The sequence below is a fragment of the Osmerus mordax genome, chromosome 28 (assembly GCF_038355195.1).
Source record: "Osmerus mordax isolate fOsmMor3 chromosome 28, fOsmMor3.pri, whole genome shotgun sequence".
Taxonomy (NCBI): Eukaryota; Metazoa; Chordata; class Actinopteri; order Osmeriformes; family Osmeridae; genus Osmerus; species Osmerus mordax.
Window position 1 is genome coordinate 1,964,838 of NC_090077.1, and position 136,093 is coordinate 2,100,930.

Here is a 136,093-nt window from a genome sequence, read left to right on the forward strand (position 1 = left end):
GGCGGGTTGAGATGGACCCCCGCCTTCCATCGAGCCCTGGGACATCAAGCTGCTGACCTTTGCCCTGGGTTCGGAAGGGGGTGGAGGGAGGGCAGAGGAACCTGCCGTGTTGCTAATTTCAGGTGTAAAGCCGAGTCTATAGAGAGGGGAAGAGACCAATAAAACATACTTACTTTGGTGAGCATGGACCGCGGTTGACTAACGCTATCTGACAGTTGACTAATGCCATTAGCTACCCTATCTAATGCCATTAGTCCAATGTCAGAGCTTATAGCTAAAGTTACTGTCAATCTATGAGGACCAAAATGAGAGCGATGTTAGCTAGACTACAGTGCTGATGTCGGGATATCAGAATGTAGCCTTTCAAGTAAACTAACGTTAGCTCACTTCTTCCAAAGGTCACATACATAGCTAGGCAGCTAGCAAAACAATAAAATGAAGATGATGAACAGGACATCGGTGACAGGGAGGCAGTTGCAATCATTCAGGCTAGCTGGCTGGTTAACATAGCAATCAGACATTAATAATAACCTACTTACCTGCTAGATAGAAATCCTTATCGTGCTTACTGCCGGGTTATCCACGTTAACGAGGTACCAGCATAGTGCAGTACTGTAGATTTACGCAACCTACTGTAGCTAGCAAGCTAACCACCGCCGGGTATCTTTATTTTCTCTTACGGCGCAACTGACATTTACAACATTACTATAACTCTGTCACTCCACTATGAACTGATCTGGGCAGCATCCTGTCCAGTGAATCTATAATCTGTTCTTTAGTGAAAGCAGTGTGCAGAAGTCGTCGACAGCCACTACAACTGGCACGATAATGTCACCGCCCCCAAACATCAACATGACGTCATTAGCCTGTGAGTCAAGACGTGAAGGGCCACCTTAACAAATACATCTGTTAGACTATAATTTTTTTAAATATCGAAACCCACACAAAAATCTTGGTCATAGATATATGGACAATTATTTAACGCGTAGGTCATATTTGTTGAATACATTTGATGTTTTGTAAAATAACTATTTATTATTAAACTGGTTTGAAAAATACGTTGTTTTGGTGATTCGTGCTCATTAAGCGCCTTGATCACATTTGATCACGTGACCAAAATAACACAGAAAATAGGTGCTTTCGACTTCATGCATCGCCGGCGTCGCCTGCAGCCGCCTGCAGCCTGGCTGACTTGAAGCAGGCATTCTCAACTTCAAGGCAACCGACTGCAGCCGGCTGTCGGCGCCACCGGTGCTGCATGAAGTCGAACACACCTAATAACACACATGATGACAGGACAGACCCGTTGCATGTTAGGGGAGGGGGTACACTTTATCAGGTGAAAAAACGGCCTGATATAATGTGTATCCCCTCTGTAACTTTTGCTAGAAAATAGCAAACATCTCCATATTACCTCAGGTTGTTCATTGTGACCAAAATAACACAGAAAATAACACACATGATGGCAGGGCTGACACTTTGCATGTTAGGGGAGGGGGTACACATTATATCAGGTGAAAAACGGCCTGATAAAAAACTGCATTCTCTGGTTTAGCGTTCACGCTCTGGATAAGAGCGTCTGCTAAAAATGACTAAATGTTCAGTGATGACCACCGACATTCGGTGATTTCCTATGATAACTGCACTTGTAATTCTCACTTTAAACCACGAGATGGCGGTATCGAAGCGCAGCCCAATGGTGCTGTCGAAACACTGCCCTTTAAAAAACCCTTCCATAGGGCTGCGCTTTACCATCGCCATCTGGTGGTTTACTGTGAGAACTGCACCTGTAATTCTCACTTTAAGCCACTAGATGGCGGTATCGAAGCGCAGCCCAATGGCGCTGTCGAAACAGTGTCCTTTAATAAAAAAAACTTCCATAGGACTGCTGGAAAAGAGCAGACGTCTCCATATGATCTCAGGTTGTTCATTGTGACCAAAAGAACACAGAAAATAACACACATGATGGCAGGACAGTCCCTTTTGAATGTTAGGGGAGGGGATACACATTATATCAGGTGAAAAAAAGGCCTGATATAATGTGTACCCCCTCTGTAACTATTGCTAGAAAAGAGCAGACATCTCCATATTATCTCAAGTTGTTTATGGTAGACCGGTGAACAAAGTGTTTCATTGAAAAGCCATATCAAACTTAATTACATTAAAACAGAAATCATGTTAGAGGGCAGGGACGGGTTAGCAAAGACGGGGCATCCTTGTCAGACCACAACCGCAGAGAATGGACATATGGAGGTAGCCTAGATTAAAGGAATTCATATTGTTCATAAACCTGCATGTGATGTTGAGTCACATAGACAGGCCTATCAGTCGGCCTATGTAGCTAAGGTGCATGGGAATATAGATCTTTGGAAAACACTGTCGATTAAGCCACAATACTAAACGACGCATTGGATTCTTTAGTTAACGGCAACCTACAACAGCATTAGAGTAACGTGAAAGTCGTCCAGGGTTTATAAACCACGTGTCAAATAAGAACTTTGTTAGTTTCTAGGTGACTGAAAACTCGTCCCTGTTTTAAAGACATTTTTGCATAAAAAATCTTTTCAAGAGACGCTGACAAGTGAGACTCTTTCTGAATAAGGCAATTGTTGGGTTAGGCCATGACCCCTGCTTGACTCTCAGGTCACTCCAAAACAACCTCACCAAACCAGTGAATTCTTTAAACCTGACTGCACACTAAACACACAAGCAGGGAAGGTGTTGTCGGATGGTTATTTTGTCTTTTGTTTCAAGTCCAGGAAGGTCAAGGGGGGACACAGCCTAGATTTCTCATCGGTGTCCTGAAACGGCCTGGACTTGTCAGTGTTAGAGAGACAACACATTGGTGGTATTGTCCTCTCTCACTGTGTCTGGGGCTTGGGCGGGGATCCAAGCATGCGTGGAGTGGGAGAAGGAGAGAGAGAGCGCAAGCATCAAAAAAACGACTTTGGACGTTGCCTTTTTGTTTTCCTGGCACGATGATCAGCAGTGTGTGGCGTTTTGTGTGCAGGCACGGGACTTTATCTTCAAGGAAGTGATTTGTTCTGTGAAACTGTCAGAGGATACTTTTGTGGGACCACCTTCCACAGGATCCTGATGAAGCTGCTGACTCATCAGACACTTGGCTGACCACATAAGGGAACCAACCCATCTTGACGGTAGTGTATAAAACACATTTAAGTGTGTAATATCCTGCCCCTGCTTCCGTTTGTTGAGTTTTTCTACAAAGAAAAAAAAGGAACATGCCAGAGGCAAATGTTACTTAGTGACATTGGTGTCATGAGATACTGGTGTTTTTTAGCATAATTTACTTAAACCAAGGGCGTGTCCATGCCTGTCATGAGCACCTACACTGTCATTCAGGAAGTTGCTCTGACGGGCTGAACATGCTAACAAAGGTGGGGCTTATCACCGGCAATGCATGAGCATGCAGCCAGGCATTCCCATAAAGCACACAGCCTGGATCTTCTGTTTCAGAAGCTGTCTATACTCGGACAATGACACTTGAAGTTCTATTGTGGATCTTTACCCTGGCTGCCTCGCTGACTCCCTCAGGTAAGACACAGGATACACCCACCTACACTCAACAACCATACCTTATTAATGAGTTAACCCGGCAAAGCCGTGTTCCCATGGTGCTTAACAGAAACTTGGTTCTCTCACAGAGACTATGTAGGGTTTCTTATACATGCTCCATCCTCAATAGTGTTTTTCTAAGAGAGGACTTTTCTCAGTCATGTCTAAATGATGTGAATGTAAGATAAACTATGCCGATAGTAAGCTGTGTTGTTGGAAGGGGTATAACTGGAGTATGTAAACTGTGTGTAGAAGACTGCCAGCCATTACTTCCAAACAGACAAACGAAAAGAACACAGACCTTGGAGAGAAACACTGGTCTGTGCCACCAAATACTGACACAATATTTGCCACCAAATACTGATACCATATCTGCCATTACTAAGTCAATACTTTGGAAGCAGTGGTGAACATATCAGACTTATCACAAACTCTACGATGCCTTCGCACCCATAACTGTCCGAGTCTTTGAACCTATGCGGTTGAAAATGGAAATGGACTCTGGACCACAACACAGCTATTTTCCTCTCAGATCGCTGTCTGTACCTGGAAGACGAGGAAACAAGTCTCTCACAAAGTCAACATGTTCCGTGTCAGGCGGTTTTAGTGTGGTTTTGATTTCACAACAACCGACGGAATACATTTACACAATCATGGTGAGAACGACACCATGTATTTGGTATTTTACTGTCCCAAAACATGACACAATGTACTGAACGGTTGCAGGGTCACATCATGGTGAAAACAATTACAAACACAGATCTTACCAATGTTTCCCTAGGTTTATGACATAATCAGATTTTTTTTTTTTAAACAATACACTAGTAAAGGGTACACCCTAAGACTACGTTGAACGCTACTGAAAAAAATGCGACACAAAGCCTTCTGTTCCAGGAGTTATAAAGTCAGTAGAGCCTTTTTCATTAAAAACAGGTTCTCATAGTTATGCCAAAGGTTACGGTTCAAAACATTGTCTGGATTCACCTGGATTGGTTTGGTAGACACATAAAAGAAAAGTCCCCATAATTACAGAGCATGGTTGGGTGCACTCTGGTCTCAGAGTCACATTGAATCCACACAGGACAGAAACCAACCAGGTAGGTCAATTTAACATCTTGCACAGGTCCAACCTGTTCACAACTCCAACTGATCTCCACTGTTAGATAATTGCATGGAAGGACAAAGGACAATGGTCCATACAGTAGTGAGTTTATTTACACCCCCCTCCTCTCCACGTCTCTCCTTAGTGAGTCGAGGTCCTGAACTTGACGGGGTGACAGACTATGAAGTGGTGCGACCTATTAAACTCCACGCTCTTTATAGGAGACACGCAGAGGTGAGTTTCTCGCTTGCTTGCTCACCCACACATGAATGCACTTGATTTTTTGTCGTCAAGTTTTACACTGCAAATACATAGACATCCTTGTTTTCTCTCTTTCAGTCATCAAGGCCAGAAACATTAAAGTATGGCATGCGGGTGGGAGGCAAAGATATCGAGATGCACCTGGAGAAAAATAGGTACACTAACTTCTAAATTCAATTTGTAATGTGCCCAAACCGATGTGAAACCAACTGATGTGGCAACTCTTAACTAGAGCTCAAACTTCCTCTACTTGACGACAGCAAGTTTTGCTTCCAAATATGGTGTCAGAGTTGGAGTGCGTGGGTTTACAATGAAGCCGTCTGCTTGCATGATCATATTTTTGGCTTCTCACACACTCAGAGACCTGCTCACCAGAGACTACAGTGAGACTCACTACCTTGAGGACGGCACTCAAGTTACATCCACTCCAAAGGACCAGGTTAGTAACTACAAAGCATATTGGGTTGAGACGCCCACATGTCCAAACTACAGCCATTTTCCTTCATCCATCCATCCACTCATCCATTCACCCATCCATCCATCTGTCCCTTTGCTGTGTATCCACTCAATGTCTTCCTTCTCCTCAGGATAACTGTTACTACCATGGCAGGATTGTCAACGATAGTGAGTCCCTGGTCAGCATGAGCACATGCGATGGACTCAGGTAGTTCTGCACCAAAACGACCCTACTAAATAATCTGTTCACACAAAGACATCACCTGGGATTTTGGTTTAGGGGTTACTTCAAGACATCGGCCCAGAGGTATTTGATAGAGCCCCTGTCTGGTGACAATGCCGGGGACCACGCCGTGCTCAACTACGAGGACCAGAGCTCCACGCCGATGACGTGCGGCGTCACCAACACAAGCTGGGACAGCAACTATCCCCCCACCACCAGCAAAAGCCGCTCCCGCGCCGCAGTGAGTCAGCCCTCACACTTCCTGTTTACGTTGACCGATATCAGGTAGAGATGCCACACAGGCTTTCATTGTTAGACTGACTGATAGGCTGAAGGATATGACTGAACAGATCTCCTTTTATTGTTAGGGGCCGTCACTGTTCCAGCAGCAGAAGTATGTGGAGCTGTACCTCGCCGTGGATAACCGTGTGGTAAGAATGAAGTCTCACCTGAGAAAGGGCCTCAGACACATGATCTCAGTCACAGTAAACGTATTCATGTACTACATGGAGTGTACTTGACCTCAAAGACACGAAGCCACCGTGAGGTGGTCAGCCACGTCACGGTGGTCAGTGGCTGAGAGACAGGATGTCCGATATCAATGACATCAGTGTGACCTCACCAAAACATGCAACTGTGCCCACGTTTTCAGTACGAAAGCATGAAGAGGAATCTCCCAGACATACGGCAGAGGATGTTTGAAATCGTAAATTTTGTCAACGCGGTGAGTCACTGGCACTGCCTGCATTACGAAATCCCAGTCATTTCTCAGCCTCACATAGGGCAACAGATCAGTTTATGCTATACAGTACACAAGATGTGACAATGCACAAACTGGGAACCCAACCTCCCCCCTTAGCCCCCATGCTGTATAGAATGTGTCTCAAAGGTCTCCTCCTGCAGGTGTACAAGCCTCTGAACACCTTTGTCGCCCTTACCGGGATGGAGGTGTGGTCTAACGGGGATCAGATTTCGGTCACCGCGCCCGCAGGCGCCACACTGGACGCGTTCTCCAAGTGGAGGAACAAAGACCTGGTCGCCAGGAAGAAACACGACAACGCCCATCTCATCAGGTATAGGACCCGTGCCTACCTCTGACTGACGTGGTTTCTGACCAATCGGCAGTCTACTTTTTTTGTTGCCGTCGACAAGCTGTCGTCGTGGCTTTGCATGACAGATGTGCTGGGAGTCAGGTGGCTGAGCGGTTAGGGAGTCGGGCTAGTAATCTGAAGGTTACCGGTTCTATTCCCGGCTCTGCCAAATGACGTTGAGTCCTTGGGAAAGGCACTTCACCCTACTTGCCTCGGGGGGGAATGTCCCTGTACTTACTGTAAGTCGCTCTGGATAAGACGGCTGCTAAATGACTAAATGTAACTGTCCTGCGTTGTCTTTGTGGTACAGTGGTATTGACTTTGAAGGATCCACCGTGGGCCTGGCCTTCGTTGGGACGGTGTGCTCGGCTCACTCAACGGGGGTTGTGCAGGTATGGTACACTTACAGAACAAGTACATAGCTTAAGATTTCAATTTAAAACATTAGGTTGTGACATTACTGCTTGCTTGAGTAATCTATTGGTAAACAATGTCATTGTGTGTGGTGACTCATGACTGGCAGGTGGCTTAAAAGCTAGAAACTGTGTTCAGTTGTGAGGGAAAAATATTCACTGCAATGTGACATTGTCTGGGTTAATATGTTTCTACAGAGAATTTAACCACGAGAAATTAGGACAGACACAGATAGGATGTGTAACTGCCTCGTCAACAAAAACCTAAAATAAACAGTTTCAATAGCATCAACAGGTTTTTTTTCCATAATGGTCTTGGGACCAATAAAACCTAATATTTAAACATCAATGAGTTGTGATTAATGTGCTTTAGAAAGATCCATGACAATTATTTCCACCACAAATTGGTTTTAACTGCACTGACCACACCTCAGAACCACAACCCCAGGGCTATCGCAGTGGGGGCCACCTTGGCCCACGAGATGGGCCACAACCTGGGGATGAACCACGACGACTCCAGTAGCTGCACCTGCACTGGAAACAGCTGTATAATGGCTGCAGCACTCAGGTACACTGGCTGTTGCTGTTCTCCGTGAAGCATACTGTAAAACACATGCTACCGAGCTGCTAGTCATTTAGTAGACGCTCTTATCCAGAGCGACTTACAGTAAGTACAGGGACATTCCCCCGAGGCAAGTAGGGTGAAGTGCCTTGCCCAAGGACACAATTTCAGTTGGCATGACCGGGAATCGAACTGGCAACCTTCGGATTTCTAGCCCGACTCCCTCACCGCTCAGCCAACTGACTCACTAACTGACTTCTAGAGACGTTGTGTGGTTGAAAACGGTGTCAATATACACAGAAGTACACAGTATATACACATGTACATAAGTTTGTGTTTGTGTGTTCAAAGAACATGACCTTGAAGCTAATGCAAAGTTTTCCTCTCAGCTGGGACATCCCCCGATCCTTCAGCAGCTGTAGCAGTGGGAACTTTGAAACGTTTCTGAGGACTAGGAATCCCGACTGCTTGCTGGACAAGCCCGGGTTCGAGGCCCTGGTCACTCCCCCGGTGTGTGGGAACGGTTTCCTGGAGAACGATGAGCAGTGTGACTGTGGCTCCCTGGAGGTAAACTAACAACAACACTTCCAAGTCTTACACAGATATCTTTGTTCACGGGAATATTTGTTTTGAATCTCCACAACCCAGAGCAAAATAGAGGGAGTAATCCCTGGTTCAAGTCAGATGACGAATGAAGAAATGGAAACATGGAAGGTGGAAGTTTATTAACTTCTGTGCGCATGAAGAAACAAAACAAAACACGTTCTTAGGCTATCTGCCAGTAGAACTGAATAGTTGAGATTTCGAAGAAATCTTTATCTTGTGCTGTCTACTTTCTTTTGCCCTGGGCAACTAAATCTTACAGAATGTGTAAGACAAGTACAAACCTATCTCATGCTTCTCTTCCCAGCAGCTTGTATTCATAAAGATAGTTGTCATGGATGTAATGGACTATACTGAGTTAAGATTCGATTAGTTACATTCACTCATCTCAATACATTCCTATTTATAAAGTTAGCAACATGATTTTGATGGACTCTTGGATACTTGGTTGTTATTGACATGCCTATTTTGTGAGCAGGCATGTCTGATTATGGTGATTGTTGTTATTCCATGAAAGGCCCTCACATTCCAGTTAGAGTAAGAGTCAGATTATTGAATCTGTCCAAACCTGTTGGTGAGGTTAACTGGCATCTTCCTGTGTTTTCTACTTAACTAGTGTTCTCCTGCTTGTCTGGCTACAACACACTCTGGAAAAACACATTTCTAGTCTCACAATCTTTTAAATGCCTGTTATGGGGGTTTGGTTGGCAGAAGGAGGGCACACAGATCGCTGATTAATATGACTCCATCACAGAAGTGACCAGTTCCCATCATTGTCCTAGATTAACGCATGTTTGTGTTGTTCCTCCAGGAGTGCACCAACCCGTGCTGCAACGCCACCACCTGTACCCTCACCCAGGGCTCCCAGTGTGCAGCGGGAGAGTGCTGTGAGAGCTGTAAGGTGAGAGCCCAGTTCAGTGCAGCCATGTCGGAGCCCTCTGCTCTTCTCCAGTCATCCGGAGGACAGTTCATCCATGTCTGAACACTCAGCACTGTGGCTTTGAGGCTACCACACTGCCCCCTGGTGGATAAGCAAAGCTCAAAACTCTACTTGCCGAGTGACTCGTTCCAAACAAAAAACGTTTTCGTAATTTCGTATTTTTATCCCCAAAGAAAACAAACCTAGATGATAGTTTTCGATTCAAAATGTAGCATATGCGAGTTTTTCCACCGAGAGGCTGATGATGGTACGTGAACCTGTCCACAGATCCTCCCCCCGTCCAGGGAGTGTCGTCGGAAGCAGGACGACTGTGACCTGGCGGAGTACTGCAGCGGGACGTCCCCTGACTGCCCCGAGGACGTCTTCTCCGTCAACGGCGTCCCCTGTGAGGGAGACAGAGGCTACTGCATAGACGGACAGTGTCCACGGAAGGAGGCCCAGTGTGTCAAGATGTACGGACCATGTGAGTGAGCAAAGCTTCTTCCTGATCTTGACTGGTTACTGGAGGGGGACTGAAGCAGGTTTCTGTAGCAAGCATCCTCCAGGTTCTAATGGGTTTGAGTCAAGTCTTCCATATAAACTTTAACTTCATGTATGTCAACATACTTGCTTGCAGGCAGCTGCACTCTAGGTGTATATTTTCGCAACTGTAAAGAATGAATGGTTTAAGTCAGCTTTTATTATCATGAACTAATAATAGGGGAAACTAATAACCCCCTTCTTCATAAGATTATCTCGCAACCTGTGACCTTTCCTGACCTTTCCTCAGTACATCAGTATCTCTGACCATGGCTCCCTCGTGAAATATGGTTTGGTCTCCTATTTTTGATCTGTTTTTCCTAGTAGCCCACAAGGCCAGCGTGCGTGGGTGTTAGTCAGTGCGTAGCTGGAACTTTCTCCATCTTCTCTAACTATACTCTGAATGGGCCTGTTGTCTCTGCTCTACTGCACACACCTGGGTGATGAACAGCCATGTGCACCCATTTCATGGGCCATTCCCATTGCCATTCTAAGTTGTTGAACTATTACAAGAAAACATCTGATCATCCTGACCAGGAAATATTCCTGAAAGTCATAGCCAAAGCTTTGCGGTTAAAGAGATGGATGACTTACGTGATTCCCATATGAGATAAACACCCACTTCGTCCTACCTTGACATCTCACCCGTTTCTCTTCAGCGGCCGAGGTGGCTCGCCAGTACTGCTACAACCAGAACACCCGTGGTCTGTACTATGCCTTCTGTAAACGACCCAGCCCCGACACGTATATCCCTTGCCAGCAACAGTGAGTCTCCGCTACCCCTCTGCTACCCCTCCACCATCTGGAGCTCTCTGCTCATCCACTCAGGACTTAACTGAAGGATGTAATCTGGGTTTTCACCTGTAGAGACGTGATGTGTGGGAAACTGTTCTGCGCCAACGGTAACAATGACCCTAACTACGGCCGCATGGTTAAGTTCTCTGACTGCCAGGCAACGTTCTACGGTGACCATAACAACGACCTTGGCCAGGTGGATACTGGGAGCAAGTGCGGTGATGGAATGGTAAATTGACTCTACTGCTTTGTTACCCAATGACATTTTAAAGGAGAAGTTGGTCCACGAGGTGTGTCTAGACAAGAAAGGAAATAGATCTGCGCTCCAAATCTGATACGGTGTGCTTGTGTCTTCACACCATCTCTGTCTGTCCTTTCTCACCTTTCTCAAGGTGTGCAACCAGAACGAGTGTGTGGATCTCCACACAGCGTACAGAAACACTAACTGTTCGGCACGCTGCCAAGGCCATGCAGTGAGTACAGCAGTCTGCCGTCCTCACAAACATCAACATCACATTACTTTTAGCTAACTGCAGGAACACCCCAAAAAGGTTCCTTTGAACCCCTCTGAGTATCTTTCTGTGACGTCACTGTGTGTCTCCCAGGTGTGTAACCACAAGAATCAGTGCCAGTGTGAGCCAGGCTGGGTTCCTCCTAACTGTGACCAGAAGGATGGAGATTTCAACACCCTCTCCAATGGTATGACTTGGGCCTCCGAGAAGTCCATATGTCCATGAAGATCATGCCCAAATATATGCTTTGTGTAACCATCAGTCGTGTCTTCTCTGCCCTGTTCTTGCAGAGGCCATAACTGCTATAGCAGTGACCATCTCCCTGCTGGTCCTGGCCGCTGTGATCGTGGGCGCCATCCTCCTCTGGAAGAAACGACAGAGTCTTGGTCTACCCAGGTCAGCGAAGGATCCACGGCACTATCCATGTGCAGAACAACGTGCGTGTGCGTGCATGTCTGTACGTTGACCTAACTCTCTGCTTCTTCAACAGTGTCCATACGCGAAAACCACATGCGGTGGACAACCCTGGGTTCTTCCACACAAAAGCAACCGTCCCCAACACACCCAAGTCAAAATCCCAGGTACAGTCAAACGATTTCCTCTGTACCGTCAATTCTTATTATTGTTTGCCGAGCGCGTTAGCATTCGCTGTTACAGTAAAAAAGCGAGAACGCGTTGGCATTCATCATCTCTTTACAGCCGCCAAGGCCCACGAGAACTCCTCCTCCGCCTCCACCTCCCTCATCGGCGAAGAAACCTCAAGCGCCTGCTCAGAACTTCATGGCTGCACGCCAGGTAGAGAACGTCTCGTATATTCTGTCGTTCGGTTCAATGTGACGCTTCGATCTGTCAACCAAACGACAAAGATCGGTGTTGAAATCATATTTGTTTTGGGTTTTTTCTCAGGCTTTGAGGCCAACACCTCCACAAAGGGTGTGACTTGACACTGACACAGCACCACCCAGAGGAGATGGATGGGGATGCCCAATCAGGTCAAAGACCTGCAGGAAGAAGCTTAGGAAACTGTCCAAGTTCATCCTTACAAAAGAGCTTCTTCATCGATCTTCTCTGGAAATAAAAAGGAGGATGTTTGTGCCAATGATGTGCAGAATGCAGAATGCAGGATGCAGGATGCAGAATGCTGGATGGGCATAGAGGAGCCTGATTAGATAACCTTTGAACCATGCACTAAGGTCTCTCTCCGGCGACCCCACTTTTTAAAGGGCACTTTATTTTTAAAGAGTAACTAGACACCACAATGTCAGCCATAGCACTCCTCTATATAGCCATGCCATGCGTGAGTATTAAACCTAGCTAAAACAATAGGTTTCGGTGTTTAGTTACTCTTTAAGACCAGGAGATTGACTCCTGACTACATGCGCTGCCATATCTTTTTATATTATGTTATTATATATTTATGTTTTACTTCCATGTGAGCAGATGGGTGTGTGAAAACGTTTCTTAAAAAATGATACTACTGTAAATTTGTGTACCTTGAAAATGTACATCTATCTCGTTTTAAACTTTTAAGATATTGTCTAATAAGACCTCAGAACCAAACAGCCACTGTGACTAAGGTAATCATCACTGTAACTCATATGGTAGACAAGAATAGTTACAGAGGGGATACACATTATATCAGGTGAAAAAACGGCCTGATATAATGTGTACCCCCTCTGTAACTATTGCTAGAAAAGAGCAGACATCTCCATATTATCTCAAGTTGTTTATGGTAGACCGGTGAACAAAGTGTTTCATTGAAAAGCCATATCAAACTTAATTACATTAAAACAGAAATCACGTTAGAGGGCAGGGACGGGTTAGCAAAGACGGGGCATCCTTGTCAGACCACAACCGCAGAGAATGGACATATGGAGGTAGCCTAGATTAAAAGAAAACATATTGTTCATACACCTGCATATGATGTTGAGTCACATAGATAGGCCTATCAGTCGGCCTATGTAGCTAAGGTGCATGGCAATATGGAACTTTGGAAAACACTGTGGATTAATCCACAATACTAAACGACGCATTAAACAATTCACAGGTTGCCTTAATGTAACAGACAAATAAACGTATTTATGTAGATAAATACTTTTAAATAATAATTAATAAATACAAAACGCAGCGGCCCGCCTGATCTTCAATCTACCCAGACGTTCCCATGTTACATGGGACCCTGGTACTGACCTTCCGAGCAGTGAACGGGACTGCTCCCGACTACATCAAGTCTCTCCTCCAGCCTTACACTCCCACCCGCCACCTACGGTCGTCTTCTGACAACGGTCTGGTGGTCCCACCTCTCAAGAGCGCCCGCTCCCAACCCAAGCTCCTGTCTGGCCCCCCAATGGTGGAATCAACTCCCCACCTCCATCAGAGACACTGACTGTCTCCCCACCTTCAAGAAAAGGCTTAAGACACACTTGTTCCGGGAGTACAACGGTACTTAGGAATGATTTGCTGGACCTGATGTTAGCTTCCTCCAGGAACACAATGACTCTTACTGAGGGACTTGTTGCTCTTTAGTTAGTTGTAGTTGGTTAGTTGTAACTGATTAAATTTCTTTTACTCGCTGTGAATTATATTATATTATTGTTGCTTGCTTTTTTCTACAGGTGCACACTTGCACTTTTGAGGTTAATGTTGTTTAATTTGTAACTTGATTAACTACATGCTCTTATGGTTCTCCCCATTGGCACTTATTTGCTTTTCACAATATGCTTCATGTTTGGCTACTCGCAATGTTTTGGGGCTATCTCGTTGTTATGATCAGTGACCTATGCTCTTTTGTAAAGCTCTCTCTTGAAAGTCGCTTTGGATAAAAGTGTCTGCTAAATGAATAAATGTAAATGTAATGTAGATAAATGAGTCCATTGTTACTATGGAAAACCCTGTTGAGTCTTCCACATCGCTATTTGTTCCATTTAAGAGGTGAATTCGAAGTGCAGCTTCTCTTAGTACACGCAAGCTCCTGTGGCCAGGGCATACAAATCCTGGTGGGGATAAGTGCCTTGGTACGACACCGGCAGGTGACTCCCCAATGGAAAAATATTTTATTATGATGAAGGCCTATTTGTGATACAGCATCATTTGGTGATTGCCAGCAGAGGGCAGATTAACACAGTTGTGTTCCATTGACGGATAGACAGTAGAATTTGTGTATCTTACATATCTACTGTATAGGATCACAGTGCCCTTTTTTTTCTTGTGAATCTACAGTCCTCTTAATGTTCAACAAAGCATCCTAATTAGTCTAACAAGTTATAGATGAGATATTTTAACCTCCCCGGGACGTCCATGTAACGTCCTCATAACATTTATCGGAAGTTTGTCTGCGATGCCCCCGGGATCTTTAGGGAACCCTACAAAAATCGCTCAGATCGCTGTCTGTACCTGGCAGACGAGGAAACAAGTCTCTCACAAAGTCAACATGTTCCGTGTCAGGCGGTTTTAGTGTGGTTTTGATTTCTCAACAACCGATGGGACACATTTACACAATCATGGTGAGAACGACACCATGTATTTGGTATTTTACTGTCCCAAAACATGACACAATGTACTGAACGGTTGCAGGGTCACATCATGGTGAAAACAATTACAAACACAGATCTTACCAATGTTTCCCTAGGTTTATGACATTCTCAATTTTATTTTTTACACAATACACTAGTAAAGGGTACACCCTAAGACTACGTTGAACGCTACTGAAAAAAATGCGACACAAAGCCTTCTGTTCCAGGAGTTATAAAGTCAGTAGAGCCTTTTTCATTAAAAACAGGTTCTCATAGTTATGCCAAAGGTTACGGTTCAAAACACTGTCTGGATTCACCTGGATTGGTTTGGTAGACACATAAAAGAAAAGTCCCCGTAATTACAGCGCATGGTTGGGTGCACTCTGGTTGGGTCTCAGAGTCAGGTGGGTGGGAGACAAAGATATCGAGATGCACCTGGTGAAAAATAGGTACACTAACTTCTAAATTCAATTTGTAATGTGCCCAAACCGATGTGAAACCAACTGATGTGGCGACTCTTAACTAGAGCTCAAACTTCCTCTACCAGACGACAGCAAGTGTTGCTTCTAAATATGGTGTCAGAGTTGGAGTGCGTGGGTTTACAATGAAGCCGTCTGCTTGCATGATCATATCTTTGGCTTCTCACACACTCAGAGACTTGCTCACCAGAGACTATAGTGAGACTCACTACCTTGAGGACGGCACTCAAGTTACATCCACTCCAAAGGACCTGGTTAGTAACTACAAAGCATATTGGGTTGAGACTCCCACATGTCCAAACTACAGCCATTTTCCTTCACTCATCCATCCATCCACTCATCCATTCACCCATCCATCCATCTGTCCCTTTGCTGTGTATCCACTCAATGTCTTCCTTCTCCTCAGGATAACTGTTACTACCATGGCAGGATTGTCAACGATAGTGAGTCCCTGGTCAGCATGAGCACATGCGATGGACTCAGGTAGGCCTCAGAAATAGTTCTGCACCAAAACGACCCTACTAAATAATCTGTTCACACAAAGACGACACCTGGGATTTTGGTTTAGGGGTTACTTCAAGACATCGGCCCAGAGGTATTTGATAGAGCCCCTGTCTGGTGACGATGCCGGGGACCACGCCGTGCTCAACTACGAGGACCAGAGCTCCACGCCGATGACATGCGGCGTCACCAACACGACCTGGGACAGCAATGATCCCCCCATCACCAGCAAAAGCCGCTCCCACGCCGCAGTGAGTCAGCCTTCGCACTTCCTGTTTACGTTGACCGATATCAGGTAGAGATACCACACAGGCTTTCATTGTTAGACTGAGTGATAGGCTGAAGGATATGACTGAACAAAACTCCTTTTATTGTTAGGGGCCGTCACTGTTCCAGCAGCAGAAGTATGTGGAGCTGTACCTCGCCGTGGATAACCGTGTGGTAAGAATGAAGTCTCACCTGAGAAAGGGCCTCAGACACATGATCTCAGTCACAGTAAACTTATTCATGTACTTCACGGAGTGTACTTGACCTCACAATCACAATAGACACAGTGGTCTAACGGGGATCAGATTTCGGTCACCGCTCCCGCAGGTGCCACACTTGACGCCTTCACCAAGTGGAGGAACAAAGACCTGGTCGCCAGGAAGAAACACGACAACGCCTATCTCATCAGGTAGGACCCGTGCCTACCTCTGACTGACTGACCAATCGTCAGTCTTCTTTTTTTTTCTTTTCTACAAGCTGTCATCGTGGCTTTGCATGACAGATGTGCTGCGTTGTCTTTGTGGTACAGTGGTATTGACTTTGAAGGATCCACAATGGGCCTGGCCTTCATTGGGACGGTCTGTTCCGATCGCTCAACGTGGGTGGTGCAGGTATGGTACACTTACAGAACAAGTACATAGCTTAAGATTTCAATTTAAAACATTAGGTTGTGACATTACTGCTTGCTTGAGTAATCTATTGGTAAACAATGTCATTGTGTGTGGTGACTCATGACTGGCAGGTGGCTTAAAAGCTAGAAACTGTGTTCAGTTGTGAGGGAAAAATATTCCCTGCAATGTGACATGTGTCTGTGGTTAATATGTTGCTACAGAGAATTTAACCACGAGAAATTAGGAAGTTTTCTTTTCAGACACAGATATGATGTGTAACTGCCTCATCAACAAAACGCTAAAATAAACTGTTTCAATGGCATCAACAGTTTTTTCATAATGGTCTTGGAACCAATAAAAACGAATACTTAAGTATCAATGAGTTGAGATTAATGTGCTTTAGAAAGATCCATGACAATTATTTCCACCACAAATTGGTGTTGACTGTACTGACCACACCTCAGAACCACAGCCCCAGGGCTATCGCAGTGGCGAACATCTTGGCCCACGAGATGGGCCACAACCTGGGGATGAACCACGACGAACGTGGCTGTATCTGGACAAAATGGAAAAAAGCTGTGTAATGTCTCGAGGAACCAGGTACACTGGCTGTTGCTGTTCTCCGTGAAGCATACTGTAAAACAGATGCTACCGTGGTTCTAGAGATGTTGTGTGGCCGAAAACAGTGTCAATATACACAGAAGTACACAGTATATACACATGTACATAAGTGTGTGTGTGTGTTCAAAGAACATGACCTTGAAGGTGATGCAAGGTTTTCCTCTCAGCTATCACATCCAGCTAACGTTCAGCAGCTGTAGCAGTGGAAACTTTGAAACGTTTCTGAGTACTAGGAATCCCGACTGCTTGCTGGACAAGCCCAGGTTCGAGGCCCTGGTCACTCCCCCAGTGTGCGGGAACAGCTTCCTGGAGAACGATGAGCAGTGTGACTGTGGCTCCCTGGAGGTAAACTAACAACAACACTTCCAAGTCTTACACAGATATCTTTGTTCACGGGAATCTTTGTTTTGAATCTCCACAACCCAGAGCAAAATCTGGAGTAATCTCTGGAGAAGGATATTTGCAACGTAAGAATTTTTGGTTCAAGTCAGATGACAAATGAAGAAATGGAAACATGGAAGGTGGAAGTTTCTTAACTTCTGTGCGCATAAAGAAACAAAACAAAACATGTTCTTAGGCTGTCTGTCAGTAGAACTGAATAGTTGAGATTCCGAAGAAACCTTTATCTTGTGCTGTCTACTTTCTTTTGCCCTGGGCAACTAAATCTAACAGCATGTGTAAGACAAGTACAAACCTATCTCATGCTTCTCTTACCGGCAGCTTGTATTCATAAAAATAGTTGTCATGGATGTAATGGACTATACTGAGTTAAGATTCGATTAGTTACATTCACTCATCTCAATACATTTCTATTTATAAAGTTAGCAACATGATTTTGATGGACTCTTGGTTAGATGGTCTTTATTGACATGCCTATATTGTAAGCAGGCATGTCTGATTATGGTGATTGTTGTTATTCCCGAAAGGCCCTCACATTCCAGTTAGAGTAGATTAACGCATGTTTGTGTTGTTCCTCCAGGAGTGCACCAACCCGTGCTGCAACGCCACCACCTGTACCCTCACCCAGGGCTCCCAGTGTGCAGCGGGAGAGTGCTGTGAGAGCTGTAAGGTGAGAGCCCAGTTCAGTGCAGCCATGTCGGAGCCCTCTGCTCTTCTCCAGTCATCCGGAGGACAGTTCATCCATGTCTGAACACTCAGCACTGTGGCTTTGAGGCTACCACACTGCCCCCTGGTGGATAAGCAAAGCTCAAAACTCTACTTGCCGAGTGACTTGGCACGTTAGACGGACAGTGTCCACGGAAGGAGGCCCAGTGTGTCAAGATGTACGGACCATGTGAGTGAGCGAAGCTTCTTCCTGATCTTGACTGGTTACTGGAGGGGGACTGAAGCAGGTTTCTGTAGCAAGCATCCTCCAGGTTCTAATGGGTTTGAGTCAAGTCTTCCATATAAACTTTAACTTCATGTATTTCAACATACAGGCTTGCAGGCAGCTGCACTCTCTAGGTGGATATTTTCGCAACTGTAAAGAATGAGTGGTTTAAGTCAGCTTTTATTATCATGAACTAATAACAGGGGAAACTAATAACCCCCTTCTTCATAAGATTATCTCGCAACCTGTGACCTTTCCTGACCTTTCCTCAGTACATCAGTATCTCTGACCATGGCTCCCTCGTGAAATATGGTTTGGTCTCCTATTTTTGATCTGTTTTTCCTAGTAGCCCACGAGGCCAGCGTGCGTGGGTGTTAGTCAGTGCGTAGCTGGAACTTTCTCCATCTTCTCTAACTATACTCTGAATATACTCTATTGTCTCTGCTCTACTGCACACACCTGGGTGATGAACAGCCATGTGCACCCATTTCATGGGCCATTCCCCCTTAGTTGTTGAACTATTACAAGAAAACATCTGATCATCCTGACGAGGAAATGTTACCATCATGATCACATGACCATGAAATGTTCCTGAAAGTCATAGCCAAAGCTATGCGGTTAAAGAGATGGATGACTTCCGTGATTCCCACGTCTGGCAGAATACCAATACAATGCATTGCGTTACTTATGACTCTACAAACTCTACATCATTGTGACAATGATGCTTGAAGCCCAAGGACTAGAAGTACTGTTCCTGATATACCTGATATACCATCCTTCACACACACACACACAGTCAGTACCAGGTCAGCATAGTCACACTGCTTCTCTATCACTGTGTGTGTGTGTGTGTGTGTGTCAAATGACTCACCAGTGACGCTGCAGCTGTTCTTAAACTCAGCGGTCTTCAACCCTGGTCCTTAGGGCCCACTGTCCTGCATGTTCCAGATGGTTCCCTGCTCCAACACACCTGATACTAATGAATGGGTTGTCATCAGGCTTCTGCAGAGCTTGACAACGACCCGCTCATTTGAATCAGGTGTGCTGGAGCAGGGAAACATCTCAAACATGCAGGACAGTGGGCCCTGAGGACCAGGGTTGAAGACCGCTGCTTTAACTGATATCAGACAGATATATTGCACAATGTTTATATAGCTAGACTGAAGGATATGACTGAACAGAACTCTGTTTATGGGGAGTCAGGTGGCTGAGTGGTTAGGGTGTCGGGCTAGTAATCTGAAGGTTACCGGTTCGATTCCTGGCTGTGCCAAATGACGTTGTGTCCTTGGGCAAGGCACTTCACCCTACTTGCTTCAGGGGGAATGTCCCTGTACTTACTGTAAGTCGCTCTGGATAAGAGCGTCGGCTAAATGACTAAATGTAAATGTTTATTGTTAGGAGCCGTCACTGTTAAACAAGCAGAAAGTGTTGGCTGTACCTACAGATAAGCGCATGGTATAAATGGAGTTTCACCTGAGATAATGCCTCTGACACATGATATCAATCAACCTATAAACATATACTGAGTGTGCTGGATTGTGTAACAGTCATGGTGAATGAAGTTCTAACAAATCAGACTTTTGCAGACAGAAAAAAAAAGACTTTGTTTCCAAGTTGTGGCTGAGTGACACAATGTCTGATGTCCGTGACATCAGAGTGAACTCACCAGAACAGAAAAATTCCAGATCTGACTAAGAGGATATCTGAAGTCGTAAATTTGTCAACGTGGTCATTGGCACCTCCAGAATTGAGAAAGCCCAGCCATTTCGTGGTCATAAATTAGAAAATAGATCCTTTTATGGGACAGAGTCAGGTGGCTGAGCGGTTAGGGAATCGGGCTAGTAATCAGAAGGTTGCCGGTTCGATTCCTGGCCGTGCGAAAAAGACATTGTGTCCTTGGGCAAGGCACTTCACCCTACTTGCCTTGGGGGGAATGTCCCTGTACTTTCTATAAGTCGTCTGGATAAGAGCGTCTGCTAAATAACTACATGTAATGTTTATGGTATACAGTAGATGGCAATATTGGGAACCCAACCTTCTCCTGATGCCTCCATACTGTGTAGAAGGGAAGCTCTGAATCATGGCTATCATGAGCCCATCTTTCAGGTGGAGTTTTATTCATTGACACTTTCATGTCTATTAAGTTGGCTGGCGCACAACTCTTAGAGGAGCTAAATAAAAACTGTCAGACAAGACAAACCAAACTTTACATTTCAATTTTAATTTTTCCAAGTGATACATCTACTTAGATCAAGATTCTCATGGCCTCGCATTACAAGTACTGTACTTGACGAAAGGATTTCTCATCCTTTTTACAGCTATGAAGAGACTTTTAAAGATCAATATTCTGTACATTCTGCGAGATATGTTTGGAAACTGACGGAGGTCTGACACGCGACCCTCACCCGTCTTTCCGCCTGAACGTTTCAATAAACGCATTTAAAACCAAAACACTTGATTTCAAGAACATATTTCCAGAAAGTCTCAAAGAACATAAAATATAGAGAAACAAAATGAGAACTTCAAAACATGGGCGGGCTAAGCATCGGTCTGAATCTGATGGGCATTGGTACTCCACCAGGACCACCAGACAGCAGTCGATCCGAGCACCTTCTACACAGGTCTGGGTGCATGTGTAGCATGTGGCACGGCACATGAAAGCAAAAAGACTTGAAAGGACTTACAAAAAAGGGATATTCACATATGAATAGTAAATCTCAACGTTTAGTTTTTTTTCGTTTTCTCTCCTCGCAAGACGGTGAGGAGGGAGTGTTGGAGCACCAGTAGTTTGGTCGTGTCTCCTAAATCTCAAGACGTCAAAGATTAAAGGGTTTGGAGTGGATGTCTCAAAAAATCTTTCTGTTTCCTGTCACCATGGAGCTAAAAAGTTAAGACTTAACATTGTTAATACTTGACATCACAGGAATTTCAAAGATAGTGCTGATTATAACACTAACTGAAAACATGCAAGAGGTGAACGAGGATGATGACAGTACTCTAGAAAGACAGACATCAGCAAATGGAGGCAACTGTGTCTTTCATAACTTCCTCAACCATTAACCGTAACAACTTGGTCCACTACTTGGATGTCATCACAGTGCCTCGAAACTAGAACATTTCACTGGTGTCAGTGTCATGATGGCAAACTTCAACATGTTCATGTTAGCCATAACGGATTCATTGGATCATGTCGAACGAGGATGACCACGTATGACAATGCTGTTGTAGAGGAACCCTAAAGCACATTGTCTTGCGTAGTGTCTCTCGTGTGACCAATCGCATCACAAACGAAACTGTTAAAAACAGCGTAATTGTCTCCACATAAATGAACACTGATACACAGTGAGAGTCATTGAGGAGGGTACAAGCTTTACAATTACACTGCTCCGTGGGAATCGAAGTCAATTTTCTCCAGAAAGAGAATTTTCAGTAGACACTGGTATTGTCCTTTGTGTTTGGTATGTGAGATTCTTCTCTTTGAACCTATAATCTTCTCCCTTTCTATATCCAGCACGACATTCACAATCAGTTGGCTTTAGTATAACTGTCCCAGTAAAGTCATAAATAGGAGTTCTGAGTTTCTTTCTTCTAGAAGGACAAAAACATGCAGCGGATCCCTTTAGAAATCAGACTTTGGTTAGGCTGAGGGTTAGACATCGCCATCTACCGTCGGACAAATATCCAGCATCAACCCTTCAATACTTTCTCAATCTTTGAATTTAACAAAAGCAGTCTATAGAACATGTTCCCCACAACTGACAGTAAAGTTCCCACATAAAATCCTGTTTAAAGTTTCAGGTTGAAATGAACCAAAACATCTACAAATATTATTTTGTGGTAAAAATAAAAATGCTGGCAGTTACTTCTGGAGGTATGACATTACCTTCTTCAATTATTTTCTTTTTACTTCCCTTGGTGTCTTTTCTCTCTATTTGAATATGTATGAGGGTGATTACTTTACCTGCATACAGTATCAAGACAACTTTTTCCTTGTCAAGCACAAAAAAAAGACATTGATAGAAAACAAAAATGTACTACAACTTTTGGAGAAGGTGTCTTTCACTAGCTAACTCATTTACCAACTCACATTTACAAAATGTCCTTGTTTTCTCTTTGACGGTTTTCATAGTTAAAACATTGGTATACTTATACAGTCTTAAAAAATCTTAATTTTTCTCTCTATTATATTTACCTAATATAATCATTTTAATAAATAAATCGTTTCATATTTCTTCACGTCGGAACTTTGCGGGGGCTGAAACTGTTCTCCCAGTGCTGGGGTCCTCCTGTGGCTGTTGCCCTGCAGACCAGCAGGAGGCAGAGTCTCAATGGGTGAGAGACAGAGAGAGAGAGAGAGAGAGAGAGACAGAGAGAGAGAGAGAGAGAGAGAGAGAGAGAGAGAGGGGAGGAGTGAAGGAGAGAGAGATGGGGTTTGGGTGGGTGAGAGAGCCTGGGACTGGATGGGTGAAGGGGTGGGGGGAGGGGTGTGGGGCTGGTTGGAGGGGTGGGGGGCTGGGTGGAGGGCTGGATGGAGTGGTGGGGGGGCTGGATGGAGGGGTTGGGGGGCTGGATGGAGGGGTGGGGGGCTGGATGGAGGGGTGGGGGGGCTGGGGGGAGGGGTGGGGGGAGGGGTGGGGGGCTGGATGGAGGGGTGGGGGGGCTGGGGGGAGGGGTGGGGGGGCTGGGGGGAGGGGTGGGGGGCTGGATGGAGGGCTGGGGGGGCTGGGGGGAGGGCTGGGGGGCTGGATGGAGGGGTGGGGGGCTGGGGGGAGGGCTGGGGGGCTGGATGGAGGGGTGGGGGGCTGGGTAGACGGGTGGAGGGCTGGATGGAGGGCTGGATGGAGGGCTGGATGGAGGGCTGGATGGAGGGCTGGATGGAGGGCTGGGTGGGGGGCTGGGTGGGCCTAGCCGTCTGTGCCGTTCTTGCTGGGGGCGTTGGCTCCTATGGGCTGCTGGCCGTCCTTGCGAGGGGGCATCCTCTCGTTGATCCTGTCCAGGCCGCGAGCCTCTTCAAAACTACGGATCTTCTTTGGAGAGAAACCTTGAATGGCTGGAAGAAAAAAAAGACAGAAATAATTAGGGTAAAACTCTAGACTAGACACATCATTAGGGTAAAACTAACCAGATCTGCTGGTCAACCTGTGAAGAGTATGACATACAATATCCAGATATACATTTTCCTCCAAACTTTTTTCACGTGATTTGATCAAATCGATCTCATCCTTTGAGCTCACGTTTGTCAAAATCAGGTCAAATCTACCGGACACTGTGAACAGTGTGGGCTGGACATGTAGATGCAGGGTGACTAAGGAACATGCACAGGAACATCCCTGGAGTCCACACATTCACTGAACACGCTACAGCAAAACACAACACCTCTCAATAAAGGGTCAACTTACTTTTAAAGTTCCAAGAGCCATGGCAACCACAAAGAGAACATGGGCAAAGATATAAACGGTAAGTGACTGTTCAAACTGATTTTTATGAGCACAAGAAATACGATAACACCTAGATGACTACTATTAAAGTGGATTTTAGACTCATATAAATATCAACCAGACACTTCTCTCACACACACACACAAGGGAAAGCTTGCAAAATCTAAAATTATATTGTAAAAAAACCAACAAAAAAACACACACCACTCAAAATGGTGACCCAAATGCCTTCTAAGACAGTATATGTCTATACTAAGAGTACCATGTCAACACAAGCAGACAGTGCAGCAACAGCCAAGCAGTGTAACAGGATTAGACTCTGAAAATATCCTCTGGGAGGGGGAGGGAGGGCTGCCCAGGGCCACAAGCCTCTCTGTGCTCAGTCTAAGCAGGCTTTTCTCTGGGAGTGGAGGCTAGCGACCTCTCACCCGTGTGACCTCCAGCTGCTTGTCAACAACAGACTATTATGGGTCCCAGGGAAACCCCTCAGCCCTCCTCCACACGAAACCCCCCTCCCTGGTGCCCGGGGTCAAGTTCATCTGAATGAAGGGGTAATTAACAGGGTCCTAGCGCACACATTTTCATCATCACAAACTGGGGCTTGCAGGCTCTGGGACTGGCAGGGTGAGCACCAGGCAGTGGTACGTACAGTGGTTGGAATACCAATCCACGATAAAGACTCTCTAATCAAACATGGTGAAACACAACAGGAATGAAAGGAACCTTGAACAAAAACGGAAGAACAATAAAAGACAGCACAGAGGGGTTGTGTGTGTGTGTGAGGGGGGGGGGGGGGTGGACACAACACACACACACTGAAAACACACACACACAGTGACCACTGGCGTACCTTGTGCCTCCGCGGCCTCAATGGTGGCTAGGTTAACGTGAGTGGTCGTGAGAAAAGAGAGAAACCAGGCATCAAAATCAACCACAGGAAGTCAACGCCACACAAATCACAGTCAAGACCACCAGCAAATCCCCCCGGTACACATGATACAGTCCCAGACAACACAGGCAAGAGAACAGGAACACAGAATAAGTAAACTGGAACATGCACACTGTTACTGCTACGTGGGAGAGAGAGAGGAGAGAGAAGGGGGGGCTGGATGAGCGCTAGGGGGAGGGGGGGTGATGGGGTCAACAGGACTTAGGTGTGGGGAGATGAGGTGGGATTTGACACGTGCACGCACGTGCGCACACACAAACACCCCCACACGCACACAAGCAAACAGAGGCAGGCAGGCACCTCGGTACACTGCGTTGAATCTTCCTGGACAATGTACAGGGAACCGTTTGCCTTCCTCTCTATAAAAAAAAGGGACCTTTCCATTTCCCATGTTTTTCTCTTCCAAGGGTTTCATTAAAAGGTTTCTGGGTCGAGGCGTGTGTTAGGATGACAGACGAGAGAGGGGAGGTTCTGGTGCTATGGCAGCATTAATGGCAGCATGAGTCTCTTTCCTCACATGTAATGAGGGTTGTAACGGGGTGAAGCAGAAAAGCTGGAGTACAGAGCCTCTGTCACACTCGGATCTGGGGAGCAGGCCAACAGTAGGCATCTCCTGGCTGGGTTCTGGCTCTAAGTACATGTAATAAGCTTATCTTACAGTCATACCCAGTTAGGTTCCTCTTAAATGTCATCACAAAGGGAAGAAGAAGAAAAGCAGGGATGCACCTAAACCAGCCAACCCTTTTTTTTTTTTCTCTGGTTCTTTTTTCAGGCCAGCTCAGGCTGGTTCTCTGTGCGCCCTGCCTGTGCAGATGACAGAGACAACGGCATTCTGTAAAGGTCACGTCATGTGGTTCTGCTCGGCCCAGAGTCCTCCCTACAAATCCGCCACGGACCAGTCCTGCAGCCAGCATGCCCCTCTCCTCTGACAGGTCCTCCCGCTTGGTGTTGGGGAGGGAGGGGGGGGGGGGGGGTGCTGACCTTTAGATCAGGACTCTGGTCACTTCTGTGACAGGCCGGACAGCCCGCCTACGGTTCAGCCCAAAGGCCGCCTGGTTCTTCCTCCAACCCCCCGACCCTCCTAACCCCCCGACCCCCAGAATTGATCCACCCACATCCCCCTCCAGGACACTTCTGACCAGAGAGATTCACGATCTCCCTGTCTCTCTCAACCTCTCTCCCTCTCTCTCGTAATTTATCCCTCAGGAACATCAGGACCGAGCTATTCTCTTCCATCAACCCTGGACCCACAATAGATGGCTATTGCTCAGTGGAAAAGCATCTGACTGTAGATCAAGAGGTCACCGGTTCAAACCCCAGTAAATCGCTACAGATAAAAGCATTGATGAATACATGATGTGGCCTATTACCCAGCCTTTGTGCTGGCTCTGAGATGAAGCCCTGTTTCCCAGGCCTCCCAGAGGTAGTAGGGGGGTGGGGGGCAGGGACACCCCGCTGATTCGACAGGGTCAGCCAGAAGAGGCTCGGCTGATGTCATCCAGCCGGGAGGAGGGGGGGGAGGGAGACGGAGCCAAACCCAGAGAGCCGGGGGCGCTTGCTGAGTCACCCGCCGGGCCGAGGCCGTCCTTCAAGCACATCTGCCACGCTGGTCGGACGCCGAGCAAACCGCGGAGGTTTCTAGAAGACCGTGGCCCCTTGCGCGACGAGACAGAGGGGGAAAACCGGCAGGTCGCCGGTCTGCTCATTTAGTGAACTTGCTCGTGTCGCTGTGGACGATGTGACCGTGACGATGTGACCGTGACGATGTCACAGGCGAGTTCCTGGGGATGATGATGGCTCTGGGTACGGATGTTAGTACTGAAGGAGTGGAAGTGTGTTAAGGACCACCCAGGTGCACATGAAGAGGTTAGCAGCCATGAGAGAGAGACAGAGAGAGAGACAGCGGGCTGAGGAGGGAGAAGAGAGAGGAAGAGGGGGCTCTCTTACCAGTCTGGATGGTGTCCTTGCCCCCCGACAGCACTCCCAGAGGCAGGGTACCCGTGGGGGTCAGTCCCTTGAGGGTCAGGACACTCTCACTCTCCTCCCTGGAGAGGACACACGCGGACACCGACACAGACATGAGAGATCCAGTCAGGCTGTGAGGCTCCGGGAGAGACAGGGCGACGGCTCTCCCTGGTCGACCTGGGCCTCATCTGGAGCAGCGTATAGTGTAACTATGCTGCTTCTCTCTCTCTCTCTCTTTCTTTCTCTTTCTGTCTGTCTCCCTCTCTCTGTCTCTCTCTGTCTGTCTCTCTGTGTCTCTCTGTCTCTCTCTGTGTCTCTCTCTGTCTGTCTCTCTGTCTGTCTCTCTGTCTGTCTCTCTGTCTGTCTCTCTGTCTGTCTCTCTGTCTGTCTCTCTGTCTGTCTCTCTGTCTGGCTGTCTCTCTGTCTGGCTGTCTCTCTGTCTGGCTGTCTCTCGCTGTCTCTCGCTGTCTCTCTCTGTCTCTCTGTGTCTCTCTCTGTCTCTCTCTGTCTCTCTCTGTCTCTCTCTGCACCATGACTCACTGCCGTCAGCTCCTTAATCCTCCGGCAGCAGGCCCGGGGTGTTGTCAAACACAACATCTACGTTCTGCCCTCTCCCTGGCTTCCCTCAGCCTCATAAACACCCTTCTTCTGTCTGGCATGTTTAGTGATCTGGTCCCCCCCCCCCCCCGTGTATGTATATATGTGTGTGTGTGCAGAGCAATGATATGTATAAAGACATAGACAAGTGACCCAGAGCAGCGGGGAGTCTGACCTGAGGACTGAGAACACCCGGGCCATCTTCCCGATGGCTCGGATCTTGTTCCTGATCACCTCCTTGCGCACGGCCGGGACCCCACCTGCAAGCCCAGAACACAGTCAGACCCCACCCCCTCTCCACCAGCCTTCCAGCTCCAGAACACAATCTGTTTAGACGAGGGTGCGTTTTAGAGAGCAGTGAGAGAGGACAGGGAGAAGAGCGAGAGAGAGCGAGAGAGTGTGATTACAGAGAGAAAGAAATAGAGAAGGGAGGGGGGTTGGAGGGGAAACACTGAGGAAAGGGGGAGGAGTGGGGAGGAAGAGAAGAGGAGGAGGAGAGAGAGAGAGAGAGGGGGGGCCTCCTGATATCTACTTGATGAACTCCAGACGTGTGAGACCGTCATAGTTATAAGCGAGACGCTGCTTATAAATCAGTTCAAATGAAAAATAGAGCCTTCGGCTTACCGTGCAACAACTGTACGTGTGTGTGTGTATGGGGCTCGCTTGTCGGCACGTGGGTGCCAGGAGCCGTGAGCAAACGGGCAGCCACGCTCCGTGTGGCGCCACCTCGAGCCGCTCACCTTCACACAGGTCGTCTCCTTCCGACATGAGCTCGTCGTCAGAGCAGATGTTCAGCACGTTCACCAGCATCTCCGTCACTGCAGGGAGACGAGGCAGGGGTGAAAGGTCAATGTCTCACCACCCTGCTCTAACGGCGAACGCGACACCCCTCCCCTACAGTCCCCCGCCCCCCCCCATCACATGACCCATCCTGTTTTCACCTTTCTCTCCGACGAAGGGCAGAGACCAGGTGAAGACGTCCATGAAGTTGGGCAGCCAGTAGGGGTGAGGAGAGCAGTTGAACTGTCGGATGTTCATCACGTTGTTTTCGTACTTCAACACAGCCGCTGGACGGGAGAGAGGAACAGGAAACAGAGAGCGGGGTCAGGTGACCTCCCAGACAGTGGGGTCAGGTGACCTCCCAGACAGCCGGGGAACGACAGCGGTGGCACAAAACGGTGAGTTTCAAAGAGAGCGTCAACAAACCTTTGTTATTATACACATCTAGGTAATTTGGTGCTGAGAAGATTGTGATTAATGACGGAAAGCCTGTGGTCTGACTTTTTCTGTACATCCGATACCTGGGATATGAAAACAAACACACACACACGACAGTGATACAATAATTAAAAGGTCAAACAGCACAGTCCATTTATTCATATTTGTTCCTATTTGAATTACTCAGAAGAAGAACTCTCTTACCCAGCGTCCTGTGCTTCGTGAGCTCGTATTACCGACAACAAGTTATTATTTATCAGAAAGTCACATACTGCCGGGTAACTGCAAGAGAGGGAGACATCAACCAGTCAGAACAGCCAGCGAAGGTACCAGTAGAGGCTAAAGCTCGGCGCCGATTTGAGATCTCCCAGACTCCAACCTGGCAACCCCCGGAACCAGAGACCCAACCAAGAATCGAATTGGGGAGGGGGGGTAGGAGGGGAGGAACAGCGTGTGGTCATTAATGTTATTCCCTGGCTGTTCCTCGCTTATGGAAATACAGTTTTAATAGCCGTGTCTGGCTCCTGGCCTCCGAGACGGTCTCTAATGATGCAGCCAGGCCAGAGGCCGGCAGCAGGGTCTTTAGGAGGTCTCCAGAGAGGCTGCAGGCCACCGGGTGCTGAGGTGGAGAGATTTTAGTGGGCTTCCTACAACCCCCTCGTCCACCTTCCCTAAGAAGCTGCTCTGGCAATTACCAAAGGCCACCTGTATTCACTTAATGCACCCATTAGCCTCCCCATCTGGAACGTCTAGGTATACGTGGAGAAAGTATTGCCTGGCGGGACAGCGAGCCAAGCTAACAAGGTTTATCTACTCCAAACCGTAGACCTAGCGCTGTACATAGACCTAGCCTGTCTAGGCCATGTAGACGTGAAGCCAGCCGTCTGAAGCTGCAGCGCAGAGGCCAGCTGGAGGAAGTACGGTGCATTACCTGAAGAAGTAGGAACAGCCTCGCACGGAGTTGTGGTTGAAGTGTTCCGCAGACTTCTCGCTGCCGTAGTCCTCGCCCGGGTCGGCCCAGATCAGGTCACACATGGGCCCGAAGGCTGGCGGCTCTTTAAACCTGTCTAACTGGGGAGGAAGAAACCATACAGGCAGGGCCATCACACACAGCCCAGCTACACCCAAGACACCTACAACCAGGGTTCGCTGAATTCAAACCAAATACAATGTATTCATATTTACTTATTATACCATGTACAGTTTAGCACTGTGTAGTGCTATCTTGGCTTGGATCAATAGCGATTTCATTTGGTTTCGTTGTTTTGTTTTTTTTACGAGGCCATCAACTTACTTTCCTAATGTCGTCTAGGCAGTTTATTTCTGGAGAGAGCCCTCCGTGTACACAGAGGAACTGCTGGTTTAGCAGGGCGGCGAGGGGCAGGCAGTCGAAGGCCTCCATGCAGGCGTCATAGACACGCTCCGAGTACTTGATCTTACCTGCAGCACACACACACACACACACACACACAGACACACACGCTTCAGCCCAGCTGTTCCAGACCAGGCTGGCCTGCGCTAGCATAAAGCTTCCTGTGTACTGCAAGGGTCTACATGTGTGCTGTTTTTCACTTATGGAAATTGTTTTAATAGTCTGTCCTCTGGCCTCCTAGACACTCCTCAATGATTACACAAACATATATATATATATATATATACACAGTATATGTATTATATAGCAATGCCATATATATATATATATGTGGTATGACAATGTGTGTCTTGCTGTTTGCAGGACAACACTGCAGCAGTTGTTGTGGTATGGGCCTGATTGAGGCTGTTGACTAATGAGTGACTGACAGCTTATTAGGCGTCGGTGCGACACAACAGTCCGCAGGTCAGATTACACGGGCAGGGAGGAAGTGAGCTCCTTATAAGGAGCGGAGGGAAACGGCGCTTGTGATGTCATCAGAGCTCTGCTGCTGATTAACTGCACAGACGGACTCTGATTCAGAAGGTGGAGGGCTGGACACGGGCCACTAGCCTGGTGAGTTTAACAGACAACCTTACTGTCCAGCCTGGGCATTCCTGGGACCTGAGCAGTGGTCTTAACCATCCAAGCTGAAGCCACGAGACAGTCGTTAGTCTGGCCTTGACCATTATCCCAGCAATCTGTGTGTATAACTCAAGACTTCCTGATATGGTCCCGATCCCCCCCCGTCACAAACAGGTCTCTCCAACAGTCAACTCATCACCTCAGCCATCATGCCATCACTGATGCCAAACACCCAAACTCGTCTGACCCAAAACAAAAACAAAAGCTTAAGAGGCCTTCTTCACGGTCTCCAGGAGGAGCACATTGTGTGGCTGGGCCAGGCCGCAGAGCACCTCCCTCAGTCACCTGAGGAAAGCTACACAACAATGTCCTGGTTCCTGAGCGGAACCGACCCACACCATCGCAGAGCGCGGGCGTGAGGACGGCCCTCTAGAACGGGAGAGGCGTCTATTTTTATTGTCGTCTTTCATCCTGAAGGAGGTGCATCCGCCAGGCCTCCTGTTTCACACACCCTCCCCTGCCTCCGCCCAATTAGTTTAAGTACATGCTAATGAGCGCTCTCATTATAATCCAATTAGAGTGAAGCATCTTTCACTGGATATGAGGATGGCTAGCAGTTTGGGAGTTTATTTATGAAAACCGAGACGTCTTTCTTCTGTCTGCTAAAGTGTTTTGTCTCTGGATGCTTTTGCATACTAATGTCTCCACACCTGTGCCACATACAGTCTGAACTCCCTGTGCGCCATCAGAGACACACACACACGCAGACACACACACGCAGACACACACACGCAGACACAAACGCACACGCAGACACACAAACACACACGCAGACTACACACGCAGACACACACACACGCAGACAATCTGAAATCCCTGTGCGCCATCCCAGACACACACACACACACGCAGACACACACACAAACACACACACAGTACACACGCAGACACACACGCAGACACAAACACCAACAGACACACGTTTCACCTCGATGACTGTGTGTAACTGCCTGAAAAACATCAACAGCATGCCTGGATGCCCTCCACGCCACGGCCGCTCCCTGTCTGCTACATGAGAGAAGGCCTGGTCTGCACGCATGGCTGCAGCCACTGATGACACGTGTGCTGGCAGGCCTGCGGAGCTGGGAGCCACTGCAGGGACGCTAGCAGGGCTCTCTTTCAATGGGCAGAGGCAGACAGAGCCGTCCTGCTGATAGACGCACACTTTCCAGTTTCTGAAAATCAGCCATGACTCATCCATCTAGGGGCAGTGTGTGTGTGTGTGTGTGTGGGGGGAACCCCCCTGCTTGTGTAACAATATATCATGTACCCGATGCCTGTGTCCTATCAAACGGGGTTGCATGATGGAATAAGCCCGGCTTGGCCAGGTCGCAGTGACCCTTCCACAGCTGGGAGCACGGTGTTGCATCACGCCTGGCCTGGCCTCGCTGGCGGGACTGGAGGACTGGAGAACTGGGGGGTTGGAGGACTGGGGGATTGGGGGGCTGGATAACTGGGGGACTGGGGGACTGGAGAACTGGGGGATTGGAGGACTGGGGGATTGGAGGACTGGGGGACTGGAGGACTGGAGGACTGGAGGACTGGAGGACTGGAGGACTGGGGGATTGGAGGACTGGGGGAATGGAGGACTGGGGGATTGGAGGACTGGGGGACTGGAGGACTGGAGGACTGGAGGATTGGAGGACTGGGGGACTGGAGGACTGGGGGATTGGAGGACTGGGGGACTGGAGGACTTACATTCCTGTTTGAAGGTGAAGTACTCCGTCAGGTGCCGGCACTCGTGGTTCCCTCGGAGGAGGAACAGCGTGGTCGGGTGGTTGATCTTCAACGACCAAAGGTACAGCACACACTGGGAGGGAGAGCGATGGAGACAGATGGAGAGAGAGCGAGAGAGATGGAGGTGGAGAGAGCGGGAGAGAAATGGAGACAGAGAGATGGAGGGATATAGTTATAGAGAGATGAAGAGAGAGTTGGAGAGAGATAGAGCTGAGTAAACAAAGGTGACATTCACACGGATAAGATATGCAAAAGATCCCAGGTCTCTCAGAGAGGAGAAGAAGGTAGGTTGCTATGGGTGAACCAGGTGGCAGATAATTCGTTTTTTTACGTCTAAAACAAAAGAAAAGGCCTGCGTTCGCCCAAATGTCAATATGAAACAGAACATTGAAACTGATCTCATCTGAAAAGCAACCTCAATCCCCTCACCCAGCTGGCCCCCCTCACAAACCTAACAAAAGGAGCATAATTAGAAAAAGCACTACATTCAAATGAAGGAAAAAAAAGAAAACATAATTTATCCTCAGAGTCTTTGAAGCTGGACGCAGATGAAGCCCCCGGCCGCATTAAATGCGCGACGACGGTCTGGAAAGCGGGCTGGCATTTACAATCCAAACGAGCTCGCTTCCTGTCCCGGCCCTCATTAGGGACCACTTGGCTCTCCCCTGCCGCTGCTCAGCATTAGCATGCATCAGCCACGGGCCTGGGTCTGGGGCCTGACAACAGGACCCCACGGCCCTGGGTCTGGGGCCTGACAACAGGACCCCACGGGCCTGGGTCTGGGGCCTGACAACAGGACGCCACGGGCCTGGGTCTGGGGCCTGACAACAGGACGCCACGGGCCTGGGTCTGGGGCCTGACAACAGGACGCCACGGGCCTGGGTCTGGGGCCTGACAACAGGACGCCACGGAAAACTAAGGCCAGCAGGTGTGCATCCTAATGACAGCAAAAGCTAAGATGGGAGGGGGATACCCTTGACGTAATCCTAATCCCGGACTCATACGATGATGCGTTGAGCACAAGGATGTTAACACGGGGGTGTGTGTAGGGGGGCTGGAAGGTGGAAGAGCTGTGAGAGGGAGAGCCCCAGGCTGACTGTGGTTTTAATGAGAACCTTCCCTTCCTCTCCTCTCCCCTCCCCTCCCTCCTAGCCAGGATCTACTCAAGCATGCTCACACTTTGCAGTGTATTTTTATTTATTTTTTCAGACCCCCCCCCCCAGCCAATAGGCGGTCTGAAACGCTAATGCTTAACTCTGAGTGGGTAAAGTCAATCTTTCTGTTACCAAGGTAACCACATCATTGAGTTCCATTTCCCAGTGTTCCTCTTTTCGCGTGACTAGAAATCCCTCCGTCTTGTTGAGCTGGCGGTACAGTACAGAGTGAGGGCAGCGCCCCCCAAAGCTCCCCTTGTGGGCCGGCTTCACTCGGTCAGTCATTCCCTATGCTCTTTCAATCACACTTTTCATCTGTGACATTTCACCATGCTCACATGTGCACCCATCAAAAGACAACCCCCCCCCGCCACTATCCACAGACCGATCGATGCCTTGCCAAATCCTGCCCCCCAGCAGCCCTGGGTTCGCGGGGGGACTCAATCAGGACTCAGGGTTTGTGGGTTTTGCTGAAAACAAATCCATGCTGGTTCAGGAACAACGTCCGGCCTGATAATAGGATGCAGGAAGAAGAAAAACATCCGTAAAAATCATCACCAGATTTGTGCACTATTGAAATCCTCGCATCCACTTTCCATAACAATGGTCCTTGGGCCCAAGCAGTGTCGTCGCTCCCATCTCCAACTTGCTAATATCCTACATTATTCAGTAACCATGATAACCAAACCGGTCACTGCGATGGCAAACCATCCAGAGCCAGTCTGGTGATGACGACAGTGCCAGTAATCTGAAACAACTGTAGGAACAATTACAGTCAAATGAGCCATTTACTATCTCTCACTCTCCTGACCCTTACATTGGAGCACGCTTTATGTAAACCAATAATGGAGTATTTCTGGAGAGGGGGGGGGGGGTAGTGGCGGGCGGTGGGGCCATGGCAGAGCAGTAGTGATTCCACACAGAGACAGATGGTTCAGTGAGAGGAGGGCATGCAGGGGGGGCCTCCCTCTGGCATAGCGAACAAGACCGTCTGACTGAGAAGGACCCACAGAAACAAGACCCCCCCAGCCCCCCGCCCACCCCAGCCAACATCCTACCCACCTACATTACACTAACTATAGACACACTGTTGACCCCTGATTTATGGTTCATCACGCTTTGCCTAGGAGAGACAAGCAGTAGATTGTGTCAATGCCTGATATTAAGCTATGAATGTGATGTCATAACTTCAAGAGGCCATAAGCCAGTTGTCAATGTGACATAAGGCCATCTGAGAGGCCAGTGTCCCTGAGAGCTCAGTAAATAAGGGAATGGCTAATTAAACATGACACACCGATCCAGCACACACACACACACACACACACAATCCTTGCTGTGTGTATAGCAGTGTGCAACTGCTAGAATCAGCAACCCACATTCAAGCTAACACCACACAGGTTCAAACCGGGGAGCTATATGGGAGGTTGCAGGAAGAACCTGTGGTGGACTTAACAGCAGGATGTGTGCTTTTCACGTGTTTAATGACATGTTCCTGTGTGCACGGTGCCCTCCCTCAGGGGCAGGGAGGGGGGGGGGGGGGGGGGGGGGGCTTCAGGCTCACCTCGATGCTGAAGTAGCCCCGGTCGACGTAGTCTCCCAGGAAGAGGTAGCGCGTGTTGCTGGGCGAGCCCCCCACCTCGAACAGCTTCATGAGGTCGAAGAACTGGCCGTGGACGTCGCCGCACACTGACCGGGGGGAGAAACAGAGAGGGAGAGGGAGGTGAAGCTGGACGAGGAGAGGTATGGAGGTGACCCCGCGAGGGACTCGTCTAAACTGAGGACAGCTAGGAGAAAAAGAGAGAGAGGGAGAGACACAGAGAGAGACGGAGAGAGAGAGAGAGAGAGAGACAGAGAGAGAGACGGAGAGAGACACAAAGAGAGAGAGAAGCTTGGAAAGATCTGCCAAAAATTGTGTTGGAGTGGATTCCTAGCCCCCAGCCTGGCAAAAGGAGAAGGCTCCATCCACCACCTGTCAGTGGAATCAAACAGTGGTGTCATGGAAGAGTGCCCAGGCTGGGCAGTGTTTACTCTGGGCCCGCGGGGCTGGGAGAGGGGCTGGGAGCGGGGATCCATGACACCATCTCCTGCCTTCCATAGGAGGACATGAGGAAGACAGCCTTGCTCAGCATGTATGGAGGAGGACAGCTTGCCTTCATCCACACGGCGTCTGGCTCCCTCAGGGCTACACACTCACGAGCCTGTGGCTTCAAATCCCCACCATGCCCGTCGCTTCGAATCAAAGCCTTTACTGAACAAATACGTCGCGTAGACAAAAGCCTTTCACGCCTAACTGTGTGTAAAAGGCTGCTCTGAAGGGGAACGGCACTGGGCACTGTCCTACACAGCGAGCAGTCCTACCTGTGATGGGCACTGGAGACTAGAGCCCGACATTATCGGCCGATATTAGGCATTTTCCTATCGGTATCTGCATTTATAATGGTCGAAATAATGCGGAAATAATAACAGGAGTCAGATGGCTGAGTGGTTAAGGAATCGGGCTATTAATCAGAAGGTTGCCAGTTTGTTTCCCGGCAGTGTAAAATGACGTTGTGTCTTGAGCAAGGCACTTCACCCTACTTACCTCTGGGAATGTCCCTGTACTTACTGTAAGTCGCTCTGTATAAGAACGTCTGCTAAAAATGACTAAATGCAAACGACATATAACTAATGTTAGGGAAATCAGTTTGTTTTGTTACGCGTTTCTGGATTTTTTAAATATTTTTTAATAATCGGCCTATATCGGAATATCGGATTTTTAAATCACCAAATATTTGTATCGGTATCGGCATTAAAAATCCTTTATCGGTCGGGCTCTACTGGAGCCAGTCCTACCTGTGTTGGGCACTGGAGACAATCCTACCTGTGATGGGCACTGGGGACGGTCCTACCTGTGATGGGCACTGGGGACAGTCCTACCTGTGATGGGCACTGGGGACAGTCCTACCTGTGATGGGCACTGGGGACAGTCCTACCTGTGATGGGCACTGGGGACAGTCCTACCTGTGATGGGCACTGGGGACAGTCCTACCTGTGATGGGCACTGGAGACAGTCCTACCTGTGATGGGCACTGGAGACAGTCCTACCTGTGATGGGCACTGGGGACAGTCCTACCTGTGATGGGCACTGGAGACAGTCCTACCTGTGATGGGCGCCTCCACCTCCAGCATGCACTTCTCTTGGCGGAGGATGTTGGCACCATCGTTGATGATGCGCAGCGCCAGCTCCTCCTCCAGGCGGCCCTCCTTCACCAGGTGAGTGCGGAGCAGCTCCGGGTTGGGCTTGCCGTCCTCGAACAGCTCCTTCACCGTCAGGCGCTGCTCGGGGGGGTAGGGCACGGCTGGGGACGGGGACGGGGGGACAGGGGGGGGGGACGGACAACCGGTCAAAACTCCAAGGCCCAGTGGGGGTTTGCGCCACTTGACTTGTGTTCAAGAAGGTTCTACTGATAGCCGCCTAAAGCACGTCGTTGTTATGTCAACACTGAGACAGGATAATTATTTAAACTAACAGGCGGTATTTCAACTGTTACAGTACTGTACACAAGCTACTCCAAATCTAAGCCAAATAGATAAAGCAAAACAGTTTAGGATAAACAGATAGGCGGTGTGTCTGGCCATGGTTAGTGATGGTGACAGTGGGCCACCAGGGTCTCAAGTCATCACTACGCTTGCTGCATCTCCCACCACAACACATCCAGATCATGATATTACATTTGTATGGCTTGGGTTCAGGTCACAGGGGGTGAGGGCATAGCCTAAGCTATGAAAATGTCACTTGCGGTCTCTTAAGACACAAAGCAAAAGTCCTTCACCTCACTTGAACCCCTTAATCTCCTCCACAGCCCCACAATCCCTTGCAGGAGAATCCAAAAGAGCAGAAAAGCTAAATGTCATTATACCCAACAGAACATAACAATCACCTGGCCAATGATAATTATATAAATATTAATCTTGACTTCAAAAATAACTGACAACAAAACTCCCCACCGCAGTCAACAACAAATTATTCATTCAATTCAATCTAGAGTCAGATTTCATCTAAAGAACCGGGCGGACAAACGAACACAGATGAGAACGCGGGCGACAATCTCCATTTATTAAAACAAGGAGACAGTGTTCTGATGCAAATCCACGGAGATGTGGCGCGAAGATTAGCCCAGCTCAAGCATCACCCCACGCTCCAGACATGTTGCCAGACAGCTGCACGAAGCCGTGTACGACAGGTGAAAAGGGCAATGCCGTGTTTAGATGGAAAGTTCCAGCGCTGGACACTGTAGTGAGCTGTCAACCCATGGTCTGACTGGTGTCCTCTGAAAAAGTTCAAGCAGCAGATAGCCAAAGCAGCTTGCGAACTTCACTGTTTACTAGTGTTTGTGTCTGACACGGGAGATGCGAGGAAGATATTCTTCCCGGGTCTGATCCTCGAACTCTTACCAACGAATCTGCAGCCTGTGGATGGGATAAATGCGTTGCTTCTAGTCTGAGATTATCATTGGGGAACAATGAGTTTTGAGTAGCTAATGATAGCTGCTGATCTGCCAAATCATTAGCAGACAGCGTGTGGTAAAACAACACTACTCAAAGACCTTTCCTCTGATTATCAGCTGGGTTGGTGGTAGCAGCCACGCCTGTGGCCAGAATGTAAAGAGCGCATGTGAAGAGGACCAGGAAGGGTGGTGATGGTGTAGGGAGGTGGTGGTGAAGGGGGGGGGGGTGCATCTCTGACTGTCATCTCTAACCCTTCCGAACAGCAACAAAGCTAGATAGCCTTTTAATGAACCACGGATTTCATCGAGGGGGTGATGGTGGTGAGTTGGGGAGGAGGTTAGAGAGGCTGATGTGGGTTCCAACAAGCGCTAACCTGCGGGGGGGCGGGGGGGGGTCATCTCCTGCAGCCCTGCTCCAACTTGGCCTCCTCTACGATCAGGACAAGCTGTCACGCTCTGACAAGTGCGGTATAAATAAACGGTAAGCGCTCCTGGACCTACGAGGCAAGCCGCGAAAGGAACTGTAAGCCCGGGGTACGAGCGTTAAGTAGAGATTAGGCAAAGCCTCTATTAGCTGGGGATTCCAGGTTCAGAGTATGTTTTTTTTAAGAGCCACACTGGAGGCAGGCTTCTCTGGCAACAGGGTTCCAGATATGTCAGGACACTGGAAAGGGGGAGGGAGAGAGGGGGGCAGGGGAGAGAGAGAGGGGACAGGACAGTGGGGCACTGGCTTCCACGCTCCCAACAACTGTTGAGAAAGCAGGATGTGAATCAGTGGAGGAACATGAGGCTGGTGTCATGACACCGTGTCATGCCACCGTGTCATCACATCCCCGCAGTCGGAGGTGTCCTGGGCATGGCAACACTCAGCAGTGTCAGAGAAATTCACCCCCTCTGGTTTCGAATCCAAATTAAAATGCAGATCTAAGACCTCCAATGACAGCCTCTTGCCCCATCCAATAACAAACCACTAAACGGTTAATAAGGCCAAGCAGAGTGTCCTCAGATGAAAAGGGGCCAAGAACACCTATGGAGCCCTATTAATCATGATGAAACATCCACTTCAAATAATATAAGCTAGTTTTTAATTAGCATGAAACGTTGGCTGGCCCTTGCTGAATGACCATGAGTGTTGGCCCAATGCAGCACTCCATCTTAGCCACACTGGCATGACAACAAACACACTGGAAAACAAAGACGGCATCTATCTAGTGTATTCATAATGACAAGCCGGTTATAGATTAGGATTCAATATTTCAATCAAAAGCAGCACAAAGGGGTATTAATTACAGAATCGGGCCACAGGATGGAGCTTGGTTAGATTGGAACAAAAGAAGCAGGAAAGATTGTGTGGTTGGGTTGATTCTCAATTGCTCTAATTCATTTGGATTATTACTCATGCCGTTTAAAAAGGCCTATCTCTGGCGGCCAGTAACAAGCCACACGCACAACCAAGTGCAGTCCAGCTGGGCACTCAACCTCACCTACGCTACCTATCTGGCTCAGGCACAGAGAAAGTCTGTCAAGTCGTTTTTTAAACCTCTCATATTGTTCCAAGTTGGCTACAAAAAAACCTCTTTCCCTCTCCATCCTTCTCTCTCTCGACTCCCCGCCCTGAGGCTTTGGGCACATGGCTGAGGAGATTCTTTCCGCAATTAACTCACCCTCTCCTTACTGGCGCATACACTCTCAGCATTCCTATCCCCCCTGCCAGGGCATTTCTTGCTCCCAGTCCGGGGAGAGCTCCCCCGAACAGGCTGGCAGAGTGTGGGCTGGCACAGGGGTCTCCCAGGGGAGCTAGTGGAGGCTTGCTTGGCAGCCTTGGCCGAGAGTGTCCTGTCCAGGCAGAGCACGGGGCAGTTGCTAATGAGGTCTGGTCTGTCCAAGAGACTATAACAGTGGAGTGCAGGAATCCACCTTGTCAGCCGAATCACAGCAACTGCAGACCTCTCACAGTCAGCCTGTTCCTGAAAATAGGCTGCAAAAATGTCACAGACCAGCTCCTGACCATGGGAACCAGGAGTGTTGACAGCTTATTGCAGATATCTTACATTAAACCTCTAGAGGAATAAATAGGAGAACATATCGCACTCTAACTAGAATAGATTTGATGGCATGTGTCCTGTTATCATCCGTCCTGGACCACAATGTGCGTGCTTCTATGCTCGGAGTCAGGAGAGCTCTGACCAGAAGATTCAGAGACAAGCGGTTGAAACACCCTCTGATACACCTCTGGTTTTGAGCAACATAATACTTAATGTTTGTCCTGTCCATAAAATTATTCACCATCTTTGGAATGCTATGGCTGTCAACACTTCAATCCTGACGCCGCTTTTTACTTCGCCTTATTGCATAGGCTTATACATCCTCCATCACAATCCTTTTGGACAACAACACATTTGAGTTGGAAGATTTCCAGCTAGGATGTTATAGCCCCTGCAAAATACCGTTAATAATATCTCAATCTCAATCAGCAACCAGAGCAGCCAAACGATGGTTACTAAATTGCAAATCACTAATCCAAATCAACAATGTTAGAAGACCTGTTGCATGACAACAAAGTGTCGATCTTTAACTAATACAATACGTAGGTAATGTCTGCCTGATTTGGATTGCTAGCTAGATAACGTATGGTTAACTCACCTTTTATGAGCCGTTCGGTGGTGGATTGCTTTTCTTTTTCTTTGTCTTTGTCTTTATCTTTTCCAGACATTTTGGTTTCCTGGAATCAACACTCAGGTCCAAGTATGATAAACTAGCTTTGCTTGCTAGCTAGTTAACTGGCTGGCACACCAGCAGACTAACGTCAGCTACTCCGTTTTGACGCGTTTTGCGGCTTGGGATTTTTCTTCTGTCCGATCCAAGCAGGAATAGTGCAGATTTGGTAGACGTTAGCTAACTAGCTAGCTTGCCGGGTGGTGCAAAGGTTAGAATAAAATTTAAGAGCTATCCATTAAAAACAAAAGTCACAAATCAAGGTTGTATCTAGGTAATTACGCGAAAATATAAAACATGTATTCAGATTTGTAGCAAAAGTGTTGCATTCTCCGATTTTGCACTTTTTAAGAGTTGGCAAAATAGCGCACATTAGCAAGGACTAGCTCTCCAGCTACTTTGCTAGCATAAACAAAATGTGTTCTTGACAAATCACCAAACCAAATGAAAGCTCACGTTAGACTCATTTTCAATTTGATCTGGTCTAACTTTATTAATGCATTATAACTGATATCTATCAAACCTGCGTTTCCTTGCAGATTAGGTGGTTATCAAGCCCCTTTCCAGTTGTAATAGACAGGAGCGCCTGTATCCCCTTTGGATTAAACGGTAATCTGACAGGGCACAGACGGATTTCCTACAATATGGCGGAGTCGAATCCCCTAACGACATGACGTAGCCATGGAAACGTAATGCGTACACGTGCTGATTACTTGGGGTGCATTCAAAATCATACGTTTCAAAGACGGTTCAAATCATTCAAAGAAACATTGTTTAATATCCATGTTGTACGCTAGATGGGTCTCTTGTCTAATTTTTTCAACTGAGCAAACAACGTTACTATGCCTTCTGATTTATTAGCTGAATGCAGTTCCTTGGTAAAAAGTTTTTTGTAGTGTTGAAACTGCTTTCATATTCTCAAGTCAACAATATATTGATCACACGAATGTTATGCCTGTCCCTCTTATCCCCTGAAGTTAATGAAGAGAAAAACAAGCAAGTTATAAAAAAAGATGTATTTATTAACTATCCTGGAACATGTCATACATTCAACCTCTAAAGTATTTAACAGCCCAACCTAAAACACACAATCTCGACATATAAAACATAAGATCACTAGAAACAGTCCATACAGCATAATTATATAAGAAAAATATATGAAGAGAAAGAATGGAAAGACTATGACACGTTAAATATGCACCTTTCCAATACAAACATGCAAAAACACACGCTCATTAATTGTTAGTTAGCTGGTATAAACAATTCCTTCCTCAATTGGAAAATAGGAGCATGGCTTTTTCCATATCCAGTCTCACAACCGAACACTCACTGTGTCCTTCCCAATATTAGTACATTTTAGTCTGATATGAGTCAAAGGCAGAGCTCTGTTAGGTTTAAGATATTCATTTACCAGATGCACATGCGCAGAACTTCTGCAACTCACAACTACCAGTAGATAGAGAGACCAACACAAACATTGCAAACAAAAACATGTCTCCCGGTCTCAAGTTCCACAGACTTCTCAGGACTCCAGCTCAACAACAACAGCACTGAGAGTGGAAGCCTGACAGCCAGCCAGTCAGTTTGACACAACATAGTTTCAGGCATGTAATCCCAGTTTCAGCACAATAAGATGAGGGGTTTGTCATGCAGGAGGAGGAAGCCCTCCATGGGCAGGACTAGTCTGGATCCAGAGACAGGGGGGCCACTGACCATCAACACGATGTCAGTACTCTGTCTGGGCTGCAGTGTGAGATCAGCTTCAGTATCTAGTCGAGCGTAGGCACTCTGTGGTTCTTGAACAGTACAGCATTCAGGAAACAAACAGTTGAGGAGTGATGAATACAAGTGCTGCATGTTTCGTTATGTAATTAATGAAAAAAATTGTTGACAGAAAAGAAACTTTACCAGAAGAGCTTCATTCAAGGAGGCATGAAGCTTCGCTTCCTGATTAGCTACTATTGGCTGAAGACATAAGAAACACAGACACAGATCTGTCTGTGTCAATTTGTGATTGACACAGAAATGGATTCGATATTATACCTTTATGATCCCCTCTTAAATCTTTGGCCCTTAGTAAATCAAACACTTAAGAAACCAGACAGGCTTTATATCTGAAAAATTCAAAGTCAACGTGATTTTCAATCCCAAAAGCACGCTAAAGACAGCGAATTAGTACATGAGTTGATCCGTACTTATAGTTTCAAAGTAAGTGCACATGGAGGACCCATTTAATGAAGAATATGAGTGTTACAAGGAGAAAGGATCAAAACAACTTTACATGGCTCTACACCTTCATTAAAAAGTCCTAAAGACCTGGTGTTAAAAGATTCAGTGATGATTCTGACAGAGACTCTTCTCTACGTCCTGGGAGACATGGGCCAGTACCACCTTTCTCTCCAGGACAGACAGGCCGACCACATACTCAGCCTGCCCTAAAACAGCTGGGAAAGAGAAACTCTGTACAAACTTTCAAATGACTGTCAGTCAATCCTGGCAACATTTGAACTCCTCCCAAAAGCATTAGAATTACGTAAATTGTGAGTATTTATTCATTACTCATTGAAAATCTTCTGAGTTCAAAAGTACCCTGTGAAAGATAAATCACACAATGACACAGTGGATCAAGATTCTGATTCTAATGATGTGGGAGATTATTGTTTGGATAATAGCACAGTATGGTCACAGTTTGCATACATTTGACCAGTCTTTCATAAGGAAGCCTGGGTAATGCAAGATTAAAAATAGCTTCACTATTTGTGGCTCTAGTCCTCCATTCAACAGCCCAGGTGACATTATGGGCCTCTGTACACCTCCACCAGTGAGCAAAGGGTGTTATCTTTTCCAAATGTAAAAGTAGCTATTGCAGAACGTTTCGCAATAATCTTGTTTCCACGCTACCTTTTTGAGATGCAGTACAATAGATCTGTACAGCCCCAGTGTGTCCCTGAGTGAAAGAAAGCGTCTCACAGAATACCTCAATTTCTTTAAAAGACTGTAAGGGCCAAACAAGAGGAGTGTGTGCTGACAAGCAAATGACATGACAAATGACATGTTTATTCAATAGATGGCCACTAGAGGGAGCAAATGCCGCAGTGTTTAAAGAAGCCCTGCAAGATGGCACTGTTCCCGTCTGCCATGGCACACAGGTACAGGAAGTCACTTAAGTGACTGTTGACTGTTGATATTTGGCTCAGAGTTTATGAGTTGATCCAAGCCGGTAAACCCTAGATTGACATATTTTCCTCACTACAGCCTCCCAACAGCGTTTGAAAGGGCATGGGGTTTTGCCTCAACAGAATCAGACCGGTCTGGCAACACCTTTAGTTGCCAGAGTGATTACAGAATGTAGTTTCAGATGAGAGGAGTGGAAATCCACGGAGTTGTTTGTTGATTCTGTTGTTCGGCGGAGGGCGAACAGCCCAGACCATGTCCCTCCGCCATCTTGATTGTGATTGGTCGCGTTCCCCATAGCTGTCCCGGGAGGTCAACCAACCAGGGGAAAGCCGCAGCGAAAGTCCACCGCAAGACCTGCACCTTCACAGCGCCCGGCACCTCCGTTACTGCATGATGAAACCAGGCTGGGGGGCCATGCGGGGGGGAGGCCTCCGGGGGAGGGCGGGGGGGTACTGGGACATATATTGTTGGGGGTACCCGGAGTTGACACTGGGAAAAGGCTGGCCCGACCTGGGGGGAACTGGAGGGTAAGGGGTGGAGGGGTATGAGAAGGCCGGAGACTGCAGGGCCGGGCCTGAGGCTGGGGACAGCTGGACGGGAGGGGGAGGGGGGGCCCTCCTGGGCTGGGGGGCCGGGGAGCTGCTGATGGCCTCTGTGTGCAGGGGAGAGGGCCTGGCGGAGACTTCCTGGGGGCGAGGGGCAGGGGACTGAGCCGGGGGCAGACTGTGGCCGTTCAGCACCATCTCCCGCAGCTTGTCTATCTTCACCCTCCTCAGGTGGGCTAGCTTCCTCTTGCTATGGTAGTCGTCTACGAAGGCTTCCATCATGATGTCGCCGTCTAGGAAGGACTCTGCCATGTTCTGTCACAAACATAGAAGAAGAGCTCAGATTGACATTAACAGCAACCTCCAACACCTGAAAATTGTAGCCACATACGTCAATGTGAAATAAGATAGGAGAAATGTCATGCCCCGAGAGAAACTCACACATAGGAAACTCACACATAGGGGCATTGAGTATAACAGGTTACGAAGGATAAAAAGGGTGTCCGTAACCCAAACAAAGCACAGGAAAGGCAGGTACAAAAGCCCAGTCAGACACAGTTTACAGACGGGCAGACGGGAGGCATGAGGTCATGCCGTGACTGGAAGGTGGCAGAACAGCTTACCTCTGTCTCCTCTTCTATTTTGGCCCCTTCTGCCTGCAGCAGGGCCAGCAACATGTCCAGAGAACTGTTCCCAGACTTGTGGTCTGTGGATTAAGAAAGAGTCACCTCACTAATACGATATGTATATGTATATATTCCAAAAGAAAAGGTCCAGACATACATACACATTTATACATATTAAAACATGTCGCAGATTCGTTGTCGCTTGTGGTACTTATTCCTGAGAGCTTACTTGTGGAAATAAATGAGTCGTGTCATAAATCACAAGACAGGTTGTGAGGATTAACAATTTAAAGTGTTCAGTCAGTCTTGTGGGATCCCACACCTAACTGACACCCAGAACAGTCATTGGGCCTTGCCCACACATGCCTACTGACGCTCACAGATTGCCTTCTCATGCACGAAAATAGAGCTAGTGTCTCCAAGGATGCATATCTGTAGGTTTGGTATCTGTTGCTGTGCTTACTGAAAGGCAACACCAGCTGGGGCGGGGATTACACAGAGAACACGACACCATGCAAATAAAGTCTTACGTACGCACACAGGCACACGCACACACACACCTAGAATTGTGACTGTGCATGCGTGTCAAACCTCATGCCAACCGAAACAGCCCTCAATACTGTACTCGGCCTACACTTCACTTCCAACAATTACATTCATGTTCACAACCGTTGAAGGGATTATGAATAAGACTGAGCTCCACATTCCATTAGAGACCTCCAGAGAATGTGTCGTACGGGAGCATGAGAGAAATCGGGGTCAGGCCCGGACAAAGGCCTAGCTTGCCCCCCCCCCCCCTTCCCCCACCCCAGCGCCAGATGAAAGAGGAAAATAAAAAAGCTTAATTTAACCAGCTTTCCCCGGGCATGATGTAAAGCGTTTCCCAGCTGTGTGAGCCAGAGTCACAGTTCACAGGGAATTAGTCCTCCACCAACAAACTGACACTGACAAGTTAGTGCAGTCTCAGGCCGCCCCTCAGAGCCCACCACAGACACGCCACTGAAAGATGCCGGCATACGTCAGTCCACGACTGATCTTTGAGAGATTTGTTAGCCAAAGCCTGGTTGTCAGGAGGGAGGCCAGGTCTCCTTCCGGCCCCAGGCCTGTTAGCTGTGTGGCAGGCAGAACACCTCCCCCTCCCCCATAATGACACAGACTCACAGGAGGTATCTGCACCCCTCCACACAATGGTGCGATTCTCAGGGAGCAAACACACACCCAGCCTGGGCCCTGGGATCATGAGACTGCCATTTAGAAATGGATACAGCCCATCCTCCACACTAGAATCTGAGGGGGAGAGTTAGCCTGCCTTTCTCTCAGTGTCCCCCCCCCCCCCCACCCCACACACCCCTCCCCCGCCTCTTTCTCCCCCTTGTTGTTTTTCCCTCTCGCCATCCCAGCAGCGACAGCACAATGGCCCACTGTGGGCTGCTGTCCTGAGGGGCAGGGAGGGGGCTCCGTGTGCCCTGCCCCCTTGCCACTCTGGCCCCCAGTGCCACCCTACAGGGAGGCTCAAACAATTTCCCTGTTACCATGGAGGTTGTAGGATGAGGGGAAGGGAGGGGAACTGCATGAGTAAGGAAACACAGGGGACAATGCTGAGATCTGCCTCCGAGGACGGGGCGTTTCATCTGGGTCGAGCGGCTGAGTGGTTCTCAGCGGTGTCGTCCTTGCCCAGCTGCACCGCTGCGGCTCACGGCAAACCCACAACTAGGACAGACAGCGCACGATGGGAGAGGCGGGTAACCTACATTTTATTTCACAACCCCCTCCCCGCGCCCCCCTTCATCCTGTCGTAAACAAACGACAAGCTGTCGTATTCGTTGACCGCCCGCTGAGGAATCATACCCACACATAAATGGGGCTTTGGAATGTCACTGCAACGTTCGTCACAGAATGTTCGTTAGGAAAAATGGTCTGGCCATTGTGGTTCGAGGAGAGAATCAGCCATACTCTTGTGACCATTTGGGATGCAAAGTTCAACTTTAGCAGAGTTTAAGTAACCGGGAACAAACAGAAGACTATTGTTGGGAAACTGTTTCCAGTGGGCTGCCTGGCAACCGTTACGTCACACAAGGTCAGACGTGTCACCACTCCATGTCTTAAGGAGTCACAGGGAGTCAGGTGGCTGAGCGGTGAGGGAAGCGGGCTAGTAATCCGAAGGTTGCCAGTTCGATTCCCGGTCATGCCAACTGATGTTGTGTCCTTGGGCAAGGCACTTCACCCTACTTGCCTCGGGGGAATGTCCCTGTACTTACTGTAAGTCGCTCTGGATAAGAGCGTCTGCTAAATGACTAAATGTAAATGTAATGTAAATGTCTTAATCACACACAACAACGTTCTGCAGGATTGTGTCAGAGAAGGGGAACGGGAGCCAATATCTCTCCCCCGCTTTCTCCCCCTCCGTCTCAGATACTGCTGACATGGACTGTGTTTGGAGCAGGAACCTGCTCAAGGTGACTCCAGGGATCGACTGGGGCTGGAGTGAAGCCTAGATAGGCCACTACGACTTAGTGTCACTTCCAGGAACACCAGGTACTGGTTGAACTAGTCCGATCTGTGCAGTGTGTGTGTCATCAAATAGCACAAGAAAACAAAAGGGAAGATAACACGATATTTCAATCCCTTATGACGGTCAATGACACCTTTAAAAGCCCCCCGGGCGCACCTAGTATGACCCCAAATCCAACAACATCTCATGTTGAACAAGCTGAAGCTAGGGTTAGGTGTCGGGCGATCCGGATGGTTACCCAGAGTGGACTTGCGGAGCTGGTAGGCTTCGAAGCCTTCCTGGAGAAGGCAGTAGCGCTTGGTGAGCTTGTTCTTCTGTTCCTCCAGGGTGGGCTGGAGAACCAGGTTCTGCTCTGCCAGGCTGCGATTACTGGTCAGGAGCATCTCTTTCTTCTGCTGTACTTGCTGGATCTGCAACACACAGACGCACACATCACCAATACTGTAGTAATAACTATACATCTTTTCAATTCTTAGCAGATACTTTTATCCATGCCAAAGGTGGGGAGGCGGAGTCAAAGATAAACGAACGAAAGAGAGAATCTGGACACTTTTGGCGACTAATGACGGAGGGCAGGATGACCTCCGTGGACGGAAATAGCTTGGCATGGGAGGAATAAGCATGCGGCCAAGTCCTGTAAATATAACACACAGCTTGGACACAAAATTAATGTTCCATCCAGAACGACAAACTTGTGGGTCTGGTTGGCAGGAGGGTGAAACAAGATGAACAGCCTTAGAGACCAGGGTTTAAATTGGTTTAAACCATTCCACTTCCACCGTTATGACAGGAGGTGACCATCATTCTACTCCCAAGAATCACAATCTCACGTCCAGTGAAAGCGTCAGGAAAAACATGGCCATAAATAGCATCTATAACTGCAGGCCTGTGTTTTCAAACCAACACATAATTGTTGGCTGGAAGAAATGCCTCCTTCTAACTCTCACTGCGAACACGGAAGCCAAACAGAAGCCACAAAAACATTCAAGCAGCCCCACAGTAAAATCGAGCCAGCCAGTTGTTATTAAATGAACAAAGACAATCATAGACAAGTCATTGGTAAACAATATTCTTCACCAATGTCAGCCGCTTCTATTGCATTTCTGCTGCGAACAAAAATCGCTGATATTGTAAGTACCTTATTTAACCAACACTTAACCACAGGACTAGATGGGTGCAAGTTGTTTGCACCCCCTTGGTTCCCTTCTTCCTCTCTCGTTCTAACCACTGGTACAGCTCATGTAGACACAAACACTCTCAAACAAGAGCCATTAAACTGTCTGCAGCCAACAGTCCAGACAAGGTTGATTCACTTCACTAATCACTTCCAATGCAAAATGTTGAGTTAATCAGCAGCATGTGGTGATATAAAACTAGGTCATCTTAGCAGAGATCCTTCTGTAAGGTTTGCACTAAAGGAACTTTTTCTGCCGTTAGCTTGCGTTTCTGCCTTGAAGATGTGCTAATCGGCCTATTCATGCACAGCTGTGCTGGTTGGATTGTGCCAATACCCTCCATGTCTCCCCTGTACTGTTTCACACAGTACGCTCTTTGAATGTATTTAGGGAGAGACAATTATGTTGAGATGAAAGCATATTATGTGTGCTTGATGTAGCCTATATGAACAAATGAAAAGTAAAAAAAAAAACATTTACAGTAAATTACATGTAGCCTACGTTACATTTGCTCTCAGTCAATACCATAATAATGACTTATTCCCTGTTGCTATGTGAGTTTCATGTGTATCCTGATCTGAGAGCCAATGTTTACAGTGAGTAAGCCATTTGTCCATAAGTGACACCCGTTAATTTATAAGCTACAGCAACACTGTGTACATTTTCCAATGTCATGCTACAAATGCACACGGATATGTTGTTCATCAGTTTCACCTTTGTACCTGTACAAATGAGACTTATTCAACAGAGGTGTGTCTCTGCAGTATCACTTTTTAACTGCCAACCAACACAACTCCACCACCAAATTCTTAGGCAATGACTAAGCAACTGTCAATGAGTTACCAAGCAACCGGCCAACCCTGGCCAGGTCTGTGAATTAAGCAACTTCTACCATCGCTTTCACATGGAGGAAAATGAAACAACACTGTATTCCAGATAAACAGGATCCACATAGACGTGGGGTGATGGAAGCGATTTTGCTGATAACCCATGTAAACATTTGCAAATGAGCTTGTATCATTGTATATTTTTTACAAGGTTGGATGTTGGTCTACTATAGATGCAGGGGAATGCTTTCCCATAGCTTTCCCATGCCATGTCTGGGATAAACGAGGCAAGCGTTTATGACAGGTGGTCTAGAAACAGTAGACTTCTAGAAAGGCAAATATTTAATATGCTGCTTCATGGGTTGTTGTCCAGAGAAGATTTAGATGTAGTCATTTAGCAGACGCTCTTATCCAGGGCGACTTACAGTAAGTACAGGGACATTCCCCGAAGCAAGTAGGGTGAAGTGCCTTGCCCAAGGACACAACGTCATTTGCACGTCCGGGAATCGAACTGGCAACCTTCAGATTACTGGCCCGATTCCCTAACCGCTCAGCCACCTGACTCCGAATAAACTTATCGCTTGGAAAATAGAGCTCGTGACCTTCAATTAGAGGCATTGAGTGAATAACGTTACAAAGCCAATGACCATACCTGCACTAGTATGTGTGAGTACTTTGGCGACTTGACGATAAACTCTTGCTGTGTCACTCACCACTATGAGTGCCTGGAATTATATGTCTGTTTAACTACTTGCAAATTGAGTCGTCCACATGCAGCCTATGATGATTTGCTTGGATTTCATGGAAACATCGGATGAAAACGATGTCGAGGTCGCAATTGTCAGTGTTACATACGTTACGTCGACTGCAAAGGTGTTGGCATGTCAATCCCAACAATTCAATCAATAATCAACATCCCCCCCCCCCCTATCTAGATCACGGAAATTATTACAAAGGTGTTCGTGAAGGACAAACTTTAACTAACAGCTAAGGCTACATGTACCAGTAGGCTGATCTAAGACTACTTATGATGTCGACTAAAAATTGAGCGTTGAGAAATATCTGAAAAGAACTGGGAAACGATCCAGGTTTGCTACGTGCTACTTTTGGATAAATTAGGATATGAAAGCATTTACAGCCCATATAGGCACGAACAAACAAAACAAAGGGATTGGCAACATGCGAGAAGTTAAAATGTAACAAACCAAATGATTAGACTTACCTCTTCCATGTCCTGAACAAACCGATTTAGTTTTTCATCATCTTCAAGCAACTCGTTAAGCTGCGCAATCGAGTACGAGTTAAACATGCTCCCAAAACTAGACATCTCTCGCGCTGTTGTGTTCGCTTCTTCCCCTCGCCGAACCCCTTTCGTTTTCCGAAAAAAAGCCCTTCAAGTTTCTGAGGAAGCGAACTCAGCTGACTGTCTGGGCTGGCGTCTCACACCGGAAGCCGTTGTCCAGTCAACGAGGTGGATAGGCCCATATTCATGACATCATACTATCGCAAACTATTGAAAACGTGAAATAATATTATACAACATCCATATTATTTAATTCATCCAATGAAAAGAGCACCACAAAAATAAATACACTGCACAATAAATAATGGTGTATGGTTTAGTGTCATACATTCCTCTATTACAAATATGTATATGCCCGTAAGAGTTCAATTATAAGATACTATTATTGCACTTTCAAAACGTCCTTGCATAAAGAAGTAAATACAGTCATGAAATCAAGTACATGTATCTCAAGCAAAGGCACATTTTGTAGCTTGTTCCTGTACCTTGTTACATTTAGTCTTTTTTTGTTGTTGTTACTACTACATACAGAGGAGTCTTGTGAGACGTACGTTTGAAGTGTAGCCTATGTATACTGTATTTATATATCATTTTATATTTATATATCATTTTTTATATATGCAGGAGGACCTTTCTGTAAACTGTTATATTGTCATCAAACTCCCTCATCCTTTGTTGGTCATTCAGCAATCAGTTTGGACTGGATGTAAAGTGATTATATATGAGTGTAAAGTGCAGATCTAAAATCAAGTTTTTCACTATTACGGTGAACATCCTGTCCAGTGGAGGAAGTACACTGCTTAGTGTATTCCATGCCCCTGAGTAATCAGTCCATGTGAGGTTTCCCCTCTCGGTAACTCTCAGTAGCGTGTGTGACATTCTGATTCGCTGGTGTCGCTAGTTTGTCTACTTAGCTGACCACCACTCTCTGACTTCCTGGGGGGAACCACTGGGGGATTGAGGGGCTCGGCCCCTGTCTCAATGCCCAGGACCTGCCTCTGGACCAGTTTGTAGAAGAGGCCCTGACTGGCCATGAGCTGGCTGTGTGGGCCCTGCTCCACAACACAGCCCCGGTCGATCACTATGATGTTGTCGGCCCGCTCCACTGTGCTGAGGCGATGGGCGATCACCAACACTGTGTGCTGGCGCATGATGCCGTTTAGAGCCTGCTGGACCTGGGGTACAGAGGAGCAGACGTAAACAAAACTAGCTACATTTCAATGGAGGATTATTACTACAGAGTAATAGATTAATCACTCAACAGGTTCAGCATGATTTAGGAACAAAAAAAGGGGGGAACAGGGACAGCCACAACCTGGTGCACGCACTTACAAGGTGTTCGCTCTCTGCATCCAGGGCACTGGTGGCCTCATCCAGGATGAGGACGTTTGGGCTGCGGATGAGGGCTCGTGCAATAGCCACACGCTGCTTCTGGCCCCCGGACAGCTGAGTCCCCTTTTCACCCACACCTGCAGGAAGCATGGAAACCAGCGTAAACGATTAAGTAGAACGATAGCCTGGCGAGCCATCGCTGAACCGCTCTGCTCACTGTCCTTAAAACAATGCCCCTGCATGAGACCCAGCAGCGATGTAAAGCTATGCAAAAACCGTGTGGAGAGGTTATTTACAGTTGATCGTGCTTCCATAAAGACTGCTCAGTGCTCGTGTATAAGTCGGGGATCTTCCGACAGAAGTTAATGATGTGTTTGAGCTGTAACAGCCCAGAGAGCAGCTCTGTGGTCATTCACCTGTGTCATAGCCTTTTGTGAGGCCCGTAATAAACTCATGAGCGTTGGCCTTGGTGGCTGCTTGTACCACCGCCTCCTTTGGGACCCCAGTCAGGCCATAGGTGATGTTCTGCTCAACAGTGCGGGCAAACAGGACCGGTTCCTGACCCACAAGTGCAATCTGCAGTGACACAAAGAACAACTGAACACGTCTGCCCCCTGGTGGTGAACACGGATAAACCGCATCCACTTCATCAATCCCAGCAGACAATAATAAAGGCTTAACATGACACACAACCTGCACAGTAAGAGTGCGTTGACACAGATTCTCTAACCAGACAGGACGGAAATATAAAAAGACTTGCTTGACGACAAAGGGATTGCTCAGAGCACTGACCCGTGAGTGGAGGTGGTTATGCTGATAGGTGTGCACAGGCCTCCCGTCTAGCAGCACCTGGCCTTGCTGAGGGAGGTAGAAGTCCTCCAGCAGGCCCACACAAGAGCTCTTACCACTGCCCGAGGGCCCCACCAACGCTGTCACCTCCCCGGGCCGCAGAGTGAAGGACACTCCCTGGATACACAACAAACAACTCTCATAACCTGTTCATGACCTGTCTCCCCGGCATATGTTTGTCATTTTATGATGTATGAATGCGACATGCACACTAGTTTTGCTTTTGTGGCAACAGCGTACTGTATTAGCTAGAGCGTGAAATGATATCAGATGTGCTCGTTTAGACCAAACGGCCTTTGAATCAGATTACATTCCAGGTCATCTATAATGCATACCTTTAGGATTTCTGTCTCAGGGCGTGTTGGGTAGGCAAACGAGACGTCCTTAAACTCCACCAGGCCTTTGCAGATGTCAGGGGCCTCTGTTCCATCTTGGGGATGTTTGGACTTCCTGTCTAGGTACTCAAACACCTTCTCTGCTGCTCCCACCCCCTGCATGAGGCCTGTGTACACCGACGCTATGCTCTGGAACAAGTCAACAGACCAAAACAACGTTTTGTAAGGCTGTAAAAGATTTTTGCTTAGCTCTTCCACTGTAAAAATCCCATTCATTGAAAGCAAGTCTGTGACAGTTGGATAAACATGCAGGACTTGCCTCCAGACAAGCTCCAAGCTCCAGCTCATAGATGACGAAGGAAATCAGGGTCCCCCCGGTCATCTGACCTGTCACCACCAGGTGACCTCCATAGTACAGGATTGCCAGCTGAAGAGCAAGTTCTGAGATCTGGTCAAAGCGGAAAATATTAATTAAAAGCGCTCCAAAGTATCGTAAAGGACAGTGCAGAGCAAATAAAGTAGTTAAGATCACAGCATAACAATGACAAGACATCCAGGAACGAGATTCTCTGTGCCGTTATTAAGTTTTCCTTCAATCCTCATGTTACTCTAAGAGACTGCGACTACCTGGTACCTACACAGCTGGACCACATGTAGCCAGCGTAAGCCAGAGCTTGCTTCTTGTTGAGCTGGAACATGACCAGGAGCTTGCTGTAGTAGGAGTCCGCCTCCTTTTCCTCGCTGGCGAAGCTTCTGACCGTCCTCATGGAAGAAATGGTCTCCTCCGCCACCTTGTTCGCTTCAGCTAGCGCAGTCTGGACATCTTTGGTCAATCTCTAGGGATCACAAAACGGTCAACTCTTAACATTAAAGTCCTATTAAAGTCTCTTTAGTGTGGCCTGCTAAATACGTCGAGACGTTGGTTCGACAAGCACTGTTTTCAAGCATTGGACCTAACCAATCACTGTTGGGACTGTACCTTGTAATATTCCCCATAGACCTTGGAGATGACAGCGATGAAGGGGAAGCCCATGATGGTGACGAGGGTCATCTTCCAGGACATGCCGAACATGAAGATGAAGTACCCCACGGCCTTGACCACATTCCTCAGGAACACGTTGATGTTGTTGGAGATGAGGTCACTGACCTGGGTCGTGTCAGAGGTCAGGCGGGAAGTGATGTCGCCTGTGGGAACAGAGCAGCTGTCTCACTGTGGGACGTGTGAGGGTGAGAATGGAGGGAATGGGGGGGGGGGGAGCATTGTGACATCACCTGTGTGGTTGGCATCGAAAAACCCGATCTCCTGACCCATCAACGATCTGAAGAGAAGGTTCCGGAGGCGAAGGTTTATTCTAGCGAAAACGAGGGTGAAGGCTCCACCCCTTACTCCCATAGCAAGTGAGCTGAGGTGAACAAGAGAGGAAAGTATCAAAGTGTGTGAAGCCGTAACACACTAATGATCCGATGGGATTTTCATCATGAATGATATTTGGTGAAGACAAAATACGGGCATTTACCTGCATAATGCCAGCACTGCCAGGATGCCTAAGGGCTTGGAGAAGTATTCCATGCTTTTGTGGACCACTATGCCATCTATAGCCTGTCCAGTGTAGAAGGGTATAAACGCCTCACCTAGATGGGGAACATTACACACTGACCTTTGACTACAAGTTGGATAAGTAGATACATTGGACACTAATTTGTAGAATGTTAAGGGATACACATGTGTCATATGTCATAAACCACTAGATCAAAGGCAATTCAAGTCTTAAACAACTTACAACACATCACTTCAAAGTCACAACTGTACAATCATCTTGAACTCGGTGACACGTGCTACCTAGAGGGTCACTCACACACAGCGGAGATGAGAAGAAACAGGAAGGCTACACAAAGCAGCCCAGTGTCCTTGCTGCAGTACGACAACAATCGTCCCAGTGTGGCTCCCGAGTCAGATATGTCCTTGCTTTCTTTCTTGCTCCCCCTCTTCGTCTTCCCCCCGCTCCCTTCGCCCCGCTCTTCAACGCCCTCTGCCCCACGCTCCTCAGCCCTCTCCACCAGCCTCTCCGTCTCCTCGCAACCCCCTCCTCCATTGCCCACGGCGCTGTGCTCCTTCCCCAGCAAACGCCAGAGCAGCACAGTCGACAGAGCGGACACACAGGTCCAGGAGAAGAGGCAGAGGAACCAGGGCTTGTGTGTTAGACTTCCCTTTTCTGTGAGCATCAGCAGCTTGGCCAGGGCATAGTTGAGGATGATTAGACAAACGAGGATGGTAATGGTGGTCAGGAAGGACACCCTCCCAGGCCCATCCTCTCTGTTCCACAGTACCCCTATCGAAGCTCCCAGGAGAAGACAGGCTCTGACCAGCACAGTCCCCCATAAGTCTAGGACTGAGCTGAACATGTCAAAATTCCGGGCATCTTCTGAAAATATTGCCAAGTGTGGTCCATGTGCGTATAATACAGTAGTGATGAGAATGTCAGCAAAGACGTAAAGTAAGGTACAGCTCACTGCTACTTTTATCTTCATTTTATTTAGAGATCAGGATATTTGCACAAGAAGCTTTTGTATACAACGCAGAGTAGATACATTTAGCAGTTACATTTACAGTAAACTATTTCCCCCTAAATATCTACTTCGCTGCATTTCATTCAACCTACGCAGTTGCTCCTTTAAATGTGTCCTGTGCAATCACCTTACCATTCTTTAGTCAATAGCTAGCGTTCGTACCATGTCGACATTGGTACTGGGTTTGGTTAGTTTAACTGATTTTTCTACCTGACCTTACTGTACAGGTAGCATAAACTACACTTATTACAATGGATTTCCTACATCGACAGGAAGCGTTGGCCAAGCCCCTCCCACAAGCCGAATTAAAACTGTGGTCTGTTCACGAACATCATGCAAGTTGCAGTTTACTCAAAAATGCATATTCCATAGCTTGGTCACTCTTTGGAACGGACCGTACTAATAAACTCAACATCAGGTTATCAATTTGTTAAATGAAACCATAATATACATTTTATTTTACAATATTAGTTTTCACAAGAAAACATGTAAAATAACTTCACACTTATAGCAGCAAAACATTTGTCAACAATTTTCTATCTTTAAAAAAGTATGTTATAAATGTGCGAGTACATGCCCACGTTTTAGCAAAAAGGCTAGAGCGCATTGTTCATACCCACCAAAATCATGGGGTAGTATATTCACAACCACAAAGATGATTTAGTAAAGTACAAGATTACTCACACAAAATACAGGCCTGCTCTTATCTGTTTCATTAAAAAAACGATAGCTGGACACAAATTCTCTAGGAAACAGTATATTTGGACAACCAATCAAACTGTGCCCTAGTGTTCAATTTCACTGATTTATTCACCAGTTTACCGAATTTCTCCCCTTGGCACTGAGGCAGGTTCTATTTAACAGTCTCTGAATGGTTCTACCCGTATTCCCCTTCACAGCAGAAACCGTACGGCAACATTCAATGCACATCAGACCCTGGCAAGGGATATTCCAAGTCACACTTTTTGTCATCAGAGCTACTTTGCTCAGTAGCAAGGACGGTCTCCACAGGGAATGATAAATAAATGCTTTCTTTCAGTTTTTTGGGAGATGGAGACTCCCCTGAACCAAACATCGGGTCTTCGACTTTGAAGGTGATTGAGGTCACATTCCGAGTTCTGCGTTTGTTGTTCTTCTTCTCTTGTTTATAGGCTGCATTCATGTTAGCTAGAACCTGAAAACAGATACACACAAGTCAACGGGTGAAAAGGCAATACAAGTTGAACAAGCTCAAACTGCCACTCAAAGTTTGGACAAATAAACGTTTGGCCTCATTTTAAGCTAGACTCACCAGCTGTTTCACAGAGTTTTGCTGATCTTCCATTGCTGTCATGTAGGAATTGGCTTCTTCCTTCAATGAGCACATATCATGTGCTTGGCCATAAGTGAGGAGGCTAAGTTTAGTCTAAAAAAACAAAAAAGAATAATTGCAAATGGCCCAGAGTTAAATAAAACTGAAGGAATTGAATGTTGAGTGGAGAGAAATATGAACAGGTTGTACCTCATAGGGTAAACTAGCTTTCCTATTGAACATTAAAGAGTAGGGTGTGAATTTAGTTGTGTGGTTGGTGGAGGTTCTGAAGAAGAACAGGACGGGGTCCAGGAAATCGTCCCATTCGGACTGTTTCTCTGCCACCATGTGTGCGATGGCCTCCTTTAGCTGATCACTGGAGTGGTCGTGGAGAGGGTTCGGCTGGGGCGGCTCTACAGAACACACCTTTTGGACGATGCTCCACCGATCGCACAGCTGCTTCGTCACCTGTTGGCAGTCAAATAATTACAGCGACACCTACTCTCCTCGGTTAGGGTAAGATTAAACAGAGCATAGAACAGAACTCACCGCTTCGCAGAAATCGGGGTTCTGGGTGCAGAGTATTGTTTTAGCTGCCCCAAACCTGAATAAAAACAATAAGATAATAAAAAAAAAAACAATATTCAAGTATATGCTGAGTTACATGCAAAATTGTTGTCCTTTCTGGGAAGCCTTGTATAATTAATAGTTTCCAGTGAGACGTCCATTACCTGTATATCGATGTTGAGATGCATCTTGCAACTGAGGAGGTGTCTCGCTTTTGAATGGGGAAGGCCTCCACCCATTTGCTGAAGTAATCGGTGATTATGACCACATAAGTGTTTCCTTGCTTGGTCACTTGGAAGGGCCCTAGTTGAAATAGCATACATAGGAGATTAGAGGCTTCAACAGTCACCTCACACTTTATTGAGGTAGAAATTTAGACTTAGGACTTACCATGCACGTCAATCCCTACAATATCCCAAGGAGCATCCACTTTGATTGGCCGGAGAGTCCTGGTCATGTTTTTGCTCTTTTCTGTGTGTTGACACGTTTCACATTCTTTGATCTGCAATGACAGAACACAATAATTAAACTAGAGCGATCAGTTATGAATATGCTCTCAAACAACTGATGGCATATGTAAAGACTGTATTCCTCAGATTGTACTCCAACAGATTCACAAGCTACTTACCCAGTCCACCACATCCTTCACTATTCCCAGCCAATAGTATTTGCTTTGAATCCTGTGGACAGTCTTCTTTTGACCCAGGTGATGACCTATGTCATTGAAGTGACAATCTAGGAATATTTGCCTCTTTTGTTCGGCTTCTATGACCACCTCACGTTTTTCCTCTTTCTTAGGTCCCACATAGTATAGTCGGCCCTCTGGAGTAACCAATAATAGACTGTGTTAGGTACAATATAGCTTCATAATCTAAAGCTGAACTCTTAAAATCACTCATTTGACTACTACTGGTTGTTTCCACTGACTCACCATCAATGATAAATTTCTGAGCATATCTTTTGAGATTCTTCTTTCGTATGGGGTTCATGGTCTGGGGATAGCAACCCTCAGCCACAAAGGTGTAGATATCCCCCAAACGGTTGGAGCTCGACTCAACCACCTCCTCCTCGGCTACTTGTAAGGACTCCACACTCAACATTTGTGCAACAGAAAAAGCCTCAAACGTAATAGAATACCCGGTGTACACCTCCCAGTTCAAGTGAAAACGCCTTAAATGCAGGCATCAGTTTTGATGACTGCCTAAATAAGAATCGTAGAATAAGGAATAGATATATCTAGCGAGAATATTTGTAACGTTTGAGCTTCTCGAACGATGGAGGAAAAACACCAACGGACATGGAAACACAAGTTTACATTTCGGTTCCTCCTTGACCTATTTCAAAACCAATTATCTCTATATTATAACATGTATACTTTTTTATTGTCAAGTAATATATATTTAAATATTTTAAATTTTTTCTTCGCATTGCTTTGTTTGTTTCCCACGTGTACCTCAAAGAGAAATACAATCACAATGGACCGGCCGGACATTTAATACAGTGAATCACAACAAGGAAATCAATTTCCGGGGGCGTCGACAGTTCTCCTAGCATTCCCCCCCCCCCCCCCCCTTCTTTTCTCAAAAAACAGAACAGCTATATTTTAAGAGGACCGGAATACAATTCGGATATCCTTTCCAATTGTGTTTCTATCCAAGAGATGCACTAATAACTCTATTCGGAATGTTTATAAATGTTAAATTAATAATGCAAATATAAGTGACAGTCCAGTTCCAGGACCAAACACGGTCCTATATACATGAGGGTCTTAACATTCTCTGACAACTCAGATGTCCGCATTTGAACTCTACTCCGTTTTTCTGTGTCAGAAGCCATAGCCTGAGAATGGAGAGGACGAGGAAAAGCACCAGACCACCCAGACTTTACAATGATGTCAAAGGTTTACTTAGGTGGCCCGGCCTGTCTGGGCAGATTTGGCCTGAGGACTGATGTTTCATACATTCAGCACATATGCCACAGCCTGTATACTGCCCACACTGGCAGTCTTACAGGGACAGCCTATCTAAAATATTTTTCTCCGGTAGCTTGTTTGGTAAGATAATAATACTTGACTCGACTCACGATTCAGATCTATTTTGGCTGTTCTTTGCTGAGTTTATTGTGGATGTTAAAATAATGACGTAATTGAAAAACCAAACGCTGGACAGGAACCACAATTCCCAAGATGCACTTGCAATTAACTGTGGACAGGGGGAAGGGAAGCTGTCAAACTGAGATTGGAGGGAGAGAAATTGAGGTAAAATTGATCATATTTAACATTGGTTAGATCTCGTTGTAGATAATGAGTTGCAGTTGGATGTACATGAACGATGCTTATGCATCTCGTATGTTCGCACGCATGTTTCAGTAATTCTCTTTGTGGAACAGAATGAGCCTGCATGCCAGATTGTAGGTAGCTGGATAGCTATCGTTACACTGAGATTTAGCCAGCTAGCTAGGAGATAATTTAAAAAAATCTGTTTGAAAAAGATGCAGCTGATAGCTTAGAGTTATACAAGTCGTCTTTGAATCCTAAATATATAACTACGGCGCTAAAAGAATGTGCATATAGATTTGAAGCACAGAGTTAGTGCTAGCTAGCTAGAACTAGCTCTACTGTAAATGATCCGGCGACGATCAAACCAATCTAACTATCGCTCGCCAAAGAGGCTTTCTAGCTAGAATATTATTAAGCTAGTGGCTAACTTGCTAGCACTAGCTGTAACTGCCATCTGGAGATGTGAGCACCAGCAAATTAACTAGCTAGGCACCAGCAAGTGCAGAAGTAGCTAACTAATTATTTTGTCTTTGTGCTGTCGATTATAGTTTTCTTGCGCTTATTATCATAAAAATCTACCTAAGGTTTTCGATTGCTGTAGCAGTTATCAGTTTTGCTAGAGGCATATTGCCTATATTTTTGGGGGGATTAGTTCGATCACCTCACCTATTAGACATGCAATTAGACCGTTGATTAGTTGTCTATGTGCATTAATACATGTGACATTTGACGATTGAGACATTTACAAAAGCTGTTATCCTTATCTCTAAAATATTCTGCCCCAGATTGCAGTTGTTCATAACGACCAGTTGGGCTGGCACATGGTATGACCACCCCCTACTGGTAGCATCCTGTCAGGAGAAGATTTTCATCTCCCGTTGTCATCACTGGTCACAAACAACCCATAGCCTTTGGACATCAGGCACCAACATTGATGTCCACCCCTGAAGACCGAGTCTTAGGGACATAAGATACTGCCTGTTTTTAAGACAGAGGACAGTAACTTTCACATGAGCCAACAGCTGGGTTCTCACCATCAAAGAGCACAAGTGACTGTGGAGTGGATGTAGCTACGCTGCTGTGCTGATACCAAGGTGGCCCCTCAGGTTCCCAAGTGCCAAAGCAATGAAGAGTCCAGGCCAGGCAGAGGCCAGCCCAGCCCAGCAGTGCCCATACCCAGTCCTGGACTCTCTCTGATGGGGGAGGAGACTCACTTGCCTGGGAGATCCACAGAGGCAAGGAAGTAGAGAGAGGCCCACTGGCGTCCTCCAATCAGCGGTCAGGGACAGAGACCAAGACGTTTTAGACAATCAGGTGTCCAGGGTGGTGCAGCTTTTGACACAACACCCTCGTCCACAGAATATTAGAACAGCCACCTGGCTGCAGGGTCGCTGTGTAGAGTTAGAGACGGCTATATAGACTCTGAGGTTTTACCACAGACTAGTTTGTTCTCCGTTAAAAGAAGAGGAAACAAAACCAGGTTGTTCCCGAGGAACACATGCTAGCCTGAGATGAAGTAGCTCCGTTCAGTGAAATCAATCCGTTGGACGGGACCCACTGCGCGTGTGTGTATGTGTGTGTGAGAGAGACAGATAAAGAGTGAGAGAGAGAGAAACTTCTACAGACTATTTGAAGAGACAGTGTTTGGACAGAGCACGACAGAGTGTCGGACCAAACGCCATGGGGGAACAAGCTACGACCACTCTGACCGCCTCACTCTCAGCCCACGAAACCAGAGGACTGTAAGAGGGCGCAACCGGGATCACGAACACACACTTCTTCACACACGCGCGCACGCCAAAACTTATGCAATGGAAGGAGACGTTGGTGTCGTTGGGGTGTACGCAGAGGTAGGTCGTTTTACAAACACGGTTCTCTTATTTGGGGTCCAAGGACTAGGCACAGCCCAAGCCACCAGTGTGTTAGATGTCTGGAGAGTGCACATGGCGATCATGTTTGCTACTGTAGGTAGCCTGCAGGGGGAAACTTCTACATTACATTACATTTAGTCATTTAGCAGACGCTCTTATCCAGAGCGACTTACAGTAAGTACAGGGACATCCCCCCGAGGCAAGTAGGGTGAAGTGCCTTGCCCAAGGACACAACGTCAGTTGGCATGACCGGGAATCGGACTGGCAACCTTCGGATTACTAGCCCGACTCCCTCACCGCTCAGCCAACTGACTCCCACCTTCTAGAAAGGAGAAATGCTGTACTTCCTCTGCCACACCTGTTACCTTTGTGCTTCTAAATAAACAATTCCTCTTCTCTGCCTAGCGATAATCTCTGTTTGGCAAGCTTGGCATGTTGTAACCTTGTCCCTACTGCCAGGTGAGACTAGGGTAACTCCCTAATCCACGCCTGGGATGGGTCTCATTCCAGAGTACAGCCTCCGTTCTCCTGTCCTTGCTAACTCCTCTTCTTCCCCTACTAGAGGGTGGAACAGTATGTAGCCTGTTTCCGTTATTATTCATACATGGGGAAACTGCCATGTCCCATCAGCCATTGTCAAATCAGCCACCCTGGAGCTGAAGGATACTGTGAAGGGAACAGAGGGGAAAGAAGTAAACTTAGACCTTACCTGGCTTGTGCCAAGTTCTTGACTCTTAATATAAACTGCCAAGAATGACTTCATATGGCCAATATCTTGTCTGTTCTACCCCCTCCTCCTCCTCCTCCCCCCCCCCCCCCCCCCCTCAGGGTCTGAATGGTTTGTCCCATGAATGTAAACCGACAGAGGAATTCTCCAATGGCCACTCCCACCTCAAACCTGTGAGTGTACAGTCGGCTAACAGTCAGTTAGTATTACATCTCTCACACATCTGTGGCTGCACATCACTGAAGCGGCAAAGCCTGTCGACGGTTTGTCCATATCTCTGCCGTGTCACTCCTGGGGCTTTCCCAGACTGTGTGTAAGAGGGCGCATGTAACTGGGTGTGTTCTCTCAGGTCATGAATGGGCAGACGCTGGGTCACAGTGTCAAAGACCACACCAACGGAAACTCCCAGCTAACCCTGCTACCTGTGAGTACCTGGACTTACTAGCTACTCGTGGTCTGGAGTTGTGCGGTGGCTTTGCCTTAACCTGCCAGTCAACCTTTTTATTAGCGACGTCTTACTTGTTAACATCCTGTCTGCACATCGACCCCTGTAGATTTCAGCTTTGAAGCAGAATGGTCTTCTACAGACGCTGGCTGCTGGAGGGGAGCAGCTCATGACTGAGGGTGAGACACACACACACACTCACACACACACCTTTCTGTGTCACGCTCTTCTGGCTCCTCCTCCCCAAGGAGAGGCCCAGCGTCTCCTAGTTACCAGGCAGGCAGCTCCTACAGGTGGGGCCCTCTGCGGCTGGGGGGGTGGTGGATGGATGGGTGGGTGGGGGGAGGGAGGGAGGGAGGGTGGGTGGGCTGGGACCATGGATGATGGAGGGAGGTTCAGTATGAAGGTTGGGAGAACTCTGGGGATGAAGAGGAGGGAGGTGGAAAGGGCTCTAGGGGTAGAGAGAGCAAGAGGGAGAGAGACAGACATCGAAAGGGCAGGAGTGCACCAGTGGGAACGGTGCTTGGTAATGGTGATGTGTGTGTCGTGAAACAGTGACGTGTGTGTGTATGGGGAATGGTTGGTGGGTGTGTGTGGTGCTTGGTGGCGCATGTGTCAGATGACACACCTCTGCTCGGGCTGAAGATGAGCTGGGTGCTTGTCGGAGACGAGGCCACTTGGCTGAATGCTTGCTCCACACCTCTGTGTGTCAGTGAAGGTGAGAGGTGTGTGTGTGTGTGTGTGTTCCTTACCTATCTGTGTGATTGTGTGTGTATCTATGTGTGTGTTCCTTACCAAGCTGTGTGTGTGTTTGCAGAGGAGAACACAGAGCTGGAGCAGGCAAGGGATGAGTGGGAGGCTCTTGAGAACATCCAACCAGGTGACAGACAATTCCCTGGCTCCCTATTGGCTCAGTGTTCTGTGTCTGTATTATGACTGTTAGACTGTGCCTTAACTGCTGTGTTAGTTGGGCAGGAGTACTGTATATGGGTTGGATCACCGCAGTGAGAATGCATCCAGGCTGCTTGGTGGTGTGTCAGCTGTAGTGTGTTTTCAGCACTCAGTGAGGACTCCTGTCCCACCCCTCTAATCTCCTTCAACGAGGCCCTGCAACACTTCCAGACCACAGACCTGGGAGAGCTGCTGGTGAGTGTGTGCGTGTACGTGTGTGTACGTGTGTGTGTGTGTACGTGTGTGTGTGTGCTATGCATCAGTCTCCTGTCTGCTCTCTCCCTCAGTAGAAGAGTATTTCCACATGACTGATGTAGCTTGTCCTTCGTCCCCCTCCGTAGAAGAACATCCAGCCCACCGTGCGCAGGTCGGGGCTAGCCGCCCTCACACACTTCCTGTTTGGCCCGCCGCGAATTCACCGAGAACTGCTAGAGGAGAGGGACCTGGTCTTTGCCATCGCACAATGTAAGTGTGTGTTTGCAGTGTATCACTATTACTTTTGTATCATTGTGTGGCACACAAGTCAATCAGTTGTTTAAGAGAACCATTTTTATATCACACTTATTTACAGCTGAGATTTGGTCACTTGATGATGTGGATTTACATTTAGTCATTTAGCAGACGTTCTTATCCAGAGCGACTTACAGTAAGTACAGTGACATAGCCCAATTCCCTAACCGCTCAGCCACCTGACCCCTTGTAGAGCGTTGTAGACCCCTGACCACCAGAACCCTCTCAGAACTATGTCCTCCCATTTTCAGGTTCCCTTGACAACAGCCAGCCAGTGCACATGCGTGTGCTGCAGACGGTGTACAAGCGTCTGACCGGCAGCAGGCTGGACTGCCCGCGCTACGGAACTCACTGGGAGACTATCGGCTTCCAGGGTGAGGCCCAACCCTTCTGGGGGGACCGCAGCCAATCAGGGCCAAGCCCCTCTGGACACCTGTGACAGATTCACTTCTCAGACTGCTGATTTGCCGCATGGTGGAAAGAGTGTGTGTTCCCCAAGTAGTTTTGTTACACACTCATCGTGTGTGTGTGTGCGCGCGCTGTGCAGGTACGGACCCAGCCACTGACCTGCGTGGTACGGGCTTCCTTGGACTGATGCACACCCTCAACCTGGTGATGGACCCTGAGACTCTCCCTTTAGCCAGGGACATCTACAAACTCTCCCAGCACCCTACGCAGGTACACACACACATGCGCGCATACACACAGGTACTACACGCGCAAACGCATACAGAGACACCCACCCATGTTGTCTGCTGTTCTAGAACTTTCCGTTCAGCGTGATGTCCATCAACATGACGCGCATCGCTCTGCACGCGCTCAGAGAAGAGGCGCTGTCCAAGTGAGTAAGCCCCTCCCACAGGCCCGATCCCCTTCCAAACCCTGGGGCCTTTCTCCTGCTCTCACTGCTACCAGACACCTTCATCTCTCTCTCTCACCCTCTCTCCCTCTCTCAGGGAGTGTAACCGTCGGCAGCAGGTGGTGGGGGTTCTGAATGAGTTCTACGTGGCTACCTTCCTGCACCTTCACCAGCTGTGGAAGAGCCAACAGAAGACCATCTCAGATTCGGGCTTCGTGCTCAAAGGTAACCCGCTCTCGTGAGCTCTCCTCAAGTGGCCCAGCCACCATATGTGTCCTCCACTAACACTCCGACCGCTAGCCTCCCTTCTGACCCCGAGGTTCTGTGTTTTACCTGATCTCCCTCCTTCCTCTCCCTTCTCCTCCTTCTTCTCCTCCACCTTCTCCCTCTCCTCCTGCAGAAGTGGAGATGTTCGCCAAAAAGAACCCCAAGCAGATGCTGCGCCGCCTGGAGCTCTTCCTGAAGGAGAGGCGGTCGGGTGGGGCTCCCCGGGGCCCCTCCCCTGACCCCCAGGGCCCGCAGCGCTCGCCCTGCCTGGAGGAGCAGGGCTCCAGCTCGCGGGGGAAGGAGATGCACTTCACCGGAGTGTGTGACCTGCCACCTGACATGGAGGGGGAGGCTCGGCTCATATAAGCTACAGAGGGAACGAGAGAAAGTGTGTGTGTGTGTGTGTGTGGACAGTGTGTGTGTGTGTGGACAGTTTGTGTGAGACACCTCCCCCTCTCCCAAGCCTCTCTCATATGTGATGATAAATGATGTCAGAAATATGATGTCATTAACGAGGGACTAGGATTTGTCCCTACCCAGTTCTACCCTATCCAATCCTACCCTGCCCTAAACTACCTTGTTCAGTCCTAGCCCAACTTGTTCTGTCTTACCTGGTCCGTGCAGGGTATTGAAGCCAGGTGCGTCGCTGCCAGATCTGCTTCCCTCTAGAAGCCACAGTGCGTGTCAGAATGTTAGGCCATCGGCCAGCAAGCCAGTACGTTAGTGTAAGTCAGTGTGTCTCTTCACCCGTACCAGACCCCAGCACAGACACCCCGAAGGAGCTGTAGACACAGTCTAATCTTTCTTTATGTGTCTGTGTGTAGCAGGTCGCCCCAAAGGCTGATGGGAGTTGTAGTCTGAAGGTTGAGAGGTCTGTTAGACTAGCTCCAGAGCTCCCTGCCTACATGGGGGGGGATATATTTTGGAATAATAAAAAAAATAACTATTGATAAATATGTATTGAATTATATTATATGAATAAATGCACTTAGAGATTAAGTGAGAAGGCTATTATTCTGCTAAGGAACTGTTACAGGGAAAATAAAAAGCGTCAGAGTTGGAGGCTGATTATACATATAAGAGACTTTATATAACGTATAGACTTTAAATAACGTATGTAGCAGCGGTTGTTTGATACAACACGTACGTGAAAAACTCAAATATGGTCACTGGATCTGAGGGGCCTGTTCTTTGGTACAGTGGTACCTTTGTGGTTCCCTGTTGGGGAAGGTTCGTGGTTCAAATCCCCACCTCACCCTTCTGTGACCTGTACGACTGGCCAGTGTCAGACTACAGCCAACAGGTTTCTTAACATTCCTCCACTTAAAGAGCATATGAATCTAGTTTGTTCAGTTCAAGAAAACGGCAATCACGTGTGTACTGGTACAGCGTGTTTGTGCACGTGTGTGTGCGCATCTGTGCTGTAGCATCCTTGCTCCGGCTCCTGATCGGTTGTACAAGACTGGCTTAATGATTGGTAAATAGAGGCTGACCATGTGACTTGTCAGTAGAGGCTGCCTATATGATTGGTCAGTAGAGGCTGAGCATGTGGGGGGAGTCTCTGATTGGTCGACTCTGTCCCTTCTAATGATGTCACACACTAGATTGTTACTCTTGTTGGTGCCACAGTGTCTGTTGTCTCCTGAAGTCCAGTTAGCCTGCACACTATAACCTCCTTGTTTAGGCTCTTCAAACACATTGTGGATATACAGTTATATCTTCTATAGACATTGAACATTGTAAATTCGTACTCACACAAACATTGGTTTAACGTGTCTGTCTTCTCTATCTATAAACATACACCCACTTCTCTTAAGTTCTTGTTATTTTGCCAAGTGTTCGCTAGTGTTTCAGATGAATAGCAGAATTTGCACTCTTAATAGAATGTTGATGGTGTACGACTGTTGCTAGGGAAAAGAGTGTTGTGCTTGTTCTTTGTTTTTAACAATCGGAAACAACCATTCTCAGCTGTAGAACTCTCCTCGTCCTCTCTGTGTTCAATCATAATATTTTGATGCCATCGCCCTGACCCCTGTGGCATGAACATTGTTCATGCCACTGCTTCAGCCACGTGGATTGACTTCACATACGTCAGGTTTTCATCTGTCCTAGCAGAAGTTCTAGTCCCAGGACAGTGTGTGTGTGTGTGTGTGTGTGTGTGTGTGTGTGTGTGTGTGTGTGTGTGTGTGTGTGTGTGTGTGTGTGTGTGTGTGTGTGTGTGTGTGTGTGTGTGTGTGTGTGTGTGTGTGTGTGTGTGTGTAAACAGGATGGTGTGTGTATGTGTACTAGTCCTAGGACACTGTTTGTGGGTACTAGTTTGAGGACAGTGTGTGTGGGGGGGATCTCATTCCCCCCAGTACGTTTGTACATGGAGTATATGATGATTGTAACTATGATTGTCAGTAGGGCATTAATACTGAAACACATGGCTTACCTCAAGACTAGAGACAAACCTTCTCTCTATCCTCCCTTTCACTCTCGTTCATGTGAGAGGCCCAACCCCCCCCCCCCCCCCCTCCCTCACAAAAAAACCTTCCCCTCCTCCCCCCTTCCCCCCCAGACAGCAGTCTAGTTCTGGCCCCTCTGACAAACGCCCCTCTACCACAGGTCTGACATGTAGCGTATATTCTACACCTGATGCACTATCTTATAGCTAACTAACACACAGGATGGTACATACGTTATAGCTATATAAACATACACAACAATCCTATATATTGGGCCTCACGTCCAGATGAACCTAAACTGCAGGGTCATGTACGTCTGAACAATCTGTAACTCTGGACACGTGTTAAACGATGATAAGCTGGTTTTCTTGTGGCTTTGATGATGCTAGTTTATCTTTGCTGTATGCGTTTGTGTGTTCGTCATCAGGAATATTACTCGGAAACATCTTAGACTTTACAAGCACGGACAGTGTATCGCTAATCATACAGATCGTTTCAAAGAATATACTGTGTTGCAAACCGATAGGAAATTAATATGAATCTATAAGCTTTTTGATATGTTTGCTGTCTTGACACCTTCTGAATTACTGTCTCATTTCCAGAGGTCAGATCTTAGGGTGATTTTACCAGTGAGATCATATAGCTATCGTTAGTTCAGCTCAGCACAGTACCACACTAACATCAGTTAGATTCTCCTCTGCCAGGGACACACAGCCAATAGAAAACGGGTCAATGCAGGATGCTGGTCGCTCCAACAGCGACTGGGTCAACTCTGCTTTCTCAATAACCATTTGTCTATTTTCTTTCTCTCTCCATCTCTCTCTCTCCATTTCTCTCTCCATCTCTCTCTCCATCCATCTCTCTCTCTCCATCCATATCTCTCTCGCCATCCATATCTCTCTCTCTCCATCTCTTCTCCCTCTCTATTGTTCTGTTTGAAGGTGTTTTGCCGTCACCCTGGTTGTCCCCAGTCTCACAGAGCATTTATGACTGTACCTTGATTGTAGAAGCCCTATTTTATAAAAGAGAGTTATTTCAGAATATATGTGCTGTTGTACATTCATGTATTGTATGGAGAAACATAAAATAAATGCCATTTAAAATGTTTGATCTTGTATTGTGTCTTTGTTGTTTGAGTAGCATGTTAGCGCTTTTTTGAGTTTAGCTAGATGAGTTACTGTCCTACAGTAGCCTGGGTCTCCATGTGGCATAAGCATGATGCAGTTCTGCATTTTGTCCACAAGAGGTCACTATTCCTCCTGTCCTTCACACCAGGACTGACCACAGTGGTTGTGTCTACAGCCAGGTTGGAGGAGCCGTGAAGTAGTAAAGCAGCCTTCTCTCCCCCGGCATGACATCAGCTCCTGGCCCTTTGAAGACGCATAAGGATGGATGAATACGTATTTGTTAACTGCGTGGACTTCTAGCAGCAAGCTTCTTGGCTGAGAGAAGGTCTTTCTGGAACCTGGAGGTTGTGAGCCCTGGTTCTGCCTAGTTCTCCATCTGGGCTTGATAAGGTTTGTGGCCCCAGTCCTACACAGCCAGATGACTGGGGCCAGGTCAGTCCTGCCTGGTCTGGGTGGAGGGCAGGAGAAGAGGCTCCACACAATCAGATACGGGTCATTTTTATCATGAACCTGGTGATGAACCGTGTGTTTATGAGACAGGCCTCACAGCCCCTTTATCTCTCTCCCTCAGGCTGTGCTCTGAGCGCACACTCTCAGCTGGGGGCAGGCTACAGACATCGCCTCACACATTGCATCAGGACACGATTAAGATTTGCTGTTAAAGCTACAGACACCAACACATTTGACAGACTTCAGCCTTTGTGTCAAACGGCTGAGTGGGCTCAACCATGTGAAAGAGAGAGAGAGGGTGAGAGAGAGGGTGAGCGAGAGAGAGAGGGGGTGAGACAAGCGGAGTCGGAAAATCTTTTTTTTTTTTTTTTTGGTTCCCATTTGTACCTTGTGAGCCTTCTGGAATACAGCCTCTCTCTCTCCTCTTTTGCTCTCTCTCCTTCTCTCTGTCTCTGTCCCTCTCCCCGACCACCCTCCCTCTCTTCTCTCTCTCTCTCTCCCTTATGTCATTGTTTCCTGCCTCCACTAATCCACATCTCCTTCTTTCCAACTCTTTACTTCTCCTCTGCTCCACCTCTCCACTGTTCCACCCCTCCTTCTCTCAGACTCTTCTCCACTGCTCCACCTCTCCTTCTCTCAGACTCTTCTCCTCTGCTCCACCTCTCCACTGTTCCACCCCTCCTTCTCTCAGACTCTTCTCCACTGCTCCACCTCTCCTTCTCTCAGACTCTTCTCCTCTGCTCCACCTCTCCACTGTTCCACCCCTCCTTCTCTCCAACTCTTCAATGCTCAGCTCTAGTTTGTGACGTAGAAACAGACATATTATGAAGCTGTACTGTACCCGTTCTGTGTATGAACCATGCAACAGTTGCAACAACTGTTCCTGTCTGATCAGTATGCAAGTCTGGTGATGCTCTTCTCCCCCTCTCTCTCCCTCCCCCTCTCTCGCTCTCCCTCTCTTTCTTTCTCTCCCTCCCTTTCCACCTCTCTCTCCCTCCCCCTCCCTCTCTTTCTCTCTCTCCTTCCCTCTCCCTCTCCCTCTCCCCCTCTCTCTCCCTCCCCCTCTCCCCCTCTCTCTCCCTCCCCCTCTCTCGCTCTCCCTCTCTTTCTCTCCCTCCCTCTCCCCCTCTCTCGCTCTCCCTCCCTCTCTTTCTCTATCTCCCTCCCTCTCCCCCTCTCTCTCCCTCCCCTCTCTCGCTCTTCCTCTCTTTCTCTCTCTCCCTCCCTCTCCCCCTCTCTCTCTCCCTTCCTCCCTCTCTCTCCCCCTCTCTCGCCCCCCCTCTCTCTCTGGGATGCTTAGTCACTGCAATTTGATCCCAGATGATCTCTGTGGAGAAAGGAGCAGCGTGGGCCAGTTGGAGTGAGGCCATCAGGGTTTGTGCTCTCTTCCAGCACACAGCACACTCACAACTCACATCCTTCAAGCAACAGATCAAAACAATCCATTTATATAAATATGCTTACGACACGCTACAAGAATTGAAATGAGACCCGGAAAAGGATAGAACGAGGGAAGTTGCGAAAGGAAAGATGTTCCGGAGAGAGGAGAGAGGGAGGGTGACTAGAGTACTCCCCTCCGAGCTTGAAGCCAAGCCAGATATGAGGCCTTTCTGCTTGACCTCCCCTCCAGTCTGAATAGTAGCAGTGATATGCAGCATTATTATCCTCCGACGTCATCATTGGCTGCAGCACAGACCCCACGGAGAGCCCTCCTCCACGGAGGAGCAGGGCTCTCTGTCTCTCTCTCTGTCTCTCTCTCTCTCTCAGCTCTAATTCACCATGGCATGTTTGTCTATCGTCGGCCATGTTGTTCCGTATTGGCCTTCTTGGCCCACGCGGTTTGGGGTGAGTGGCTTTACCACTCACATCGCAAGCCTGCTTTTATGAAAGCAGATGTCAAGGTGTGTGTGTGTGTGGGGGGGGTCTGTCTGTCTGTGTGTGTGTGTGTGTGTGTGTGTGTGTGTGTGTGTGTGCTTTCACCACTTTCAGAACTCATCACTAACTCATCCAACGATCACAACTCATGGAATAACACACACTTTTGACACCATGACTACATCCCAGTAGAAACATTTCCATGAGCAAGGCAGGGGAGATGAAGAGCTGAGGCCTCGTGGACTTAGAAGATAAGATCCCTCTCTCTCTCTAGCTTGTGGTCGTCGTCCCTTGGGTGACTGACTCACGGTCCACAGTGTTAGTTGAGAACAAATTCCCTCTTCATTAAGTCCTTGTTGAGTTAGATGATACTGTATCTGACCTTCGTATATGATGAGGTGGGTTCTCAAGTACTGAGAAAGGGGAAAGCGAGACGGCGAGAATGAGACCAGAATATCGAGTCCCATTCCCTGTAAGAAAACTGAGGAAATCTTACGAAAAACAACATCTGATTTGAATCAGGACAGCCTTTGTCATTTCCATTTGGAATGCTTATCTGAAACCACTTATATAACCCTTCACAACTTTCAACGCTGAGACACCCAGAAAATGATCCCGTTTGGAATCTTAAACTGGCTAATTATTGTTCAATTTATTTTCTTGACACTGTAGCTGTCTCAAATTCTTAAACAGAAATAATGAAATCACCCCGAGTATAGGCTACGTTCTCCTGAGTGTATGCCAGACACACAGTGTGTGTGTGTGTGAGAGAGAGAAAGTGCATGTGTGAGAGTGCCAAATGTGTGTGTGTGTGTGTGTGTGTAGGAGGAGAGCACGGAGGGGGAACAGACAATAGCAGGGCACAGACAGCATTGGTCCCCTGAAAGGGCATGCTCTTGTCATCTGCTCAAACATTCTCCTGTGTGTTTCTCCACGGCAGTTTGGCACCAAATGAGTTTTCCTGCAGACAGACTAATACTGTTGCTAGCTCAACGACTTCCTCAGGAAGGAATGTCCTCTGCGAAGAGATGGAAAGAAAAGATAGAAATAAAGCGAAAGACATGTTCCAAACGGAATCAGACTGTGTGTTGTCCTGCTTGTCATTGTTGTAATTGTTCTTTGTAAGAATTCCAGTCTTTTGTGATGAATTGGGTTCAGTAGTATAGGAGTCTTCTCTCTCCTCCCTTTCCCCTCCCCCCTTTTCTTCCACTATTCTCGTGTGGAGGAATTCTCCTGTGCAGTCTCTGGAGTCTGTCCCTTCCTGCATGTGTGTGGTGTTGGTTTGGAAGTCTCCCTCTCTGTAAACCTATTATAATTGTGAATTTCCCTTCCCCCTCCTCCTCATCCTCTGCCTCCTACTAGCCTCCTCTTTCAACCTCTCCTCCTCACCCTTCTCTCCCCTCCTCTCCTCCCTCGCTCAGTTCGGTGTGTGATCTTTGCACCTGTTCAGACTCGTCAGGCAGGGCGGGGCTGCTTCTGACCCTCTCATCTTTGTTGTTGCAGCTGACCTGCACCGTAATCTCCCATCTCCTCTGTCTTTTAGATGAGTGACTGGGCTGCTCCCTCGCTCCCTCCCCCCCCCTGCCCTCCTCCCTGTCCAGCCCAGTCTCAGTCTCTCAGTCTGGGTCTGGTGAAGGCTTGCATGTGTTGAACTCCAGAAACTTCCACACCAGGGAGGAGGGGAGGAACTCAAAAGCCAGGCAGCTCGTGGGTGTTAACACAGAACCCTAAACCACAGAACAACGCCACAGAACGCTGAAGAGGATTGCTATCTGGAGCGTTCGGAACTGGAACACGGCGAGACACCGTTCTGGAACACGGAGGAAGATTCCCTGGCCGGGACACTTAGCTGAGGTGTCTGGTTGAACTTTCGTCAACAGCAGAATCCCACGGTGGAACTTTGCAAGCGTAGAACCCCGAGGTAGGGAAGAGGAACGTGGGCAGGATGAGGGGGGGCGAGGCTGCGCTGGTGAGCTGGGCTCTGCTGGCCGTGTGCTGTGTGTTGCTGCCCCGGGGGGGGCACAGCGCAGGGGGGGTCATCTCCATGGCCCCTGAGATGGGGAGGGGGGAGGGGGGGATGGAGGTGCTCCAGACCCTGGAGGTGCAGAAGGATCCAGGGAGAGAAGAGGCTGCTCTGGAGGAGGTGGACCCCCAAGGTAGGACCAGGAGGGCCAGAGAGGTCGCAGAGGAGAAGACCCTGGCAGGTAAGGAGAATCAAGTCTGCTTTACTACGCTGACACATCTTAATGTTACAAGTGGTTCATGATGAATAAGAAGTCTGTTATGACTGAGTTAGAACACATTCTTCTGTTACATTACCAGACACTGAGAAGGTGGAGGGGGAATGAATGAAAGATGACTGGCCTTGAGCGTTAACCCTACATCTTGAATTACTTACTCTATGACAAGTTAAGCTGAATGAATGCAAGTATGCACAAGCACACACACACACATTCCAGGCATCCATCAGAGTTGAGAAAGTCCAGATATACTCACCTGTCTACGACTCCTAGACTTACCTCTCTCTCTCACCCCCCCCCCCCCCCCCCCCCCCCACACACACACACACAGACAGACAGACATCTGGGGATAAACATGAAAAGAAGCACGTTGGCCCAGACTGAGGCCAGAGCAGCCAATGTCAGGGCAGATAGCTTTGCTGGCCAGAGCATCTTGCAGACAGATTCTGACTAATCAGTTATTTTCCACTGACTGAGCTCGAATCCAGGATGACTGGAGACCACAGAACAAGCTCAGAATATTCCGGAAGGTCCTATCCAACAGAGATACGGCGTGGTAGGGATGTTGTCTCTTATGGACTTGCACACATTCAGGCCAGGCGTCTGGGGATTCAATCTACAGCTGGAAGGAGCGGAGGACCGCGGCCTGAGGGATTTATGAGCTAGATGCTGCTTCTGTTGTGGACCTGGGCTGGCAGCGTATCATTTGAGGCAGGGCCAGACGTGAAGGCCCTGAGAGAGGCCAGGAGAGGCCAGCCCCCAGTCGTATAACTCACTGGCACACCCTTTCACTGGCATCAAGTCAGCCCTCAACATCTCTCTGTCTGTCTGTCTCTGGTGTTGATAGGAACCTTTGGTGTCTTCTTGCTTCCAGTCTGTCCGTGTGATTCACGGTCGAGGTGTGTGTGTGTGTCTGTGGGCGGGTGCAAGTCCAGCTGTTTGTTCTTTTTGGCCTTTTTGATTTTCTCTGCCTCGCGCACACACACACACACACAGACACACACTGTAATAATGAGCCACATGTCCCCCCCCACAGGTAGGCTGAGAAGAGCCCCGCAGGAGGACAAAGAGAAAAAGAAGAAAGACAAGAAGAAGAACAAGGAGCCGGGTTCCACGAAAAAGCCCAAGACTGAGAAGAAGAAGAAGGAGAAAGGACGCAAGGGCAAGGTGCCCCCCACCACCACCCCTGTCCCCACCACCACCACCCCTGTCCCCACCACCACCCCTGTCACCACCACAGAGCCAGGTATGGTGTCTGTGTGAGTGAGTGTAGGTATGTCCTCAGTGAATCATTCCCTTTGATATTTTAAGCATTGCTTAACATGTTATGTCTCTGTCTGTCTGCCTGTCTGTCTGCCTGTCTGCCTGTCTGTCTGCCTGTCTGCCTGTCTGTCCTCTCAGTGATTCCAACTGAACCGCCCACGGAGCCTGAGGCTTACCCAGATTACCCCTTCCCAGATGAAGGTGAGCCTCAAGATCTCCACACGCACGCACACACACACACACACACGCACGCACGCACAACCTCCCTGTCCGTTTGTGCGTTGCAGAGGATGACTACTGGAAGCCCGAGGAGGGGGCAGAGGAGACCGACGCCCCGGTCACAGACCACTACGACGACTACTGGAAGCCTGAGGAGGGGGCAGAGGAGACCGACGCCCCGGTCACAGACCCCTACGACGACTACTGGAGAGGAGAGGAGACCACAGTCTTCCCCACTGTGGTGGACGGGAAGGTGAAGATCGACGACGGAGACTACTGGGACGCCACATGTACGTCTGTCTGTGTGCCTGTGTATCTGTCTGTGTGTCTGTCTGTCTGTGTGTCTGTGTATATGTCTGTGTATATGTCTGTGTATATGTACGTCTGTCTGTGTATGTGTCTGTGTATATGTCTGTCTGTGTGTCTGTGTGCCTGTGTGTCTGTGTATATGTCTGTGTATATGTCTGTGTATATGTCTGTGTATATGTACGTCTGTCTGTCTGTGTGTCTGTATGTCTGTCTGTCACTTTTCTTCCCTCTCCATGCCTTCCTCTCTCTTCTTTTCTCCCTCCCTCCCTCCTCTCTAATCCACCTGGACTCTGTGAGGGCTGACAGGTTGTTTCCATCAGTGCAGATCATGGAAAGAGTCTGGGACTGTCAGAGTTCATCTGACCGGACTTTATGTGATACACTCAACACTGTTTCATTACAGAGAGTTAATTTTTCCACTACCTCTCTCTCTCTCTTTCTTTCTTTCCTTCCTCCTCCCTTTGCTCCGTGTCACTTTTCTTTTCCATACATTCTCTTTTTCTCTCCACTCTCTCTTTCTCTGACTTTTTACTATATGAATCTCCCCCTCTCCCCCTCTCCCCCTCTCCCCCTCTCCCCCTCTCCCCCTCTCCCCCTCTCCCCCTCTCCCCCTCTCCCCCTCTCCCCCTCTCCCAGTCGAGGCTCCTGAGCAGCTTCCCTTCCCGGAGGGGGAGGAGGTGAGCCCCACAGACAAGGAAGACTTCACCATCACAGGTGACTTACGCTGCAGTCACACCTACTTTCTGCAACACTCTCAAACAATCAACCCACCAGACCGTCCCCGATCTAGACCACGGGGGCAAAATCCTAGTGTGTGTGTGTGGCTAGACACTTCTTCTCCTTAGTGTGTGTGTGTGGCTAGACACTTCTTCTCCTTAGTGTGTGTGTGTGGCTAGACACTTCTTCTCCTTAGTGTGTGTGTGTGAGGGGTGGAGGGGGCGGCTGGTGCCACAATGCCTGAACAGTTTCATGGTTTTGTTGTGAGGTTAAACGCCCCTTCATTAGATGAGTCTAAAGTTGAAAATGCTTCTGATGTAAACGTTTAACTAGATCGTTGAGAGCCTGGGTGTAACAGTAATCGCACAAACCCACAACATCTGTTGTGGAGCGAACAAAGTTTAGTAATTTAGCAGACACACTTGGGCTGCTTTTCTCTGCCCGGAGACGTGACTGTATAGCTTCAGAGAGCTTATGAAAAATGATCTTGTAAAAAGCTTGCGTAAAATCCACAGCATGTAGTGTGTGTGTACAGTAGCTGGGCTGTCCCCATCTGGTGTCTGGGTGCAGCGTTCTGTTCAAGTGTCAGATGTGAAGGTACATTTGTTTTGTCTCTTCAAACAGAGCTGCCCTCTGCTGAGCCTCCCTTTGAACGCAACTGGTATGATGAGTATGACTATGGACGACGTAAGTTTACACGCACGCACACACACGTACAAACACACACGCACAAACACACAGTTTTCCTGGTTATTTTTGTGGGGATTCAGTCTTGTTTTCCCTATCCCTTAACCCTAACTTTGGCCCACACGTGCGCATCAAAGTTTCTAACGTGACCATCCAGTAACAGTGATTAGATAGACTTTACATACGATGTACTGTAAGGATCCGGCTCAATCCTCAGGAACAATCCAGAGAACAACCTCAAGACTGTTCTGAATTCCATGTTTATTTTCTGATGTAGAAACTGCAGCAAGTTTGACTGTGCTGAAACCAAGAACTATGATACAAACTGACAAACAGACTGAGTAAAGCCAGACAAAAGAAATAACGAAAAACAGACCGCTAACCTTTTACAGATTAGCAAACTAAACACTTCCAACACACATTTTAACCCTATAAATTCTAAATTAAGTGAAGGCTCCATGTATGTTTGTGTAATTAGTGTAAATTATATGTATTGCATAGGTTACATTGTTTGCGAAATGTACATAACTTTTCACCAGAAAGTTGAAGCAGAAACAGACATGCAAAGCTGAAATCTGGGCTGAAATCTGGGCTGAAATCTGGGGTGTTTCGTGAGAATCTCAACCCTGTTTACCTCTCGTTCATTCCATAGCAAACAAGGAGGACGAAAAGAAAGAGAGAGAGAGACTTGAGAAGGAGAGAGAGAGAGAGGAGCAGGGTGAGTAGTCCAGACTCGCTCCCAGCCCAGTGTAAATCCCCTTCATGATCTACCACACATCCACTCTTCATCAGAGTGGGAACAACCGTGTTCCCACTCCTATCATCTAGCATCATCACATGCCTGCAGGCGGCTCCATCACTCACAGACACAGGCACATGTCTGACACAGGCACATGTCTGACACAGGCACAGGTCTGACACAGGCACAGGTCTGACACAGGCACATGTCTGACACAGGCACAGGTCTGACACAGGCACAGGTCTGACACAGGCACATGTCTGACACAGGCACAGGTCTGACACAGGCACAGGTCTGACACAGGCACAGGCTGACACAGACTTACAGTCCTCTTGCTACGACTTGCAGGGTTCACATGAGAGTTCACACACTGCAAACAGTGTGCGTGTGTGTGTGTGTGTTGTGTGTTGATAGGGAATGTGAAGGGAGCCCTGGGGTGGAGTGATTACCTGTTGAAAGTGATACAAGGTATCCCAACAGGACTGGAGGAGAGAGAGAGACAGAGAGAGAGAGAGTGAGAGAGAGTGAGAGAGCGAGAGTTAGGGAGAAACCGGGGGAGGCCAGGAAGGCAAGGCAAGGAGAGGCAGGGGCGAGAGACGGAGAGAGAAAGAGAAACAGAGAGGGGGGGGGGGGGGGGTGGCAGAGGAGAGAGGGTGACACCAGGTCTGGGGGAGTGAACACCGTGATGGAGTTACTACACAAATGAGCACCAGCTGCAGCTGCCACGTGTTGCTACGGCGCGTCACCCTGCACGGTGAGGTAAACACGATGTGAGGTTAGAGGCTGGTGTTAGAGGCCAATCTGGACTGCTTAGACATTTAGTCATTTTTAGTCATTCAGAGCCACAGCCACAGCCACAGGCTTAGAGGTTGGAGTTGGAGGCTGTTGTTTGAGGCTAGTTAAAGACTAGTCACTGACCTCATGGAGGTTTGTGTTAGAGGCTGGTGTTTGAGGATAGTTAAAGACTCAGACCTCATAGTGCTTGAATCTACTGAAAGGGAAGTCATTGGTCTCAAAGGCTGTTGTTAGAGGCTGGTTGGAGCCAGGAACCAATGATATACGACAGATGTCAGCGGGGTACATCCTGTGTGGTGGTTCAGCCAATCACAGCAGGGAAGATATGTCTTTCCCAGCTCAAGAGTAACGTTAGAAGGTCACAAGGTTAACAAAGTGTCTGTGACGATGGCTTCTCAACTGTAACTGTGTGTGTGTGTGTGTGTGCATTCATGCATGCACTATCAATCACAAAGACAGAGCCCAACTAGGTCAACACTGTTGATGTGCAGAGCAGAAGAGAACAGGAAGTGATGGAGTTGTGGAGTGATTGACAGGTGGTGGTTGTGTTCCTGCTGACAGAGAGAGCGCAGAGAAGGAGAGAGCAGGAGGAGAGAGCCAAGAAGAGACCTCGCATCTTTAAAGAGCCAAAGAGTAAGTCATGGACATGACTGGCACCTGGCACCAGTCACTAACACCCAGCCAGTCCAACATGGATAAGGTCTTCCTTATATAACCCCTTTGTGTGTATGTGTGCCTGTGTGTGTGTGTGTGTGTGTGTGTGTGCCTGTGTGTGTGTGTGTGTGCGTTCTCAGAATGTCCTCCTCTAGGGATGGAGTCTCACAAGGTGGAGGCAGATCAGCTCCTGTCCTCCTCTGTGTCTCAGTACCGCTTCTCCACACACAGGGCCCGACTCAACATGCAGGTACCACAACCAGGTCCAAGTTACCTGTCTGCTCAAATCAATATAGCTAAGCCTGGCTGTGGTCTGGCTATTCACTACATGAAGATTACTCTGCTTTTTTGGATGATCTTGATGCTATTGATTGTGGGTGATTTATCACATATCTATAGTTGACAGCCACAATGTGATGATCTCAATGGCTAGATGCCAGTTATCAGATTCGGTTGGGCGTAACAGAATCAGACTTTATAGAACTCTGGTGTGGATTCCATGGTTCCCAGGGTTCCGAAGATGAGGACGACATGAGGGGCGGGGCCTGGTGTGCAAACCCAGAGGATAAGATCCACTGGTTTGAGATTGACGGTCGGAGAGCCACGGAGTTCACCGGGGTCATCACCCAGGGACGAGACTCCGGCAACGAGTAGGACAACACACACACACACACAGAGTAAATGGTTGTGGTGATTACCTGTGTGTGAGCTTGTGAACTCACCTTGCAGGACAGACTTTGTGACGTCGTACTTCGTAGCCTTCAGTAATGACAGCAGAGAGTGGATCACCATCCATGACGGCTACTCTGACTGGGTGAGTCAGGCTCTCACTGGTCCAATCTCACAGCTCCAATCATTCTGCTCCAATCATACAGCTCCAATCATACAGCTCCAATCATACAGCTCCAATCATACAGCTCCAATCATTCTGCTCCAATCATACAGCTCCAATCATACAGCTTCAATCATACTGCTCCAATCAACCCCCCCGCCCCTCTCTCCCTGCACGTGTAGTTGTTCTTTGGGAACAGTGACATGGACACTCCGGTGCTGAACCAGTTTGCTATGCCCATGTTGGCGCGCTACATCAGGGTGATCCCTCAGAGCTGGAATGGCAGTCTGTGCATGAGACTGGAGGTCCTGGGCTGCCCTGTGCCTGGTGAGACACACACTGACACACACACACACACTATAAATCCCCTTCCCACACACACCAACACACACACAGTCTCTTTCTCCACAAACACACACACACAGGCCTCATCACTGTGTGTGTCCGTCCCATCAGATCCAGATGCTGTCCACTACAGACAGAATGAAGTGACCCCGGTAGACTACCTGGACTTCAGACACCACAACTACTCTGCCATGGTCACGGTGAGCGCCGATCTGGGACACCTCACACAATCACCCAACAGCCCAACACCTCACATGACTACCAAGAAGACCAGCACCTCCTCAATTGTCTTATTCACGTCATCTTCGAATCCGCAGTCTTGTTATATATGATATAACACTGTGTTCTGTCTCTCTGTCTATGTGTGCTATCTCTCTGTATCTGTCTCTCTCTCTCTTCCTCTCTCTCTGTCTCTCTTTCTCTCTGTGCAGCTGATGAAGTCTGTGGGTGACGAGTGTCCCAACATCACCAGTGTTTACAGTCTGGGCCTCAGCTCTGAGGGACGGGACATCCTGGCCATGGTCCTGTCTGACAACCCCACTCAGCATGAGCCAGGTCTGGCCACAGAAACACCGCAGACTGCAACACTAAATCATTCTCATATCCTATTATCAACACTCAAAGTAGAACATTATTAGAACAAATTACAGTGTTGACTACAGACTATTATCAACCCAATACAGTCATTTATTAAAGTATGAATGGAGGGCCCCATTTGGTCTAACGTTTTCTACTCACCCATTTGTAGATTTAATTAATTTAATTGAAGATTACGTTGTTTTTTGCTGTAAACAACACGACAGAAAGTTCCACCAAAACTGTCCCGTCCTCCCTGTTGTGTAATAATATAACTTTCCTATTTCCAATTAAGCTAATTGGTTTAAGATAAGTAGCTCAATGCTTATTGGTTATTTCCTTCTTCCTTATTTGGAAGCGGTTTTGACAGAGACCAAACGTTGCAATATAAAACATCCATTCTGATTGGTCAATTTAGTAACGAGAGGAGCCGTTATTCCTACAGCCTCCTCTGGCATGGCGTGCAATACAATCAATGAATATGGGCGTATGATATAGCCTGCGTATCTTGGAAAATGAAAATATATATATATTATGGTCATCATCATCATGGACTGAACAATTTTGTAAGGACTGTATATAATACAGTACACTGTATTATATATACATTTGTTTCTCCTCTCAGGTGAGCCGGAGTTCCGTTTCACGGCGGGTCTCCACGGTAACGAGGCTGTGGGTCGGGAGATGGTTCTGCTTCTGATGCAGTACCTGTGTAAGGAGTACAAGGACGGGAACCCGCGAGTGCGCCGCCTGGTGGAGGGAATACGCATACACCTGGTGCCCTCGCTCAACCCTGACGGACAGGAGAAGGCCCTCCTTGCAGTAAGTCGCACCTTTATATTTCTGTTTATTTTGGCACTTCTGTGTATTCAGGTACACCTCTCGGTATGATAAACTAAAAGCAGACTGTTTTAGGAAACCGTTCCGGGAAATGCTGTTCTAGACTGGTCAATTGACCATTTAGAAGCTACCACACAAGAATTTGACGGGAAAAAGCTATTTCATTGACATATAGCAGACGCTCTTAACCAGAGAGACTTACATTTACATTTAGTCATTTAGAAGACGCTCTTATCCAGAGCGACTTACAGTAAGTACAGGGACATACCCCCGAGGCAAGTAGGGTGAAGTGCCTTGCCCAAGGACACAACGTCAGTTTGCATGACCGGGAATCGAACTGGCAACCTTCGGATTACTAGCCTGACTCCCTCACCGCTCAGCCACCTGACTCTATTTCACTTGCATCAACTGTCTCTCGACCTTTTTCTCTCTGTCTCTCTCTTCTCCCTCAGGGTTCAGAGCTGAGTGGATGGACCACCGGCCACTGGACCGCAGATGGACACGACATCTTCCAGAACTTTCCAGACCTGAACAGTGTGTTGTGGGAGGCCGAGGACCGGGGCATGGTGCCAAAGATCACCCCCAACCACCATGTCCCCATCCCTGGAGACCTGGAGGGGAACAGTTCGGTGTGTGTGTGTGTGTGTGTGTTTCAACATACTGTGAGCTTTTGACATCCTACCCACCTGACAACGTCCTCCATCCCTTCTGTTACAGATCTCCGTGGAGACGCGGCACATCATCTCGTGGATGGAGAGCATCCCGTTCGTGCTGGGCGCCAACCTGCAGGGCGGGGAGAAGGTCGTGGCTTATCCCTACGACAACATGCGCCTGGCCAAGAAAGCCGACAGCCACGACACACAGAGGACACACAGCCGCAAGAAGAGACAGTAGGATCTCGTCTCTCCTTCCTCCCTCTCTCCTGGCTCCGAGCCCCTTCTTTTTCCAACATTGTCTCCCGTGTCTTTCAGTTTTTTGGGAGGTCTCTCTACACTCAATAACGAACTCTTGGAAGGTCCAGCTTCCAAAACGTCAAGGAGAGGAACTGTCTGTCTGTGTCAGAGCCTGGCGTAAAAGGCAGTGTTTGTATTTCCTGTTTCAAGATACGAGGAGGAGGGCTACGATGTGACGGAGTGGGAGCGGGGCTACCAGGAGGAGCCTGATTGGAGGGACCGGGGACACAGGGAGGAGCCAGAGGAGGATTGGAGAAGACAGGGACACGGACACGAGAGCTACGGGCACGAGAGCCACGGGGGCGAAGGGTACGACCACGGAGGTTATGAGCGCGGAGGGTACGACCGCGGAGGTTACGAGCACGGGGGGTACGAGCACGGGGGGTACGAACATGGGGGCCACGGGCAGAGGGAGGAGGAGGAGGATGACAGAGGGCGAGGGGGCTACCAGGACTCGGAGCCAGAGGACGAGCCGCGAGCCACGGCGGACGCATCCCTTTTCAGGTGGCTGGCCATCTCCTACGCCTCCACCCACCTGAGCATGACGCGCTCCCACCACGGCGGTTGCCACGGCAACGACGTCACCGGAGGGCAGGGGATCGTCAACCGGGCCAAGTGGAAACCCGTCGCAGGAAGTAAGTGCGGACTTCTTGCTTGGTGTGCGGAATGTTCCAGGCCCGGATTGCAAATTAGTTTCCTTTTCTTCTGTCCCTTTTCTTCCCTCTTTCCTGCTCTCCTCCTCCACGACCTCTCACCCTCTCGCTCTCCTTCCACCCTTGCCTCCCCAGGCATGAATGACTTCAGCTACCTGCACACCAACTGTTTTGAGCTGTCCATGTTCCTGGGCTGTGACAAGTTCCCTCACCAGACTGAGCTGCTGTCGGAATGGGAGAATAACAGGGAGGCCATGCTCATCTTCATGGAGCAGGTGTGTCTCTCTCTTACACACACACAAACACACACACACACACACATGCACGTCTGTTCTCAGCATGGACAGGCAGCAGGAGGTTGTTACAGTAACTAAGACCCCCCCCTCCCATTATGCCAGGTGCATCGTGGGATACGGGGCATAGTCAAGGACCAGGAAGGAAACGCCCTCGGCAACGCTACTGTCTCCGTGGAGGGGGTCAGCCATGATGTCACCACAGGTCAATAGATCATATTTATACTTTATGTAAAATGCTACCATGACCCTAACCCAAACCTTAATCCCCCAGGTTGAAATTTTGGGGGACAATATATATATCCTAACCCTAACCATGACCCTTGACCCCCCTCCCCCCCCCCCCCGCCCCACTAGGAGAGTCAGGGGACTACTGGCGCCTGCTGAACCCGGGGGAGTACCGGGTGACGGTACGGGCCGAAGGCTTCTCTCCCCTCACCAAGCTGTGTGTGGTGGGCTACGAGCCTGGAGCTACCGCCTGCAGCTTCACCCTGGCCAAGTCAAACTGGGACCGCATCAAACAGGTGAGCCAATGGTCTGTGTAGGGATCTCCCTGGTCTCTCTGGGGGTCTCCCTGGTCTCTCTGGGGATCTCCCTGGTCTCTCTGGGGGTCTCCCTGGTCTCTCTGGGGATCTCCCTGGTCTCCCTGGGGGTCTCCCTGGTCTCTCTGGGGATCTCCCTGGTCTCCCTGGGGGTCTCCCTGGTCTCCCTGGTCTCTCTGGGGATCTCCCTGGTCTCTCTGGGGATCTCCCTGGGGGTCTCCCTGGTCTCTCTGGGGATCTCCCTGGTCTCCCTGGGGGTCTCCCTGGTCTCTCTGGGGATCTCCCTGGTCTCCCTGGGGGTCTCCCTGGTCCTGGTCTCCCTCCAGTCTCTCCTGTCGTTCCCTCTTCCCTCAGTTCCCTCTCTACATCCAGACTCCTTCTCAAAGCCCTTCCTTCTCATGTATCTGTCAACCGATGTGTCAATCAACAGATCATGGCCCTGCACGGCAACAAACCCATCCGCCTGCTCAGCCACGGTAACAGCGGCGCACCCCGGAACACAGTTGTTGGCGGCAACAGGCGCAACGGAGGCTTCCCCATAGATCCCGAGATGCGGCGCATGCGCCTGAGGAAGCTTCGTCTCGCCCGGCTACGCCGCCTACGGCAGGAGAGACTGATGAGGGCCACGACCACGTCGCCCCCGACAACCACGACGGTCGCCACGACGACAGAGAGCACCACTGCCTGGTACGACTTCCCGTGGGACAAGTCGACGTCGGAAGGGTTCACCGACTCCATCCTGGATTACAACTACGAGATTAAGGTCGATGATTACTGAAGAAACCAAGGGACTGGTCCAGCTATTACACACACACACATACAGTTATCACTTCCCCTTTGTTCCAGTAGTCTGATCTGTTAACACGCACACACACACCTGTCCTTCTCCATCTCGTAGGTCCTCTCAGTCTATCTCAGATGTGTTGATACAGAGAAGGTTCCAGAAGAGGGTGGAGTCCCCCTGAGGGGGCAGGGAGCAGGGCAATGATCTGGGACAGGAAGGGGAGGGGCTATAGTGTGGGACAGGAAGGGGAAGGGTTATAGAATTAAACTAGTGGTCTTCAGGACTGTCCTGACAGCTGTACTGCTCGAAGTGAATGTATTTCAGACAGGTTCTGGTAATGTTGATACGCTGGTTGCCATGTAGAAACTGTGTCTTACTGTCAGCCTTTCACACGACACAAAACAGCAGCAAACATTAGATCTTATAAAAGAGAGTTGATTTACTTACATTTCTTTCATCCAACAACACAACATTGATTTACAGATGTGGAGACAATGAGAATGTTTCCTGAAGGATGAGGAAACTGACATTCTTAAGCGTTGTTCTACAATAAGCTCAAAATCAGAAGACATGTTATTTTGTTCAAGTAATAAAGGTTTGTTTAAGTACAGGACTCGCATTTCTGTTATTCCCACATATGACACATTTACATTCTGCCATGTGGGCAGACATCCTTGATTTCCACATACAAACCCATACAACTTTAATAATCCATGTGACTGATGAGCATATATTATAGAATCCAGCGTAATTGTAACATGCTTCAGTTAAAGGTGTATTCTGAGGCTACAGTGCTCTATTATGATGCTGTACAACAGCATTCATATTGATGCCTGATCACAGCTGGTGAACAGTATGCAAAGAAAAACAGCCAGCACAGGAGAGTGAGTGTGTGTGTGTGTGTGTAACAAGTTGTTCAGTGGCTGATATTCATCTCGCTGTCCTCGTCGTCGTTGGCGGAAAAGGAGGAGAAGCTGATTGGCTCGCAGTCCAGCGTGCGCAGGTTCACCAGACAGGCCGTCAGTGTGCTGCAGAATTCTGGGATAGCTATCAGGAGGACCTCCTGACCGTCAGAACCTGGGATGGTGAGGTGGAGAGGGAGACAGAGTTAGAACGATGACAGAAAGGAGACAGATGAGGCAGAGAGACTAGAGTCAGGACAGTTAGAGAGTCAGAGCAGTTAGAGACGAGTCAGAGCAGTTAGAGACTAGAGTCAGACCTGTGATGCGTTTGGACTGGAGGGAGGGGGCGCTGCCACTGAAGTAGACATGAGGACATTCCTCCAGGATGAAAGGATCCTTCTGGTAGAACGGATAGCAGCCTGAGAAAGAGAGAGGAGTCAGAACATACCGTGACCCCCCAGTGTGTGTGTGTGTGAGAGTGAGTGAGAGTGTGTGTGAGTGTGTGTGTGTGTGTGTGTGAGAGTGAGTGTGTGTGTGTGAGAGTGAGAGAGAGTGAGTGAGTGTGTGTGTGAGAGAGTGTGTGAGTGAGTGTGAGTGTGTGTTACCCAGTGTGTCGGGTGCGGTGGGGGCCAGGTGCCTCAGACGGAGTGTGTTCTCCAGGATCTCCAGATGGTCGTCCATGCTGCTGTATCTCTTAATGTCGCACACATTCTGACCAGACGTCCCCAGGAAGCTACGGACGCCACCACAGGGACACTCAGCACACACACACACACACTGTCATATTCAACCGTCACATGTTAGACCTGAGAACAGTAGGGCTTCTTGCATTGTGTGTGTGGGATTGACACAGAGTGACAAGCAAGCGAGAGAATGGAAAAGTTAAGTGAGTGTGAGAGAGAAAGAGTAAATGACAATGACAGACAGAAATGTGTTTGTGTGTGTGAGTGCCTACCGGAGCCCGTGCAGGTCGGCCTGGTACGGGTTGGAGACCAGCCGCAGGGTGGGGTAGGGGGAGGAGAGGGGGAACATGCAGCGGTGCATGGGCTGCTGGGGGAGGGTGAAGTTAGTGGGATCATACTGGCCTGGCATCACATCCACTGGTACTGAGCCCTGGAGGGGGAGGGGGGGCAAACACACAGTCAACTATCAACAGCAACAACCAGAACGTTTAGACAACTATGTTTGCCTGAATTCAACACAATTTTGGGCAAGGCAAGTTATAAATGTACCAGCCTTTTCTTCATTTCTGTATATTTTACACGCCCCTTTCCCATTCTGTCCCTCTCTCCTCCCTCACTCCTCACTCCTCTCTCTCATCTCCTCCCTCACTCCCCTTTCTCCTCCCCTCTCTCCTCCCCTCATCTTCTCACCACTAGCTGGAGCAGCATCTCGTCCAGCAGTTTCATGGCATCCACACTGCTTGCCTGGGTCTTCTTAGTCAAGTACTTGGCCTGAGGGGGGAGAGGGAGAAGAGGGGGAGAGGAGGGGAGGGAGAGGGAGAAGAAAGGGAGAAGAGAGGGAAGGGAGAAGAGAGGGAGAGGAGGAGAGGGAGAGGGAGAGGGAGAGGAAGGGGACAGGAAGGGGAGAGGACACAAGGACCTCCGTCAACTTCTCCATGACCAAACCGACAGTCTTTCAACCCAAGGGGTGTCACGTCTAAATCAGTCCCCTCACCCTGGTGGAGGCGTCTTTGTCCTGGGTGCTCTGACTCAGCAGGTTCCCAGCCAAGAGCACCCTGGAGATGGTCGCCGCGCCGCTCTGCTCGCCCTGGTCTCCCAGCTGGCCCGTTACCATGTCGACCAGTAGCTGTAGAGCCAGCATGCTGTCTGCGTTGCTGCCGCCCAGACCCAGGCCGGATGCCAAGAGCACAAACCTGCAACCACACAGCTCAGAGAGTCACACCTCCATCACTGGAGAGAGAGACACACACACACACACACACACACACACACACACACACACACACACACACACACACACACACACACACACACACACACACACACACACACACACACACACACACACACACACACACACACACACACACACACACACACACACACACACACACACACACACACACACACACACACACACACACACACACACACACACACACACACACACACACACACACACACACACACACACACACACAACCAGAATATGTGTGGGAACCAGTCAGAAATGTGTGTGTACCTGTCTGAGTTTAGCGTTGGCCTTGGGGACTGAGGGGGGAGGTCGGCCGTACAGAAGTCCTCCACAGTGAACTTCCCATAATTCTTCTCTGCCCCGTATATTGCAATCACACTACCTGAGATGAGAGAGAGAATACTTAGTCACAAGGTCGCCATGGAGTTTGTCTTCAAAACAAAGTGGTTTGATCGCCCTCAGGTCCTGAGGCGTCCTCTCTCCTAAGTCAGGGCGAGCACGGGGGGCGGACGAGACCTGTGACAAACTTGTCTGCATTGATGTTCCCCTCCAGCTTGATCCTCTGCAGCTCATCTTCCAGTATCAGCTCGTCTGATTGGCTGATGTACTTAGTGCGTGCCGGCTGGGGAAGGAGGTTGTGCTGGGAGACAGAAGGGGGAAAAAAAGAGATGATGGGAGAGAGTGAGGAAGAGAAGGAAAGGATAGTTCCACAATGGGAGCCACGGTGCTTCTCACCTCCTCGCTGATCTCCTTCAGAATGGACGGCTGCAGCTCCATGTGCTTGAACAGGGTTCCCACAATGCAACACTGCTCTCCCATATGCAGGTCGCAAAGTTTCCTCATCAGGACGTCATCTCCTGAGAGAGAGTGAGTGAGTGAGAACATTTCAGATAGATTTGGGCCAGAGATATGTGATTAGTAGTTACAGTATGTGAGAGCGCAAACACCAGCACCCACCCCATTTCTGCTTGGCTCTCTCGGTCAGCAGTGGGTTTATCTGCATTAGCCTGGTGGCGTAGATGTGAGCATACTGGCGATTGAAGCTCCGCTCCCCCAACTTGAAGCGCTCTGCGCAGGGAGAGAAGGCTGGCTCCACCCGCTCGAACACGGGGCCCCTCTCCTCAGAGCCAGGTCGACAAAGCAGGGAGGACAAGCCCTCTACCTGGGCGCTGAGTTCGGAGAACATGGCTCTAGAGACAAGGGGACAGATAAACCTCAACTTTAATCGAGTTGCTAAAAGCTTCCATGCAAAGTCAAAGACCGCTGTCCACTCTTTACCGTACAAGCGTTGGCATGCAATGTTCAATATTTTGATTACAGTAAGAGGCACTGTAACATAAGTTAGGATAATGTAGCTAATTTTAAACAACGAGCTAGCAAGCCAGATCGAAGAGTTGAGTCATGGAAAGCTTGCAAGTGAGCCATAGTACCCATGATGGGTACTATATGACTCACTTGCAAGCTAATTGGCGAACTGTAGCGTTGCGTAGCTAAATAAGCTATTCTGCTGCAGCCAAGCCGGGGTACTGTAGCTAGCTACAGCATTTTACTGTGAACAATCGCATAGGACTAACGAAAGAAAAACATCGATCGTATTTTACCTTGGTTACTGCGCAGATGACTGTGAAAGTTGCAGAAAACGTGGTTTTACTGTTGACAGCTTACAGTATTATGCTTTCGCACAACCACAGCATCTCCCGCGAAACAGTTCAACAAACCCCGCGCACTCTCTCTGTCGTCGCCTACTATATACGTAACATGTGTCCGTAAACAGACATGTTTGTAAGGTCTAAGTTACATATAGCAATTGGGAAGTTATTCGAGGACAAAGATTAACTATTTTTTATCTTGACTGTAAAGTTACGTTCCTTTTTTTGTGTTGGTTTCATAGTAAAGTATTTGACAAGATAGCTGATACAGCGATACAGATACGGTGGCACAAAGGTTCATACAACCACACAAGGAAACAAAAGCTGACAATAACACCGTTCTCTGGCTTTTAAATTAACTGCTTTGTTCACCTGTCCAGAGGGGATACACATTATATCAGGCCGTTTTTCATCTGATATAATGTGTACCCCCTCCCCTAACATTCAAAGGGTCTGTACTGCCATAATGTGTGTTATTTTCTGTTCTTTTGGTCACAATGAACAACCTGAGATACTAAAGAGATGTCTGCTCTTTGCCAGCAGCCCTATGGAACGGGTTTTTTAAGAGGCACTGTTTCGACAGCGCCATTGGCCTGCGCTTCAATACAGCCATCTAGTGTCCTAAAGTGAGAATTACACGTGCAGTTCTCACGGTAAACCACCAGATGGCGATGGTAAAGCGCAGCCCTATGGAACGGGTTTTTAAGGGGCACTGTTTCGACAGCGTCATTGGGCTGCGCTTCAATACCGCCATCTCGTGGTTTAAAGTGAGAATTACAAGTGCAGTTCTCATAGGAAATCATGGGATGTTGGTGGTCATCACTGAACGCTAAACCAGAGAATGTCTAATAGGGGAGACCCATGTTGGTAACATGTAGATATGAAATATAGAATATAAATTAGCATACATAAACTGTTTTTGGAATATGTTTATTGTCAGTGAACACAAACATATCACTTATGAATGTGATATCGACAGAGATTCCCCTGCAATGACCATAAAACCATGATTCAGAGAGAAAGGAGGGTGCAGACTGTTGGGATTGTAAATAGAAGATTGTCTGAAACTCCATGGTAACAAAGATAAGACTCTTTCTAGGACTCCAATGATCAACTCTGTCCTGTTTAATATTCCATGATCTTGTCTGTTGCTAGACTAAATCAATAGCAGACACACACTGCCTAAAATAATTGTATTGCCTGTATAACAAATCTTTAAATGGGGAGCCTTTGTTTGGAATTGTGTATTGATGAAGGTTACTGACATGGCATTGCCTTGCAGTCCCTCCAGCAGACAGTCCCATGTGTACAGTGGCTTTGCACCAAGAGCACTCCAGCTGTTTGAGTTTCATTGAGAGTTTACCTGATGTCTTTCTCATAACCTGGCCTCAGCTGTATGAAACTCAAACATTCACCCTGGCAGTTACTGTCTCTGCTCAGCCAAACACCCAGAAATGATGGAGAAATGTGGTAGAGAACACAATTGAAGATAATTAGAGTTGGTGGAAGACATTAGAATGGAGGATCTCTTACTCATTGTGGATTCAATTCATACAGACCAAATCCACATGATTCGAGTCTTGTCAAACATTCATTCTTGCAACACTTACCAACTGCTGACTCATGCATAACCCGAGACAGGCAAGAGAACACTGTTTGTGAATGTGTTTTGCAATCAACCACAGAGTGTAAACCCATTCAAACCACAGATACTCTCACCGTCTGTGGTGCAAACCAAGAACTCCTTCTATCTCTGGGGATGTCAAGGTTTAATCATGGCAGATATGGTCCCGCTGATAATCTGCCTCTGGGCTCTATGGAAGAGATAAGAGAGAGATAACAGGCTTGTAATTATGAATTATTATAAATGTAACCTTGACTAGAATAAGTGTAAATATATATAAAAGAGAGGGAAAGGGATACAAACAGATAGACAAGCAGACAACCAGGGTTATATCTGGAATTAAGATCTAGGAGATGAGTTGGAGGAGGTGAAGAGAAACTAGATAAGTCATGATCACGCTAACTCTGGTACGATAGCAGAAGATACCACACCCTACCAGGGTGTGGCGCCGATGAGTCCGGAGGTGAAACTGGGGGAAAGCAGACTGCAACACCTGGGACTGGACTGTTTGGTGTTGAGATTCTCTTCCAAGGACAAGGCGAAATACTTGGCAATTGGTAGACATGCATGGGAATATATGGAAAATCGCACAAACTGTAAACTGTTTCCTATTATGCTATTTAGCTCTAAAAGCAATTTCAACACAAACAAGAAAAGACATGTTTTTATTTAACTGCATATAAGAATTGAGATCAGCAATAGTGCACAGTTTTACCTCCATTTGCCTCAATGTTAGATTTCCCCTTATAAAGGTATAAAGTTGTAAACATAAACATAACTTCCTGGTAATGAAATGGTCCGATCACCATGTTTTATACTGTTTTTGATGATGCTTTTTATGACAAAGGGAAAAAAAGAGGGAAAAGGAGATGACTTGTAGTCATGTTCCAGTGTTGCGCTTGCACACACAGATACATACACATTTTTGATTATAAGGATAATAAAATGATTAAAGATGCTATCTTTATTAGCATTAGCCAGGTGGGATTCTTCCTGATAGAAAACCTTGCAATGAGAATGTGTTTTTCTTCAATGTATTTTTCTTTACAAATAACACACTATCTGTAGAGTATGTTGAGTTTTTGTGATTGGGAGTTCCTGGAGTGTGTATGTACGTACGCGTGTGTGTGTGTGTGTGTGTGTGTGTGTGTGTGTGTGTGTGTGTGTAGATTGCCCTCATAAACACATGCCAGGGCACAGTGCCTTTTCTCAAGGCCAATTCTTTGGAGGCAGTAAACCGCTCTCCTGACACACAGCTCTCTTTACTGCATGAACAAAGTGGCCTGTTGTGAATACGTGTTTGGCCCTCGCCATCTCACCCACCACAGCGGCCAGTTAAATATTTTACACAATAATACTCTGGCATTCTCCTTCATCCAGTTCTGCGCTCATCCATCTGCATCCCCCTCATCATCCTTAACCACCTGTGATGTGTGTATCACCCATCATCCTTTTTGCCATCATCCTCCCCAGGGGCGTCGTTAGACCCTTTATACTGGGGCGGGTGCCCCACTATAAATCTGCTGTGCCCCAGTAAAATCTACATTTTGAGTTTTAACAATTTACTTTATCAGTCAGTGCATTAATTTAGATTGATAATCCCGGAATTTTTTTAACGCAGTATCAAAATCAAGCAAGGGGAGTTTCTATAGCCTAGTAGTGCATTGTGCACAGCAAGCAAAAAAGCAAAAAAGGGATTTGAATAGGGGCCTGTGCCCCAGTAGAGTTTTATGTCTAACAACGTCTCTGATCATCCCTACCCTCCTCTTCCTCCCCACCATTATTATCACTAGTTGTGGAGTCTAGAATGGGATCTAATGGCAATATGTAAAGCCCCTCTCCTCTCCATGTTCCCCCATGTCTCCAACCCATGTCTCCACCCATGTATCGCTGCTCCTTTTATAGCGGATGAATCCTCCAGAGTTCCAGCACATGCCTGTGTGTCACGTAGACTACACTGCCATTGTCAGAGCTGCTTGAACTATCCCTTGTAATCCCACTGTGCTCTGAGCCCAGAGCACAGCCATATATGCCAGATTATCTCCCCCTTGTCTTATCACCCATCTGGGTTTTATCTGGGCTCTCTCACCATCTGAGGAACCACTGATACGAGACCTCCTTGGTTTCTATCTGCTGTCCTGGCTGGTGCCAACCTATCTGCCGTCCTTGAGGTGAGAGGTGCTGGACTGAGGTCATCTCAAAACCTGTAACCTCTGAGATGATAAGAACACTTCTGTGATGTAATCATGGAATGATAGGCTGCTACTGTACTCTCACTAGAAAGCAGGCTTTTCTTCAGAGATTGATTTAAAATCACAAAATTGATTATGCAAAATGGACATCCACGATCGATCAATGAGCTCTCATGTATGATGCATGGAAAGTATGAGTCCTTGGAACAGACCCTGTGGTTTTTGTCTCATGAGCGAGATGAAATATTCTCCACGAATGGTCTTGCCCAGGCCACCCAGTGGAGATAACCAAACGATAACTAATCCTCAGACGAAGGAAGGCCAACTGGATCCAAATGTACCACCTACAAAGGGTCCACATTCCTTCTCACCTTTAGAAAGTCTGATCAAAGACTGTGTGAACGACTGAGTCAAGTCTAACCACAGCCCTGTTCCTGGGGTTAGGGTGGGCATCCTCTGCCCCCTTCCTCCACAACCGGAGCACCCAGGCTGAGAATGAGAACAGGCCCTCAAGTCTCCTCTCTACCTGGGTCTAAAGTCAAGAACCTGCAAGAAAATGCCTTGTCTCGGGCCCTGATAAGATTATCCTAGGAGCATTTCAGTTGCACATGTTTCCTGGTTCCTCCTCGTCCTGTGAACCTGCACTATCTACACTATCTATAGTGAACATCTGGCCTGATCCTAATCGATATCATACAGTACTGTATGTCTTTAGGAGCAAAGATAGACGACAAATCCCTGAGGCCTGTTAAAGCATACTGTAGTGTGCCTGGATGCACATTAATTGATCTTAGACACGTTTCAAGGAAGCTTCTGTGTGAAGAACACTGAAATACTGTAGAAACTCCCATCGATCCAGAGCCAGTATTTACATTCACTTAAACAAACACCGTTGCTTTTAGAGAGGGAACATTAACCTATGAAGTCAAAATAGATTTTCTCTGCTCTCTATTCCTCTCTTTTCACACTGACACACTAATTGAACCCCCATCCCTCCTTTTCTCTCTCTCTCTTTATGTTAATGAAGAACAACAATGCACCTCCATTCACAGAGGGTAGAGTAAAGGAAAATCCAGGATGAGGATGTGGGCGGATCCATGTTCAACGCAAACGTACTTGATCAACACTAGGGATTCACCATTGATCCCAATGTAAGGATTCACAGGAAGTTTTGGAATCCATTGTTTTGACTTCCTTGGAATCTGTTGGTCGCCCTGGCAACATTCCGTCGTCCTCACCGGCCCGGTTAATGTTCACACAGATGAACAGCTCTTCTGGGGATGTGATAGGAACACTCTGCATCAGGCCAGATAAGGATGTGACATCACAGCACGATAGAGACGGAGAGAGAGAGAAATAGAAAGAGACAGAGAGAGACACAGAGAGAGAGAGAGAGAGAGAGAGAGAGAGAGAGAGAGAGAGAGAGAGAAAGAAAGAGGGACTTGGACGTCAGGACTTCCCCCACCACTGTACCAATCTCACTGGATTTTGTATTTATTAAAACACTCCTGACTCAGCTGACCTACCTCACACTCCAGAAGGTTCTCAGGACCCCAGAGTCCCTCTCCGCCGGCAGACATAGAAGCAACACCATGACCCGCCTCGCCGCTCTGGTCACTCTGCTGTCTTGTCTGGTAAGACCGTCGTAGATCCCAGACCTCTGTCTGATGGTAGAAGTTTCCTCGTCTTCGCTGAGTGTCGCCGTTTATGAGCATTTGTCGATAAAGCTTGACTTGATGCTTTACTGTCTGAAATTGATATCTCAAACGGCGTGTCACGTCTGTATGGAGATGGTGTTTGTGTTTTCACAAGAGAGGGACGGTTTCTATTTGGGACGGAGGTTAAGTTTACTGTCTGATCAGGGTCCACGGATTTGCGCTGGTATTCTGCTGGTAACAACACGCTGCAGTGCCCAAACCAGAGGAACACGGGCACAGATGAAGAGAAGTCCGTCTTGGGATAAACACCCTCACTGGGATTAAACATGCTGCCTGCAATCAAGTAGCTTTCCTTTACTTCACTGCGGAAGTGTAAAAGTTTAAATGCGTAGAACAAATGCGTGGCATGTCCTGAAACAACACCTTAACCCTTGTGTTATCTTCGGGTCATTCTGACCCATCAGTCATTGTGACCCACCTTCGTATTGCGACAACTTTACCTCATACAAAAACAAAGTGAAGCATTTTCTTTTAACTGTCGGGCTGTCTCAGACCCCCCACATTGGAATGGTTAAAAGAAAAAAAAATATATTTGTTTTTGTATTGGGTAAAATTGGGTAAACACAACGATGGTTCGTTATGAACCTTTGGGTCATGTGACCCGAAGGCAGCACGAGGGTTAAGGGGCTAGGCTTAACCATTCTTGAGAAGTTTTTATCATCTTTGTAGTAAAGCAATTAGGACAATGAGAATAATACACACTAGGGCTTGGGAACACTAAAGATTATAGATATGGTTGGGTGTGTTCTTGGTAGATTGATAATCTGTGATCCTCCCCTGAACATACAGAACACACAGTATCTACACATTATATAAGTGTTAACAGCAGAGAAAGGTGCTGAGATGGCTGGTTGATTTATAGATCTGCCCTGTGTCCTTGTTACAAAATATGGGATTGATAGTGTGAAGAGAAAAAGGCTTGTGAAGAGTAATTTATACTTTGTTAATGATAAAATTACACGGTGGATTGGAGGTCGTCTTCAAAACATTCAATGTAAAATACAGTTTGGGACTTTCCTTCAACATCTCCCTCCATCTTTCCCCTCGAAGGTCTCCCTCCATCTTTCCCCTCGAAGGTCTCCCTCCATCTTTCCCCTCGAAGGTCTCCCTCCATCTTTCCCCTCGAAGGTCTCCCTCCATCTTTCCCCTCGAAGGTCTCCCTCCATCTTTCCCCTCGAAGGTCTCCCTCCATCTTTCCCCTCGAAGGTCTCCCTCCATCTTTCCCCTCGAAGGTCTCCCTCCATCTTTCCCCTCGAAGGTCTCCCTCCATCTTTCCCCTCGAAGGTCTCCCTCCATCTTTCCCCTCGAAGGTCTCCCTCCATCTTTCCCCTCGAAGGTCTCCCTCCACCCTTCTCCTCTGATCTCCCTCTCTGTCTTCCCCAGGGGTTGTCCACGGCGCTCCACGAGCCGGGCTTCTGTGCCTTCTATGATGAGTGTGGGAAGAATCCCAACAAGCCCCCCGGCCTCCTCCCTGCCATCGTCCCCTGCCTCAACCACAGCCCCGCACGCTCGCTGAAGGGGGAACACTACCGCAGGCTCAGAAAGGTCAGAGGCTCCAGGCCATGGGCCTTCTGAGAGAGAGAGAGAGAGAGAGAGAGAGAGAGAGACAGAGAGACAGAGTGAGAGAGAGAATGACAGAGAGAATGAGAGAGAGAGCGGGTGTGAGAGAGAGAATGAGAGAGAGAATATATAGATATGAGACCGTCCATTCTAAATCTCTCTACGCTTGTGCTTGTTTACAGGTGTGCCCCATGCTGGACCAGGGAGAGAACAGCACTCAGGCCTGCTGCTCCATGAGCCAGCTCAAGTCCCTGGAGAATAGCCTGATCCTCTCCAAGGCCATACTCCTCCGATGCCCCTCCTGCGCCGACAACTTTGCCCACCTGCACTGCATCAACACCTGCAGCCCTAACCAGACCCTGACAGTCAAAGTCACCGAGACCACCAACGTCACCCACCTAGGGGTGCAGCGCACCGTCGTGTTGGCCTACCAGGCCTTCCTCTCCACCACCTTCGCCGAAGGTTCCTTCCAGTCCTGCAAGAACGTCCGCATCCCCGCCACGGGAGGCTTCGCCATCGCCACCATGTGCGGCCGCTACGGCGCCAAGCTCTGCACCCCCCAGCGCTGGTACGACTTCCAGGGCGACTCCGGCAACGGCCTGGCGCCCTTCGACATCGACTTCCAGCTGGTCCCCCCGGGCGTCACCGAGGGGCTGCCGTCGGGCGTGGTGCCCTACGCCGGGCGGGCGCTGAGGTGTAACCAGACAACGGACACGGGGGGGGCGGCGTGCTCGTGTCAGGACTGCCAGGACTCGTGTCCGGTCGTGGCCCCTCCCTCGCCCCCCGCTGGTGCCTTTAGGCTGCTGGGAGCGGACGGCTACCTGGTGCTGTGCATCATCCTGCTCTGCCTGCTGATGGCGGCCTTCCTGCTCTACCTGATGGCGGGCTACTACGTGAGGAGGGTGGAGAGGAAGAGGGGCGCGGGGGGAGGGAAGGGGAAGGACGGGAACGGGAACGACCTGGCGGAGCTCCTGCTGGTGCCGTCGGACGTGTCGTGCACGGACAGGAACAGCCTGGCCGCTCAGGAGCTCCTGGGCTCCCTCTTCCAGACCTGGGGCACCATCATGGCCTCGCACCCGCTCAAGGTCGGTCGCCCGCCCGTCTGCCTCGACCGCGTGTCATTTCCTTCTTTCGTGACGTCAACCTGCTCCGTGATTGGCTTGTGTAATGAATGGGTTCACTCTCTGTTCTAGGTGCTCCTGGCGGCGGCCGTAGTGGTAGTGGCCTTCGCCACGGGCCTCATGCACATCGAGCTGACTACCGACCCCATCCAGCTGTGGTCCGCCCCTAACAGCCGGGCCCGCAGAGAGAAGGACTTCCACGACAAGTACTTCGACCCGTTCTTCAGAACCAACCAGGTGATCCTGACGGCTCCGGGGCGGCCCGGTCACATGTACGACTCGCTGCTGTTCGGGAAGCAGAACTTCAGTGGGATCATTTCCAAAGACCTCATCATCCAGCTGCTGGAGCTCCAGAGCCGCATCCAGGTAACGGGGATGGACTGAGATTCACATCAAACGCACCCCTCACCGATTCAATCAGGGTTTCCGTTATTTTCGCATAACGTGTTGCATCAGTTTACACCCACACATAAACAGATAACCTAAATGGAAACCTAAATCTAAACTTAAACTTCAACCTTAACTAAACCTTTACTCAACTCCATTTGCAGAACATCGAGTTCTGGTCTGACGACTTGAATCGCAACGCAAGCCTGAAAGACATTTGCTTCGCACCCCTGAACCCAAACGACCCCAGCCTGACAGACTGTGCCGTCAACAGCCTTCCACAGTACTTCCAGAACAGTCTGGCGAACCTCAACGCCAAGGTCAACATGACGGAGCTGGGAGTGACCAAGGAGGTGGACTGGAGGGATCACTTCATCTACTGTGTCAAGTGAGCCGGAGGATTAGGACTGACCATCTTAGAATGCATGGGGCTCAAGGAAATGATGAGATCTGTTCTGCTTCTCATAATACAACCCCCCCTCCCCCCTTTCATCTATTCTTCTCCGTGATCATATCTCTCTCTGTCTCTCCTCAGCTCCCCGCTCTCCTTCCAGGACATCACCGAACTGCGCCTCAGCTGCATGGCGGACTACGGCGGTCCCGTCTTCCCCTTCCTCGCTGTGGGAGGCTACGACAGTGAGTGGAAACACACACCCACACACACACACTCACCCACCCACACACACAAAGCGTGGAGAGAAATCATGACACCCCTGCTTGTGTCTCCCTTCCCAGAGGACGACTTCACTGCGGCGGAAGCTCTGATCATGACCTTCTCCCTGAACAACTACGCTCGCGAAAACCCCAAGTTCAAAGTGGCCTTGGAGTGGGAACAGATGTTCCTAGACATCGTCCAGGAGTACCAGCGAAACCCCACCACTAACTTCACCTTTGCTTACATGGCAGAGGTGGGTGCCTACTGTGTCTTATAGAAACACCAAACACCAAGAAATACAGTATGATGTCAATCTGCTGTGTTGTACAACATGCACCACACCTTTGACTTACTATACCGACATAGAGGAAATGGTGAATGGTAGAGGCAGGCCAAGTCTGCTGTTGTAATGTTTATGGCCATGATGAGATACCGCACATGTGACGACTCTAATCTGTGTTTATCTATGCTTATGTCTGCTGTTCTTACTTTCCTTAAGGAGCGTTGTTAGGCTGTAAAACTCGACTATCTCTTTTTTTCTTCTCCTAACAACTCTTTCTGTCAACAACTTGTCAAACCCCCTCTCTCCCTCCCCCCTTCCCTCCCCCCTTCCCTCCCTCCCTCCCTCCATCCTCCCTCCCTTTCTCCCTCCCTCCCTCCCTCCTCCCTCCCTTTCTCCCTCCCTCCCTTTCTCCCTCCCTCCCTTTCTCCCTCCCTCCCTCCTCCCTCCCCCCCCCCTCCCTCCTCCCTCCCTTTCTCCCTTTCTCCCTCCCTCCCTCCCTCCCTCCCTCCCTCCCTCCCTCCTTCCCTCCCCACCCCCTCCCTCCCCCCTCCCTCCCTCCCTCCCTCCCTCCCCAGAGGTCTCTAGAGGATGAGATCAACAGGACCACATCTGAGGACATTCCCATCTTCATGATCAGCTACCTGGTCATCTTCGTTTACATCGCCGTGGCGCTGGGAGAATACTCCTCCTGCAAACGCATTCTGGTGAGACTCGCACACGCATGCATACGTGCGCGCACACACACCAACACAGAAATACACGGGCTCACCTGGCCTAAACTGCTGTGTGTGTGTGTGGTGTGTGTGTGTGTGGTGTGTGTGTGTGTGTGTGGTGTGTGTGTGTGTGTGTGTGGTGTGTGTGTGTGTGTGTGTGTGGTGTGTGTGTGTGTGTGTGTGTGTGTGTGGTGTGTGTGTGTGTGTGTGGTGGGCTGCAGGTGGACTCCAAGTTCCTTGTTGGTCTGGGGGGTATCCTGGTGGTGGGCTGCTCTGTGCTAGCCTCCATGGGCTTCTACGCCTGGATCGGCATCCCCTCCTCCCTGGTCATCCTGCAGGTGGTCCCCTTCCTGGTGCTGGCCGTGGGGGCCGACAACATCTTCATCTTAGTCCTTGAGCACCAGGTAGAGAAGTTTGAAATGTGTCTGCTGTGTGTTCCATGCCTATATTTACTTTAGAGTGTTTTTACATTTGTATTCATTTAGAAGGAGCTTTTTTTCCAATCCAAAGTGACATGTGGTATGATGTGTTGACCCTTCACCTGTCCACCAGAGGGACATGCGGAGGTCAGGAGAGACCAGGGAGGAGCAGATCGGACGGGTCCTGGGGAACGTGGCTCCCAGCATGCTCCTCTGCAGCCTGTCAGAGTCTGTCTGCTTCTTCCTAGGTGAGCGCCCACACACACACACACAGACAGACACACACACACAGACACACACACAGACAGACAGAGACACACACACACTCACAGACAGACACACACACACACACACAGACAGACACACACACACACACACACACACACACAGACAGACAGACAGACAGAGACACACACACACTCACAGACAGACACACACACACACAGACACAGACAGACACACACACACACAGACACACAGACAGACAGACAGACAGACAGACAGACAGAGACACACACACACTCACATACAGACAGAGAGACACACACACACACAGACAGACACACACAGACACACAGACAGACAGACAGAGACACACACACACTCACAGACAGACACACACACACACACACAGACACAGACCCCCCCCCCCCCCCCCCCCGAGTCCTTCTCACACGTTCTCTCCTTCCTCGGGTGTCAGGGGCTCTGAGCACCATGCCAGCGGTCAAATCCTTTGCCCTCTACGCTGCCCTGGCCGTGCTCTTGGACTTCATCCTCCAGATGACAGCCTTCGTCGCCCTCCTCTCCCTCGACGCCCGGCGACAGGACGGCAACCGCTGCGAGCTGGCCTGCTGCGTCACCGTGACAACCCAGCGCCCCACCAAGCCCAACGAGGGCTTCCTGCTCCCCCTGATGAGGAAGTACTACGCCCCCTTCCTGCTCCACCCAGTCAGCAGGGTAGTGGTGGTAAGAACCCCCCCCGCCTCCTCCTCTTTCCCAGCCAATCACGTCCGTTTCTGCTCGGCTGTGGATCACCTTTACATTACCTGATGTTCTCTCTCCTCTCCTCCCTCCTCCTCTCCTCCTCCCTCCTCCAGATGGTTGTGTTCCTCTTCATGTTCTGCAGCTCAATCTACCTCATGTTCCATGTGACCGTCGGACTGGACCAAGAGCTGGCCATGCCTGAGGTGAGATAGAGGAGAGAGAGAATGTACGGAGATAGAGAGAAAGGATATGGAGAGATAGAAAGAGAGAGAGAGATAGGGAGAAAGATACACTCCATCGTAGAAACCCATGAAGAATCATATCTAATCTGCCTGTAGTTCCTCACTGAGACCCTGTATCACTCACTCCCCCCCCCCCCTCCCTCCCCCCCCAGGGCTCCTACATGCTGGACTTCTTCAAGTACCTGTACCAGTACTTTGAGGTGGGCGTCCCCACCTACTTTGTGACCACCAAGGGCTTCAACTTCAACAGCGTGGCGGGGATGAACGCCACCTGCTCCAGCGTGGGCTGCGACCCCTTCTCCCTCACGCAGAAGATCCAGTACGCCACCGAGTACCCCGAGCTGTGAGTTACCGCTCCCCTCACCGCATCTGTGTGTGTGTGTGTGTGTGTGTGTTGCATGAACTGCAGTTGTGAACAGTTGTGAACCAACCCTTTGAGTTTAAGGTGGGGAGGGTGTGGGGGTTGACAGGAAAGAATGAAAAAAGAATAGGATTGTGCCACGCCTGTTCCTCAGACCCGTTCCCCTTCCTCCTTGTCCCAACATCAGAATCAGAATGGGATTTATTCGCCAAGAAAGAGAATGGCCTTGAACCTGTCTGACATCCCCTTGGCAACCTCCCGTCTACAGCCAATCAGCACCATTGATGATTAACTTGGTTACCTAAAGAACAGTCAGCATTAGACACAGGGGAGGATGGTAAACATGTTAGGCTACCAGAGTCATCAGGCAAGCCAGGATCAGCAACTGCTAGCCTGTTACAAACACAACAATGGAAAGTGTTGGGAAAGTGTTGTTTTGCTAATCTAGACGAATTACAATCCAGGGATAGATGGTTGCGGATGCGATCTGTGGAGAGTTTAACTGGAATTTCAGTCATTGGCTAGATATGTGATCAGTGATAAGGTTCAGGGCTACTTATCCTGATAGCAATTGAGGCCCTAAGGTCAGTCTGATAGAGGGGTTGGACAAAGAAGGGAGGTGGAGAAGGAAATTTAAATGAGTTAATAAGGATATAAATTACTGCGCAATTTACGGTCACGATGACTGGTGTTTTTCCTGGTGAAGTTTTGGTCTCAGGAATCTCCCTTTCTTTCCCAGTGACTAATCCCAAATAAATCGAGGGATTTACAAACCCAGACCTCAGGCAATACGAAGAGGTTTCACGTGTGTATAACGTGCGTGTGTGTGTGTGTGTGTGTGTGTCAGGTCTTACATGGAGATCCCTGCAAACTCCTGGGTGGATGACTTCATAGACTGGCTGAACCCTGGAGGTGGTTGCTGCCGCATCTACACTGCAGGCCCCAACACCGGAAAGTTCTGCCCAGCTAATGAAAGTGAGAACGGTGGTTGGGTGGGTGGTTGTTTTTTTGTTGCAGGTTTAAAACTCATGCATGCCCATGTTTGCCTCTGGCAAGGCATCTATAGTGCTGTTGACTTTGCTGTCAGATCTCACAGACATATAATAGTGTGTGTGTGTTTGTGTGTGTGTGTCTGTTTGTTTGTGTGTGTGTGTTTGTGTGTGTGTCATCTCCAGCGGCTCCGTTTGCGTGCTTGAGGAAGTGTGTGAAGGCTCCGTCTAACGGCATCCTCAGACCCACTGTGGACGAGTTCAACCGTTTCCTGCCTGACTTCCTGGGCAACAGGCCTGATCTGCAGTGTCCTAAAGGGTGAGCAGCACTCACGCACTAACACACACCAACACACACACACACTAACATACGCACAAATGCACACACACACATCCATGCGATGCGTGACTAACACGGGTAGCTGTTCTCTCCTCCACCAGCGGTTTAGGGGCCTATGACAAGGCTGTAGTGACAGACCCAAACACAGGGGAAATCATAGGTGAGAGCCAGTCATTCATTCATCCATTCATTCTTACAGTAACTTCCTTCCCATTGTGAATGCCAGCGGGCCACGTGTCTTAATCCTGCGTGTGTTCCTTCTGTGTTCCAGCGTCTAGGTTCATGGCGTACCACACGCCCCTCACCACCTCCCAGGAGTTCACAGCAGCGCTGGAGAAGGCCAGGGAGCTGGCCCACAACATCACCATGGGGATGAGGGCCATACCGGGCACCTCGCCAGACTTCGAGGTCTTCCCCTACACGTGGGTCCCGCCCCCTGCTGCCTCCACCACACCACCTCCATCTAAAACTCCTCCTCTTCCCTTTTCTCCTCCTCTTCTTCCTCCTCCCTCCGGTTCTTCCTCCTCTTTCTACTCCTCCTCCGCCACCTTCTCCTCTGTCATCTCTTCCTCCTCTCCGTCAGCCTGTCCCCCCCTCCCCTTCTTCTCTCCTCCAGGGACATTCACTAACCCCCTCCTCCTCCTCCTCCTCCTCCTCCTCCTCCTCCTCCTCCTCCTCCCCCTCCTCCTCGCTCCAGGGTGACCTATGTCTTCTACGAGCAGTACCTGACCATCGTTCCCGAGGGCCTGTTCAACATCTCCCTGTGTCTGCTGCCCACCTTCGTGGTGTGCTGCCTCCTGCTGGGCATGGACCTGCGCTCCGGCCTGCTCAACCTGCTCACCATCGTCATGATCACCGTGGATACGGTGGGGGTCATGACCCTGTGGGGCATCGACTACAACGCCATAGCGCTCATCAACCTGGTCACGGTGAGGGGGCTACGAGGCGTGGGCAGGGTGGAGGACTGTCCTCAGGCTCGGAATGTGGAGAGTGTGCGTACGGGCACTCCCTTCAGAATAGCGTGTCTCCCATTGTCTTATCTTAGACGTTTCGTTATTCATTATCTACAGACGATATACTAGGTGTGTAGCAGTTTCATCCCCAGCTCAAAGGCTTTCCTGCCAACACCCTTAATAGAAACTGCTCACACTGACTGCCTGTCAAACTATGACACACTGGCATTTGGATGACAGCCAGACCTTTGACATAGATCCTCCAGTGTATCTTGACTCTAGACATGATGACCTGACTCTCCCTCCCTCTCTCCTTCCCCCCCCCTCCCCTCTCTCCCTCCCCTCCCCCCCCCCTCTCCCCCCTCCCTCCCTCTCGTGTGCAGGCTGTTGGGATCTCTGTGGAGTTTGTGTCTCACCTGACACGATCCTTTGCGCTCAGCATCAAACCCACGCAAGTCGAGCGAGCCAAGGACGCGGTCACCACCATGGGCAGTGCGGTCAGTACATAGAAAACAAGCACACCACTATCCACACAGGCCTGGGTCAAGCATTATTCACAACGTAATAACTGGGGTGCACTTGATTTAGCTTGTTTGACTGAAATGGAATTCCATCATACACACAATCTGGGACCCAAGAATCAAACACACACATACAAAAAGGCATCGATCAAATTTCATTGATCTCTATATTTTTTCAGGTGTTTGCGGGCGTTGCCATGACGAACCTTCCTGGGATCGTGGTGCTGGCATTCGCCAAGGCTCAGCTGATCAAGATCTTCTTCTTCCGCCTGAACCTGGTGATCACGCTCCTGGGCCTGGTCCACGGGCTCGTCTTCCTGCCTGTGCTGCTCACATACTTTGGTGAGTGTTTGTGTCTGTGAAAAGAGGAACAATTCAAAACATTCTACTTGAGGGACATTGTTATTAAGATTCCATTCTGCTAACATCGCCCTCTCACCCCTCCCTCCCTCCCTCCCTCCCTCCCCCCCTCCCCCCCTCCCCTCCCTCCCTCCCTCCCTCCCTCCCTCCCTCCCTCCCTCCCTCCCTCCTCCCCCCCCCCCCTCCCTCCCTCCCTCCCTCCCCCCCCCCCCCTCCCTCCCTCCCTCCCTCCCCCCCCTCCCTACCTCTCTCCCCCCCTCCCTCCCTCTCTCCCTCTCTCCCCCCCCCCCTCCCTCCCTCCCTCCCTCCCTCCTCCCCCCCCCCCTCCCTCCCTCCCTCCCTCCCTCCCTCCCCCCCTCCCTCCCTACCTCTCTCCCCCCTCCCTCCCTCCCTCCCTCCCTCCCTCCCTCCCCCCCCCCCCCTCCCCCTCCCTCCCCCCCTCCCCCCCTCCCCTCCCTCCCTCCCTCCCTCCCTCCCTCCCCCCCCCCCCCCTCCCTCCCTCCCTCCCTCCCCCCCCCCCCCCTCCCTCCCTCCCTCCCTCCCCCCCTCCCTACCTCTCTCCCCCCCTCCCTCCCTCCCTCCCTCTCTCCCCCCCCCTCCCTCCCTCCCCCCCCCCCTCCCTCCCTCCCCCCCCCTCCCTCCCTCCCTCCCTCCCTCCCTCCCCCCCTCAGGCCCTGGGGTGAACAAGGCTGTTCTCCTCAAGTTGCAGCAGGACAAAGCCCAGGCCTCCCAGGAGCTGCATGAGCCCAGCAGCAATTACCTCTACGTGAACCACAGCTTCCACAACCACGAGGCCCCCTCGGGCCCGGCTCCTCCAACCCCTCTGTCGCCCACCTCCCAGGCCTCCCAGGACCTGAGCAGCAAGCATGTCTACGAGGACCTGGAGCTGCGCAGCCAGAACGTCTATGAGGAACTGAGCTTAGAAAACACAGCACAACCATCTTCGCCCACCTCCGATCCCTCCGTAACCCCGGACACAAGAGCACAGGATTCGATCGATTTGAAGTTCTGAATGGCATTGCAGGACCCACAAACTCTTTAGTTTTTGTTTCTTAGCACTCAAATCAATATACCTCCATCGCCGTGGATACGGGGAAAGCCAGAGCAAGAACTGCAGTCAACGACCAATGACATTTTCGGACTGTTTATGAGTTCTGTACCAGGATCTTTATCTGTGGTTCTGGGGCGCCCATCTCATGTTGAACGGTGGTAAATAAACTACACGCTACTGTGCAATACCTTCCACGAACACTAGGGGGTATTAGAAATGATCGACAAATACGTTCAAAATGAGTCATTTTATACCATTTGAACTGTGTTGTGTTTGTTAAATATGTTTATTTAACGTAATTATTTTGTACACGGGAATGCAGGTGTTTCATGTTGATGCTCAGGTGATGTTATTCCAGAGACAAGCAACACTCCATTAGACAGGGTAGTCGTACAAACTGCAGTATTGTTTTCCATGCCTCTATTCATGTTTTTAATGTGGACTGAAAAATCAGTTGAAGGAATATTAAAGGTGTATGTACCATGAGACTAAAGGCTACTGTATTCATTTAGCAGATGTTCTTATCCAAAACGACGTACCCTTTGGACAAACGCTCTCCCACGAGCTGTACTCATCAACTTCACTGGGTCAGGGTTTACGTCTGCAGTCTTGCACTGAGATCCCAGGTGGTCCTAGTTTAGAGATATCTCCTCCTGGAAGCTTCATGTTTTAAGGGAGAAACACAATCATCATTTTGGGTCAAAGAGCATCTGCTAAAGTCCATAAGCAGGGAGGAACACCGTGCCAACTCACAACCGTCTGCATTCATAGCACATGAAGACCTGAACTAAGGTTTGGGGTGTTTCATGATTTTTGTTTTATTAACAATGTATCCCTTTGATAGGATAGTATGTTTCTTCAGGTCAACAATACCAGAAAACATACTTTACACATTTTACAAGGGGATTCACAATCAGGCAAAAAAGAAAAAAAAAAGAAAGGAAAAAAAAAAAACGTTTAAATTATAATACACAGTCTCAAGGAAAAAATATAAATAACATTCTTCTCTGCTTGCTCTTCGCGCCACTATGGTACAGATATGTAATAAATAGATCAAACGAGGCTTCATTCAGACCATCTATAAATCATTTATCTACGAGTCCACTTGTGTAGCAGCATAATTGCAAAACTAGCCAATAGAAACAGAGCTTCCCTGTTTCCCTGGAAACCTTAAACCAATCCTTAAACTCATCATACCCATGAACCCACCCATCTCGCTCCCCCGATCTCAGCCAATGACAGAAAGCGATATTGCATTGTAGATCTCAACAAGCCAATCGAAATATCCACATTTGCATGTGACGGGCTACCTATCGCAATATGAGTTCACTTAAAACAACTTAAGATACGCATGATGGACAAATCGGATGACAAGTTTTCAGGAGCTAGAGGGGGGGGTTCAGGATGGAGGGGGGGCACACAGACCGTCTCTGACGTTACACTCGTGCGGCTGAGGAGTGACAGCGTACAGGTGGGCAGGCTCCAGCGCTCCTCAGAGCAGGGGGACCTCGCCTCTGATCCACCTGCAAACATCTGACCACCCTCAGGTAGATGATGGGGTCTCAGGTGAACCCTGGAGCAGGTGAACTCTGGACCAGGTTAACCCTGGACCAGGACCCAGAGCTGGGGGAGGAGGGCCTCCCCCCACCAGGGTGTCTGGTCCGGAGGGCAGAGCGTCCAGACAGACGGCTCCTAAGACTGGGGATGGACAAGCTGAGCTACCGCTGGGTTGGGGCAGTGCTTTGATCTGAGGCTGCAGAGATGTGTGTGTGTGTGTGTGTGTGTGTGAGGGGTGGGGTCCTGGTGTACACCCAACTAGGACCCTCTGTAGTGTTAACCGAGGATTGAGGAGAGGAATAGAATAGAGGGGGGGGCAAAAATGAGGAGGAGAGGATGGGGCCAGGACTATCTAGGGAGGACAGAAGAACATGTCGTTACCAGTTCCTCACAGGGAACTCCCTCTCTGGGAGGAGAACACGCACGTTGGGAGGAGAACACGCACGTTGGGAGGAGAACACGCACGTTTAAAGTCTTTATTCAGCATTTGTTAGACCAGCATCATCTGTGTGTGTGTGTGTGTGTGTTTCTTTCGCTCAGGGCTCCACCAGAGTCCTCCACTGGAGAAGAAAGTATTTGGTCAGACTGCTCCCCCTGATGCTGATGGTGGGGATTAGGCGCGTTGAGTTTAGTCCTCCCGTTAGTCCCCGTTCAGAGGAGGGGGGTGGGGGCGGGGTCAGGGCTCCGAGGGGGGGTCTGGCTCCACCTCCACTGGCTTTGGCGGCTGTGAAAGTATGGACTCCGCCTCCTCGTACATCTGAGAGCAGACAGGAAGTGACATCAGAAGGGGGGGGGGGGGTCAAAGCCAGGGGGGGCAGAAAAGCTTGAAAGATGATGGAGAGACAGAGAGAGAGACAGAGACGGTGAAAGACAGACAGAAGCAGGTAGAAAGCAGGCTCTCTTACGGGGGTGAAGTGGATGTCCTGGAAGAGCTCCTGGATGAAGCGTCGCGAGGGCAGGCGGAACATGCAGTGGGCCAGCAGGTGGGACACCTCCGAGTACAGGCAGATGTCATCAAACGCATACGGAAACTTCTCCTTGATCCTGGACACAGAGAGAGAGAGACAGAGAGAGAGAGGGACAGAGAGAGAGAGGGACAGAGAGAGAGAGAGAGAGAGACAGAGAGAGAGAGGGACAGAGAGAGAGAGAGAGAGACAGAGAGAGAGAGGGACAGAGAGAGAGAGAGAGACAGAGAGACAGAGAGAGAGAGGGACAGAGAGAGAGAGAGAGAGACAGAGAGAGAGAGAAAACCGAGGTGTGAACTAACATGTTTGAACTTACATACACTATGCCACATGAATAAGGTTCCTCCTGTAGCGCACGTGTGTGTGTGTGTGTGTGTGTGTGTCTCACGTGAGCAGCCCCGTCTCGTGGCTCTTGGTCCCCACAGAGGAGCTGAGGTTGATGACCAGCCGCAGCACCTCCTTCCTCAGGAGGACGCGGCACGCCGGCGCGTCCTCCGGGACGCCCTTCCCTCCTGACGGACACACGCCACAGCCAATCAGAGGCCACGCTCAAACCCCCTCGGACACGCCTCACAAGGCAGAGTGTACATATACAGTGTGTGTGTGTGTGTGTGTGTGTGAGAGGGCGTCCTCACCCAGGACAACGTGGTTGGGCGTTGGCGTGCTGCAGACGGAGCCCTGGGACACGGTGGCGTCGCTGCACCCGGACGCCCCGGAGAACTTGGACTGGGGCATGACCTCCAGGCGGTGCCCGCCAGGCCCCGCCCACGACGAGAACTCCACGTAGTCTGGGGGACAGCGACAAGCCACCGTCAGGAGGAGGGAGAGGTGGACCACACACACCCACAGAGAGAGGAGAGGCTGTGGTTCATGTGTGTGTGCTGTGTGTGTGTGTGCTCACCTGTCCGGGGGTGTGTGTTGCCGAGCGGTGGCTGTCGGGGGCGGCCCAGCACGAGGGCACCTACGCAGTACAGACAGTTGTCCTCGGTGTGTTCCTGCAGACCCGTCTCGTCTGAGCCCAGGGCGCCGTTCTGGCCGTCGCCTCGGTTGGCCATCAGCTCCGAGATACTGAACTGCTGCTTCAGCAGGGGGAGGGGCGGGCGTTCTGGAGACACACAAACACACACTTGTTACTCTCACTCACACACACGCACCTTTACAAGCTCAGGACAAAAATGTGCGAGAAAAGCAAGCGCTCACCATCTCCGTCCCCGAACAGGAAGCTGTTCTTCTCCTCGGAGGAGGGGCTGGCGTTCTGCAGGAAGTAGGGCACCTCGCGGATGTGGAAGATGTGGTTGATGTCGACGGGCAGCGCCAGGCCCACGTAGTCGTCGCAGGAGCCGTAGGAGGCGGAGACCATGGAGCGCACCGAGGAGCAGCGCTGCAGGGACATCTGGCTGATCGGGCTCAGCAGGTCCTCCTTGTCCAGGGAGGCGAAGCTCAGGGCCTTCAGGAACCTGGGGGGAGGAGGGAGGGAGGAGGGGGGAGGGAGAGGGGGACAAAGGAGGGGAGGGGAGAGTAGTCAGGAAATGAGCAGGAGGGAGAAGATGAGAGAATGAGAGCGACAAAAAGAGAGACAGGCAAAAGGTTCTCGAGAGACAGACAGACAACAGTCTAGTCTACTTAGTCCTGGGTAATGAGTGCTAACTCTACACCCACTGTTATACAGGGACTAGCCCAGGACAGGGTGTCTAGGGGAGGAGGGGGCTAGGGGGGCTCTGTAGAGGGGGCTGCACCCACCAAGGAAGCAGGGCGGAGGACCGCCTGCGATGTGAAGACAGAGGGGGCCCTGTGCTGACACTTGGACAGCTAACCCTCTTAGCTGACAACCTGGGTAATGAAGGGCTACTCTCACACACACACACACACACACACACATGCACACACACACACACACCCAGATTAGTGAATGAGTTCGCTTAAACTCCACAACGTCATACAACGGTCTAGTCTACCTAGTCTTGGTTTAGGAGTCCTAATTCTAGACCCACTGTTCTACAGGGACTAACCCAGGACAGACTAGTCAGGCACAGGTGACTGAGGGAGGGGGGGATGCAATGGGAGCAGGATTGTACAGGGCTGCTGTTCTAGAACCTTCTACTGCTATAGAACCTTCAAGAGAGTTCCAGGCAGTTCTAATCTAAGGTGACATTGTCAGTATCTAGGCTGGGAGGGGGGGTGGGGGGGCTCTCCAGAGGGGGCTGCACCCACCGAGGGAGCAGGGCGGAGGACAGCCTGCGATGTGAAGACAGAGGGGGCCCTGTGCTGACACTTGGACAGCTAACCCTCTTAGCTGACAACCTGGGTAATGAAGGGCTACTCTCACACACACACGCACACACACACACACACAAGGAAGAAATGTAAACGGTTAGGGAAAATCAGAACAGCATGGATGCAGACACACACAGCGACACGGACGTAGTCAGGAAAAGCAGAACAGACACAGAGAAACGTGCGAGTAGGGCAGCAGGTCCAGCCCACGACCGTGACACAACACTGCTGAACCCCGCACCTCCGATCCCAGAACCTCCCCTCTCATTGGATCAAAACCAAATCCGGCGTAAGCCGTACCTGCGCGGGGTGATTCTGGAGTCCAGGCTGCCCGTCTTCATGGTGATGGTGTCGGTGAACAGGACGTCCTTGGCGGGCGAGGCGAGCGCCTCGCTGTGGGAGAGCGACGGGTGGATCCTCTGCTGCTGCAGCCGGCGCAGCGTGGCGTAGCCCAGGGCGTCCCGCGGGCTGGTGTACATGAAGCTGCAGTCGGCCAGGCTCTTGATGGTGCCCACCGAGGGAGATTTGAGGGACTGGGCGCGGCGGGGGAGGGTGTGGGAGGAGCCGGGGGGCACCAGGGAGACGGAGCTGGACTTGGAGAGGGAGATGTGGTTGGCGTGGGGCGCGGCAGGCGGGGGCAGGGTGGCGGCGAGGGGGTAGAGGGTCTTGGCGGCGCGGGCGGAGACCACGGTGTTGAGGCTGATGCAGTCAGAGGAGTCGGGCTCGGGGTCGGGCTGGTCGGGGTCGGGGGTTGTCGGGGTTACCGGCCGTCTCGCGGGAGGGGGAGGAGCTCATGGAGCTAATGCCGCTGGTGGTCGTGTCCGTGTTGAAGCTCTGGCTGCGGCTCTTAAACTGGGTCCCCCCCCTCCTCCCCCCTCCCACCCCCCCTCCTCCTACCCCGCCCCCGGACGACGACGACCCCCCGTCCCCGCCCGCCAAACGCTCCCGGCTGCTCTGCTCCCGCTCCCTCCCGGGGGGGGTCCCCGGGGGCCCCCGGGCCTCCTTCGCCCCCGGGGGGCTCCAGGCCCGGCGTGGAGCTCCCGGCCCGGGCCAGCTGCTCCTCCGATCCGATGAAGGAGGTCTCCAGGCTGACCGTTGGGCTCCGGGGAAGGCCCCCCCTGCCGTTAAACACGGGGCTGAACACGTCGGGGGAGTACATGGAGGGCTCCGTCAACGTCCTGGTCCTCCGCATGCCCCCGAGCTTCAGCTCTGTGGGGGTGCGGGGGCCGGTGGGGGCCTTGGGGTCGCTGGTGGAGCGCTGCTTCTTGCTGGGGAGGGACAGGGAGTTGAGGAAGCGGCTCCGGACGAAGCGCGTGGACGCCAGGATGGTGAACGGGCTGCGGTCCTTCACCGGCTTGGAGCGCAGCGAGGGCGACGTGTCCTCTGATTGGTCCAGCACGTCAAGCTTGTCGTCATCCAGGATATACATACCTGGGGACCACACAGGTGATGTCATGGGTGAATCCCATGTCAGACAGCATACATATGACAACATAGTTTCAACACAGAACTTTTTTTCCCAAAAAAAGGACACAGTTTATACACGTTCTAAAACATAAGTAAAAACACAGCACCTAGATGTTCTAAAACCAAGTCTTAATGCAAAGCGTGTTCTAGAACTAACATGCTACAGCACAAAAGGGGAACCAGCCAAACGTGCGGTCACACCACCCCCGGGCGGGGTCACATGTCCCAACTCACTGGGCTGTGATTCGCTCTCAGAGTTGTGTCTGGAGCTGGTGGACTCGGAGTAGAGGCTGAGGCTGCTGGGCACAGAGGTGAGCTCCGAGGTGAGCTGGGGGTCCAGGGTCTCGTCCGGGGTGACGGGCCACATGGTGCGCCGGCTGTGCCGCACCGCGTCCCAGCCGTACTGCTTGAGCAGCTCACAGCCCTGCCGGGTCCGTGAGATCACCCCCAACACGTACACACACGTCCTGGAGAGAGGGGAGTCAACACTGGGGCTAGCGGTGTGTGTGTGTGTGTGTGTGCGTGCCAGCGTGGTGTCTCACCCCCGTACAGACAGCACCTCACAGTGCAGAGCCAGCCCCAGGATGTCAGGTATCACGTTCTCCTCCTGCAGCAGGTTCAGACCCCAGTTGGACGAGCCGATGTTGCCCTGAGGACACACACACACACACACACACGTCACAACGCTGTCCCAAGATCACAGCAAGCGCCTAATCGTATTGATGAACTAATAGTTTCACGTGTGGGTGTATGGATCTATGTGTGGATGTATGGATCTGTGTGTGGATGTATGGATCTATGTGTGGATCTCTGTGTGGATCTCTGTGTGGGTGTATGGATCTCTGTGTGGGTGTATGGATCTCTGTGTGGATGTATGGATCTGTGTGTGGATGTATGGATCTCTGTGTGGGTGTATGGATCTCTGTGTGGGTGTATGGATCTCTGTGTGGATGTATGGATCTCTGTGTGGGTGTATGGATCTCTGTGTGGGTGTATGGATCTCTGTGTGGATGTATGGATCTCTGTGTGGGTGTATGGATCTCTGTGTGGGTGTATGGATCTCTGTGTGGGTGTATGGATCTCTGTGTGGATGTATGGATCTCTGTGTGGGTGTATGGATCTCTGTGTGGGTGTATGGATCTCTGTGTGGGTGTATGGATCTCTGTGTGGGTGTATGGATCTCTGTGTGGGTGTATGGATCTCTGTGTGGGTGTATGGATCTCTGTGTGGATCTCTGTGTGGGTGTATGGATCTCTGTGTGGGTGTATGGATCTCTGTGTGGATCTCTGTGTGGATGTATGGATCTCTGTGTGGATGTATGGATCTGCAGAGTGAGAAGGGCCACTCACCAGCGCCCAGAGGGCAGCCTTCAGAAGCTTGATCCCCTCCCAGGTGTCCAGCATCGGGGAGCGGACCGTGTAGCTGAGGTCTGGAACCACATTCTGGAGGGGGGAGAGAGAGACACAGAGAGGAAGTGAGGCGTAGGAACACAGAGCTATAAGCCGCCGTCTGTGCTAGCAGCCTGCTAGCTGTCTGAGCAGCACCTCCCTGCAGTTACCTGGGACTCCAGCAGGTGGCAGCCTGTCTTGTCATGGACCAGCTGACCGTACAAGTGGACAGGAAGATACACGTTTGGTCTCTGTAACCTGGAAACGAAGCACAAGATCGGGAAATCTCAACGCGGCCCGCGATTGTAAGAAGTGTAGTCCCGCCTGTACCCACCTTCTACACCAGCTCCTCCTCTGTCAACCCTGACCTGCGCACACAGACACACACACACACCTTTGGTTGCTGCGGCGTACATAGTTGTCTCCGTCCACAGGTTTACGGTAGGTGGTGAGGGCCTCGTTCAGCTGCTCCTCTATCAGATCCACGTACTTCAGGTTATACTCCTGTAGAGGACACACACACACGGTTAACAGAGGTACACAGAGAGTGATCTGTGCCAAGGCCAGAGAACCTGGGGTGGGGGGGGGGAGGAGGAGGGAGATGGACGACCTTGTGCCATTTGTCCAGCTGCTTGTTGACGTAGCCCCTCTCGTTGAGGTAGGAGAAGCCCTTAGGAATGGACAGGAACCTGGAGAGAGAGGACAACACCACAACGTCAGGCTGTGGTGTCTGTGAGGAGTGTGAGGTGTGTGTGTGGTGCAGAGCGGTGTGCGGCTCTGCGTGTGTCCTGACCTGAGCAGCAGCAGCAGTCCCTTGTCCCCCAGGTGAGACAGCGCTGGTTTGAGCTGGATCAGAGCGTGGAGGTTGGCCTGGGGGACAAAACAACAAAACACATTTAGTCATTTTAAATCTTAAGTCATCTTAAATAGTCTTATCCAGAGTGACTTACAGTAAGTACAGGGACATTCCCCCTGAGGCAAGTAGGGTGAAGTGCCTTGCCCAAGGACACAACGTCATTTGGCACGGCCCGAAATTGAACCCGCAACCTTAAGCCCAATTCCCTAACCGCTCAGCCATCTGACTCCCAAAACACACCATCAGACACACACACACACACAAGCCAGGTCCTGAAGTGTGTGTCCCTGTGTGTGTTCTCTCTCCTACCTTGTCCTCGCAGGCCTCGTCCAGGATGTCCAGCGCCTCCATGGACACGGCCTTGCTGTGGTCGTGCAGCTGGGTGGTCAGCAGCTCCATGCCCCAGCTGCTGAAGAACTCCACCCCAGCCCGAAGCAGCACGCGCAGGTGCTTGGTGGCGTACAGCCTGCACACCTGCTCACAGAGGGGAGGAGTGGAGGAGGAGGAGTGGAGGAGGAGGAGTGGAGGAGGAGGAGTGGAGGAGGAGGAGTAGAGGAGGAGGAGTGGAGGAGGAGGAGTGGAGGAGGAGTGGAGGAGGAGTGGAGGAGGAGGAGTGGAGGAGTGGAGGAGGAGTGGAGGATGAGTGGAGGAGGAGGAGTGGAGGCGGAGGAGTGGAGGAGGAGTGGAGGAGGAGTGGAGGAGGAGGAGGAGTGGAGGAGGAGTGGAGGAGGAGAAGTGGAGGAGGAGGAGTGGAGGAGGAGGAGTGGAAGAGGAGTGGAGGAGGAGTGGAGGAGGAGTGGAGGAGGAGTGGAAGAGGAGTGGAGGAGGAGGAGTGGAGGAGGAGTGGAAGAGGAGTGGAGGAGGAGGAGGAGGAGTGGAGGAGGAGTGGAAGAGGAGTGGAGGAGGAGGAGGAGTGGAGGAGGAGGAGTGGAGGAGGAGGGTTACACATGGAAGGGGACAATTCCAAACATGGTTTTTTTTGTATGTAAGTGGTGACGTGTGTGTGTGTGCTCTGTGTTTGTGTGCTGCGGTCAGTCTCACGTCCGTGGCGGCGGTGAGGGTCTTGGAGAGGATGACTCTGGCCAGGCCGTCTCGGCTGTAGTCCAGCGTGGTCACGGCCAGCTTCAACACGGCATCCTGGTTCTTCACCGTACAAAGGGTCAACAGGCTGGTGGGGGGGGGGGGAGAAGAGAAGAGAGAGGGAGGCGGTCACACAACAGTAACAGACCCCACAACTCCTTCTCCTCGTCGGGGTTAAGGCACTGTGGCGTGTGAAAGCATTCCGGGTCAGAGGTCAGAGGTCAGGGGTCAGACTCACCACTGGAACAGGCTGCACTTCTCCAGCAGCTTGACGCCCTGCGGGTGGGAGGAGAGCGAGCCCAGGAACAGGAAGTAGTGCTGGCTGAGGGTGGTGAGCAGCCCGTTGCTCTGGAGACTGCGCTCGGGCTTCAGCCCCGAGGACGAGGACAGCCAGGACACCATGTCCTTCACCAGCTCCTCGAGGTACGCCTGGCCGTCCTGGAGGGGGGGGGTGGGGATTACCTCCAAATGTGGGGTCTGTGTGTATGCGACGGTGTGTGTCTGAAGGTGTGAGTGTCATTGTGTGTGTGTGTGTGTGTGTCTCCCTCACCTCCTCAGACTCCAGGAGGAACTCGACAAACTGACAGCCCACCACGGTGAGCTGCCTGGCCTTGGGGTGGTCCAGCTCCAAGCTGGCGTACAACTTGCTGCTGGGCTTGTAGAAGTACAGGAGCCTCCGCACGAACCTGCAGCACACACACACACACACACAGACAGGGTCAGAGGGGCGCTCAGCAGAGGTCTCAGTGGAAGGTGTGGCTGACTGGAGAGAGAGAGTCTTACTTGTGCATCTGCTCGTCCTTGTTGTTCCTGAGGTTGACATTAGGCCACTGGAGGAACAGAGAAGGCACATGTCACACCCACAGCACACGACAGGGGAAGCACACCGTCACACACACGCACACACTCTCACACACACACACGTCACCTTGAGGATGGTAGCGATGAGCAGCCAGTTCCACTCCAGGTTCTGCTTGTGGTTCAGGATGTGACTGTCCCTTAGATTCATCATCAGTGCTTCCTCAGTGTCCTAAAACACACACGCACACACACACACAAATACACTTGAGTACTGGCCTAGAATGTATATTAAATCTGTCTATTTATACTGTGTGTGTGCGTCCTACCTTGATGGCGTAGATGTCCCTGGGGGCGCGTGCGTGGGACTCCCTGCGGTTGTGTACGGTGACAGACTTGCGTATGATGTGGTCCAGGTAGAGGCTGTGAGGCCTCAGGCCACGCCTCTTCCTCTCATGGAAGCGCTTCAGGTGGTTCACCGCTCCGCTCGCTCGACTGGAGAAGCACATCCCACGCGCACGTGTTCAAGATGGGGGAGGTGTGTGCTGCGCGTGCGTGTGTGTGTGCAGTGAGTGTGTCTGTGTGTAAACAGTGTTTGCGTGTGTGTGTGTATTCAGAGTGGGTAGGTATGTGTGTATACTGTGGGTGTGTGTATACAGTGTGTGTTTACGTTGGTGTGTGTGTGTTCAGTGTGTGTGCGTACTCACAGGCGTTTCTCCTGAGGGATGTGGAAGGAGGCGGCCATGTTGATGAGGGTGGGGAGGCAGTGCAGGTGGTGACTGTGAGAGTGAGGGAGGATAGTGTTGGCCTGGGGGGGAGACACGGAGAGGAGGAGGGGGGGGGGGGAGACACGGAGAGGAGGAGGGGGGGGGAGACACGGAGAGGAGGAGGAGGGGGGGAGACAAGGAGAGGAGGGGGAGACACAGAGAGGAGGAGGGAGGGAGACACGGAGAGGAGGAGGGGGGGGGAGACACGGAGAGGAGGAATATACGTTACCACGGTTACAGAAACACTACACTCATCATAACAAAATGAGCCGTATCGAAGTCTCTAATCTTAGACATGCGATGTGTGTGTGGTGTGGTGTTACCATGTGCAATAGTTCCCCCAGCAGGATGGTGGCTCTCACTGACAGCTGTTCCTCACTACTGGTCACCACCTCAACCAGACCCTGGAGAGAGAGAGAGAGGGAGGGATATATGAGAGAGAGAGCGAGAGAGAGAGACGGCCAATAACAACAGAAAAGAGAGAGCGAGTTGGGGTTTAGATATGAAGCCACACACACGCACACGCACACACACACTCGTGGCCAGCAGTAGGGACTGGGTGTGCGCTCACCTCCAGGACTCCGCTGGAGATGAAGGCCGAGAGGACCAGCGCCAGGTAGTTATCCATTAGGTCCGGTCTGAAACACAGCACGACTCACTCAGCTCAACACAGGCTTCTGACTGGACAGCACAGCTCAACACAGCAACAACCTATCTAGGCTGTGTGACTCTGTTTCTGTGTGTGTTGTGGTGTTTGGGTTCTACGTGTGAGGATTTTCTGTGTGTGGGTTCCTTCTGGTTCCTTGTCGTGTGGTTCTGTGTCTGGCGGGGTTCTCCCTCACCTGGACCGTGCTCTGTGGGGAAGAAGAACTTTGGCTTCTGCAGCTACGAAACCATCCGATAGTCTCCAGTTGTCCTGGAACCTGCTAGGGTCTGGAGGATGGATCACACATCAGAATATACCACATACAGGTAAATACTAACCCTTACAACTAAAAATGCTAACAATTAACAATGCTATCAATTTTAACAGTGATAACAGTGCTATCGATGCTAACAGTGATAACAGTGCTATTGATGCTAACAGTGATATCGATGCTGACAGTGATGACAGTGATATCGATGCTAACAGTGATATCAATGCTAACAGTGATAACAGTGCTACCAATGCTAACAGTGATAACAGTAATATCGATGCTAACAGTGCTAGGAAGCCGGTTGTGTTCTCTCACCCACGCTGAGGATAGCCTCTGTGAAGTCCGGTGTTGCTAAGGGAACGGGCAGCCTGAAGATCTCATACAACACTTCCAGCAGGCTCTTCTGCAGGTATCAAGGTAAAGAACATCAGAGAAACACATTAACAACCTGCTAAACAATGTTTCTTCACGCACAACGCCATTAAAATGGTACGAAATTCGTACTACTGATGTTTACATTTACATTTAGTCATTTAGCAGACGCTCTTATCCAGAGCGACTTAAAGTAAGTACAGGGACATTCCCCTCAAGGCAAATAGGTTGAAGTGCCTTGCCCAAGGACACAACGTCAATTCGCACGGCGGGGAATCGACCCGGCAACCTTCTGATTACTAATCCCTAATCCCTCGAATCCCTAACCTCTCAGCAACCTGACTCATGTTTCCTTCATATTCAGCTGTACCCACCCGCACTTCCATGTTCGGTATACAGAGTAGGCCAATCAGAGACTGGATTCCAGAGTTGCCAACTTTGCACAGGTTGATAATACCTGGACGGACAGGAGAGAACAGGACGTCGTTAACACCAGCATTACTCGCATAGGAACCCAGGCGAGAATGTTACTCAGTAAATACCATAAACGTGTTAAAGCATAACCCTGAGGAGAACAGGGCTGTGAGGCGTACCTGACCAGGAGCGGAACGCTGCTACTATGGCCATCCTGCTAGACAGGAAACGAGCCTCTCTATCCTCCCTGGATACACACACACACACAATAAATATGACACCAAAAACATGGAGTCCTTTCAGAAAAAGTAACACACACACACACACACAGACTTACTTGAGCTGGCCCTCAGCAGTGTCAGCATTGTGCCTGTAGTGGAAGTCAGTGAAAGGTGCCAGGATTTGCTGAGGACAGAACACAGAGAGAACAGATGACAAGCCAGTTCTGAAGGTCATTCGAACCTTAACACACATTGCTGTACCTTGATGCACTTCTCCACCACAGCCTCACCCCCACCTCCATCCACCTTCCCGTAAACCCCCCATCCCTCCACCCCCCCCCCTCTCCTTCTGCCCCCGCTGCCCCCCCCCCTTCTCCTTCTGCCCCCGCTGCTCTCCACAGGCACCAGCATCAGTTCCCAAACAGGAAGTGTTAGGAGAGTGGAGACAGAGAGTGCTCTGAGAGCGAGAGAGGCACACAGGCAGGCTCTGTAGGGGTGATGTAACCTCTCCCTCTAATCTCCATGGGAAACACAGGCAACCTGCGGATAATCCCGGACCGGGACGACACAGCTGTCACCACCCTGCCCAGACTTCCTCTACGAGGGTGTGTGTGTTTGCCTATGTCGTGTGTGTCTATGCGTGCTTGCCTGTGTGTCTCCCTGTGTGTGTGTGTGTGCGTGCGTGGCAGGGCCTACCTCCAGCTCCACGTCCACCCGGACGTACTGGCGCGTGTGAGGGTGGTTGAGGAGGTGCAGGATGGTGGTGATGAGGGCCTCGTTGATGCGGCTCAGCTGGCAGTCGATGACGCCCTTCAGGATGGTGCTGAGGCCGCCTCTCCTCGCCACCACCTCCGGGTTCTTCAGCGCTGGGGGGGGGGGGGGGGGGGGGGGAAGGAGGGGGGGAATCAGACATGATCCACACGGAGACTGGGCCCTTTTCTGTGTCAACATGTCATGTGACCTACCAAGCTCACAGACGATGGCGATGGCGGCTCGGACCATGCGGTCTCTCTCCTGCAGGCCGTCCGTCCCCACGGCGATGAGGGAGTTGGCGATGGAGCTGGGGAACAGCAGGGCGTTCACTGTGATCATCTGAAAGAGGAGGAGTGAATCGAGACTTTGAGTTCACACCGTGAATGAAGTTCCCCTCTCCACTGGTGCTGAAACAGTGTGTCTAAGAAAAATGACATAGCTCAGATAGATAATGCAGACGTTATTTAGGCCTCGGGTCATTTCCTGCCACTTGAGCCTGTGTGTGTGTGTGTGTGTGTGTGTGTGCAGGCGTTTTACAGTAAATTACACAGGAAGCTATAAATACCCTGGCCCCCAGACATTTGCAAAAGGTTCGCATACTCACACATACATCATCCACTGCTCAATGCACACACCATGCATTTGCACAATCACACACACACACACACAAGCTGGATTATTCTACAAGCTATCAAACTCTCACACATGACCAATCGCACCCTGAAGCAACCAGCCAGTGACCAATCACCCCCTGACCAATCAGATTCTGACACCGAGACGCAGCAGCCAATCCCAGCCCGGTTCGAGGCGGCCATCTTACCTTGCGGACCAATCTGAGGGCCTGGGTCCTCTCCCCCTCATTGCTCTGCTGGATGTCGATGCACCTGGATGCGCCAACACACACAGGAGAAACAGCTCGACGCTCAGCTACACACACACCCTTATCGCTCAGCTCTTTTTACGCTGCTTTCACTTGGTGTTCAATGAGGACGGAGAGTCTGTGTTCGCATAGGGAAGTGGCACACTGGGTGGCAGCTGTTTACGTGCGTTGAAACAGTTGAATAAATCGACTGATTTAAAAAGGTTTGTTTTGTTTGAACTCCGCCGGGCGGGGCGAGGGCGGGGCGAGGGCGGGGCGGGGGAGGGGCTCTCACCTGGCGACCAGGTAGTCGACCTGCAGACGGAGGACCTTGTGCAGCACGTCGGTGTCTCTGATGAGGTAGCGCAGCGCCCGCAGACCTGCAGCACGCACCTCCTTGGCCTCGTTCAGCAGGGCCAGACGCAAGCTACACACACACACACACACAGATAACACATGCAGACAACACACACAGATCACACACACACAGAACACACACACAGTTTAAGCCCAGGCTGGAGACATTGGAAAGACACACCTGTGTTGCCCCATGGACAAAAACACAAGGTACTGTGTAGCCATATGAAGGAGATTACTTACCAGATAATAATTTCTTCATATGTAAATCCAAACTTCTCCTCACTGTGGCCTATACTGCCCAGCAGCTACAGAGAGAGAGAGAGAGAGAGAGAGAGAGAGAGAGAGAGAGAGAGAGAGAGAGAGAGAGAGAGAGAGAGAGAGAGGGGTAGAGAGAAAGAGGAAGACCGAGGTAGAGAGGAAGAGAGCGGTAAAGAGAAGGTGAGAGAGAAAGGGTGAGAGAGAAAGGGTGAGAGAGTGAATCGGCAAGGCGGGTTACATAGTGATAGAGCCCAAAATAAGAGGATTATGTTTCTGGTAGCCTATTCAATTTAAAGAGGAATTAGAGAGTGTATGAGTTCATTCATGGCATGTGTGGTCATGCGATGAATCTGCGGTAGAGAAATGTTGAACTTTAAGACAAGCTCCAGGGCTGACACTGATCCTACAGCTCAGCTCCTCCACTGTGAACACCAGGAGAGAGGGAGGAGAGGCGGGGTGAGGTGTTAAGGGGGAGAGGGGAGGAGAGAGAGTGAGTGAGAGAGAGGTGGGGCGGTGTCTGTGGGGTGATGGTGGGGGGAGGCGGGAGGGTGGTGGGGGTACGGTGAAATGGAAGTCTAACAGTTAGAACTAGTGATGATGTCAGAGGCCTGGCAGGCAGCGATCGGGAGGGAAGGGGGGGGGGCATGTGACACTCTACAGGGATTAGGTCACCCTCTGTCCTGGAATCCATAAAAGGAGTCACAGGCCTCTCACAGACACGTATACACACGCAAACACACACGCAAACACACACACCCTGAGTCTTTGGTCAGTGGTAAACAGGAGAGTCAGGTGTACACGCACGCACACACAGCTAGAGCCCTTCTGCAGTTCAGATCTTGCTAATTACGCCCCTAACAAGAGGAAGATATGGATATCACCTGTTCGGAGGCCAAGAAGACCTATCACCTAGAGCCTGCCTATCGCCTCGACAACTGAATCGAATGCAGTGACCTAGCAAGTAAACATGCCAATCTCAACACCACCACAATGGGCCGTGCCTGTGGATCATAACAAACGCTCCCTGGGACTGAGACGGTGCAGACTCCCAGGCAGCCCGGGGAGAAGGAGACACTCCCTGCCTCTGTTTTCAAAAGAACAACCGCAAGCGGATGCTGCAACTCTCCAGTTTCAGAGTCAGAGTGCTGTCAAGGCACATCAGGTCACACAACGCTTCCCCGTGTCCGTAGATTTCATTACACTCACTGTCGGCATCACAATGACAGCTAGATAGCTCCAGCACCCAGGAGGGGAGAGGAGGGATGAGGAGAAAGAGGAAGGGGGAGAAGAGAGGAGAACAGACAGGAGAGGAGAGGAGGGATGAGGAGAAAGAGGAAGGGGGAGAACAGAGGAGAACAGACAGGAGAGGAGAGGAGGGATGAGGAGAAAGAGGAAGGGGGAGAAGAGAGGAGAACAGACAGGAGAGGAGAGGAGGGATGAGGAGAAAGAGGAAGGGGGAGAAGAGAGGAGAACAGACAGGAGAGGCCAGCTAGGCCATGATGGATTTCTCTCTAAAGGTGTGAATTATTGTCAAACTACAAACCAGAATGGAGCGCCAATGTATTATGATTGACTTCAATAAGGCTGGCCCAAATATGTCAATACTTATTAGAGGATGAATGATCATTACCTTAATGAAGTTGTTCAGATGCCCAAGCTTTCGCATATTACTGACTCCATGAGGCTTGGACACATTTTGAAGGATTTCCCGTAGGTTATCTGAAGGTTCTAAAAAAAAGAAATGATTTAAAAAAATATATACACAATGTAACCATCAGAAAGTACCATAGTATTTACAAAACATTTGCCAGTGAACTGCTATGGGTGGCTTGTTGAGACAGGAACCCGTTTCAGCTGGTCACAGACCGTGTGTACAGCAAACACCACGAACATCTTCAAAACAAGTTGTGTTCAGTCACAGGGAAAATGAGGAAGTTCTTACACAGCTCTGTAGTGAGGGTTAGGGTCAGAGGTGTCAGGCTATTTATTATATAAACGAAAACTAAACCGCTTTTGATACATTAAGCTTCTCTTATACGTCACATCTACCTGCAGTTACATACAGTTAATTTGCGAGGGGGAGTGTCAGGGTATTCTGTTCATGATAATGATGATGGCATTGAGTGTATTCGCTATGCTCAGTCATGCTGAAAACATTTTATTTACAGATCGAAGACAAGATCTGCCAGTGAGCAGGAACGTTTTACGGGTGATTAGCGATCGACTACTGAACGGAGGCGTGGTCGCTCAGGGAATTTGATCAGTGCAAAAACAACCACTGCGTTCAGTGTTACACCACAGTGGCTAGACCCAGCTAGCTGGCTAACGAAAGACAAACAAACCTAAAGCGTAATTAGCTTGCACTAGCTAGCTGCAGGCAGCCTACATTGAGGCTGCAATTCAAAGACTGGCCGTTCTCTCTCTGTGTGTGGCTAACACCGAAGTTAGCTAGCTAACCTTCTCTCCTCGGTGCCAACCGTAACATGTCTTCTACCCACTAGCCCCCCTCGAATGCATGTTAAAATCGGCTTGACGACTGGTTAACCAACCCACTTGCTAACAAAACAACAGAGGGCTCCGCCGCCGTCACCATGGCTGGATTAGTTCAGCTAGTGGCAGCTTTTCTAGTAGCTGGTTAGCTAGCTAGCTACGCCTCTTTGCTGGCTCAGATGATAAACAAGATCACTAACTGTATATCAATTGTATCTGGCTGCGAACACCTATATACAGAGGGGGTTTTCTCTTTGATATGTCACAAACACTCGTCATCCTTGTCTCCTATACATCCACATCTTTTCTGAAGAATAAAAGGTTTCACTCCCTGGACGCCCTGCTTACCTCTGGTCAGATCGAGCGGTACGTTCTCCTCGCCGCTGTCATTCCGACCTGTCAAAACAGAACGCCAGGTTGATTGAGAAAAAACACACTATGCTCACCAGAAACTACAGAAGATCTTTAACATAAATCTCAAGTTCATAGGCCAGAGGTCAATGTGAGTTTCTCAGGTTTACCTCGCATCCGAAGACTTCGGATCGGACGGCCGCGGATGCTGACCGCCATGTTTCCAGGAACATACACAACACCGGAAACTTCGCAATTACTCGCGAGAAGGTGGGGAATGAGACTTCGTGCAAATGTTCTGGGGTCCGTTGGAAAAAGAAATCTAGTCGCGGTATCGAAACAAAACCGATCTACAACCAGTGTCTATGGTATGTTTTAATTTCAGAGTCCCTTGCCTTATTTGGTTCAAATATGGGTTGAAGGGCTTGGTATGCTTTTGGAGTACAGTGTATTGTACTGTACAAAGAGATTTTGCAACAGATTTTGATACAACCACTGAAATCAACAGTAAGTAGAAGGGCCAACTAGAAATGAGTCTTTGAAACTGGAAGCCACTTTTTATCTCGAAATAATGTAAGTAAGTAAATACACATTTAAATAAATTTATAAATAAACATAATGAAACCACTTATCTTTATTTTTCAACATTAACATACTTAACAGTGTGTACAACATTCTTGCTCCTTAATTTTTTCTCATTGCTCAGACGTTGTCATTATCATAGATGCAGTCTGTAAGACAGAACAAAAGTCAGTATGTGTGCTCTAGCTTACCATTTTCAAAACAACCATTTTTAGAATGCATACCTTCTCCAATATCATCGTAAACGTCCCCAGCATCCCTAGACAAATATAAATATGAACAGATAATTGGCACCAATATCCAATCATGTAGGCACAGCAGTGTGTGTTGCACAAACAGCAAAAAAATACTCACTGAGCAACATGGGTTGTTGAAACATATCCAACTGGACAAAGAGAGACACATGATCTAATTAGCATTGCTCCCTTCCACAGTTCACTATTCTAACCCCCAATTTGATGATTGCGGAGACATCTTACATTTCCCTTCGCTGTTTCGACCAATCAGCACGCCTTGGTCTGGTCTGACGATGACATTGATGACTTCTCCTGGCTTCAGGTGCAGGTCCCTGGTTCCCCATTTCTTGGTGATCAAGGGGGTGATGATAGTGACATCATACAGAACCTGGATGTCCCCTTTAAACTGAGATCAGGACGAGAAAAGGAGAGCATAGGGAAAGACTACTCATCTCAGGACATGGAAGAATGGGTTTCAGGAAAGCAATAGGGGGTAACAGCAGGAAAATTCATTGAAATTCTTTCAAAATTCAAGAAATCTCGCCTTTACTGCACCACGACTGGAAAGTGTTCATGTAGAAAAGCACTTTTACCTATATAATAACTTATATAAGATGACCTCAAGAGGAGTGTGTGCCCTGTGCACGATGACCTGTGATCTCACCACAATAGGCTCAAGCTCAGGTCAGTTATCTTCACGATCTGGCCACAGTTGGAAAACTCACGTGGAACTTCTTCCTGAATTCCTTCTCCTCCTTCTCAAATTTCTTTTTCATTTTGGGGTCCATCTGTTCAACCTTCCCTTTCAATATGAGCAGTGCTGACTCCACGTCATCATAGACCTCCTCTATGGGGCACACAGACAAAGATCTAATTTTAGCAAGCCATACAGCACATGCTACTAATGTACTAATGTGCAGTAAGTGGTAATGTGTGCGATATATCAAGAAAAGGCTATATTATATGTATTTACCTATAGGGGGTGGAGAGTGAAATCTGAACATAAAAATATAAAGGAGACATTTAAAGGAAAGATTAAGGAATGGTATTGTTTATGGGTATTTTTGCATGGAATATTGTCTTTATAAACACAGAAAGAGTAACTGTGTTATGGCTGCAATAACAATGCTGCTCCACTAGATGGTAGTCTAAGCACACAAACACTAGAGGTTGTCATGGCAAAGGAAACAGATTTTGAGGGGATTTTCTATGACAAAATTACAAACAGGATTACAATTTAGAGACTCAAGTGAATTAAAGTTGGAATAAGATTATTTCAGAGTTGCTGAGAAGGAACTGTAAGAAAACTTCCCAAAGATTAATATTATATAAACTCAGTGGCGAAAATCTGGTATCAATTTTGGGGGGGGGACAATTCTATGACATTTTCTCAAGAGCAATTCCTGAGGGGGACACCAACATTACTGCTGTAACACATAGCCTACATTTTAATAAGTTAAATGTATATTATTAATATTATTTAAATGTCCTTATGTTTACAGTGATTTATTGGGGGGGACAAATCCTATTTTTCTCAGGATGGGGGGGGGGGCGGTCGTGTCCCCCCGTCCTCCCTGGGATTTATGCCTCTGTATAAACTGACTGTTTTTACCTGTAGGCACCTACATCATCATAGAACTCGGGCAAGTTCTTATCGCCTGACTCCTGTCCAGGAAAGGACAATACAAGCTCAACATGAAATTCATTTGAAGGTTTATAGCATCTACATCTAGTGGGAAGAATACATAATAATAATTTAATCAGTGTACCAGAGAAAGAAAATAAACTCTAAACAAATGACTCTCTTCTTCACTTGAAGTAGACCTACAATCTATTGCCATAGTTAACTTGTAATCTATGACACACATACACACACACACACACACACACACACACACACTCTCAGCAAAACTAACCCCTGACTTACTTTAGTTCCACTTCCTCATTTTATTCATTTTGTTTTGTATGTTAAAAGCATATACTGCACACTTTATACCACTCAGTTTAATCACTATAATCCAGCAAATATTCTGCTATCAGATAGGTAATTGTTGTTGAGTGCATGTAAAGGTAAACCAAAACAATTTACCTTCTCACTGGAAGACCCTGTAAGACAGTTAATGTTAATTTAATTTGAATGGACATATAACATTTACTGTGCCACGGATGTATGGATGGATAGATAAATATTAATTTGACACCTGGTTGAAGTAGAGAGGTGAGATTCTTCAGGATGCCACCATCATCATGGCTCTCATGCCCAGGGCTCCTGGTAAAGGAGAACACGTACACAGATAACCATACAGTAAGGAGGACAGATATGGAATGTGATCACTGACACATTAAAGCAGACGTTTCTTGATAAAAGAAAAGCTACAGGTATTTTCCCATGACAGCACGCGTGGCTTGTTAGGGTCTGCGATCGGGCATCAGGTCCTGACACACTCAGTCCGCAAACTAGCATCTGCTTCAGAAAACAACAAGATGACGAAGCACTGCGAGAAGACGAAGGATCAACTAATCCTGGTCTTGGTTTCGGACCCCCATTGCAGTAGCTGTGATGCGGGTGGTCTGTACTCAGATGGCTGAGCGGTTAGGGAATTGGGCTATTAATCAGAAGGTTGCTGGTTTGATTCCCGGCCGTGAAAAATTACGTTGTGTCTTTGGGCAAGGCACTCCACCCTACTTGCCTCGGGGGAATGTCCCTGTACTTACTGTCGCTCTGGATAAGAGCGTCTGCTAAATGTACATGTACTCACTCAGCCACTGAAGGGCCGGTGTAGAGGGCAGGGACTGGAGGGGCTGGAAGGGCACTTCTGAGAAGAGACACAGGACATCCTGAGGTCTCCAGACATCCACCTGTCATGCGAAACACATTTTATTCTAAAAGCCACCCATAGAGCAGGATAGTTTTGCTTTCAAAACATAATTACAGTATCTGACCGTCTTGCCCTTTCCCACCTTGCTGGAACCTCTGTAAGTCGATGTGCGGCGGTCTGTTGGGTTTCATCGGGGGCTTCCCCAGGGTGAAGGCATCAGGGACAGTCTTCTTCTTAGGTGCAGACGGATTGTCACTCTTCTGTTGATGAACGAGACCCTCCCTGCCTCCGGACCGTCCTGGTGCAAAGGAAGGTTTCACGGCGGCCGGGGGTTTGGGAGGAACAGAGTTGATGAAGCTGGTTCTGAGACCCCCCATCACCTCATGGCCCCTGCCTCTCCCCCCTCCCTGCTGGGGCCTCAGTGGAGCCTGGGGGATTGGAGGTTTGGGTGTCCAGTGTTCTCTCCTCTGGATCTCCTGTTCCTGCTGGGCCTGCAGCCCACACATCAAGGAGCTCTTCGGTTTGGGGGTGAGGGGCGGTTTGAGGGCTGAAAGTGGAGGTCTGGCTTGAGAAGAAAACCCAGGCTTCTGAAATGTAGCATCCTGATTAGTCTCTGTAAGCTTAGGCTTGAAGGGTGGAGGTTTAGGCACAGTGGCTTCTGGACCTTCTCTCACAGGAGGGTCAAATGTCCTCCGAAAGACAGGCTTGGATGCAGGGATTGTGCCGGTGCTTACGACCCCCAAAGATGGCGTTTTCTTCAGGTTGCCCATTTTGACAAGGGGCGAGGAACCAGCAGAGAGGACAGAGTGAGTTGACAGTTTTGGCCGAACACCCTCCTTCTGGATTGGGATGCTTACTGTGTTGAAGTGAGCCATGAGACTCTTCACGTCTTTTTGGGCCTGCTGCACACCATTAAACATATTAACAACACACAGCAACACACATCTGAACACATGAACACGCGCAAGTACACAACTGATAACACTAACACGTGGTAAGGAAACGTTGAACAAAGCAGAGTTGTTAGGAAGACGTATGAGTGAGCATACATTGCAATACAGCACACAATATCTCACCTAGACACATACCTCCACAGAACATCTACAGGGATCTTACTGTCTTCCCCTGTTTGTGCATTGTCTTTCTACGGTCTCTGGATGGTCAACACAGTGCAGCTTCTAGCATGGCCTTTCAGACCCTTGCTACTCTACTCATACAGGAACTTGCCAGAGAGTCAGTCTAATTATATAAGGTGTGAAAAGAGAAGCTGTCTTTTTGTGAAGCAGAAAAGGTCTCCAAGTAAGGTCTTTTTAAAGTCCATAATCAGAGAGACATCGGAGGTATTTAGATTTTCAGACCACTTCCAGTTTGAGGCTTGTTCCTTCTGAGAGTGTTAAGAAGTGACTACTTCTTACTAAACGGAAAAAACGGCTGAATGCATAGAGAGGTCTCATCATAGACTTGACTGCGTCCCTGTATCTGTGTGTTCAGGGATGATGTGATGTACAAGAAGGAGTTCAGACTCACCATTCTTTCCTTCTGAGCCACCACAAAGGCAATGACACACAGCATCGGAGGCTCACACTGTCCACCGTTTCCAAAGCAACAGCTCACCAAGTGCTGACAATTCAGCACAAAGGTCCGCACGAAGAAATGTGCTCAACAGCACAGGGCTGTCCAAGCACAAGCGCTGTATAAACTACGCCACACAAACAGGTCTCAAATTCAAGTTTTTATTTCACATGACCCCCGCTTTGCGAGAAAATACAGTAAGAAAAGACGGCAACCTATTTATCGTGAGAGTATTGATAATGTAAGTCGTTCAGAACTTGAACTCTACACAATTGTTCTCGCTGAACTGAGAAGAAACCTCAAACTTGACCACAGCAGCGACGGAGTTGCTACTGGGCTGGACGGAGAAGGGTGTCAACATGTTGACGCTCTGCAAGACTTCTCTTTAAAAGGAGTTAATCATTGAAAATAAAAGTGCATATAACATAGTCATAAACCGTCTCAATGAAGGTCAAAGGGAGGCTGGGTGGGTGTGGCAAATAAGTATTCAGACAGCAGGTTATGTATCTGGGTGTTTTCTCCCCCACAGTGCAGCCTCCATCTCTGAAGTCCAGGACGTCTCTACCCGAGGCAGGGCTGTCTCTAGTGGGTCACTGAGGGGGCTGACAGGAGCCTGTCGATGTCCTGTATGGCCCTGCTGGTTCTCTGGAGGGCCTCAGCGATGCTGCTTTGGGTGATGCTAGTTCCACCAGTATCCTGGAGGTCTGTGGAGCTCTGGGTCTGGGCGATGGTGGGTGCCCCAGGAGCGTGGAGCTCTGTGAGGCCAGTGGCCCGGCCAAGCGAGGCCCTCTGGGCTGGCAGTGGGAGTTCGCTGTTGTCAAGTAGGACTGGATGCAAGCTGTTAAAGAATAATTCTTAATGTCTCATTCACAGATATAAAAGCATGTGGGTCAGTACTTATCATACTCTTTCTTTCTATCTTCACTCACTCACACACACGCACACGCACACACACACACACACACTCATTCACTTTACCCACTGTAACTACAGTATGAGCATCTACTATTCAGTGCCCACGACTCTGATCCCTGATACAGTCATGTTGTGCTAAATGAACACAAAAAGCCACTGTCAGAAAACCACTCAAGTAACCATGAATACCCATAACAAAGGATACAGTTGAAGCGCTTGATCTTCTCCAGCTCTGCAGCAACAAAGCTTGGCCTGAGGCAAGAAACGCACAGCGACAGAGCTCGTTCTGAGAAACAATAACTTTGACACACACACACACATTTCAGAGTCAAGCCTGGGTGCCTCACCCATGCTGGGATCTCTCTGCTGCCTGAATGTGGTCATGGTCTGACGAGAGTCCTGTCTGTCCACCACACACCGACATGGGGAAGCTGCTTTCCAGCTTGGTGAGGGAAAGCAAGTGAGAAAGAACAAGACAGGAAAGATGAATCAATGCAAGCACACCCTACAAAATGAAATAGACAAGACGTGTTGCATCATCTGACCTTGCGTAAACAGCTGGGTATAGCGTTCAGCTTCAGGGAGTGTCTTGTCTGGGCGTAGCACTTCAGGATCCTGTTTCAACCAGTCCCGAAGATAAGCATAAAGTCAATGCCAATGATTTGGTCTACTTGGGGCCTATTCAAGCATAACAGACATCATAAAGGAGCAGAGGATTTACTATGTCAATCTCCAAACAGACAGCAACGGATCGCGTCTCTTTTACCTATACTGTGTTTCTAGAGCGCTGTTTCCCAGTGATGGTGATGCTGTGATGGTGAACTGTGATGCTGTGATGGTGAACTGTGAGGGTGAACTGTGATGGTGAACTGTGATGCTGTGATGGTGAACTGTGATGGTGAACTGTGATGCTGTGATGGTGAACTGTGATGGTGAACTGTGATGCTGTGATGGTGAACTGTGATGCGGTGATGGTGAACTGTGATGCTGAACTGTGATGCTGTGATGGTGAACTGTGATGGTGAACTGTGATGGTGAACTGTGATGGTGAACTGTGATGCTGAACCGTACCTGCTGGCGCGGGACACGACGGAGGCCACAGAGTAGCTTTGTCTGGGCTTCTCCGGAGGAAGGCTTTTCAGGTGGTATGTGATCTGTCTCACCTGGAGGAACATACCTCAGAACATGAGCAACAGGCGACAGGCCTCAAGACGCATTCTCACTCATGTGGCATGTGCATTGTGTTGCTATAGGGTACTCATTCATTACATTTAGTCATTTAGCAGACTCTCTTATCGAGAGCAACTTACAGTAAGTACAGGGACATTCCCCCCGAGGCAAGTAGGGTGAAGTGCCTTGCCCAGGGAACACAACGTCATTTGGAACGAACCGGCAACCTTCTGATTGGTAGCCCGATTCCCTAGCCACTCAGCCATCTGACCCCCATTGTTGTGTTGTTATAGGGTACAGGGCTGATATGCCAGCTTGTCACTTAGCTTACCTCCATATTCACAGTCCCAGCCCCAGCCTCTGGCCTGTGGTGGGTGAAGTAGCTGGCCAGGGCACCATTAGACCTAATGACTGAGCCGTCGCCAGGGGAAATCTCTATGACTGGGATGGCTTCATCCATTATTCTGGACCAGGGGAAACACACAGATGGGTATATGGTAGGGATAAGATACAGTATGTTAGGTGAATCTAAAAAGCTGTTTGGTAACACAGCAGTACAGGAGAAACAAGATAACCTTCTGCAGTATCATGTGACAGACACAGTGGTGATCCAGTACCTGAAGACCACTCCTTGACACCAGACAACTTTAAGCAGATCGGTGGGAAGGTCCTGTTCTGGGTCCTGCTCTGTCAGTCCCAGGGAGTTCTTCAATTTCCACCTACACACACACAAACACACACACATATATACACTATAATTAAGTCTAACCTTTTCCTGCTGAGGCACCAAGCTCGCTGCATATCAAGTCCATCAACCTGTGCAGGTGAGGGGAGGGGCATCTGAGAGGCAGTGCTTGTGGCAGGGTAGATCTCCTCCCCTTTTCGCTGGGCGGGTTTGGGACCTCCATGGTCCCCTGTCCTCCCTCCACGCCAGCTCCCGCTCCACAGGAAGCCCAGTGGGCCAGGGCCAGGCCCAGAGGGTAGGCCCACTCCCCAGGAACACTGCAGCACGAGTGGTGCTGGACCACCCTGCTTGACTGATACATCCCTGCTGGCTGAGAATAGAATAATGTACAATCCAATGCAGTACCATGATTGAGGGGGAGACCTTTGTTGTTGTTTTTTTAGCATAGGTAGGTGTCTTCACCTTTGATTGGTCACCTCGGACAACCCCCTGGAGAGAATTAGACCCTGGGGAAGATCCTGGCTCTAAGTCTCCGGCTAGGCCTCTCTGCTCCTGGATCCGGTCGTGGCTGAGGCTGCAGGTGAACTCCACTGAGAATTCCTCCCCAGAGGCACCCAGTATCAGGCAGGCTCTCCCCTCCACTGAGCTTACCCTGGTCTCCCCGCCAGGCCCCTGCACAGCACCACTGGACTGGGGGGTGGGCCACTCCACCTCCGGGTCCACACTGAAGAACCGCTGGGAGGGGAGGTCAGGATAATGAAGTGGGACGTTTGAGAATATGGTCATGTGATTTGTTCTTTCCTCCAATAGGGAACGGCCGCTGGGCTTGTTACCTCTTTGTCCAATTCGGGGAGGAGTTCTTCCGGGAGGTATGGTTGTGTGGCATACTTGTTCCTGAACTTTAAAGCCTGCAGTAGCAACCCCTGCAACATCATGGTCAAAACATACGTGATGGTAAACACGGCACAGCATCATGTTAATTCCTTGTTAAGATATTTTGTAAACTGTTCAAATTCAGGCCTCTTGAACAACATGAATCATCAACGTCTTGATGTCGTAGATGTTGTGGCTGTCGCGATATGGCTTGAATGACCTATTCTAGCGTGTTGACTGATTCATAATTCATTTATTCAATTCGCTCAGACAGCAGCATCTTCTACTCGTTATACCTTGTAGTTGCTGATGGCGAACCGCGTCCTCTGTCGTACCTTCTCACCGGACTGGAGTGGGTGTGCCGTGGGTTCAGGTGGTTTCTCGAGCACGAACTCTGAGCCACAGGGTGCCAGATGTAACCGGGAGTAATCTACGTAACGTACGTCTACCGATTCATCCTCGTACATGATCATCAAACTGACTCCAGGTAAAGCGGCCATTGTGAATCAAGTCAGTCTGACAGAACACCAAATATACACAATTTGTCAATAAAACTTGATATTTACACTTGAAAGTAATTTCCTTTCCATCTTGCTAAACAGCCTGGTTGTCAACAACAAACTTCCCGCAAGGTTTTGAACTTGACAGTCTTCTTCTGTACAAGTGAACTGTTTGCTGGAAGCACACGATCGCCCTCTAAAGGCAGGTTTAGGATCCGACAATGAACAAGAAACAGGCCACACACAGATTTCAAAAGAGACAAGTCTCACATTGTAAAGGATTTATTGCAGGCAAAAAATACTGTAAATAATATGTACAAACTATAAAACAGAAGTTATTTTGTATGGGATCCATAGATGCTGGTAAAAACAAATACAGCTTTGGAGTAGTTTAACCAAAAGTTCCTGTTTTCACTGACAAACAGTTTGAACAGAATCTGTTGGTATATCAACAAACATTTAATACAAAATCCTCCCCTGAAACAAGAAGTTGACACTCCTAAACAAATAGGATGCCAAGCATTTTTCTAAAAAGGCTAATTTGAACCTTGAGTATTGAAGGAAAAGGTCAAACATCCTTGAAGTTCGAACAGATTTTGAGATGATTCTGGACAATCAGTTTGTGGCTACCTGCTGGCAAACTGTGTTTTTTTTTTGTTTCAAAAACCCATCCTCTTTATATGCATAGTCTGCTCTATGGTGCTTAGTTGCCAAGATGAACGATACATCCACGCTCTGACAGATGTCCTCAAAACAAAATGGATTCAAGTGGCATGGTGGCATGTTCAGTAGAGCCCAACACCAAGTGTGGACATTGGAGAAATATAGAAATGTACCTTTAACTAGGAATCTATACAGGAAAGATTCCATCTATTGTTCTACCTCCAACACTCAGCATTGTGTTCTACTGCATAAAGCACAGCGTGTCCCTCAGCTGGTAACTATGTACTCTCATTTATTATACAGTTAGTATAGCAATCAAACTACGCACATGTGATGACACTGAGCTGACTATGCAGATCAGTTCATTCATTTCAGTTTAAAATCTAGGAATTCACAGCACACACAGTTTCCTCCCTGTGGCATTCAGACTGACTGAGAGGGAAGAAATGTTTGTTTTTGTCAATGAAAAGAGTCCAAACTGAAGCGGAAAACAAAAAACTGTACAGCACCCAGAAAATGCAAACTTAAAACTGTCTTGAGGAACTTGTAAGATTAAAGGATCCAGTTGATTGTCCCCCATCTTCCAACTAACCCAAATCCACCAACACCTGAAACTGGGGTTCCAGGCAATGCAAACTATGCACAGGATTTCTAAAAAAAGAAATTCAATTAACAATTTGAATGCTAGTTCTCTTTGTTCTTCCCAGTAGCAAACATTCCAGAAAGGTCAACACGAAGGATACTGCATGTGCCTGTTCAGTCTTTCTCAACTTCCCCTCTCACTGTTTTCGTTTCATTTCCGATTCTAGACAGAACTTCTCAAAAGCTTCCTCAATTTCAGGGTCCATCTCGTCCTCGTCGAAAAGCCTGCAAAAATATTTTAAAGAAATTGTTTAGTGTACAGAACAACTTAAACCACAACAGTTGAAAGTCACACACACACACACACACACACACAAAAGAGTGAGGCATTAACGGGTTGCTAGGGGCCACGCCAGCTGAAACACCTCTATGCTGACTCATCTAAATGGAAGGCTGTAGCTTCCCCTGTTGCATTGTGGGACAGACAATCCCCTCCAACTGACTGATGAGTCCAGTCGAGGGGCCCCCCGGTCAACAACCTTACACTGACAGGTCATGTGATATGGGTCAGCGGGGGCAGCAGCTATCCTAGGTCTGTGCGGCCATAAAACTACCACATCAAGCCCTATTTCTTTTTTTTGTACGGGTGACTGCCTTCTATCAACTGGTATCTGCTCCGCACTAAAAATGCATGAAAACAGATGCGATCGAAAAGAGGGTGAGGCGTCCTAGGTGAGAGGTCACTGGAAAGAGCAAATCCTTCAGGTAACGTCTACGTTAGAGATGACTTTCAACCAGTTAGACTCACGAGTCACTCCCGTTCTCCTCGTACAGATCAGGTTCTTCCCAATCTCCCCTGTCCAGAATCTCCTGGTATTTTTCAGAGTATTCTGAAAAGGAATAAGACAATCATGTGGAGGGTTTAGTGTCGAGGCTAAAGCCACGTTCCGTAGATTTAGAAGTTTCCAGAGTGCAGTGCCGAGTGTGCATTTGATATGCTCACCTGGGTCGGCCGCTGTGAAAGGAGTACCATCTGTAGTGTAGAAGGTAGGTTCATTCTGGAAGAAAAAAAACACCGCAAAAAGAAGATTTTCAAAAATCGGAGCTTCAATCATTTAACTGTCGTAACCGATATAAAAATCCACAGACGATGGTGGCAGTTCTCCCTCGAGAGAACATTCCAGACTGTAATCACCATGAAGTAGTTGGGGTCGTTGTCGGGCGTGGCATCGCTGGCGGCGGCAGCCCCGAGGACACGCCCCCAGTTACTGGACCTCAGCTCCACCAGTCGCAGCAGCATCTGCTTCACGTCCCTGTGAGACGCAAAACAAACACACGGTTA

The 136,093-nt window shown here is 49.1% G+C and overlaps 14 protein-coding genes across 18 annotated transcripts in view; 5 read left to right on the forward strand and 9 right to left on the reverse strand.

The window, feature by feature from the left end:
* Positions 1–734, reverse strand: part of LOC136937944 (phospholipase DDHD2-like) — an 11,288-nt gene extending 10,554 nt beyond the window's left edge. For both annotated transcript variants that reach the window (XM_067231108.1, XM_067231107.1), the window contains exons 1-2: positions 540–734; positions 1–136 (exon numbers count right to left, since the gene is read on the reverse strand). The exon at positions 1–136 is cut by the window's left edge and continues 48 nt beyond it. In XM_067231108.1, the coding sequence (XP_067087209.1) occupies positions 1–45 (45 nt within the window). In that variant the 5' untranslated portion in view covers positions 46–136; positions 540–734. The remainder of the gene's footprint in view (positions 137–539) is intronic.
* A 2,680-nt stretch (positions 735–3,414) lies between these two features.
* On the forward strand, positions 3,415–13,907 carry LOC136937943 (zinc metalloproteinase-disintegrin-like berythractivase). Its single transcript, XM_067231106.1, has 22 exons — positions 3,415–3,555; positions 4,824–4,912; positions 5,018–5,094; positions 5,300–5,378; positions 5,527–5,603; positions 5,676–5,859; positions 5,987–6,049; positions 6,271–6,342; positions 6,522–6,691; positions 7,020–7,101; positions 7,557–7,690; positions 8,074–8,251; positions 9,099–9,188; positions 9,495–9,690; positions 10,406–10,511; positions 10,614–10,770; positions 10,934–11,014; positions 11,147–11,240; positions 11,344–11,449; positions 11,544–11,634; positions 11,753–11,848; positions 11,960–13,907. The coding sequence occupies exons 1-22, from the start codon at positions 3,498–3,500 to the stop codon at positions 11,990–11,992; spliced, it is 2,313 nt and encodes a 770-aa protein (XP_067087207.1). The 5' UTR covers positions 3,415–3,497; the 3' UTR covers positions 11,993–13,907.
* LOC136937819 (zinc metalloproteinase-disintegrin BlatH1-like) lies at positions 13,218–18,194 on the forward strand. The gene is made up of 11 exons (XM_067230936.1): positions 13,218–13,282; positions 14,964–15,014; positions 15,220–15,298; positions 15,451–15,527; positions 15,613–15,796; positions 15,924–16,040; positions 16,094–16,221; positions 16,342–16,423; positions 16,888–16,966; positions 17,148–17,389; positions 18,024–18,194. The coding sequence occupies exons 1-11, from the start codon at positions 13,218–13,220 to the stop codon at positions 18,192–18,194; spliced, it is 1,275 nt and encodes a 424-aa protein (XP_067087037.1).
* Positions 18,195–23,148: 4,954 nt separating this feature from the next.
* ppp3cca (protein phosphatase 3, catalytic subunit, gamma isozyme, a) lies at positions 23,149–41,255 on the reverse strand. 3 transcript variants are annotated; one of them, XM_067231090.1, is made up of 14 exons: positions 40,619–41,255; positions 36,629–36,826; positions 35,050–35,174; positions 32,296–32,407; positions 29,836–29,981; positions 29,473–29,612; positions 28,746–28,823; positions 28,530–28,624; positions 28,265–28,390; positions 28,064–28,141; positions 27,499–27,583; positions 26,709–26,806; positions 24,663–24,689; positions 23,149–23,415 (listed from the first exon to the last, which is right to left on the reverse strand). In XM_067231090.1, exons 1-14 carry the CDS (start codon positions 40,686–40,688, stop codon positions 23,279–23,281), a joined length of 1,515 nt encoding a protein of 504 aa, XP_067087191.1. In that variant the 5' UTR covers positions 40,689–41,255; the 3' UTR covers positions 23,149–23,278. The 3 variants fall into 3 exon arrangements, with proteins under 3 accessions (XP_067087191.1, XP_067087190.1, XP_067087192.1); XM_067231089.1 differs by having other exon boundaries at positions 23,149–23,424; XM_067231091.1 differs by lacking the exon at positions 24,663–24,689 and having other exon boundaries at positions 23,149–23,424.
* A 436-nt stretch (positions 41,256–41,691) lies between these two features.
* On the reverse strand, positions 41,692–50,968 carry vps37ba (VPS37B subunit of ESCRT-I a). Its single transcript, XM_067231092.1, has 4 exons — positions 50,775–50,968; positions 47,789–47,960; positions 45,036–45,118; positions 41,692–44,727 (listed from the first exon to the last, which is right to left on the reverse strand). Exons 1-4 carry the CDS (start codon positions 50,877–50,879, stop codon positions 44,251–44,253), a joined length of 837 nt encoding a protein of 278 aa, XP_067087193.1. The 5' UTR covers positions 50,880–50,968; the 3' UTR covers positions 41,692–44,250.
* A 207-nt stretch (positions 50,969–51,175) lies between these two features.
* Positions 51,176–56,331, reverse strand: abcb9 (ATP-binding cassette, sub-family B (MDR/TAP), member 9). The gene is made up of 11 exons (XM_067231442.1): positions 55,228–56,331; positions 54,889–55,003; positions 54,644–54,774; positions 54,351–54,556; positions 54,010–54,207; positions 53,691–53,819; positions 53,372–53,560; positions 52,980–53,153; positions 52,604–52,763; positions 52,188–52,324; positions 51,176–52,030 (listed from the first exon to the last, which is right to left on the reverse strand). The coding sequence occupies exons 1-11, from the start codon at positions 55,898–55,900 to the stop codon at positions 51,716–51,718; spliced, it is 2,427 nt and encodes an 808-aa protein (XP_067087543.1). The 5' UTR covers positions 55,901–56,331; the 3' UTR covers positions 51,176–51,715.
* An 87-nt stretch (positions 56,332–56,418) lies between these two features.
* On the reverse strand, positions 56,419–58,986 carry zgc:113436 (uncharacterized protein LOC503528 homolog). Its single transcript, XM_067231444.1, has 8 exons — positions 58,729–58,986; positions 58,426–58,619; positions 58,188–58,299; positions 57,962–58,100; positions 57,780–57,834; positions 57,441–57,698; positions 57,231–57,344; positions 56,419–57,113 (listed from the first exon to the last, which is right to left on the reverse strand). The coding sequence occupies exons 1-8, from the start codon at positions 58,895–58,897 to the stop codon at positions 56,859–56,861; spliced, it is 1,296 nt and encodes a 431-aa protein (XP_067087545.1). The 5' UTR covers positions 58,898–58,986; the 3' UTR covers positions 56,419–56,858.
* A 1,022-nt stretch (positions 58,987–60,008) lies between these two features.
* Positions 60,009–69,241, forward strand: elmod3 (ELMO/CED-12 domain containing 3). Its single transcript, XM_067231590.1, has 14 exons — positions 60,009–60,054; positions 60,861–61,925; positions 62,775–62,846; positions 63,023–63,097; positions 63,228–63,297; positions 63,936–63,998; positions 64,176–64,264; positions 64,411–64,534; positions 64,831–64,953; positions 65,127–65,257; positions 65,344–65,420; positions 65,536–65,663; positions 65,839–67,879; positions 67,972–69,241. Exons 2-13 carry the CDS (start codon positions 61,887–61,889, stop codon positions 66,069–66,071), a joined length of 1,224 nt encoding a protein of 407 aa, XP_067087691.1. The 5' UTR covers positions 60,009–60,054; positions 60,861–61,886; the 3' UTR covers positions 66,072–67,879; positions 67,972–69,241.
* A 4,423-nt stretch (positions 69,242–73,664) lies between these two features.
* aebp1b (AE binding protein 1b) lies at positions 73,665–85,653 on the forward strand. The gene is made up of 22 exons (XM_067231110.1): positions 73,665–73,808; positions 74,881–75,090; positions 75,246–75,308; positions 75,395–75,616; positions 76,272–76,349; positions 76,977–77,039; positions 77,692–77,757; positions 79,135–79,206; positions 79,368–79,477; positions 79,738–79,877; positions 79,957–80,041; positions 80,242–80,386; positions 80,516–80,604; positions 80,836–80,959; positions 81,606–81,802; positions 82,273–82,449; positions 82,538–82,710; positions 82,924–83,408; positions 83,562–83,701; positions 83,825–83,924; positions 84,077–84,243; positions 84,692–85,653. The coding sequence occupies exons 1-22, from the start codon at positions 73,682–73,684 to the stop codon at positions 85,037–85,039; spliced, it is 3,381 nt and encodes a 1,126-aa protein (XP_067087211.1). The 5' UTR covers positions 73,665–73,681; the 3' UTR covers positions 85,040–85,653.
* Positions 85,460–89,608, reverse strand: pold2 (polymerase (DNA directed), delta 2, regulatory subunit). Its single transcript, XM_067231111.1, has 11 exons — positions 89,487–89,608; positions 88,843–89,075; positions 88,621–88,742; positions 88,402–88,525; positions 88,153–88,267; positions 87,625–87,823; positions 87,321–87,401; positions 86,903–87,060; positions 86,553–86,680; positions 86,265–86,366; positions 85,460–86,122 (listed from the first exon to the last, which is right to left on the reverse strand). Exons 2-11 carry the CDS (start codon positions 89,069–89,071, stop codon positions 85,962–85,964), a joined length of 1,419 nt encoding a protein of 472 aa, XP_067087212.1. The 5' UTR covers positions 89,072–89,075; positions 89,487–89,608; the 3' UTR covers positions 85,460–85,961.
* A 5,296-nt stretch (positions 89,609–94,904) lies between these two features.
* npc1l1 (NPC1-like 1) lies at positions 94,905–106,982 on the forward strand. Its single transcript, XM_067231024.1, has 21 exons — positions 94,905–94,984; positions 96,452–96,613; positions 96,811–97,713; positions 97,822–98,115; positions 98,301–98,524; positions 98,672–98,772; positions 98,872–99,044; positions 99,650–99,778; positions 100,009–100,191; positions 100,340–100,454; positions 100,907–101,172; positions 101,304–101,393; positions 101,585–101,775; positions 102,641–102,768; positions 102,969–103,101; positions 103,224–103,282; positions 103,394–103,544; positions 103,820–104,051; positions 104,459–104,572; positions 104,776–104,938; positions 105,628–106,982. Exons 1-21 carry the CDS (start codon positions 94,943–94,945, stop codon positions 105,966–105,968), a joined length of 4,194 nt encoding a protein of 1,397 aa, XP_067087125.1. The 5' UTR covers positions 94,905–94,942; the 3' UTR covers positions 105,969–106,982.
* On the reverse strand, positions 106,952–124,176 carry LOC136937891 (rapamycin-insensitive companion of mTOR-like). The gene is given in 38 exon segments (XM_067231023.1): positions 106,952–108,321; positions 108,470–108,608; positions 108,918–109,041; positions 109,165–109,317; positions 109,431–109,634; positions 109,730–109,986; positions 111,104–111,537; positions 111,539–111,784; positions 111,786–112,234; positions 112,505–112,737; positions 112,813–112,919; positions 113,620–113,712; positions 113,829–113,916; positions 114,053–114,162; positions 114,269–114,347; positions 114,452–114,528; positions 114,824–114,988; positions 115,556–115,682; positions 115,833–116,032; positions 116,145–116,280; positions 116,378–116,424; positions 116,523–116,624; positions 116,722–116,887; positions 117,100–117,200; positions 117,483–117,563; positions 117,731–117,797; positions 118,002–118,092; positions 118,392–118,479; positions 118,823–118,905; positions 119,042–119,109; positions 119,200–119,267; positions 119,780–119,949; positions 120,049–120,175; positions 120,657–120,720; positions 120,991–121,122; positions 121,296–121,360; positions 122,944–123,041; positions 124,152–124,176. Coding segments are annotated over 37 exon segments (5,058 nt in total). The 5' UTR covers positions 122,980–123,041; positions 124,152–124,176; the 3' UTR covers positions 106,952–108,240.
* A 5,359-nt stretch (positions 124,177–129,535) lies between these two features.
* c28h5orf34 (chromosome 28 C5orf34 homolog) lies at positions 129,536–133,626 on the reverse strand. Its single transcript, XM_067231445.1, has 11 exons — positions 133,303–133,626; positions 132,967–133,056; positions 132,596–132,868; positions 132,265–132,503; positions 132,066–132,167; positions 131,780–131,912; positions 131,350–131,441; positions 130,824–130,893; positions 130,626–130,720; positions 130,484–130,530; positions 129,536–130,190 (listed from the first exon to the last, which is right to left on the reverse strand). Exons 1-11 carry the CDS (start codon positions 133,504–133,506, stop codon positions 129,946–129,948), a joined length of 1,590 nt encoding a protein of 529 aa, XP_067087546.1. The 5' UTR covers positions 133,507–133,626; the 3' UTR covers positions 129,536–129,945.
* Positions 133,627–133,772: 146 nt separating this feature from the next.
* Positions 133,773–136,093, reverse strand: part of paip1 (poly(A) binding protein interacting protein 1) — a 6,166-nt gene continuing 3,845 nt past the window's right edge. For both annotated transcript variants that reach the window (XM_067231619.1, XM_067231620.1), the window contains exons 8-11: positions 135,947–136,064; positions 135,755–135,809; positions 135,560–135,641; positions 133,773–135,036 (exon numbers count right to left, since the gene is read on the reverse strand). In XM_067231619.1, coding sequence (XP_067087720.1) covers positions 134,949–135,036; positions 135,560–135,641; positions 135,755–135,809; positions 135,947–136,064 — 343 coding nt within the window. In that variant the 3' untranslated portion in view covers positions 133,773–134,948. The remainder of the gene's footprint in view (positions 135,037–135,559; positions 135,642–135,754; positions 135,810–135,946; positions 136,065–136,093) is intronic.

What these genes read in the sequence shown, in the direction of transcription:
- LOC136937943 (XM_067231106.1), top strand. Translation starts at nt 3,498, where the DNA reads ATGACACTTGAAGTTCTATTGTGGATCTTTACCCTGGCTGCCTCGCTG. An exon ending in TGTCAAGATGTACGGACCAT is followed by an intron (nt 9,691 to 10,405) that starts GTGAGTGAGCAA and finishes GTTTCTCTTCAG; the next exon opens with CGGCCGAGGTGGCTCGCCAG. An exon ending in GCAAGTGCGGTGATGGAATG is followed by an intron (nt 10,771 to 10,933) that starts GTAAATTGACTC and finishes ACCTTTCTCAAG; the next exon opens with GTGTGCAACCAGAACGAGTG.
- LOC136937819 (XM_067230936.1), top strand. Translation starts at nt 13,218, where the DNA reads ATGTTACATGGGACCCTGGTACTGACCTTCCGAGCAGTGAACGGGACT. An exon ending in GACACATGATCTCAGTCACA is followed by an intron (nt 16,041 to 16,093) that starts GTAAACTTATTC and finishes CAATCACAATAG; the next exon opens with ACACAGTGGTCTAACGGGGA. An exon ending in GTGACTGTGGCTCCCTGGAG is followed by an intron (nt 17,390 to 18,023) that starts GTAAACTAACAA and finishes TTGTTCCTCCAG; the next exon opens with GAGTGCACCAACCCGTGCTG.
- ppp3cca (XM_067231089.1), bottom strand. Translation starts at nt 40,688, where the DNA reads ATGTCTGGAAAAGATAAAGACAAAGACAAAGAAAAAGAAAAGCAATCC. An exon ending in CACCGAACGGCTCATAAAAG is followed by an intron (nt 36,827 to 40,618) that starts GTGAGTTAACCA and finishes CCCCGTCCCCAG; the next exon opens with CCGTGCCCTACCCCCCCGAG. An exon ending in TGAGGCCGCGGAGGCACAAG is followed by an intron (nt 23,425 to 24,662) that starts GTACGCCAGTGG and finishes TTTTTCTTCCAG; the next exon opens with CCATTCAAGGTTTCTCTCCA.
- vps37ba (XM_067231092.1), bottom strand. Translation starts at nt 50,879, where the DNA reads ATGTCTAGTTTTGGGAGCATGTTTAACTCGTACTCGATTGCGCAGCTT. An exon ending in GCTCCGCAAGTCCACTCTGG is followed by an intron (nt 45,119 to 47,788) that starts GTAACCATCCGG and finishes CTTAATCCACAG; the next exon opens with ACCACAAGTCTGGGAACAGT. An exon ending in AAATAGAAGAGGAGACAGAG is followed by an intron (nt 44,728 to 45,035) that starts GTAAGCTGTTCT and finishes TGTTTGTGACAG; the next exon opens with AACATGGCAGAGTCCTTCCT.
- abcb9 (XM_067231442.1), bottom strand. Translation starts at nt 55,900, where the DNA reads ATGAAGATAAAAGTAGCAGTGAGCTGTACCTTACTTTACGTCTTTGCT. An exon ending in TCTTCTCATCTCCGCTGTGT is followed by an intron (nt 55,004 to 55,227) that starts GTGAGTGACCCT and finishes TTCCCCATCTAG; the next exon opens with GTGAGGCGTTTATACCCTTC. An exon ending in CTGAGACAGAAATCCTAAAG is followed by an intron (nt 53,154 to 53,371) that starts GTATGCATTATA and finishes TTGTGTATCCAG; the next exon opens with GGAGTGTCCTTCACTCTGCG.
- zgc:113436 (XM_067231444.1), bottom strand. Translation starts at nt 58,897, where the DNA reads ATGTTGAGTGTGGAGTCCTTACAAGTAGCCGAGGAGGAGGTGGTTGAG. An exon ending in ATCTCAACATCGATATACAG is followed by an intron (nt 57,835 to 57,961) that starts GTAATGGACGTC and finishes GTTTTTATTCAG; the next exon opens with GTTTGGGGCAGCTAAAACAA. An exon ending in ACCCCGATTTCTGCGAAGCG is followed by an intron (nt 57,699 to 57,779) that starts GTGAGTTCTGTT and finishes GACTGCCAACAG; the next exon opens with GTGACGAAGCAGCTGTGCGA.
- elmod3 (XM_067231590.1), top strand. Translation starts at nt 61,887, where the DNA reads ATGGAAGGAGACGTTGGTGTCGTTGGGGTGTACGCAGAG. An exon ending in GCCACTCCCACCTCAAACCT is followed by an intron (nt 62,847 to 63,022) that starts GTGAGTGTACAG and finishes GTGTTCTCTCAG; the next exon opens with GTCATGAATGGGCAGACGCT. An exon ending in AGAGAAGAGGCGCTGTCCAA is followed by an intron (nt 65,421 to 65,535) that starts GTGAGTAAGCCC and finishes TCCCTCTCTCAG; the next exon opens with GGAGTGTAACCGTCGGCAGC.
- aebp1b (XM_067231110.1), top strand. Translation starts at nt 73,682, where the DNA reads ATGGAGGTGCTCCAGACCCTGGAGGTGCAGAAGGATCCAGGGAGAGAA. An exon ending in TGAGTATGACTATGGACGAC is followed by an intron (nt 77,040 to 77,691) that starts GTAAGTTTACAC and finishes TTCATTCCATAG; the next exon opens with CAAACAAGGAGGACGAAAAG. An exon ending in CATCTTTAAAGAGCCAAAGA is followed by an intron (nt 79,207 to 79,367) that starts GTAAGTCATGGA and finishes GTGCGTTCTCAG; the next exon opens with AATGTCCTCCTCTAGGGATG.
- pold2 (XM_067231111.1), bottom strand. Translation starts at nt 89,071, where the DNA reads ATGTTCTCCGAACTCAGCGCCCAGGTAGAGGGCTTGTCCTCCCTGCTT. An exon ending in GAGAGCCAAGCAGAAATGGG is followed by an intron (nt 88,743 to 88,842) that starts GTGGGTGCTGGT and finishes ACTCTCTCTCAG; the next exon opens with GAGATGACGTCCTGATGAGG. An exon ending in ACAAAGACGCCTCCACCAGG is followed by an intron (nt 87,402 to 87,624) that starts GTGAGGGGACTG and finishes CTCCCCCCTCAG; the next exon opens with GCCAAGTACTTGACTAAGAA.
- npc1l1 (XM_067231024.1), top strand. Translation starts at nt 94,943, where the DNA reads ATGACCCGCCTCGCCGCTCTGGTCACTCTGCTGTCTTGTCTG. An exon ending in ACTACCGCAGGCTCAGAAAG is followed by an intron (nt 96,614 to 96,810) that starts GTCAGAGGCTCC and finishes GCTTGTTTACAG; the next exon opens with GTGTGCCCCATGCTGGACCA. An exon ending in TTCGAGGTCTTCCCCTACAC is followed by an intron (nt 103,545 to 103,819) that starts GTGGGTCCCGCC and finishes TCCTCGCTCCAG; the next exon opens with GGTGACCTATGTCTTCTACG.
- c28h5orf34 (XM_067231445.1), bottom strand. Translation starts at nt 133,506, where the DNA reads ATGGCCGCTTTACCTGGAGTCAGTTTGATGATCATGTACGAGGATGAA. An exon ending in TGTCAAGGAGTGGTCTTCAG is followed by an intron (nt 131,913 to 132,065) that starts GTACTGGATCAC and finishes CCCCTGGTCCAG; the next exon opens with AATAATGGATGAAGCCATCC. An exon ending in GCAGAGAGATCCCAGCATGG is followed by an intron (nt 130,531 to 130,625) that starts GTGAGGCACCCA and finishes TTCTTGCCTCAG; the next exon opens with GCCAAGCTTTGTTGCTGCAG.